The 143,192-nt window shown below is 40.2% G+C and overlaps 10 protein-coding genes across 10 annotated transcripts in view; 5 read left to right on the top strand and 5 right to left on the bottom strand.

Moving 5' to 3' along the window:
- LOC102798462 (interferon-induced protein with tetratricopeptide repeats 5-like) overlaps nucleotides 1-5,825 on the bottom strand; it is a 9,187-nt gene extending 3,362 nt beyond the window's left edge. Inside the window, exons 1-4 of the mRNA XM_087838136.1 lie at nucleotides 5,734-5,825; nucleotides 4,205-4,381; nucleotides 3,669-3,858; nucleotides 3,342-3,595 (exon numbers count right to left, since the gene is read on the bottom strand). Of these exons, the coding sequence (XP_087694262.1) occupies nucleotides 3,342-3,595; nucleotides 3,669-3,858; nucleotides 4,205-4,381; nucleotides 5,734-5,738 (626 nt within the window). The 5' untranslated portion in view covers nucleotides 5,739-5,825. The remainder of the gene's footprint in view (nucleotides 1-3,341; nucleotides 3,596-3,668; nucleotides 3,859-4,204; nucleotides 4,382-5,733) is intronic.
- A 5,056-nt stretch (nucleotides 5,826-10,881) lies between these two features.
- Nucleotides 10,882-15,529, bottom strand: LOC148103554 (Fc receptor-like B). The gene is made up of 8 exons (XM_087838776.1): nucleotides 15,499-15,529; nucleotides 15,094-15,129; nucleotides 14,326-14,583; nucleotides 14,001-14,246; nucleotides 13,725-13,883; nucleotides 12,955-13,038; nucleotides 11,657-11,754; nucleotides 10,882-10,920 (listed from the first exon to the last, which is right to left on the bottom strand). Exons 1-8 carry the CDS (start codon nucleotides 15,527-15,529, stop codon nucleotides 10,882-10,884), a joined length of 951 nt encoding a protein of 316 aa, XP_087694902.1.
- Nucleotides 15,530-18,271: 2,742 nt separating this feature from the next.
- Nucleotides 18,272-27,915, top strand: LOC102785727 (coxsackievirus and adenovirus receptor-like). The gene is made up of 3 exons (XM_087838850.1): nucleotides 18,272-18,368; nucleotides 24,338-24,676; nucleotides 26,775-27,915. Exons 1-3 carry the CDS (start codon nucleotides 18,311-18,313, stop codon nucleotides 26,930-26,932), a joined length of 555 nt encoding a protein of 184 aa, XP_087694976.1. The 5' UTR covers nucleotides 18,272-18,310; the 3' UTR covers nucleotides 26,933-27,915.
- Nucleotides 27,916-32,121: 4,206 nt separating this feature from the next.
- LOC118454892 (CXADR-like membrane protein) lies at nucleotides 32,122-80,220 on the top strand. Its single transcript, XM_087838134.1, has 3 exons — nucleotides 32,122-32,179; nucleotides 32,961-33,320; nucleotides 79,880-80,220. The coding sequence occupies exons 1-3, from the start codon at nucleotides 32,122-32,124 to the stop codon at nucleotides 80,218-80,220; spliced, it is 759 nt and encodes a 252-aa protein (XP_087694260.1).
- On the bottom strand, nucleotides 40,825-56,715 carry LOC102798758 (interferon-induced protein with tetratricopeptide repeats 5-like). The gene is made up of 9 exons (XM_087838891.1): nucleotides 56,526-56,715; nucleotides 56,261-56,452; nucleotides 55,975-56,088; nucleotides 48,039-48,152; nucleotides 44,196-44,337; nucleotides 44,000-44,126; nucleotides 43,765-43,918; nucleotides 41,937-41,984; nucleotides 40,825-41,584 (listed from the first exon to the last, which is right to left on the bottom strand). Exons 1-9 carry the CDS (start codon nucleotides 56,598-56,600, stop codon nucleotides 41,375-41,377), a joined length of 1,176 nt encoding a protein of 391 aa, XP_087695017.1. The 5' UTR covers nucleotides 56,601-56,715; the 3' UTR covers nucleotides 40,825-41,374.
- LOC102786290 (interferon-induced protein with tetratricopeptide repeats 5-like) lies at nucleotides 61,940-69,991 on the top strand. The gene is made up of 10 exons (XM_087838890.1): nucleotides 61,940-62,130; nucleotides 62,338-62,514; nucleotides 63,618-63,807; nucleotides 63,889-64,080; nucleotides 64,237-64,464; nucleotides 65,182-65,323; nucleotides 65,403-65,529; nucleotides 65,616-65,757; nucleotides 68,866-68,913; nucleotides 69,529-69,991. The coding sequence occupies exons 1-10, from the start codon at nucleotides 62,126-62,128 to the stop codon at nucleotides 69,724-69,726; spliced, it is 1,449 nt and encodes a 482-aa protein (XP_087695016.1). The 5' UTR covers nucleotides 61,940-62,125; the 3' UTR covers nucleotides 69,727-69,991.
- Nucleotides 80,221-88,366: 8,146 nt separating the features above from the next.
- Nucleotides 88,367-94,096, bottom strand: LOC148103553 (hepatitis A virus cellular receptor 2 homolog). The gene is made up of 3 exons (XM_087838849.1): nucleotides 94,032-94,096; nucleotides 88,935-89,294; nucleotides 88,367-88,542 (listed from the first exon to the last, which is right to left on the bottom strand). The coding sequence occupies exons 1-3, from the start codon at nucleotides 94,081-94,083 to the stop codon at nucleotides 88,367-88,369; spliced, it is 588 nt and encodes a 195-aa protein (XP_087694975.1). The 5' UTR covers nucleotides 94,084-94,096.
- Nucleotides 94,097-96,332: 2,236 nt separating this feature from the next.
- LOC148103552 (low affinity immunoglobulin gamma Fc region receptor III-like) lies at nucleotides 96,333-99,037 on the top strand. Its single transcript, XM_087838791.1, has 6 exons — nucleotides 96,333-96,428; nucleotides 97,444-97,479; nucleotides 98,003-98,266; nucleotides 98,346-98,591; nucleotides 98,667-98,846; nucleotides 98,928-99,037. The coding sequence occupies exons 1-6, from the start codon at nucleotides 96,398-96,400 to the stop codon at nucleotides 99,035-99,037; spliced, it is 867 nt and encodes a 288-aa protein (XP_087694917.1). The 5' UTR covers nucleotides 96,333-96,397.
- A 9,601-nt stretch (nucleotides 99,038-108,638) lies between these two features.
- Nucleotides 108,639-137,058, bottom strand: LOC102787186 (uncharacterized). Its single transcript, XM_087838133.1, has 19 exons — nucleotides 137,022-137,058; nucleotides 134,209-134,343; nucleotides 132,867-132,980; nucleotides 132,557-132,688; nucleotides 131,019-131,150; nucleotides 129,949-130,008; nucleotides 129,211-129,321; nucleotides 125,606-125,722; nucleotides 125,351-125,467; nucleotides 125,097-125,213; nucleotides 121,099-121,170; nucleotides 117,308-117,386; nucleotides 116,917-117,145; nucleotides 114,178-115,972; nucleotides 113,160-113,333; nucleotides 111,903-112,076; nucleotides 111,321-111,476; nucleotides 109,538-109,584; nucleotides 108,639-109,360 (listed from the first exon to the last, which is right to left on the bottom strand). The coding sequence occupies exons 2-19, from the start codon at nucleotides 134,298-134,300 to the stop codon at nucleotides 108,810-108,812; spliced, it is 4,269 nt and encodes a 1,422-aa protein (XP_087694259.1). The 5' UTR covers nucleotides 134,301-134,343; nucleotides 137,022-137,058; the 3' UTR covers nucleotides 108,639-108,809.
- On the top strand, nucleotides 126,975-128,054 carry LOC148103551 (uncharacterized). Its single transcript, XM_087839497.1, has 3 exons — nucleotides 126,975-126,983; nucleotides 127,071-127,356; nucleotides 127,693-128,054. Exons 1-3 carry the CDS (start codon nucleotides 126,975-126,977, stop codon nucleotides 128,052-128,054), a joined length of 657 nt encoding a protein of 218 aa, XP_087695623.1.
- Nucleotides 137,059-143,192: the final 6,134 nt, after the last annotated feature.

Genomic DNA, 143,192 nt, shown 5'->3' with positions numbered 1-143,192 from the left:
CTTGAGCACCCGCCCCTTTCCTGATGGGTGCCCAAAGTGCCCTTTTGTTGAGGCAACTTTTTAAAAAAAATTTTTTTATTTTTTTTTATGTGTGTGGGCGTGCGGAGTCCTGTCTGTGCCCCTCAACAATAATATTTAACTATTAATCACAGTTTTGCTAAATAAAAGGATCTGGCTTGCATCAGTCACATGATCACATTTAACCAATGATCGCCCTTGACGGCAGAACGCGCTGGTTACGAGCCGGGAACGAGCTCACAAAGAGCACGCGCATTTTTAGCGGTCCGGAGCTACAGGAGAAACACAAATTAACTCAGAGACAGACTGATGCGACAAAACCAGTAAGTAGGTGTACAGCGTACACTGTAGTGTATAGCACACAGGAGTATTAGCTTATTACGTACACGTTGGTAAGCTGTCTTGTTGCAACTGACGAACTGAAACAAACGAGCGTGCTGTGTGTGCAACAGCGTGACAAACATTACCTGTCCTTTTATTAACTGCACAGGTAGTGCTGGTCATAGCTGCTGGCTACCTGTGTAAGGCTGTCATGGGTCTGTAGCTCTGTCACCGTTTTAGGGAACATATTTAGTTTTAAAGTAAGTTTCCGGGCTTTTCCTGCCTTTCTGGAGGGATTATATTTCACTAAAAAACGATCTAATATGCATGTCCACATAATTATGCATTATTATAATATTTTTAAAAAACACACACTGTATTTTAAAGAGCATACATTAAGAAGCAGATTATATTAGATTTATATTTTAAATAAGACAAAATTTGGATTTTACAGCAGTAAAATTATTGTATCTCTACAGTTTAAAAATGTAATAAGCTTTGCTCCTGCACAGAGTGGATCGTGAAACAAATGGAATCATCATAAATACATTATTTCATATTTATTACTTCCCCCTCCTCATTGCTTTATTATTGTAGCTCTAGTAATAAATAATAATGTAAGGATTCTGGATCAGCACCATGATGCCCATAGTATATACAGTATTCTGAAGAAGGTCTAAAACGTCACTGTGCGTGCGTGCATGTGTGTGTTTTATTTAGGTGGATTTAAAAAAAAAATATTACTCATGATATAACATTGTCCAGACATGGCTGGTAAGGACATGAGGAGGGAACAGTAGGAGCTGTGTGAGGCTACTAAAGGCAGGGCTATAACATTTTTCTGTCATCATTTTATTATAGATTAAGTGCAAGAGTTGTTAGGTGTGGATAATTAGATTATAGTTTATTGCAATAGCAAGTTGTGCCTTGTTCTCAGATAGACAGCAAGTGGAGAGTGAAATATGAAATGATGGGATGGAAGGAAGAAGAGAAGCAAAGAGTGATTCACAGGCAGAGCCTAAATTATTTCTCACAGTTTTTTGTTGCCTTATGGTTCCAAGCGCTGTCACCAATCTTTGCATTTTGTTGTTATCTCATGACACTTGTTTAATCAGCTACCATCTCTCCTATGGACTTTTTAATGTCTACAGTCTCAGATCAACACAGCCCTGCCCTCCAGCACTATCCACAGAAACCCCTCAACAGCAACATTGTACCCATCAGGTAAAACATCGGCTACGTTTGCTTTGCCTTGTTGCCCATATTAGATTCTTAATGAATGTGTGCTGTTGTTATTCAGCCTGGTTCATTGTGCCCCTTTTTAACTTTGAGCACCCGCCCCTTTAAACCTCTCTGCACTGCCCTGCTTAACAGCTATAAATGCAAACACTGGAAAAGTGATGAATTTAGAAGGAAATTCTCTCTTGTTCACACCAGCAACTTATACAAATGCATGAAAATCTATAAAAAAGAAAAAAGGTTTTAAAACTTTCCTTTTTCTTAAAGCATATAGTTCGGGCTGGATCAGGATTTCAGCTCTGCTTTTGTAGGTGATGTGGTTCTATATGCTTCATCAGGTTTTGGCCTCCAACTTGCACTGGAGCGGTTTGCAGGCAACTGTGAAGTGGCAGCAATTAGAATCTGCACCTCTAAATGAGAGGCTGTGGTACTCAGCAAGAAAAGGGTGGAGTGCCCACTCTGATTCAGGGACAAATCGCTGCCCCAAGTGGAGGAACTGAAGTGTCTCAGGGTCTTGTTCACGAGTGAGGGGAGATTGGCAGATGGATTGGTCCTGCAGCTCAGGTGATGCAGATGCTGCCCCGGTCAGATGTGGTGAAGAGAGCATAAAAGCGAAGCTCTTTATTTACCAGTTGATCTACGTCTATACCGTCACCTATGGTCACAAGGTTTGATGAGATGAGATTGCAGATACAAGGGGCAGAAATAAGGTTTGTCCAAAGGGTGGCTGGCCTCTCACTTTAAGATAGGGTGAAGAGTTTGGCCGTCCAAAAGGGGCTCAGAGCAGAGCCGCTGCTCCTCCACATTGAAATAAGTGGAAGAAGATGAATGGATGGATGGATATTCATAAATTTGAAATGTAATCAGTGTGTCTGTACTTACTATGGGAATTTTATAAAACTTCCTGTAAAACATTAATACAAATTTGCAGCAGTGGACGCCACAGTTGACTGTCTACCTCAGGTTTAATGGCTGGTTGTTCTCGTCCCTGAATCAGTACAGTATCAGGATTAAGGAGAGCAAAAACACCCAAGCTGTTCAGGATTACAAAATAGGAAAGGAAATGAAGGCCTAAAGCCAGCCAGCATCCCCAGAGATCAGAGTTGTTCTAAAAATTCCCAGGAGCCAAAAATGAACACCAAACTTTTGGAGTCATATGAAAGTCAAGGACAGGTTTTATAACCTTTAAATAAAGTGTCTTTATTGACCTGGCTGCTGTTGATGATGCTCTATTAAAAGCACAATAAACTTTTTTGCCTTCCAGTAAAAGCAAAATTAAACAATGACTTACTTTTATTCGTAAAGAAAGCAATACTGTTAAATACACCACATTTCTTCTGTGCTCAGCTGCAGTATCCAGATAAACTACATAACTATGCTACATGATTTTTTAGCAATTTAGTCATTCCTTGAGCAAAAAGTAACTATTTGAAAAACTCTGTTACATTCAGAGCATCTTTTAAGTGGAATAAACTGCCTTATGCAATTAGAGAACTAGCGACTATTCATAATTTAAAAAAAAACCAAAACATTTAAAAGCCTATTTATACAGTTCTAATAAATATTGTAAATATTGTAAGAGGGTAATGTTGTGACCTGTTTTCCACATGTATTGTGCCTCAATGCTTATATTTTTACGATTATTGTGGATGTAAGAGCCAAATTATGTGGACGTTTTGCATCTGTATTACAATCATCTTTATTGTATAATGTTTTATTATATTATACTTGATGGCTTGGGCCCCAGGAAGATTAGCAACCACTATTGTGTAAGCTGATGGGGTTTCCTTATGAATAAATAAAAAATTCTTATCATAAAACTGACCTGTTCTCCGCAAAAGAGGACAACGGCGTTGCAGGTGTTCCACTCAACGTCATGAGTCTGTACCTCAAGTGCTTTACGAAAACAGTCGATGGCTTTTGATATAGAAGACCTCGACACCTTAAAATAGGCCCAGCCTTGTTCCCCATACACCTCTGGGAGGAGACTTCCTGATGAACCAGTGGGATACTTCACCTGCAGAGGGAGAAGGAAGCGTCAGAGGTTCAACAGCAGTGATCATAACATTGGATCTGATTGGTGTACATACCAGCATGTCCTCGACTCTCTGACAGTAGCTTTGTGACTGTGCAAAGTCTCCATCATGATATTTCAGCCAGGCTATGTCTCCATACGTCACTATGAGCCGCCTCTCACTCTCATCACCGTAACTCTCCCTGATGGTCTCCTCTGATTGGTTTAAAAGTGACAGCGCTTCCTCTCGTTGATCCTGAAGATACCTGAGGACCAACAGGTCATCAACAGCTGTTCCACATCTGGTGTTTACGACACCTGACAAGAAACTGACTTGAGGGTTCAACTACACCTTGTTGATGATTAATTCAGGTTTTTATATGAGGTTCATGACTCCAGGGTTAGATAATTACTGCATCTCCACCAGAAAAACAAAAGTCCAAACAAACTTCAGGAAACAGATTTATGTAGTGAGAAAAACTGTCTTTCTTCTGGCTAATGTTAGCTCTTCTCTTCTCTAGCAGAGTCCCAGAAATAAAAGTGTTGAGATTTGAATGAGCAGAATAAATCCACTTTAGCTTTTCTTTCATCAGACAGCTCCAGAAACTGTACCTGAAATAAGCCAAGAGGCTGTAGAAGCAACCTGCTCCTTTACGCGGACTCTGATGAAACTCTATGTCAATCTCTGTTCGGGTGATCAGTTTTTTCGGGGACACGTCCAGCTTCAGATCCCAGGTGAAGTGACACTGCAACTGCTGCAGCCTGCTGAGCAGAGCGCTGCTATCTTCACTGTAAGAGAGGCACAAAGAAAAAGCTGTGAGGACCATCAGAGGGAGAGCATCAAACCAATCAATCAATGAAATCAGTGATGTGAAGTAGATCTGTGGTTTGAATCTCACACTGAGGAACCAGAAGAAACCTTAGATGTGGAGTGAGACACAAACACAGGGGGACAGCTAAGTACTATACTGTACTATACTTAGTACTTGTGGAATATTTTTGATATTGTTCTGTTAAATATTTTTGGATATGAGACCACACAATTTGTTTTTGTTTAATACATTTGATCACATGCCAGTGTTAAAATGTTTAGTTATTGATGTTAGATGTGTCATGTTTCTGCTGTGTTCAGGCAGGAGAGGACCCAAACGCAAACTCACGGGGACACGGGAAATTAACTCAAAAGCAATGCTTTATTGCAGACTCGAGGAAAGGATACAAAACTACACTTCACAGTGAGGCACACAAGGGAACACAAAGCATGAGGGACAACACAACACCGACTCAGAGAAACACAGGGCTTAGATACACTGGGAAGTAACGAGGGGAATGAGACACAGAAGGAGGGCACAGCTGGGAGAAATCAGGACTGATGAGATGAGGAAGCAAAGCAGGATACACACACATGAGACAGACCTTCAAAGTAAAACAGGAAGTACAACACTGAGACATGAACTTGCCACGGTGGAGACAGAACAACTAAGAAACACAGAGACATAAACCATAAGGCAGAGCACTCTAAGGACCAAAATACACAGACGGAAACACTAGGCATGGAGCACAAGAAACTAGATTTAAGGGAGTAACTAAAGACCAACAATGAGGACATAACTTACAACACAAAGTGACAAAAAACACAGGAAACTCAAAACACTTCATCAAAAAACCCAGGACCCTGACAAGATGCCTCAGTTGCCCAAGTTTTTTTTTTTCAGTTACCAGTGTTCATGATGTGGAATTAATATTGTTGAGTTGAGCACTGAAGTAGGCAAGCAGGAGCACGGACTCGAACACGCATGCAGGGTAGTTGTGAGCAATCAGGGCTAAAATGTGTGGATTTTGATACCCAAGTATGGGAGGTTATTAATTTTATTTCTTATTTGACTGATAGCACATTTCATTACTAAAATAATCGATACCTGCAGCACAGATTATTATTATTACATAACAGGTTTATAATTTTATAATCGCCACTTTTTCCTCTTCCTCTGATTCACAGACTCTTGGACAGTGTTACTTTGTATCCCTCTGCGTGCACCTGAGCGCCAGGTAAACTAAACTACTGCTGGATTTAAAGTCCACTCAGATGGTTCAATTTGTGATAAATGATCGATTATTTATCAAAGGTTTGGCAGACTGACCTCATGTTGGAGCAAACAGAGACCTCCTCCTCCTCAGACTCAGCAAAGTGATGACTGAACACAAAGAGTGCGTGGACTGATCTGTGAAGCTGTCACCTTTGTCACACAAACCACACACCCCTTCTCCTGCTGCCTTCAGGGCCCTGCTGAAAACAAGAAAAAGTGTCTCTCCTCTCCTCTGGTGAATTTAATGGCCATAAATATAAAGTATGTTAGGAGACGGGAGTCACACATTTGAGACAGGAGGGCTGTATCCCAATTCAGGGTCTGCAGCCTTAAAGGCCGCATTTTAAGGCCGATTACGTCATAGCGACGCGACGAAGGCTGTCCCAATTCAAAGGCTGCTCGAAATGCGGCCCTCAAATGCGTCCTTCATTTCCCTGAATTTTAAGGACGTGGCGGTGTAGACTTCGTGGCCCAACATATCCCAGAATGCATAGCGCGGCGGTGGGTGTGGATAATTTTGCCGAAAAAAAAACGGCGGATGAGGGGCGCCTGAAGAGTAAACTTTAAGTAAGTACTGAATATTACGTCACTTATTTATGTGCAAATGTTTAATAATGAAGAACATTAAAACATTCCTGTTGGCCACATGTCGGCAAAGTTATGTGACATTAGTGACGTTTGTACTAACTTGGTTTTAAAGCCTTTACTTTAAAATATACGCCGTTCAATAGCTGAGCTTAATCTTACAGAGAATGATCAAAGCTCATGTAGAAACAAACAAACAAATGAACAAAAGATTTTCTCCTTCATTTCTGTCAAACAAAGCTGTATGAAGCGTTTCCAGCTGTTAGTATCATGGTTGCTAGGCAACCTGGGCAGCGCAACGGAGGCTACACCGTCCCATTTCACAAGCCTCTCACTTCCGGCCTTAGCGGTCTTTAAGTACGCGGCCCTTGAGGATCGTTGAGGCTGCGTACTTTAAGGCTGCAGACCCTGAATTGGGATACAGCCGAGGAAAGCGTACCGACGACAAGGCTGGGCTTTATGTTTTACATGACCTCAGGAGGGGTCTTTGAAGGCACCACGAGGGAACGTTAAGTTTCGTTTCTGCATCTCAGCTGAGAGCGTCACCAAAGATCACTGATCAGCCATTGGTCTGTAAAGAAGTGATTTATCTGTGTTTTTTCTGAGGAGGAGAGGGGCTGTTTCTTTTAGCATGATGTGAGTCCACATTAGCTTCACAGCAACTTTCTGGTTTCTGAAAACCACCACAAATAATACAGATACTAACGGAGGTGGCAAAAGTACAGACAATCTGTAGTCCAGTAGTAAAAACACTCAAGTAAAAAAAATTTTTTTAAAAGGTAGAAAAAGAGGGCCAGGAGTTCAAACATGAATGAATAAAATATGATAATAATTAACTGAAACCGGAATTAATAAATAAATAGATAAACAATTAAATGTCTATTTATTTTATTGAAAACATGCAATAAAGTATTTATTTCCAGTTTTAATAAATTACATCGACATTTAATTATTTTTTCTTCTCATTTTTCCACAAGTGGACCTTTTGCTTTACTGGTCCACTGGATTGTCATCGTTTATTCAAGCTTTATTATTTATTCTTATTTCAAGTTATTACAATCAGAACGGACGGACTCGGGGACAGGAAAGAGAAATAAGAAAAGAGAAGTTGGGAGTAAAGTAAACAAAAGGAGAGAGAAAGAACAGGAGGGGAGAAGAGGGAGAGAGAGAAAATCACTAAAAATCTGCTTCGCCAACTGCTGAAAAACAAACAAGCAAAATGAAAAGAGCACACTAGGAAAACTGCAGCAACAAACAACAGAAACACAGGTAACAGTAAATAATAAATACTGAATCTCACTGAGCAACACACAAGACCAACAACACATGATATGTTTAGAGGCAGCAGTCAACCAATGTGTGTGTCTGTGAGTATTTGCTTGTACACCTCTGTGAGAGCGCTGGTATTCATAAGGTTTCTCCATGTAAGTGTCTAATAGTAGGTGTGGGGAGCCATAGCCCTGCCCCCCAGGGCATGAAGCAGGCATGGGGGAGATCCAGGCCCCAGACATTCAGAGGGCCCACAGAGCGCGAGAGCCAGAGGAGGATGACCGGAGGGGCAGCTGCACCACCCTCATGGAAAGAGCTGAGGAGAGCTGTGGTGACGTATATACGCCCAGGTGTGTGTGTATGTATGTATATCTATCTATCTATCCCCAAGGACCCCAAGAAGAGACCAGTCCCCTCCAACTACCGACCAATAACCTGCCTCAGTACTACATGGAAGCTTCTGTCAGGCATCATATCGGCTAAGATGAACAGGCACATGGGTCAACGTCATCAGGTACCCTGCTGGGGTAATAGGCTGGCCAAAGGAGGAGATAGAAGCCACTGACATAAAGACAAGAAAGCTCCTTACCATGCATGGAGGGTTTCACCCCAAGTCCAGCACCCTGAGGCTGTACGCTAAGCGGAAGGAAGGGGGTCGGGGACTGGTGAGTGTCAGCACCACAATCCAGGATGAGACAACGAACATCCAAGAATACATCACGGAGATGGCCCCAACTGACAGCGTGCTCAGTGAATACCTCAGGCAGCAGAAACCCAAGAAAGTGGAGGATGACGAGGAACCATCATGGAAGGACAGGCCCCTGCACGGTAGGTACCACCGGCAGATAGAGGACGTGGCTGATATCCAGAAATCCTACCAGTGGCTGGACAAAGCTGGACTGAAAGACAGCACGGAAGCACTAATCATGGCAGCACAAGAACAAGCTCTGAGTACAAGATCCATAGAGGCTGGGGTCTATCACACCAGGCAAGACCCCAGGTGCAGGCTGTGTAAAGATGCCCCAGAGACAATCCAGCACATAACAGCAGGGTGCAAGATGCTAGCAGGCAAGGCATACATGGAACGCCATAACCAAGTGGCCGGCATAGTGTACAGAAACATCTGTGCCGAGTATAACCTGGAAGTCCCGAGGTCAAAATGGGAAATGCCCCCAAGGGTGGTGGAGAATGACCGAGCTAAGATCCTGTGGGACTTCCAGATACAGACAGACAAAATGGTGGTGGCTAACCAACCGGACATAGTGGTGGTAGACAAACAGAAGAAGACGGCCGTAGTGATCGATGTAGCGGTTCCCAATGACAGCAATATCAGGAAGAAGGAACACGAGAAGCTGGAGAAATACCAAGGGCTCAGAGAAGAGCTCGAGAGGATGTGGAGGGTGAAGGTGACGGTGGTCCCCGTGGTAATCGGAGCACTAGGTGCGGTGACTCCCAAGTTAGGCGAGTGGCTCCAGCAGATCCCGGGAATAACATCGGAGATCTCTGTCCAGAAGAGCGCAGTCCTGGGAACAGCTAAGATACTGCGCAGGACCCTCAAGCTCCCAGGCCTCTGGTAGAGGACCCGAGCTTGAAGGATAAACCGCCCGCAGGGGCGTGCTGGGTGTTATATATATATATATATATATATATATATATATATATATATATATAACCTTTACAGTAGTTTGGCCATTTACACCATTTACACACAATAGGGGGGAAACAAAACAAGTACCAATACTAACTAAGCACAGAATAACATAACTGAACCTAAAAGCAAACAAACAAAAAATAATAATTTGAGTAGGTCCTGCTGAGCAGGCATTGTGGTTTCAAAGTCCTCAGCCCTTGGCCACGCCTTTTGGCCAGACAGGAAACAGCCACCTTCCCAAACCAGGTAACTCAAAGACATATTGATATGACATATTATATACAAACATATTAATATAACAGAAAAAAGAAAAGCCACACAATGCTATTATGTGCACGCTTCATTATATCACTGTTAGGTTTAAGTGACGACATCAATGAATTATATTACTGAAATAACTGCAAACCAAACTAATGTGGCTGATGCCATCACACCCATCCTCATGCACACATATGTAGTTACACTTGCCCAACATGGAGACAAACAGGAATAAACACATTGTACACACACTAACACTCCCAAAAGATACTCTATACACCCAGGTCCAGGAACCATCACCCCCAGAGGGGCAATCTGCCCCAGACCCAGGAGATGGTGCCCTTTTCCCTGCGATGGAGACAAGCAGGCTGCCCCCAGTCCTGCAGTAGCAGGAAGCAGTGTTGGTCAAGTTACTTGAAAAAAGTAATCAGTAACTAATTACTGATTACTTCCCCCCAAAAGTAATCATGTTACTTTACTGATTACTTATTTTCAAAAGTATTTAATTACTTAGTTACTTTTTAAAAAACACGATTTACAACCTGAATAGGTGATAAAGTGATAGATCTTTCAGCCCAATTCTACTTTTTCTGCATAATCCATCATACAAAATGTAATCAAATGGAAAAGTCTCTTTTTAAAACTTGTTTTATCAGTTTTAATCTTTTAACTTTATGCATCAAGCAATAATTTAATTATATGCAACATTCTCTGACTGGAAGAAATTTGTTTAACATTTAAACTTATTTTCTGCACATTCCAGCACATAAAATAAAATAATTTTTTTGTGTTTACACTCAGTCTTTCAAATAGATGCAAGTGAAACACAGCAGAAAATAAATAAAGTCAAAGACTAGCGGTCCTGTTGCTCTATTTTCACCTGTAAAGCAGGAGTGGGGTAGGCGGAGGGTTACCCTGGTGATGGTGTGTCATAGCGGTCAGTGGAGGAATCCTACCTCCCCTGTTTGCATTTCAGCAGAGAGGATGCTCAGTCTGTTAAAGTAGAAATGGCAAAGCTGCGACAACAAAAGAGATTTAAAGAGACGTCTGAAGGTGATAACATTCCTTAATGATTTTTGGTGAGGTTCAGATCAGCTAAAGAATAAAATAAAAGAGTGGTGTATGCTAATGTGCTGCAGCTGTTTACAGAAATGAGCTCTGTAGACTTTCAGACTGAACTTTGTTCATTCTGCTTCAGGTAAGAGACTTTTTGAATCTCTGATGTTGCATCAGCATGGGGGGGAAACTGCTTCATATAAAAAAAACCCTGTTTTATTTCCACTTCATCATTGGTTCAGTGCAGCTGTACAACTGTAAACACACACAGAATATGATTAAATAAATAATATATAATATAGGAGTGCAGGGATGTGTTTAACAGCCAGCTGCGCATCACTGGTCACACTAGTTAAACTGTGGTGTAGGTGTGTGGCTCAGCTTCAGTGAGGAGTAGATGACCGCTGGCTCTGGTGGAAGATCTGAACACAAACACACAGATTACAGAAAGTTTAGATGTCAGGAGGCAAACTGTTTCTCTTTCCACCTCTCCTCTCTGTCCTGTAATAATATTATTCCAGTCTTAATTATCACTCACACCTGATTACACCACTTTCACAGTGACACACAATGTTTTTTTTTTTAAACTGTATTTACATAAAATACTTTTCCTCTCAGACTCAGATTTCTCTCCAGTAGCTTTGGGTCTCATGTGTTTATCCCAGGCCGTTCTCACTCCCGAGGCGTAACATGAGGACGTTTTGTCACGTCCCGCGGCGTTCCTGAGGAACGCGAAAGGAGACCTTCGGCGTTCTTATGGTACACGGCGGGTTATGGCTGAAATCCAGTGCAATGACGCTCCCGCGGTAATAGATCCTAACCATAACCTTTTTCCTGATCTTAACCAGAACTTTAATGATGTTAAATAGCGTGTTTCTAAGCGATTTGAAGAAAAAGAGTGAACATGTGTAGATTGAGTCCATACGGTTCTCATATTTCCGAGGTCCTCATTCAGGAACGTGGTGGGTAGCCGAAAACGTAATATGTTGACGATTTGTCACCTAGCGTAAAATGTTACGCTTTGGGAGTGAGAACGTGTTGGTTTAACCCCTTCATATTTTTCTAATGTTATAATTTATCTTCTGTTATGTAGACAGTCTGACCTGTGGAGCTGATAACCAGCTTCATGTGACCACACTTTTGGAGCAAGTATCAAACCTGAGCAGCTGTACCTCTGTGCCTGCTGTTTGTCCTGATGGTGATTTCTCCATAACTGACGTCAGCTGTTGATGAATAAACTGCATGTGGATCAGTCTCTGCAAAACAAAACAAAGTCATGTGACTCACATGAAACTCACCATTTAGGATGAGATAAAAATGGAGTTTTCATGAATTAGAGCTGCACAGCACGTCCTCCCTTTAACCTGAGGTGACTTTAACACCTCTGCTGAGTTTACTTTTCAAAACAGGAAGTTTAATGACCACAAAGCTGCTCATGTGTTAAAACAGTGCATCGTGTAAAGAAAGCTGTTGCTAAGCCGTGAAACCAAATAATCCAAACAATATCAAACAAAAGGCTTTGGAGTAAATTTGTACCTGATCATGAGTACGGCCTCATCACAGAGCTGAACTGTTCTGTGTTCAAATGCTGCATAGAAAACCAAACTTCCCTACTACTTTACTTTATCAGTAACATACATTTGTTGCATCATGAAGAGTCTGTTATTGTAAAGTATTATAAAGTAATATTAGTTTCGATTTTGGTGGGGGTTTTTGTTCACAGTTTTACACTGTGATAGTTCTTCATTAAACTTTTCAAAGAAAATCTTGTGGATTTATTTGGATATCAAAGCGCTAACTAGCGTAAGCATTGACCTAAACATCAAGTTACACAAACTTTCAGTTCCCACAGAAGGATGCCTGAGTGGATGCTAAAAAAACAAGAGGATGAGCCGAGGGTTTGCACCAATGGTTACTTTAAAATCTGAATCATGCAAAGCTACGCTAAAAGAACACAAGAATGAAAATATACAGACGGATGTAACCAGGGCAGGTCCGGTTTAATGTGAGAAAATAAAAGGAGTTAAGAAAAAAGCTTCTGAGACTTCTTCCTGACTGTACAGAGAAAAGATTTGAAGCTTCCAAACCTCAAAGACAGACCACTAATACGTGGTAGGATGGTCAGCTCCAGTTATGGCGGCCACAAACTTCCAAATGATTCACATGTTATTGATTCAAATTTCAATAAAAAAGCAATACATTCTTCATTCTAAGAATCAACGTCCACACATAAAAGTGTTGCAGCATTTTGTCTGTTTACCAATAAAATGTTAAAATGTATTGTCATGCTATTCCTTCTAATCATTTGAAATCTGATTCAGACAGATATGACTTTGTTATTTGAAGTGAGACGACAGCTGTTTCAACATCAGTGTTTTGAAGCTTTATTTTTCAATATTCTGATTTCCTGTGGGCCTTTCTGCCTTGAAATTAATCTAGCCATAAACTTTCTGTACCTTTCGTCCTCTTTGACCCGTATCGGTCGTCTGCTGCTGTTCTTCTCACTGATGAGTAGAAGGCTGCTGCTGGAGGATCTCTATCTGCAAAACCAAATCCAAAGATTTCACTTATAACAGAACTGATACTGCTGCAATTCCAACATTTGGAACATTAAGATTTATAAATGAGCTGATAATGTTTTATAGCAATATAAATAGTAACACCATGTAAAAGGGTTTCTTTTTTTCTTTTTTAAGTCAGAAAACAGGAAACTGGACTGCGGCACATGTTCCTCACATCGAAACTCTTTGACCACAAAGTCTCATATGTAGCATCACAGTTCACACACAGGAAAACAACTAAAATGTTTACATTTCTAATGTATTAAATGTTAAATTTTTAAATATATTAAATAATGTGAAATGCTGAAGTATAAAATTGTGTACAGTTGCTAACTTAATTTAACATTGATTTAAAATGGCAAAGGTCCTCACAAAGGCAGCGACATTTCAGCAGTCATGTGACTCTTAAACCCCCCCCCCCCCCAAAAAAAAAAAAAAACCCAAAAAAAAAACATGTCACCTTAGAATCATCCCTACACGTGTTTGGTTTGTATCCACTTTTGAAATTTTAGTTTGAGTTGTTCAATGTTTCATATGTCAGCTTTGTGGCACTCAGCAGACAAAAACTGTAGATTTGATTTTGAAGTGATTTGAAATGTCCCTTTAAAATTGTTTAACACCCATTACCCAAATCTCCCAGAGTCTGACCAGAATGTGTGTCTCACCTTCAGCTTTCCTCCGAACACAGCGTCTCACCAGTAAAACCAGTACAACCAGCAGCAGCCCAAATATGGAGGGAATAGACACCATCACAGAGAGAGGAGGAGAGGATCGTTGAGGAGGAGGAGAGGAAAACGAGGAGAAGTGGATGGAGGTAGTGGAGGCTGATGAAGGAGGTGGAGAGTTGGACGAACCTAAACGAACTAAAGAGAAATGCAAATCTTTGTGGCCAGTTTGAGTCACTTTGGGTCTAATATTTTTGAAAGAAAGCTAAATTTTACCTGTGACAGTGATCCAGCTGGATGGAGACTCTCCATGACCGCTGATGTCACACTTGTAGAGGCCTTCATCAGACCTGGAAACATGCTGGATGGTCATGTGACCTGTAGGCTGCTTCCTGATGAGGGAGCCATCTTTATAGAAAGCAGCTGGGAGGTTGGAGGGAGTGGTCTTTGTTTTACAGAGCAGAGTGACGTCATCTCCCTCCATCACAGGGAGGACAGGACTCTGCAGGATCACTGATCCACCTCAACACAGAGACAAACTACAGCATTTCATCCATTTACACACAGCTTCATCAACACTAACTCCACACACTCAGCTTACCAGTGACTGTCAGGTTAACCATGTTACTGATGGGACCCTCTCTGGACTCACACCAGTAAACTCCACTGTCCAATGGAAAAACACTGTTGTTACATGAAGAACCAGTTGGTGTTCCCCACTTGTCACACTCAGCTCTGGTGTCTTTGCTTGTGTTTCTCCTCAGAGTCCATCCAGCAGAGCTGTCGTCCTCCTCACAGCTCAGAGTCACAGAATCTGCTTTAAAGAACTGAGAGCTGCTGGGACTCACAGTCAGACGAGCTGTGAGAGATTATAGATTTTTGAACAAAAACATGAAGTAAGTAAAGTAATAAGTAAAATTTTATTCATATAGCACCTTTCAAGATAAAATCATAAAGTGCTTCACAGACGCTAAAACATAAAAACAAAAATCAACCAAAAGCAAGTTTTTAGCTGATTTTTAAAAGCAATGACTGAGTCCACAGATCTCAAGCTCAGAGAACGTTCCACAGTCTGGCACTGTAATATATAAATAATTATTCCTTAACAAAGATTCTATTTGTTAAAAAAAAACAAACTATACGTTGGTAGTTTACCAAGACAACAAAATCTGCCAATTGTAGATTTTGTTGTGTTGATGTAGCTCAAGTTCAGCTCAGTTCAATCCGTCTGAAACATGCCATTTATTAAAGCTGTTTTGACCTCCATAGCAGACACATATGGGTGTAATCTGTCTCCATTCTAGCTCTAGTTTCGGTCCTTATTGCTCAGCTTGTGTTGGTTAGTTTGTCACAGAATAAATTCACTAACCTTGGTTTGTTGTGTGGCAAAGCAGAAACAATGGAACTGATGAGAAAACAAAACAATTCGTCATCTTTTAGTATTTTTTATTTATTTATTTGCTTTAAACACCAAATCTCATTTTGTATGAGGAGTGTGCTTTGGGTGAATATTGCCACTTCTCACTGCAGTCTGCATCACTGAACGGAAAGACTCAACTTTTAATTGATTCAATCAAGTTAAACTTTAAACCTCTAAAATTAACAGAAAAAGGCTGGATTAAAACACCTTAGTTGGTCACATGTACGTCTCTGTGGATTATTAAACCAAGTAAGTAATGAAAAGTAAATATATTTTGCTTTATCTCAGTGCCACTCTTTACTAGGTTTACTTCAAGAAACACATTAACATTTAAAGGCAGCACGTGTTACTTACGGAGCAGCCACAGAAGAGCTGTTTGTCCCATCGTGCCTCACAGAGGTGTGAGATTGTTGCTGTTCCACTGCAGCACTTAAACCCTCCTCCTTCCTCTCAGTAGCACCATTTAGGTGGTCTGTGGTTTCTCTGCAGTAGTTGTAGAGGAAAAGGTCTCTAACATTTTAGTTTTAAGCTGAGATATGACTCATGAGGTGTGTTAGAGCAATGAACAAAAAAGAATGAAAATACCAACAGGGTGGCTCACCTGATTTTTTTTTAAATAGAAAAACGATTTAAAGAAAAGCATCTAATAAATGCTCTATCAAATTAAAATCTGATTTTAAACCTTAAAATGTTTCTTATGGAGAGAGAGGGAGGCTGATGTTTTCAAAGCTGGTCAGAGTTTCAGAATTTTAAAGAAATGTAAAGATGATGCATTTTTTAACATCGTGAATGCATCTTAGCTCTTTTGACCTTACCTGTATGCAGAGGGAAAACAAACTCTAAGAGCAGTTACATAAAACATGTTTATTTTCCTTTCATTTCATTGTTTTTGCCTGTCAAGAAGTAGATTTTGGTACTTGGGCTTTCTTAATTATATGACCCCCTTTTAATTGCACTAAGAAATATGGTAATTGCCAAATTGCCGAGTCTGTGAGTGTTGAAGTACTGACTTTACAGTGGTCCTGGTCAAGGGTGTAGATTTGGTTTTGGCATTGGCGGGGACGGATGATGATTCAACCACCAAACCCCACCCTGTTTCTTTTTTTTCCTTTTTTGTCTTTGTTTGTTGATAAAAAAGAAGAAATATACTTGCCTACATATGCTATTCTACCTGCTTTTAAACTATTTAAAATTACAATTCATAGTGTAAAGGTCCAGTTTTGTTTATTGATCTAAGCCTGAACGGCTACGCGTAGTGTCCAGTAGAGGGCTCTGTTGCTTAGTTAGCGGCAAGCTGCACTTCCAGCTCAGACCGGTTTTTTGTGGCGCACATGTCCCAGTAGGCAGCTCTCAATGAAGCGTGAAGCAGCGTGATACCGGACTCTAGCAAAATTAACAGTTTGCAGCCCTTGGAATGCGGAGCGAGGTACATGTTTTAAGTTGTATTTGTTTTCTTACTTGATATTTTGTTGTATTTTCTGCTTTATTTGAGTTCATATTTGTAATAAGCGTCTAAGAAAATGTATTTTGTGTTTCTGTTTAGTTTTCACGGTGCATTGGCGCACCACAGCACTGTTCTGAATGAATCTTAAAGTAAAAATTACTGCACCCGTCGAGGCTCTCTATTTCTTCCTTGGTCCGGGGGACTGCTACACATAGTTTTATATGTGAATTATTAAGTATTTTAGGCTTTAGTTTACTTCAGACATATTCCATACAAATCAGGTATCATACAAACATAAAAATAGCTTCAAATACAGTCATGACAATAAAAGAATATGACTTTAAGGACTTAACAACATTACTTCAGTTACACCAACATCTCTGACACATTAGCACTAAGGGAACACTGAATGACCTGGTGGTTTTTGTCCATAAAACTACTCATCTAAGATTATCACAAAGTAAAAGATCTCTCAGCAAAATTATGCAACATTTTAGGCACTATTGCCCCGATCAAATCAGTGAGCTGGGATGTTTTACTCTAAACATGAACTACTGTTACAGCAACAGACATGGACTACTGGTGCCCCACACAACAACTCCATACCAATGACCGGATTTGGTGTGTGTTAGTAACAGGTAAATGAACTTTTTTTTTTGAGTGTGGTTGTTCTTTGCAGGTGTTTCCCGCCGGTATCCAACTCCATGGCTGTATCCCAAGGCCGCATTTTAAGGTCGATTACGTCACAGTGACGCGACGAAGGCTGTCCCAATTCAAAGGCTGCTCGAAATGCAGCGGCCGAAGAGTAAACTTTAAAAAGTAAGTTCTGAATATGACGTCACTTATTTATGTGCAAATGTTTAATAATGAAGAACATTAAAACATTACTGTTGGCCACATGTCGGCAAAGTTATGTGCCATTAGCGATGTTTGTACTAACTTGGTTTTAAAGCCTCTACTTCAAAATATACGCCGTTCAATAGTCGACATTAATCTCACAGAGAATGTGATGATTTTATGGATAATTAAAGTCAGTCATATATCCACAAACACAACAAGCTGAAAGTCAGTGATGCTGCTCGGTTTGCAGTCCTGAATATCACGGCACAAGCAGGATTCACTGCACTGTTAATGTTAGCTATGTTATATTGCTGCCTCTGTTCGGTGGTGTCGAGCCAAACGGACTTTAACGTGTGTTTGAACGAGCTGACGGTTCACTTGTTAAGCTGAAAGAAAGATGCTTTAATCACAGGAGTCACACATGTGTCCACTGTACCATCTGGGAACTCTTCTTGTTTAGCACTCGTAATAACACTAAATCCTCCTGTTTGTAGCAGTGTCTACACCTGAGACTGTCACCTGTCTGTCTGTCCTGCACTCTCTCTCTGTTTCTTTCTCTCTGATTGTGGAATAAAAGTATGAACATGTGTTTATAAGTTACACTTGTGTTTGAATCCTGCAGCTTATCACACATTTGATTTCCAAGTGTGACAACTGCAAGTGTCCAGAGTGAGGACAGAGAATAGACAGACTGTTCCCTTGCAGGTCCTCGCAAGTTTGCTGCTGCTAAAAGTAAACAAAGCTCCCTGAAAGGCTCAGCCAATCACATTGGCCATATTTGTCACATGAGGTAGGAGTCCCCACACACACGTTTAAGTATCAAAACAAACAGATTCAGACTCAGTTGGTGCAGATCAACACTTGTGCAACTTTCCTGCAGACATGTGGTCTAATGCTGTTTTCCTGTCCCTTCCGATCTTTGTAGGTTGTGGATTAGAAGGTGAGTGGTCATCATACGGTAAGATGAAAAAGACGACTGTGTTTTTTTTTTTTTTGTAAACGGGAATGTAAACATTGTAATCGTGCATGTTGCAGTGTTTGCAGGATAAAACGGAAGCAGTTGGTGCGTGTTTTAGTATGAGTGGAATAAAATGTCAGCGAGTTTAGGACATGTTTGATGTAGAATGCAAAATAACCTAGAGCAGGTGAAGCTCTGTGTGTCTTAAACATACGTGAAACAGTTTGCAGGTTTTGTTATGTAGTTTCAAACAGATGCAGTTTTTACAGTGTCATTTGAGAAGATTGTTAGACAGCTGTTTCTGCAGACTGTCAGAGAAATACATTCATGATCATAGTTTGATCTGAAGGGTTAGCTCGTCAACAACGCACAAGTTTTATTCGTCGAAACTAGTACTTCCCTGTTTTTATCAAGTGTGTGTAAACACTGCTCCTATGGCGCATACACTAGCTCCACCTCTTGTCCTCTGCTCTGTTTTTGTTATGATGTTGTCACGTTGCGCTGGCTGCGCAGACATGTGCAGGCTGCAGAGAGGGAGGGAACTCCATGTGCGGCTATCTTACAGCAGCTAATGAAAAAACAAGTTGCACTGTGGTGGCTGCGTGAAAGGAAGTGCCTACTGTGAAAACACCTCTGATTTACACAAACACAAAAACAAGCAACACAAGCAACTAGATATCTGGAGACTGTAATGATTATTGTTATTGATTATCATAGCTGTTACTTTACCTATAAAGTATTTTCAGACATTAAAGTGATATATTTGAAACGTGTTGAATGTTTGTTTTTTGGAACAGAAAAAAAATTCATGAGTATAAACGTAACAAAGTAACTGAAGCTGTTTTAACAATCAAGCAGAGGTAGCATGTTTGCTGTCTGCTCCACTCCAGCAATGGCCTCGCAGGACAGTCACTTCAAACATGATTAACTGAATATGATGCTGGACATCCTACAACCGTGTCACCTACTTGTTGTTCCTAGAGTATTTAAAAGTAGAATGGGAGGCAGAGCCTTCAGTTTTCAGACCCCTCTTCTGTGGAACCAGCTTCCAGTTTGGATCCAGGAGACAGACAGTTTCAAACTTTCCTTTTGCTAAAGCATATAGTTAGAACTGGAGCAGGTGACCCTGAATCCTCTCTTAGTTATGCTGCAATAGGTGTAGGCTGCTGGGGGGTTCCCATGATGGATTAAATGTTTCTTGTTTACATACCTTTTTTCACTCACTTTGTGTTTATTCACCTCTCTCCATATAATTGTTCTTATTTTCTGTCTCTCTTCCACAGTATGTCTTTTGTCCTGTTGCCCTCCCCCCAACCCCAGCCAGTTGTGGCAGAAGACCGCCCCTCCCTGAGCCTGGTTCTGCTGGAGGTTTCTTCCTGTTAAAAGGGAGTTTTTCCTTCCCACTGTCACTAAAGTGCTTCCTCACAGGGGGTCATCTGATTGTTGGGGTTTTCTCTCTATAAATATAAAGTCCCTTGATCTAATTGTTGTTGTGATTTCACACTATATAATTAAAATGGACTGGCTGGACCAGGTGACCCTGAATCCTCCCTTAGTTATGCTGCAATAGATGTAGGCTGCCGGGGGATTCCCATGATGCATTGAGTTTTTCCTTTCCAGTCACCTTTCTCACTCACTATGTATTAACAGACCTCTCTGCATTGAATCATACCTGTTATTAATCTCTGTCTCTCTTCCACAGCATGTCTTTATCCTGTCTTCCTTCTCTCACCCCAACCGGTCGCAGCAGATGGCCCCGCCCCTCCCTGAGCCTGGTTCTGCCGGAGGTTTCTTCCTGTTAAAAGGGAGTTTTTCCTTCCCACTGTCGCCAAAGTGCTTGCTCATAGGGGGTCATATGATTGTTGGGTTTTTCTCTGTATCTATGAAGCGCCTTGAGGCGACTTTTGTTGTGATTTGGCGCTATATAAATAAAATTGAATTGAATATAATTAAAATTAAAACTCAATAGGCATGAAACAGAATACAAAGTATTCAAAATATTTGAAAATAGCTCAACCTTTAATTTTTGCAGTAATTTTACATTTTCTGCAGAATAATAGTTTTTACTTTTAAAACTTCATGCACAATTTTCCACCAGTGAGGTGTTTTCATATTGTTTTAGTAGTTTTTTTCTTAAAGAAGAAATAAAGCACTTTTTTTTAAAACTCACTACTAGATTTCATTTGCTTCAGTTTTACACATTTATCATGCCAATTCACTGGTCTGGCTCCCCTAAGATAGAAGTGGGGTGTATGTAGCTGATGATCTAAAATGAGTGTGACATCGCTGTCCTAAAGGAATGGTTTGAAAAACTCCTCCACCATTAACCGTCACTGACAGTAAATAATATTTGGTAATGAATATTTAACTACAGAAGAAATAATAACTTTTTACAACTCTTCAGCCAGGAGGAAGCAGAAAGATGAAGACGTCCAGGTACAGTGCAGACAGGCAGCACAAAGGGTATGTTTTAATGTCCTCGAGTTTATCTTGTTAAATTCTTATTATATATATATATATATATATATATATTTGTATATAGATAGATGTTTGGGGGGCAGTTTTGCTTGGATTCGTCTTTTTTTTTCCTGCCGCTATTATTTGTTATGTTTTTTTTTTTATTGTCAAGGTGCACGTGAATGTGGATTAGCAGCGCGGCTTAGCGCCAGGAACCTGTGGTTCCAGCTGAGGGAGAAACCACGAGTTAAAGGCCAAAAATGTTTCCGAGCTGCGCAGCTCGGTAGGACAGATTTTGCTTCCCGCGGTAAGAGTTTCTCAAAGCCTGGTGTTGATTAGGCGAACGAGAATTCAAAAGGTACCGAGTATTTCTCTGCCCAAAGACATCCTCCAGTCCTTGCAAACTGTAAGCATGTATATTTTCACCTACTCTTTGTAGATGTTTGTTAGTAAATATTTTTCAAACAGTGGTTGAAATGTGATTTATTTGATCCTGAGTTACTGAAAACATCCTGCAGACCTGGAGTGTTGGCGCTCTGTATTTAATAACGATTTTTTTAAACTGTTGTTTTTTAGCTTGAAACCTCAGTTACATCTTGAAATCTGCAAGATACTCAAGTACATTTGTACAGCAAGAGCTGTCATTAAAGAAAAAGAGGCTAAAAATGCAAGAGTGGGCTTATAATGAAGGTGATTGTTCATAACTAAATGGCATGTCCCTTTTCCTCTATAATGAATTGTAACAGTTACAAGTAATTGCTGAAATAAAGTTAAACAATAAACTGGGCTACGTTTTCATTTCAGTCTTACTGCATTTATGGCAGCAGTAGATCAAAATGTTTAGCTGGTTTTAGGGATGCAACGATACCAGTTTTTTCAAACCGATACGATACCGATACTTGGATCTGAGTACTTGCCGATACAGAGTACAAAAACCGATACTTCTACCACACACACACACACACACACAAATGCAATGAATTGGAAGACAAGTTTTATTTTATTCTCTGCCGATAATAAATAATATCTTAATAAAAATGACCACAAAAAAATTTCAAGTGAAAAATAAGCACTTCTGTTAAATTATTGCAGAGTCTCCACATTGTAATTTAACAAAATATCACTGAACTATTGGCGCTGTCTCGAGCTTTCAGAATAATAAATAAACACTTCTGTTTATTTATTATATTTCATATCACAGCTCGAGTATGCTGAGAAGACGGTGCAATCCTATGTTTTCCACGACCGGCATTGGCTGTTCATCCAGAGCGATAAAATGAGTCGAGCCTCTGTTATTTTAACTGTCCGTGGATTTTCTCTTGACATTTTTCATCGCTTTTCCAAAACCTGAGTTAAAGTTGGCTGTTCCACACTGCTGACATTTTGTTTAGCCTAGCTACAGCAGCCTCCAGTTTCTCTTTTTTATCTGGAGCTGCCAGTCTCACTCGTCTAACCCTGTGCCTGTTTAGCGCGGGATGTCCCCCTAGTGGCCAATCTAAAAAACTACAACAGAAATGACAAGCCACCCTCTGATTAATGAAGTAAGTTGGTATCGGTTCATGGAATCGGTTAACTTTTACGAGTATGAGTACACACACATTTTACAGTATCGGCCCGATACCGATACCAGTATCGGTATCGGTGCATCCCTAGCTGGTTTTTTTTGGTTGTTTTTTGAGATCAATATGATTTTCTCAAAGTGTGACTCAAAGTCAGAACAGAGAAATACTTTTGGAACAGCACAGGTTATGAATGATGTCATATGATAGATATGATGTAAAAGTGTTCCCTCCTCTTCAGGGGGCTTATTGAGCTTGTGTGTGAATGTTAACAGATTTTTTATTAGAAGTCAAATAACACATCAGGCATAAAGCATACTAACCTAACAATGATAGCAGCAGGTGAGACTATAAGAACAACAGGAAAAAGAGTTCACCAGGTCCACTCTGCTAAAATCCAAATTACAGACCTTACACTGTAATCTTGCTTACAACCAGCAGGGGAAACTAATCTGGTTCACAAATGCTAGGATCAGAGTACTACAGGAAAGAAATACATTAACTCCATTTTCCACATACCTGTGAGAAATAGGTCACAGGTACTATTTATAATTGAGCCATGATTGGTAGAGATGGGCGGACTGATCCAAATATCCATAGTTCCAATTCCAGTCATGGTATTGCTATCGATATTGGTAATAGGATACTTTGTTTCTCTTCTAAGTTCAGTTGACCACTAAAAGATAGCTCAAACATACAATATGAAAAATGTCTGAACCTATTTGTGTTGGTTGTCACATCTATTTTATCCATAGCCCGTAAAACATTTACATAAGTTTACCCACAGTGCTTTAGAGAAAGGCACATTTAAATTCCAGCTCTCCAAAAAAGCCCAGTTTCACGAAATACATGAAAAGCCGAAATATCTGCTTTCTTGTGTTTAAGTAGGAAGTCAAAATTAGCGATTTAGTGGTCATTAAAATGTGTGCTCATAAATCATGACACACTGCTCTACCCTACATAAGCCATCTGTGGCGGGGCGTGGTAACAGAGAGACTGGACCTTCATCAGTTCTCACACCTCTCCTTCATAAGACCTGCCCTGAGGTTGTTGTTGTGTGTTTGAGCTTGGCAGCTGAAAAGCTGCAGCCAAGTGTGTTAGGACATCTAGCAACTGAATAAAAAGGGTAAAGTGTAAGCTATGTGGTGGGTCCATCATTCTGTTACACCCTCTTTATAGGTTACAATTATTGGTATTATAATTAGCAGTACTGGCCTTGTATTTACTTGGTGTAGGATCAGTATAAAAATTTGCAGTATTGCACAGAACTAGTGAGCCAGGGGAAGACTATCATGGATATCACTAAATTTGTTCTTCAGTGCACGTATCACTGTCCATCCTACAGAGAAGGTCTTATTAAATGAAAGTTAAAGCTTTGGCTAGTATGTAATTTTTATGTCACAAATTAGTAAAATTATAGTTTATGTTGATTTTTCTCTCCTTTTTTATATGTTTGCTTGAAAATGTATGAAAACCATAAAGGTGTGAATGCTAATGCCACCACCACTATTTTTATATGACAAAAATAGTCATAATATAAACCTCTAATTTGTAAAGTGAAAACTTTCTTAAAACTATAGCTTAGTGTTTAGAGCAACATGCACATTCTTACTGGCTTTCTTCATACATTAATCATTAAAGTCTTTGACAGAGTTGCTTGTTTTTACATCCTGTCGCAGGTTTGAGTGGCTTTGGATAGAAAGCTGTTTTGACAGAATAAGTGGAGGAGAGCTGTCATGTTCAAAAGGCTAAAGCAGTATAGCAAACAATAGCAGAGGGTTTCAAACATCAAAGGTCAGAAATATTTCAGTCAGGAAACAAAGCTTTCACAATTAAGCCAGTATATTAACACTTTGATCCACACAGTACATAAATGTGCAGTAACACATTATTGATGTTTGTTTTTTCTGTTCTCTTTGTGTTTATATCCCACAGAGCTCAAAGTGAGGCCTGGAGAAGATTCCCTTCTTCAGTGTCAGAGTCCCAGAGGTGACGTCATCATCCTGCTGGAGTGGAGAAGATCTGATCTCAAGTCAGACACCTATGTGTTCTTCTTCCGAAACCAGCGTCCATATGAAAACTACCAGCATGAGTTCTTCAAAGGCCGAGTGGAGCTGAGAGATCCAACCATGAAGGACGGAGACGTTTCAGTGATTCTGAAGAACGTCAGCACCAGCGACACGGGAACATACGAGTGTGAGATTACAGTCAGGAACACAGAAGGTGTCACAACTGAGACTAAGCACTCTGTCAACCTCACAGTCACAACCTCAGGTGAGTTTCTAGATATATATTCGACTCACAGTGTATGATCTGTGTGTGATTCTGTGTTTGTTTGTTAGGGTGTCAGCAGTGAACTACTCCCTAGCTTAGCCTCTTGGTGGTGGGAAACTGCACAGTGAACCACAAGGTCATTTATTGCACCAGCTCTGTCTGATAACTTGTTGCTTATTAGAGTCTGCATGGTGAACGTAGACATGGGGAGGACACAGTCCAGTGTACTTCTAGTGCCAGTGTCAAGCTCAGATACATGGGGAGGGTCAGGACATTTGACAAATCAAACATGTAAATCATCACAAATGAGCTCACCACACTGGATCAGTCTGGGTTAATAATGACTGCCCCTGGTGCTTTTGGCCAAAAGGGTGAAACTGTGCAACTGTTGGCCAACGACAAAGGAAGAGATGAGGGGATGGTGTGTTAGGAGGCAGTGAGAGAGAAGGAAAGGCAAGAGTGTGGAGACCTTCAAAGTAGGGACTATGATTGGTAACGATAGACAGTAGGGTGATATGATGGAGAGAAGGACAGTAGATATATTGTGTGAGACCAGGTGAAAGGAAAGCAAGGCCAGGTGCACTGGAGGTGGATTCAAACTTTTCTACTGTGGTGTAGTCAGAAAGAGAAATGGAGTAGGCACAATTGTTAATAAAGAAGTTCAAAGGTCATCCAAAGACATGATCGTAAGTCATTTCCTTAAAATAAATATGTTTAACCCTTTAAAGCGGGTCCGAGCGGGCACGCTCCATTTTGCGTAACTATTTTTAAATCCTGGTAGCTCTGCAACCACGTGAGCTAGCACAATAATTATTTTTGCATATGAAACCAGAGGAGTTGTACTTACATCTTATGACATCAGCTTGTCCTCGGTCACAGTTTCCTTCCACATATAACTTTGCAAAAACTGCATAAAAAGCACTTGCAGCAACAAAAACATAATATTCCAGAAACACGCTTTGCCGATCCGATCAGCTGTTTGTAACACTTCCTAGGTTGGAATAGATGTCAGCGCGAACTTTTGCATGTCCGCCATGACCTGCCCGAAACCGGAAGTGACGTCATTTTGCGGAAATGTAGCTTTTTTTTTTTTTTTTTTTTTACCATCAGGGCCTCATGAACCTATACTGGTGTTTTTAAAAGTTATGTTTGACTTTATGACTTTCTGTGTCGTTTCTGGGATGCTTAGGACTCATATTGCACTGCTGGAAATAGTTTATTTTGATGCATATGCTGCTTTTTGCAAATTTGCACTATTATATTTATTTTCGTTTTTCCTGCAGTGTATAAAAATTGGTGTATTTCAAAAATAAAACTATGAAGACACTCAAAATAAATTTCCTGTGGTGGGAAACTATTTTGTGCAATTTTTTTGTATTTACAGTTTTGAGGGATAAGCCTCTTAAATTTCTCTAACTAGAAATATATGTTAAAAAAAAAAAAACAATTTTAATTTTTTTGTAGTTTATTGCACTTTTTTGCAAGTTATGTAATTACTATGCACTTAATCCAGACATATTATTAAGATTTGGGCTATAATGGTTGTATTGATGTATATCAACTTGAAATGCTCCCAAAAATGGCTCCACAGCATGTAAAAATATAATATAAGCTCTGGTGGACTTGGTTCTATGGTAGGTCTTAAAGGGTTAAGAAACTCAGGAGAAGAACAAAATAAATTCACCTTAGCTGCCGTCACATGTGGGAGGTGAAAGAGTGTCAGATAGGACGAAGAGTTTGAAGCCGGAAACTGGAGCAAGTTGGGTGAGATGGAAGTAGCTTTTTGTTTTGAATCATGTCGTGTCAGTCGATAATAAATGCAGCTGCAGCAGTTTGAGAGAGAAAATAAAAACAGAAGACTTTCTGCAGCCAGTGTAGTCTTATGCTGCTACATGCTGTTCTTTGCTGTTAGCTGCTGAATATGCTGTAAAATTGTCAAGCATGGCCACAGCAGCTCTACACAACAGTTGATAGCCAAAAATCAGCAGATACAATCAATATGTATTATTCTGATTGTTCTGCATTACTCCCAGCAACTATATAACTGTTTGAAAATGTGAAAGTGGTTAGACTCCTCACACCTGTTTCTACTCTGCAGGTTTCACAAATGAAGACACCAAGGATGGAGGAGACAAGGATGGAAGAGACAGGGATAAGTTGCTTCCTGTCATAATACTTTTTGCTTTCCTTATAATAATAATAATTACTGTTATTTGCATAAGTATCCACAGGAAACAGCATAGAAATTATGTGTAGCTAACAGCAAATGTTAAACAGCTGATGTAAATGCCTGAGGTCTGCGTACTCCTGAATGATTGGAGGTTCTGCTGTTTCATAAAGATGTGAATGTGTTTGAAAAGCTGCGATTTTATTAGGACTGCGTGCAGCATCTTGCTTTTCTCACCTTTTAATCACAGATGAAACTTAAATTTCTCCGTTAGTGATCAGAAAATATCAACAAGGCTGCTGTGGATAGCACTGTGCACCCTGCACATTGTTTTATTTTATTTTGTTCAAGGCTTCCTATGCATGCCTGCTGTTAATTCAGAGTGTTAATATGAGTGATTTATTACATAATTATACAGTATGAGTTATGGGACCCTCTAGGATCCATTTAACATATGAAAAACACTGAAATCCAATGTAAATTTGGGTGACGGTTTTGACATTGAAGATCATACTTTGGCACCCAGTCCAAAGTATGATTTTGCAAAAGATTTTTACTTCCAGGAAGTAAAAATCTTATTTGCAGAGTCACCAAACCAGGACTGTCATGGCTAATGTGTGGCTTAACAAGCTGCCGTAAATAAAAGAATCAGTGGAAACGTGGAGCTTCCAGATCATTTGAAGCTGACACCAAGAACATAATCTCCTCCTGGCAGTTTTAATTTTTATCCTTTTAGGTGCATTTTAAATACAACAACAAAATTGAAATTCAAATTTGATATGAAGCCAGCAAATACAGTGCAGGTGTTTGGTTTTTGATTGTTAATAACAATAAAAAGGTGTAAAATTGTTTGCTGCAAAAAGAAAATGAAGATCAGGGAGTAAAGTTCTGCTTAAAAATGTAAATTTAGACCCTCCTACTCTCACCTGTGATGCTGATTTCGCACAGCATACATTACCATGGCGATTTACCCCAGTAAGAAGCAAACTACCTGTGTGAAACAGAAAACCCTGAAGTTACCTGAATACGCCAAAATCAGTGGTTTGTAGTGTGTTTCGTGCATTGTTATTTGAGTCTTTGTTAGTCAGTGGTTTGTTTGTTTGTCGGGATATTGCGAACCACATTTGCCCAACAAACCCTCCTGACAAATACTGAATTAAAAGTGCCAGCATTTATATGATGTATGTAGATATTTTATAAAAATCCCACAATCATGGGTTTTTGCATTTGAGTTTAACTGAGCATCAAATGATATGTAAGATTAGAGTTGTGTCACAATGTAATGTATCATGAATCAAGCTATAATGCTGCAGTAGCATCTGTATGTTTGTATGTTTGCATGTTTGAGGGGTGATGATGTACAGACTTTTTATGTTTTGCTGTGATTGTTTTAATAAAGATGTTTATATTCTTTTATCTTTTGTACATTTGTCTTAAGTGACTGTTAAAAAGCTAAAAAATGGTGTCAAAGTTATAGGGGACAAAAGGGTTTTAAACCTGACTTTGTCAAACTGTCTTCTTACCACATCTGCTCCTCACTCCTGGTGTTCAGTGGCTCATCGAGCCAACCTGTAACTGTCCCTGAGACAGTTCAATAAAGGTTTTTGTTTCGGTGTTAGATTCATGTATATTTTAGTTCATATATTTCTTGAAAAGGGTTAAAAATGTATTGAATAAGATAATAAAATTTTTTAGCATTTATTAAAAACTTGCCTAAAATATGTAATTAAAAAAAATAAAATTTTGCTAAAAGTGGATAAGTGCATAAAATATAAAGTGCTGTTCGAGGTAGATTTTGATGGTCACATGCACCAGAGTTTATCTGAGAGCACAACCGTGGCATTGTGTGTCAGAACTAGACGATACAGAGCTACAGATACAGCTGAAAGTAATGTTATTCTGCATGTGGTCCAAGAGGAACACACAGCTGCACCAACACGTTCTCACTCCCAAACCGTAACATTTTAGGCTAGGTGACAAATCGTCAACATATTACGTTTTCGGCTACCCACCACGTTCCTGAATGATGACCTCGGAAAAATGAGGAAATATGAGAACCGTCTGGACTCAATCTACACATGTTCGCTCTTTTTCTTCAAATCTCTTAGAAACACACTATTTAACATCATTAAAGTCCTGGTTAAGATCAAGAAAAAGGTTATGGTTAGGGCTAGGGATAAGGTTAGGTTTAGGGCTGGAATACAGGGCTGGAACGTCTATTACCGCGGGAGCGTCATTGCACTGGATTTCAGCCATAACCCGCCACATACCATAAGAACGCCGAAGGTCTTCTTTTGCGTTCCTCAGGAACACAAAACACGTCCCGAACGCCCTGGGACGTGACAAACGTCGGCATGTTACGCCTCGGGAGTGAGAACGGGCTTTGCATTGGCAATTAAAGGAGATTTTCAGTAATATCCTTTATTTTTGCATTTTTGTGTTCAGTGTTGTATATGGCTGGGATTCCTGTTTGTGTTCAATAACACAATAATGATGTGTTCCAGGTTTCTGTGTGAGCCAATAGGTGACTTCCAGTGTTTCTCTGTGTTTTTATGGCTAATGTATTTGCTTGTATTGGTAAATAGCCTGCAGTCAATATGAGTTATGAAGGGGTTACATTTAAAATACTTGCAGAACAAGTCGTTCCATTTATCTTTATAACTGTGTTACTTTACACACTCTGTCCTCTACATTATCGTCCTTGTAGACTGAGATAAGAGCAGTGGTACATGTAGTAGAGTAGAAAGGTGAGGATAAAGGAGAGGTGCTGCCAATAACCAAACACATGTTTGGTTATTACAGTGTGTTGAAATTATTTGTTTGCTTTTCTTTAAGGAACTAAATCTGCATGGGATGTACTGTCAGTCAATAATATCATTTTATACATTTTGAACCTGAAATAAATAAATAAATGAAAATCTGTGCATAAGAAGCATACAAATACCTGTTTATTTACAAAAAAGAAGTAATTGTTTTTTGTTTTAATAAACAGTAATTTTTATAAAACGTTATTCTTTAATTTGTTATGCAGTTAGAGATTTATCTGTGTGTGTGTGTATGTAGCAGTGCTGGTGAATGCTCAGAGACGCTCCTCCTCTGATTCACCACTCTGTTTTTATTAAATAAGATTGAAGAGCGTTTCTCACATAAATAGTAGAAGTCCATAAATAAACATCTCAATCTGAAACAGCTTCAGTTAAACTTCGTTGGTTTATTTGCTCTGACTGTGCAGAGCCATCACACAAAGGAGAGAGTACACAATTTTATCAGACAAACACTGTATTTTATGCCTGTGTGGATTGCAGCATTTTTTCATGTCATTCAGAAACAAAGTGACAGCAGTTTCAATGTGAGTCTGCTCGCAGGGCAGCTGTGTCATTATGAAGACTGAAGACTCCAGATTATATGCAAAAATGTGTGAATGTGTTTGTACAAACAGAGGGATGACTGTTACGGCCTTAGCAGGGCCTCCTCCTGAAGGTGCCTGTGTGGGCGTGTCCCACCACCTCTTCTGCCTGAGCTGCCACCTTTCCCTTTTACACAGCTGACTCTCGTCAGTAATTAAAGAGATTTAAGCCCTGTGAGTGGTTACAGCTAGTGAGCTGCTCTCTTTTTGACTGATTTTGTACTTTATTGACCAATGCTTGAGTTTTGTTTGTTCCTTTAAATGGTGATAGCGGCTTGTCCGTCTCTTTTAGTTAGTATTAATAGAAACTTTAATAAAACTCTTTAATTTAACCCTTTTGCCTCCTTGACTCCTTTTTCTCACCCGGACACTTTTTGTTACTTCCCCCTCACCGCCTGGACCCTTTTAGGGGAACGTAACAACGTACATAGAGCTCTGTTGAATGGAAGTGATGCTCTAACCAGTCTATTCAATGAAACATTGACTGTGATCAGTCTCTTCACCCAGCAGCTGAACTGCATTCCAGTCAAGTACAGATATGTTGACTGTGTACGTATCAGGACTATGAACAAATGTTTGCGTGTTTCTCCTTACTCTCCACACCGTGTGTTTTTAAACCTGTTTATACGAGCAGTGTGAGCGTTTTAAACAGACCTTTGACCTTCGTCCAAAGTTTGAGCCTTTTCTCTGCATTTAATTTAAGCATTAATATCACAGATTAACTGTTGGATCAACAAACTGCTTGCTGGGTGGGACCATCTCAGTCCGTCCTTTGTAAAACATTCAAAATGAAACTCACTCATTAACCTCAGTGTGACGTTCATATTTTTGTTTTATGCTCATAGAAAAGGAAAACTTGGTTTTATCTTAAAGTCTTGTTTAATTCAACAAATCTGTCATATTGAGCTCATGACCTACACCTGTGGTTGTTGTTTTATGTGCTCTGCTCAGACGCTTCGTTCCAGGAAGACTGGGTGTGGCAGCGAGAACCACTCCTCCACAACATTTGAGCTATAACACACAGTGAGCATTGGGGACTTTCCGCAGTGGCTCAATAAGCACCCTCAGTGCTTTTTCATACCTTTAGATTTGGAGATTATATTTAAGTTATCAGATATATTTGAAATATACTGAAGACCTTTAAATGGAGCTAAAGGAGACAGTGGAACAACTGCGTCCCTCCACGGACGATGGATTAATGGTGAGGTTTAAATTGTTTTCATTGTCACTGTTTTCCTTTTATTTTGACCTGCTTAGATCACAGTGTTAGCTTCTCAGCTCATGTGAGGCAAACAGGGACGGCTGGTTAAAGCTGGTAAACCTGAACGTTGAACCTTCAACTGAGCTCTGCTGTGAGTTTAGCTGACCTGACAGTCACAGGTAGCTACTGACCTACTGTGTCATCTAAAGACAATCAGCAAATAACAAAACAACAACTTCATAGATCAATGTTTAGGAAAAGCTGAGGCAGCAGCTGCAGTGGATGAGAAACTAAGACTCAGTTTCTCTTCACTGCTCTGTGTTACTTCACTTCAACTTCCCTCTTCTCCGTGGCTGCTCACAGAGGAACAACAGGAAACTCGACCGACCGGTGGTTTAGGCATATGTGACAAAGAGTGTGACATCATAGAGTCTGATGTGGGCAGTCTCTAACTGCTCACGACAGATGGGGAGTCCCTATAAGTGAAAACAATGGGCCAATCCAATTGCTCCTGATCAAAGCTACATATATCACATGAGGCCCGTTTAGTTTGTAAACAGTGGTTTGTGAGTTGTCTACATTAAGGACAAGTTTGGCTTTGCAGACAACACGGATTACCACTCTCCGCGATACACAGATCTTTGATGGTTTATCGAGGCAGAGAAAGTATGATGGATCTGCTCTGGGCTCTGCTGTTTGTCGGAGTACTGCAGGCGTCCGTCCATAACGGTAAACTGAGCAAATGTTCAGGCTCATGTAAATGGAGCACTTTGCGTGTTTAACCAGTGATGATGAAATGTGGTCGTAACTGTATACATACTTCTAGGGCTACCTTTTTAAAATAAATAGTTTTTATTATTATTATCATTACTATTATCATGATTGCTGTTGTTGATGATGTTAACAATATTATTAATAATATCATTATTAATAATATCATTATTAACGACGTCGTTGTTCAAAAGCAAAACATTTCACAAAACAGAGAAGCAACCACACATAAACTCAAACATCTAAGCAGCCAATGACAACTACCTCAGTCTTATCCATATTTGGCTGCAGTAGATTTGTGCCATCGAACAGTTATTATGTTTGTTGTGTAGCAAAGGCCCTATAGCTTATTGGAACTACATTACCCAGCAGACCTTGCACATATCTGACTGATGTAGTTATCTCCCAGGGTGACAGCAAAGCAGAGAGGTGCTAGGAACTACAGCGAATCCTTTATTTGTTAAAGCAGGAGTTTGACTGTGCTATGTTTACAACACTTTTATTTTGTGATATTTGTGTTGTAGTTACTTCTAGTTTACTTACCAACTACTATTTAGTAAAAATGTGAACAAGTGGGGGGGGGGGGGGGGGGGGTTTCACCCCAAAAAAAAAAAGCAAAGTGGTCACTTTAGTTTTGAACCTAAATGTTTCTATGAGTGTGATTTCAAAGCTCCAGAAGTTAGTGATTGTACTTTGATCCCTTTAACCTCTCTGCTTTGTGTCACTTTCTCTCTTTCAGACCAGAAAAACATCACAGCTGGACAGAACGTCACTCTGCCGTGTCGAGCTCGAGACAACAACATCCCCATCATAGTGGTGGAGTGGAGCAGAGATGATCTGAAGGAAGAATATGTCCTTTTGTACCGGGACGGTCACTTTCTTCCAGATGGTCAACATCCATCTTTTAAGAACCGGGTGGATCTGCAGGACAGACAGATGAAGGATGGAGACGTGTCTTTGATTCTGAAGGATGTGACGACTAATGACACTGGAACATACAAGTGTCGTGTTGCCCAGAGAAAAGCAAACCGCAGGAAGAGAGCTAATCTGAAGACTCCTCCCATCAGCATCATCTACCTGAGTGTTGTTGATCCTCCAGGTGAGTGAGTAGAGTTGAGTGTGTGTGTGATCAGAGGTGAAGCTGCTTCCTGGTTGTTGATGTTTGTTTCTAAAGATGTTGTTGATGAGACTTTGTAGAAAGCAGCTGGTCTGAGTGATGTGATCAGAGTGCAGTAGATAATGTCTGACAGCAGTTTGAAGAGGAAATGGATTCTGTTCTGTTCTTCACTCATCACCTACCTGACAGCTGACACCTCACACCTGTTTCTCACCTGCAGGTCAGACAGGAGGACACACAGAGGATGGAGGGAAGGAGGCTGGAGGAGAGAAGGATGAAGAGAAGGAGGATGGAGGGAAGGAGAATGGATCTTTTGGACTGAAAGTTGGTCTTCCAGTTGTTATTTTCCTTCTTCTTGCTGGTGGCGCCTTTGTTGGTTATTTGATCTACAGAAAATATAAACAACGTAGCCAGGACTCATATTGCCCCACCACTGAACCACAGATTGAAATGTCTGAGAGATTTCTGAGTTCTGAATCTCCTGCTGATGAACACAATGACAGAAATGACCCGGAAGAAAACACTCATCACCTACCTGACAGCTGAGGAGGCCAGGAGACCCTGGTCTGTCAGCTTTTGGTGTGACTTTTCTTTTAAACCTGAAACAATTTTTCACCTCCTCTTTGTACTGAACAAAAGCTGGTCTTAAGCTATATTTATATGATAAGGTAATGAAATGTTTCACAACTAAAATCTGACAGTTGAGCTTTCAGATTACTGCAGTACTATTTAATCTACCTCATGCTTTATAACCTGTTTATTTGCCTCATTACAAAATGTCCAACAAATGAATCTATTTACTGTCATTGTTTTTATAGAAAACAGATCAACTAGTCTGACAGGTGCCTCTTCATCACAGAGGTAACACTGTGATCAGTAAAATTAGACGTTCATTGTTATTAAATGTTCTCATTAGTTTGTTTCTGTTTCTTTATTGTATTGATACATTATTACACATAATTCTCAGTAATTATAAGAGCAGAATACAAACAGACCACGACACATTTTCAGGGATTCTCAGCTGCCAGAAGCAGATCAGAAAAGATCATAATGTTTTATATTCTGTAATTGATCACAAATGCTCAAATAATGAGGAAATAAATGATGTCAAAGTTAATTCTCAGTGTGTCATGTGTGTTATTAACAATGTCCAGGTGTTGAAACTTTTTAAATCGTTCATGTTCTTTAAAAAAAGTAAAGATCTTTTGATCTAAATTTTTATTTCAGCTCAGCCCCAACAAACTGTCTGTGTTTTCATGTTTTTCTGGTCTTGTGATATCACACTAATGTCTCACATGCTAAGTGTCTAGATTTCTACGGAGAAAGAGGATCGTACTCAGTGTGCACACTACAAAGTGACAGCTGGGCCCACACGGTTTAATTATCTACCTGGAACAGCATCAGTGATCACACTAGTCAAACTTGCTCAACAATGGCAAGGACAAAAATTTTCTCAATACAATGAATAGAACTTTTTTAGACTGTCATATTATAATTATCTGGTGAGAATAAATTGTTTATTAATAATATATTTGAGATCTCGTGCAGGTTAGACGTGTAGCCTACATGAACTTTACATCACAGGATGATTCTGTCCATTCAAAGCTGCTAATAAACCTGAATATGACCTTTAATCATGATACAGAGAAAATACAATTAAAATGTAACCTGCACAACTCCTAACAAGCCTGTGCTGTGGTTTGTGTTCAGGTTCATTAAACCCACTGTTAAGTTTGAGGAAGCAGTTTTAAGACACAACAGACATACATGCAAGTGTAATGTTTTATTCTTTTTTTGTTTTAAAACAAGCTCGTGATTCAAGTCTTTAAGAATCCAAAGAACATTTAACTGCCTGAAGGAAAAGTGTGGATGTTAAAAAGTGGTCAGATCAGTTTTAACAATGGTTTGTGTTGTCAGTTTGAACCTGTAATTTGTTTTACAAGCAGCAACTCAGTAACTCAGTAAAATGGTTTAAAAAACTAAATGTGGGATCAGGGCTGTGAGTCAACCAGTCTTATTTGAATGTTCATTGACGTATGTGTACTGTTTCCTCATCAGGCTGACTAGATATAGTTTTGAAGTTTGTTGACAACATCAGGGTGAGTAAATCTGCCTCATCAAGTTTAGTTGTGGCCTACATGAGTGCTCCAGTTAGCAGAGTTCAATGATAACTAGGTAAATAACCATAATGACATCACCTGTTAGTCCTGTTTATAAGAAACGTCTCCTAGTGTTTAAATCTGACCTTGGACTTCCAGCTTTTTCGTTTGTTATGAGCTCACTTGTTTACTCATTTTTTCTTTTGTGAACTGAAAAAAAAGTGAATCAATTCTGACAAACTGCTACAGAGTAGGCGGAGCCCAACCCTCCCCCATTTCTTGTAAAACGAAACTTACTTTCTCCATTTTCGTCCTTTCTTTATCAACTTATGTGTGACTTTCCTTCTTGTTTTCTTTGTAAATAATTGTATTTAAGGCAGGAACATTAAATCAGGCTGTTGTTGGTCCTGTTTGTGACGGCTATGCTGTATTGATTTATATTGGATGATGAACTGTGACATGGAAATCATGGTAAGCAATAAATGCTTGAGCTCATAAGATCAGTATGGCTGGACTTTCCCCATACAACAACTTTCATTCACAACAATAACATCGCGTCAGCCCATCAAACACCTCGCTGACTTCAAACCCAGGCTTAGCCTCTACATTACAGCTTTATTTTTCTCTCTTAGAGCCTTTTTCAGACTTATAATGACTCCTGTATCCCAAATATGAATTAATAATACTACAAATTCAGTGATTCAGCAAGAGATGACTCAACATTCAAACATGAAAAATAAATAAACCTTCATGACACTGCTGCATCACACCTGCTTATGAAGCATATGAGTGGATCAGAGTACAGTTGTTCACGGGCTTGTTTGTTTTCTCCTATTCTGAGGTTTCCTCCATGATTTATGACTTATTAAAGCATTTTAACCTTTGATACTGTTTCACCTGATTTCAATGTTGAACCTGAAATAAATAAATACATGAAAATTTGTGCATAGGAACCATACCTAGCATGGTTTAATTGTTTAATTACTTATGCAGTTAGACATTTTTCTGAGAACAATAATGGTTGGCAGTGCGTCTAAATAAACCCAGCGTCATGCTGAAACCTCAGCGCTGGTTCAGCTGCTTGTTATCACCAACTTTGTTTAAAGTGTTATCAGCCAAATGATGTAGTTTTGTAATGACTGAGAATAAAACACAAACACCAACACAAATGCAGCATTTTATTCGTGTCATTCAGAAACAAAGTGACAGCAGTTTGAATGTGAGTCTGTTTGCACGGCAGCTGTGTTATTATGAAGACTGGATTTCCATTTCTTATCCATTTACTAAATGAAACTTTTCCTTTGTAGAGACGATAGAGAAGTGAATGAACTCAACAAGGGCAGTAATTGGCCTGTATATGTTCTAGTTGTTCCAACATAAACTGAGCAACAGTGTAGAAACTCCCTGCAGGATGTGAATGAAAGCAGACACTGCATTAGAGCACGTGTGTGTAACGCAGCGATTATTTGAATTATTTGAATTTCACCTAAACACTCCCACAGTAACAGCTTGCCCGGCTTCAGCTCCTGTATATTAATCCAGGAACAAGCTTTTGTTCTATATCTGCTCTGACAAATGAAGCTCATACATTTATATAGAGAGGAGGAGAGATGCAGTGAAAGGAGAGATTAGATCTAAACAGGACAACCAAACTACAAGTCAGTCATTGCCAACATGTTTTGTTATGAAACATCATGAACTCTCAAGGGTTTCTAAGAAATGGTTGAACTGCATTCCAGTCACACGAACAAATGCAGCAGATTCCCCCATGAATGGAAATCTACCCTCACGACACACGTGTGTGTTAGATTACAACTTCTTATTATTCCTTCAGATACACACATGCATTGTGTACATTGTGTGGTTCAGGTGGATTACATTATTAAATCATCATTAAATCTTCATTATAAGTAATTAAATTATCTTCAGTTACAATCACAAATATTTTCCCAACTGAAAGCACCCCCTGCACACACACAAACAAACAAACACACACACACACACACACACACGAACTTCGTTCTTATAAAAACAAAACTTAATGTTTTACTTTCTATTTCTCGCATTTTTCTTTTTTCAAAAAATCATTAGAACTTATAATAACCAATAAAAACTTCTGAATCCCAAACAGCTTAATTTATACTTGTTTGCTGTGATCTCATCTCACAGAATCCTGAATCAGAGACTCAATTAAACAGGAAACACGGAGAAAGTGTACACAAGTAACAAGAGAGCAGAAACTTTGCATCCACATGTGAAAGTCAAGTGAGGTAGAAGAACAGGCCCTTTACTCATATCTGAGGTACTGATTTGACAAGTAATTTAGTTATAGTGTTTAAATGTAAATTAACGCTTGTCCACTCCTCAAATTTACACATAGATGTGATCACAGAAACAACAGCAGCTCGTCTTTCTGCAGCAGCTGAGGTGGTTTGATATAGTCACTTCTATTGATGTTATTCTGTGTGTCTGTATCACAACCTGGTACACCAACACCACAAAGCTCTATGGAGGAGGGTTAGATCACAACGTATCACCTGTCTGAACTGCCAGTCATTCGGGACAGCAGTGGAGGCATGGCGGGGGTATGGACTGATTTTACCCATGTGTGGCTGATGCCATCACACCCATCCTCATGCACTCATATGCAGTTACACTTGCTCAGCATGGAGACAAACACAAATAAACACTGTACACACACTAACACTCCCAAAACATACTCTATACCCCCAGGCCAGGAACCATCACCCCCACAGGGGCAATCTGCCCCAGACCCAGGAGATGGTGCCTTTTGCCCTGCGATGGAGACAAGCAGGTTTCCTCCTGTCCTGCAGTAGCAGGGAGGCCCAGCATCCCAGACCTCGACAGCCAACTCCTTCTCCCGGTCCCCCACCCCCAATGGTGAGCAGAGAACCTATACCCTATACCTCCCTCTGCCCACTCATATGTAGTGTTGCTGCGTGCTGTTCTGAGTGCTTTTAGAACCCAGGAGTTTCATGGTCTGGGTGGTTTTCCACAGCATCGGCTCCTCCCCACTGGGTGGAGTCGTTGTTGTTCCTCACCTGATGGCAATCATACCGGCAGTATTTATGACCTGCTCACTCAACTGGTCTTCGCCAGATTATCTGCCAACTTTACATCTGAAACCCACCTACCAAGCTCTCCTGGATACAAGTTTGCAGCCGCCGGTAATCTCTCCCTTTTTTGGAACTGCCAGTCTCTCCTGCCTGCCTCCCTGCATTGCACGCAGCACCCACCTGCAAGCTTTGCCCTGGCCAGCCACAGTTTCCCCTGCCCAGTCCCTGCACCCAGTTATCCCTGCCATCTAGTCATAGTTATAGTCATAGTATTTTCTCTCGCCTCAGACGTCTAGTTTATGTTCCTTTCTGTTAGCCTCTGAGCATTGTGAATAAAGACTCTTTTCGTTACACCGCACCTCTGGCCTCCGGGTTTGAAACTGCACTTGAGTCCATCCCATTTCCACGGGCCACTGTGCCATGACAACGAGGGGGCATGGTGCTTTCTGCCAGAGAGCAGCGGGTTCAGCACGACCTCTCAATGTCCACCCAGGGGGCGAGGTTAATGCTGCTTGAGGAGAAACCATTGCTGTGGCCTGACACTGACACTAACATGTCCACACGTTGCTAACTTTTGTGTTCTTTAGTTTTCACCGTGTCTGAAGAGTGACACAGAGAGAAAAATAAAACTTCTGAATACAAGTACGAGTATGATGTGTAGCCATAGTTTTGTTAGTGTATAATGACATCAGCACAGAAAAACAAAAAGAGAAAGAGGAGCATTGTGTAGAGTTACTTTACAGCTGTGAGTGAAAAGTAAAAGTCTCAGTAATTTTGTGGTTATTTGACCTTCCTCATCCAAATAAAACAAATACATTTGAGATGTGGTTCCCCCTCCTTCCTCTAGAGGTCGCCTGAACTCACCAGAGCACTTCTAACTGCCAAGTCTGGTTTGCTTCATTTTGTTTGTTTTTTCATTCCTGACGTGTTTTTTGTTAGTTTTTGTGTTTGTTTTGTTCTTGCTTGTGTTCAGTGTTGTATATGGATTCCTGTTTGTGTACAATAACACAATAACGATGTGTTGCAGGTTTCTCTGTGTTTTTAAGCCTAATATCTTTACTTACTAGTCGTTCCATTTATCTTTATGACTGTGTGTCACTGTACACACTCTGTCCTCTACACTATAATCAATCGTCCTTGTAGACTGAGATAAGAGCAGTGGTGCATGTAGTAGAAAGGTGAGGATAAAAGATGTGCTGCCACCTCCTGGCTGTAGTTGAAAGCTCGACATTTTATTTTCTTATTCTCATAAATTAATCAACATTATTTATGTTCTACAGAAAAAAAAACATGTTTAGAATATAAAAAGAAAGTGTTGTCTATAAATTTATTCACTTAAACTTTAATTTGAGTTTTCCTAACTTTCTTTTTTATCATAAAGGTTTGTTTTCTTATGTGACAACCACCACTCTTGAACTTTGACAGTAAATTATCAGCAGCTGTTTTTACCCTCTGATGTCTCCAGTCATAAACCTGTGATATCAGAACATGTCGTTCTTGTTTTTTAAATACTGTTCGCTTAAAAACTGTGCAACACTTGACAATTTTTCTCCAAGACATATAACCAAAAATAAAAAATTACATATGCATTATCTTTTAATGCGTATAGAGATGATGGCAAGCACAAGTGAAGTGAGGCACTGTTCCTGTTGGTCAGTAAACAGTCAGCAGCTGCATTTTATGGAGTTCACCTTGATTCTCTTCATAACACGTTAAGTCTTCTTAAAGAGGAAATTCTTTGTTTGCTGTAACAGAACCACAAATGTTTCACTCCATATTTAATTTCTTCCATTTTATTGTCTTTCCTGTCTTATCTGTGTTTTCCACATTCCACTGAAAGTGGCTAACCGCTGACTGAAAGTGAAGGAGTCATGCTGACAGTGAAAGTAGGAACAACCAGGAACACTTTTCCTCCGTTTAAAAACCAGGCACAGATAAAAGTTTGTCAGTCAGGACTTTGAATGGAAATCTGTGCCAACTAGAAATGTATCCAGATGATACATGGACACAGCAACAGGGTCAAAGTGGTTCAGCTCAAACCGAAGAGCAGAAAAACAACAAAGTCTGAAGTAGAAGTGTTGGAGAAGTTCAACCCGCCTCTAACAGCACACTCAATGAGCACCAGCTGATCATGTTTTAGCTATCATAAACTTTATTTTAAATTATTTAAATCTAACATCAGTTATAAGGTTCATACAGACAACTCACTGTCTGTTATACTGACAGGTTAAATTTGTAAAATCACAGGAGAATCCACAACTTTACTGCTCCACACATCATCCAAAACCCCCAGAAATTTGTTCTGTGATCATATAAACATATCAAAGCTGCACCATGGGAAAATACAGATTACTGCCATTTTTTTAAGTACAGTGAAGTACACACATCACTGTTTAATATGCATAAACACTGTGACACTAAGTATTTGTACATCATTACTTCCAACCTCTTGCATTTAATGAAGTGAGAAATCAATTGAAATGAGTGTTGAAACACTTGATCCAAGTACTTTATTATGTCAAATAAACTCAAAATGTCTCTACTTCTTTCTCACTTTAAGGGAAAATATCTTAAAACAAGAGCAACTGAGCAAGAATGTTATTGAGGGATTTTCTTATATTAAACCAAGACAAAGCCTTTACACTACATGAATTAAAGCACATATACAACAACCTTTATTTGAGCACTGATCACATGAAACTGCAAAAGAAGATGAACTAACTAAGAATACATATTGTAAAAGATTAATTGCATCCCGCTCTCTCTGAGTGTATCACTCTCAAAACAAGATAAGAAATTATTTTTGGCTCGATATAAGATTGTAAGAGTTAGTTATAGCCAGTTTTTGCAGTGATGGTGATTAATCAGATGATCCCTGCAGCTCCAGGCGCAGCTCACACAGAGCAGACAGATACTCTTCATTATCCTTGTCACAGTTCAGAGCTTCTTCATAAAACAAAGCAGCTTCCTTCCTGTCGCCCTCAGCTCTGGCCACCTGACCCAGCAGAGCGAGAGCTTCACCATCACCTGGATTCCTTGACAGACGTTTCTTAGCGATCTGCTTCAGTTTCTGCAGGAACAAATAGAGGAACAATGAAAGATTAATTTATGTTCCAAATAAGTAGATTCTGTTCATCTGGATGTAACGTTTTCAGTGGGAGAAAACATTATGGCCTTTATGCTTTTTTTTTGTTGTTGAAAAAACGTTTTAAAGGATTTTTAGAAATGAGAGGTGTGCCATCCAAAGTGTGATGGATGCCACATCTCCTCACATGACCTAGTAAAAGTAAAAGACAGAACCACTGACAGTCACCAGTAGTTTTCAAGTTGAAGTTGAAAACAGTGAAAACAGTCCTCAGGTGCACAAGTAGGTGGTATTGAACAAAACATTTAAATCAAGCCTTTATGTCTCTAGTGCTCACCTGAGCACACTGTCTCCACTCATATTTTTTCAGTGGTATCAGCAGCCCCTGCAGAGAGAAAACAGCAGAAAACTATCATTAAGATGAATCCATCCATACTAAGGTCATGTGGTAGATGTGAGCGGTGAAATGTTTCACATTACTGCCCCGACACCTCCACCCTCCAAACAAGGCCTGTTAGTGTTTCTTCTTTCATTGTTCTTCTTGGGTTGAAACTAGAGATGGCATAATACCTCTTTTTTATGTCCGATACCAATATAAATTTGAAAATCTGCTGAAACCGATATGAATCCGATATTGTCTATTTTAAAATCAAGAAAGTTGTTTTTTAAATATTTGCACAAGTTCCTACTCAAGTTTAAAAAGCCAAAACACCAAAGCTATTCTATTGGATGCAAAAAACACTGCACCCAAAATACTTCAGTTCAGCAATACTGATCTTTTTACTTAAACTTTTAGCAGAACTTTAAAGTATTTAAAGTAATATTGAAAAGTAATTTAAAATGCAATTTTATGTAGATTTCAACAACTCTTTGGTTCTGAAAAAAAGAAGTGCAATATCAGCGCAAAATAATTCAAGAGCTCAAAAAAAAAACAGGTTGTAGAATGAACCCTTTTATACTTAAAGCTGAACATAAATACACATCCATCCTTCCTTACATCCATCTTTTATCAAGATGGATGTCAGTGTAACTAGTTTCTGTCACATTTAACCTGAGATTGACTTTTGTGTCATTTCTATACAAAACTTAACACACGTATGAAAAAAAGTTTTTTCATTATATTTTGGTGTTTTGTTTTTTTCGAACTGTTTAGCCTGCAACACAGTTCTTTTCAAACTAAAACTCGAGTCCATTGTACGGTCAGAATTAGCAACAACAGATGTCCCCAGCTTCATATATCGGTTGTTAAGCTAAACGTAGGAATGCTTTACAAACATTCAGAGATGAACTTACATACTTGCTTTACTTTTCTAGGATAGCTTGCTTGGAGATGAAATGCTGGTTTGTCAGCACGTAACGAGGCTCCAAATGCTTTCAGTGTGAAGTGACTCCAGACCACCGACAGGTCTTGTACACAACAGCCGCTCTATCACATGACGGATGATCTGATATCCTCGTGTTGGTGTTGTTCCCAGATCATCATGAAAATGTTGTTCCAGGTTCAACATTGCAAGTGACCAATCACATTATTGTGATGTTATTCTTTTGCGCACCAACCCAATCGTGCATTTATGAAATTCCAATGTTGCAAGGACAATATCAATTCTGCTTAGCGTTTATTAAAGGGTTAGGGTTAGGGTCCGTTGATCGGCGGACAAAGGCGGTTTCTCGCAGCTTAAGTACAGTTTTTTGTTTTACGCCGGTTTTTCCCGAAGTCGCAAAAGTATGACATCACAACATTCTGATTGGTCACTTGCAATGTTGATCCTGGAACAACCTTTAGTATGATGATCTGGGAACAACACCAACACGACGATATCAGATCGTGCATCACATGACACATACTTCTCCAACGTGGTAAGGTGACCACCTGGGTTACGCCATGTCGCAGGTTTTGTGATATTTGATGGATTGGGTTACATTTTTAATTTCTACCCAATATCCGGTCCAGTAATTTAGGTCAGGATCACACTGATACCAATACTGTATTTTAGATCCGTCCATCCTTAGTTGAACCGTGGAACATTAAGAGGCAGCTGCATGTCTAACACTGTACATGCAGCTGCCTCACTTTGGTGTAATTTGCCCTCTGATGAATCAGCTACCTGTCACCGTCACTTTTTTGTCAGTGAGGACCAATCAGAGTCTGGCACCTAGAAACTTACCTTGGTATAGTGAGCGATGGCTTGAGCCTCGTTTTTTGTGTGATAATGATGAAAGTCACCGTAGTACTGATGGATAATCTGACAATCTCTTTTCTCCTTCAACTCTGGTAACTCCTCCAAGAGCTTCTCCAAGTGCTGGAAAGCCTCCTCAGCCCTGAGAAACAACGAGATGATGAGGAATTTACAGCCAGAGGAAAGAAAGAAGGAAGCCCTGCAGCTTTGTTTAGACGGGTACCTGCTCATATCCCCTTCCTCTGCATACAGCAGTGCAAGATCAGCCCACGCCCGGACAAAAGGTCTCTTCCTCTTCACAGATTCTTCAAGGTGACTGATACAAATACGCCTCCACTTACGCACCTCTTCTGTGGAGCATTAAAGGATGATTTGAGTTGTGTTGATTAAAGGATAACATGCAGTATATTTCTGTGTACCTATGTTGCTGAAGGGCCTGCGGCGCTGTTCAGCAATTTTCTTCTGCTTGTAGCAGAGAGCCAGCTGGTAGTTGAAGGAAGGTAATTGATCGCCCCTTCTCAGGCCTCGCTTAAGCACAACAATAGCCTCATTCAGTCGATTCTGGAACACATTTAAAAACACTAATCAGATACAAATATATGTAGAGAGAGAGGCTACGCCCACGCTTGAAGCCACTGAGGTGTCTGTTGGCGGGGTGAATGAACTTGTGAAACTTGCTACAGTTCAATAACTCCAGCCGTACCTATCTTGTTTTTTAGAATTGTTATTCCAAAGCCATTTAATGTGACAGCGTAGCGATCACAAACTGTTTGCTTCCTTCCAAACGACAACACCTGGCATTAATTACGTGTATCTACCTTGAACACATTCACCATACCAAAAAAACCCACATGCCCGAGGTATTCACTGAGCACGTGGTCAGTTGGGGCCATCTTCTCAATGTTTTCATAGATGTTCGTTGTCTCATCCTGGACTGTGGTGCTGACACTCACCAGTTCCCGGCCTCCTTCCTTCCGCTTAGCGTACAGCCTCAGGGTGCTGGACTTGGAGTGAAACCCTTCATGCATGTTCAGGAGCTTCCTTGTCTTGATGTCAGTGGCTTCTATCTCCATATTTGGCCAACTTATTATGCCAGCAGGGTACCTGATCACAGGCAGACTGTAGGTGTTGATAGCCCAGACCTTGTTCTTACCGTTCAGCTGACTCCTCAGGACTTGCCTGACCCTCTGCAGGTACTGGGTGGTTGCAGCTTTCCTAGTGGTCTCTTGGTGGTTCCCATTCGCCTGCGGGATCCCCAGGTACTTGTAGCTGTCCTCTATGTCTGCAATGTTGCCTTCTGGTAGTTCAATCCCTTCAGTTCAGACTATCTTCCCTCGTTTTATCATCTGAACACACTTCTCCAACCCGAATGACATCCCGATGTCATTGCAGTATATCCTGGTAGTGTGGATCAGTTAATTTAATGTCTCGTTCACTCTTGGCATACAGCTTGATGCCATCCATGTACAGGAGGTGACTGACAATTGCTCAATTCAGTAGTCAATGATCTCACTGAGGGGGTTCAGGCCTATGCCAAACAGCAGTGGGGACAGAGCATCTCCTTGGTAGATCTAGCACTTGATGGTGACTTGTTTTATAGGCTTGAGGTTGGCCTCTAGTGTTGTTTGGCACATTCCCATTGAGTTCCTGATAAAAGCTCTCAGGGTCCTATTGATCTTGTATAGTTCCAGGCATTCCAGGATCCAGGTGTGGGGCATTGAGTCATAGGCCTTCTTGGATTTCTGCCTTCTATGTTTCTGCCTTATTTTTTAAGAAGATGATATCATAAATATGTTGAATTTATTTTATTATTATTTAAAGACAATACCATTTTTGAAAATGTGCTTAAAGTTCTTAAAATAGCACTTTATTTTTAAGTCTGACCAATTTTGGCCAGGGGTATTATTTTTGCTTCTCTGTTTTGAACTGAAATGTAGTTTAAATGCTTTATTTATTAAGAGTTTGAGTTCACAATATTTATGTCCATGTCTATTATTTGATTTGATCGCTCACTAAAACCCTATAAATTAAAAAATACTGTTGCACTTTGGGGCAAATTTTCTTATAATAATAATGAACTTTATTTATAAAGCAAACCTAAAAACCAGGGGTATACCAATGTGCTTAACAAGTAAACATAAGAGAATAAAAAAGAGGTAAATAGAAATAGGACCAAAGCAAGTACTAGGCATACAAACAGATCGCTGTCACTGATGCATAGAAGCAGCAGATACATATAAAACAAAGAACTAAAATAAGCACTAAAGTACATAATGTAAAATCACAAGTGAGATGTTAACTAGAAGGAAAAGCAAGGTTGAATAAGATGTGTTTTCTTGTGCGATTAAATGCGATTAATCACAATTAATTAATTACAAAGCCTCAAATTAATTATATTAATTTTCTTAATCGAGTCCCACCTCTAATAACGACATAAATTTGATTTCCACTCTAAATAACTCAACACACAGACATTAATGTTTAAACCGTTGGAAACAAAAGTGAGTATACCCGTAAGTGAAAATATCTAAATTGTGCCCAAAGTCTAATTTTTTTTGAGTGGGTACGATTAATTTCCGGCACTGTCTTAAGGAAGGCTTGCTTCACCTGCGTGGGGGGCTCCTTTCACTGCATGTTGTCTGTTCACAGCAAAATCTTACAAATGCAAGCAGCACACCTCAAAGAACCAGGTGTGAAAGTCAACAAACTGAAAGCAGTGTCAAGGAGTGAGATTTAGAGACAAGGTAACTAGGTCCAATGTGCAGTGAAAATCAGGCTGAGCAGTGCAGAAATCTAAATGTTAACGTAATGTGATTGCTGGAAAGTAAAGTTTTGTCATAGGTCTTTCTGTCTGTTTGTACTGTGTATTACAATGAACAAAGACTATACAAGACCACTCACGTATCCCACTCAACAACCGAGAGCCAATAGGAGCAGCAGATTCCAGTACTAGAAAATTAACTCATGGATTGTCTGTGAAGGTTCTCAGTCATCCAGGTCATCGTAGTCAAAGGAGCTTGCAAAGAAGAGCGTCTGGACTTCTTTAAGTTACTTGAAGACGTTTCACCTCTCATCCGAGAAGCTTCTTCAGTTCGAAGGTCAAATGGTGGGGAGTCCCAGATATAAACCTAGTGGGAGTTTCCCCCCACAGAGGGACAAACATCTGACCTCAGGAATTCGCATGATAAGGTGGGGCCAGGTTTCACAATGAACTCACCCGAAACTCTGGCTGATTGGGACCCACACCCAGTTTCACACCTTGGCTCAGGCAATTAGAGGATCATCAGGGGTCCTTTTGTCCCTCTGTGGGGGGAAACTCCCACTAGGTTTAAACCTGAGACTCTCCACCATTTGACCTTAGAACTGAAGAAGCTTCTCGGATGAGAGGTGAAACATCTTCAAGCAACTTAAAGAAGTCCAGACGCTTTTCTTTGCAAGCTCCTTTAACTCATGGATTCAAACTTCTCTTTTAATTTTCCATTTTTGCTGTTCTTGAAGCAAAGGCAGGTATTCCTACACACAGTGTTTACAGCACAAATCTGAAATGTACTCAACATGTCTCCTGCTGCTGTGGTAACAGCTTGTTTTGTTGTTCTACCAGAGAGAACAGCTACAATTGTAATAATGTGAATTATTGTTTGCAAGATGGTTTGTTCCACAATAGATTGTGTTGCTGCACGGACGTTTTAGAGTGACACACAAGTAAGGATTGTTAGGCTGTATGTTGCTGTTGTACATGGCACAGGACCAATCGGAGTCGCATGACTTGTTAATAAAACTTACTACCCCGTTGGGTAGGAAATAGATATTCTGGAGTCTGTTGTGAATGAGACCAGAATATAACATTCATTTACTACTGTCACAGTACTGGGTCATGTGCCTTCAGTTACTCTGTTTTTTACATGTAAAAACAGAAGCTAATGGCACAACGGACGGTTCCAGATAGATTTCCACACTACAATCTTGGACTTCAATTATCTGGTACCTTTACCCTCAGGTCAGGCAGCCATTCTCCTTGAGTTGGAGTCTGTTGGCGTTCTCATCTCCCCACTGTCACCAGGTTGTTAACATTGAATGAATTTCTAAGTATAACACTGCAGGTGCCTTGATATACTGTAAATATTGTTACAATATTTTCTATGAAGAAAATGAAAAATTAAACCAAGAAGTCTCTACAGATTTCTTCACTTTTGCTTTGATCTGCTGTTACTAAGCCAAAGACCCAGTAGGAAGAAATAGCATTTATAAGGTTGCAGACTTACCCGATTATGTAAGTAATTTCCGGAGTGCCGGATGACATGAGGGTTATCGGGATCATTTTCTAGTGCTTTATTCACCAAACCATCAGCCTCCTCGTATTTCTTATAAGCCGTCAGCTTCAAGGCCAGTATAATTCCCTCGAAGCACAGGCAGACGCAAGTGGTTTTCTGTCACTGGTTTATTTGAAGACGTCTCTCCAAAGCCACCGTGAAAACTATACAGCATTAACAAAATAAAACTCAACGTAAGACACAGCAGTAAAACACTGTACAACAACACGATAAATAAATAAATACCTCGTTGGCTGCATGCTGCAAAAGGGGAATTAGCCACTGTTCTTCTGAGGTTTCCTTAAGTCCACTTAACATGTCTTTCAATAAAAACCATCCTCTCTGCGCGCTTACAGGTGTTTTTCCTTCTTTCTATCCAAAGAGGAAACTAGCGCAACTTGTAAGGGAACTTGACTTTCAAAATAAAAGCACCAAAACGTTGACTTTCAAAATAAAAGCACCAAAACGTTGACCACAAAAAACAAACAAAGTAATGTACAGCTTAAACAATTTACAATCATGACATAGATCTTGACAAGATAAAGAAATAATACAAATTATATACAATGTCATCATGCCAACAGCTACACTCCCACCAAATCACACAAATCTTTACGGGGGATTTCCCTAATGAAATAGTCTCTGCAAACAATAATTTCTACTTATCACCAAAGAATTCTCGTTATCAACCCTTTGTCAGGTAACTTCAGCAAACAACCATTTAGTCTGCTTCTAAGAGAGTAACCACTCTTTGAACAGGTCTCTCAAGAACAACAGTTTTAGCTGTGTAGCTCCCTCCTTTGTCATGTGTATCACTGACGAGCAACTTTATTCTCCTCACTCGATTATCTGATCCTGGATAAACTTCTATGACTCTAGCCATCTTCCACTCATTGCGTGGTGCCAGATCATCTTGTAGAAGGACAATGTCGTCAACCTTGATGTTCCTTCTGTTCTTCCGCCACTTTTGTCGCTCTTGTAAATTTAGAAGATATTCTTTCTTCCATCGAGTCCAAAACATATTAGCCAAACACTGCACTCGACGCCATCTTTTCCTAAGATAAACATCTTCTTTGACAAACTCTCCAGGCGGTGGCAGAATGATCTTGGACTTCATTGTTAAGATGTGGTTTGGAGTCAATGGTTCAGGGCCTGATGGATCATTCAAATGTTCAGTCGTGAGTGGTCTGCTGTTGATGATAGCCATGACCTCATACAGAAAGGTTCTTAAGGAGGTGCAGTCAAGCCTTTGTGATGACTGATCGAGAATAGCGGTAAGAACACTTCTTATAGTCCTTATTTGACGCTCCCAGACACCTCCCATATGGCTTGCTGTTGGAGGGTTCATGAGAAATTCACATCCTAGAGCCTTAGCCTTTTCTTGATCTATTCCCTTCATTAACTCCATGAACTCTCTCCTAGCACCAACAAAATTTGTTCCTTGGTCGGATCTTAGCTGTCGAACATTTCCTCTTATGGCAATGAATGCCCTTAAAGCATTGAGAAACGCATCAGTTGTCATGTCATCAACCACTTCTATATGTATGGCTCTTGAACATAGACAGGTTAACAAAAGACCATATCTTTTGAGAGTCTTTCTTCCTTCCTTAACATAGATTGGACCAAAGCAGTCCATGCCAACGTAAGTAAAAGGCGGTGTTGTTTCTGTCCTATCTTGTGGCAAGTCGCCCATTTTTTGCTCTTCAGTGGATCTTCTGTACTTCCTGCAGGTCACACATTTAAAAATATGTGATGAAACTGCACCGCTGCATCCCAGGATCCACCAACCATTTGCTCTCAGTTCGTTCATTGTCATTCCACGTCCTTGATGATGGATTCTTTCATGAAAATGCTTGATTAGTAAAGCTGCTACGTGGCTATTTTTTGGCAGAATTGCTGGGTGCTTCACATGAGGGTGCAACGTGGCTTGACTTAAACGTCCTCCCACTCTTAAGATCCCATCCTCATCCAAGAAAGGATTTAACTTGCACAGTGGACTGTTTTCAACTATTGTCTTTAGCTCCAAGCTCTTTATCTCATCTGAGAATGCTTCTTCCTGAACCAACTTGATAATAACAAGTTCTGCTTCTTTTCTCTCCTCTAGACTCGTGCTATCACTTGTTCTTTGCTGAATACCTTTGTGCATTCTGATGTATTGTTTCAGTCTGGCAACTGCTCTCGATAACCTTGACCAGTCAGAGAATTTCTTGAAGTTATCCAACAATGATCTGTCTTCCTTTGACTTTGTGTTACACACAATCAGCTTGCGGAGTTCAGGATCATCCTCCTTGATTTCTCCCACCTTGCATTGTCTGCCAGGAAGTTCTTTTTGCCAAAGAAATGTTGGGCCGGTAAACCAATTTGAGGTCCTAAGCCACTCTGCAGTCAAACCTCGAGAAGAATGATCAGCTGGATTATCTTCTGAAGCGACATAACCCCATTGTTCAGGGTTTGTACTTGACTTGATCCTCTGTATGCGATTTGCTACATATACCTGAAACCTTCTGGCATCGTTGTTTATGTAGCCAAGAACAACAGTGGAATCTGTCCAGAAGAATTCCTGAAGATCCTGGATTTCCAGTTGACTGCGAAGCATGTCGCTGGTTCGGGCTGCAACAACTGCTGCAGTGAGTTCCAGTCTTGGTATCGTAGTAACACTGATTGGGGAAACTCTGGATTTTCCCATTACCAAAGAGCAATGTACTTCATCAGATTCACTGATGGCTCGCAGGTAAGTACATACACCATATCCTGAGAAACTGGCATCTGAAAAATGGTGAAGTTCATACCTTTTGACATTACCAAAATCAGAAGGTAAGAAGGATCTTTTGACTTGCATGTTAGTCAGGTTGGGAAGGTCTCTAATCCAGGACTCCCACTGAGGTTTTAGGATTTCTGGAAGCTCCTCATCCCAGCCAATCCTTTCTTTACACATTTGCTGGAGCATTTGTTTCCCTACAAGGACGAAGGGTGCGATGAATCCCAAGGGGTCATATATAGAGGCCACAGTAGAGAGCACACCTCTTCTTGTTAGTGGATTGGATTTCACTTGAACTCTGAACTTGAATGAGTCAGACGTGATGCACCACTCTACTCCAAGAGCTCTTTCCATATGTGGTAAGTCCAAAGCCATGTTCAAATCCTTGATTGTGGCACGCTCTTCTTGTGGAATGGTTGCCATGACATTCTCGCTGTTGGAAACAAACTTATGCAGTCTCAATCGTCCGATACTACAAAGCTCTCGTGATTCCTTGACAAGCTGGATGGCTTCCTTCTCAGTCGGAACACTTGCCAATCCATCATCTACGTAGAAATTCCTTTGAATGAAATGTATAGTTTCTTCGTTGAACTGACCTTGTCCTTGTGTTGCCAGATGTTTTAGGCCAAAATTGGCACAGCCAGGCGACGAGGCCGCTCCAAACAAATGAACCTTCATTCTGTAAACTGATGGTGAGGTTTCCAAGTTGCCATTCTCCCACCATAGGAATCTCAAATAATCTTGATCTTCCCTTTTGACATGAAACTGGTGGAACATTCTCTCAATGTCGCACATGATTGCAACAGAACCTTTCCGAAAGCGACAAAGGACACCCACCAATGTGTTGGTTAAATCTGGACCAGTGAGTAGATGGTCGTTGAGAGATGTTTCTTGGAATTTGGCAGAGCAGTCAAATACCACACGTATTTTCCCTGGTTTCTGTGGATGATAAACCCCATGATGTGGAATATACCAAGCCAATTTCTCATCATTTTCTTCATCAGGGACCTTCTCTGCATCACCACATGAAATGATATCATTCATGAAGCTTACGTAGTCTCTGTAGTACTGTTGGTCTTTCTTTAGTCTCCTTTCCAGGCACTTCAAGCGATGTATGGCACATATCTTGTTGTTGGGTAATTTAGGCCTGTCTTCTTTGAATGGCAGCGGCATTTCAAAGTGACCTGTATCATTTTGCACGATGTTTTTTCTCAACTTTGTCAGGAACTTGAGATCATCTTGAGACACAATATCATCTCCAGTTCTTTCTGAGAAGTCTGATTCCAAGACCCTTATGATGTCTGAAGGAGTTACTTCCTTTACTTTGGTTTGGCTCACATAATGCACTACCCTTTTGAGGTTGACAGAAAACTCAACATCTGGTATCACTTGTCTCACTACTATGCGATGACTGATTCCGATTGCGTCCCCATAATCAACACAGGGGTTCCCATTACCAACAATACTCCATCCAAGGTCTGTACGTTGTGCATAAGGCTCGTTCTCTTTGCCAGACACAACTTCTCTCGGAAGCAGAGCTTGTGAACAGTCATATCCGATAAGCAGACCCACTTCACAGTCCTGCAGAGGTGCAATTTCTGACTGTAAGTGTACTAGATGGGGCCACGCCTCTGCAGTTTCATTGGTTGGGATGTGAGTTCTGTTAGCTGGGATGAAATCACGCGTGTACACTGGTGGTAAGGAGATTCTCTTGTTGGAGTAAAAGCCACGGACTTGTAGGTTACTTACTCTTTGAGAACTCACAACTGTAGTTCTTGACGTCATGGTAGAAAGCTTAAGCTTGACTTGCTCTCTATTTATCTGTAAGGTTTCTGCTGCTTCACTCAACACAAATGTTGTGTCACTCTGCGAATCCAATAAAGCATACACAAGGACTTCTTGTGCTGGTTGTGTTGTGCAGGAAAGCCACACTGGAACTATTGCAGCTGTTTGTATTTTAGCTCCATGAAGCATTACTGTATTTGAAGTCGCAGTTCTGGTCATTTCGTAATCCTGTGCTAGTTGTACTTCTTCATGAACCTCACTCAAAGTTTCATGATTCCGATTTTGCTTGGCCTGTGGTGGTTTTTGCTTCTCTTTGGTTCGTTCTTCGTGCAAACAAGTAGGATGACGCTTCTGGCACTTGTCACAAACACTCCTACTGATGCAACTCTTTGAGTGATGACCGTACTTCAGACAACCAAAGCACAACTTTTCCATTTGAATGAATTTAATTCTATCATTAAGTGCTTTCTCCCTGAATTTCCTGCATTGGTGCAATGTATGCCCAGTCCTTTTGCAGAAAAGACATGTATCAGCATTTTTTTCACTGGAACTTGTGATCAGTGTTTTTGCTGCAAGGCTGAAATGTCTTGAGGATTTGGTTTTTTCAGCTTCATCTTGTTTCAGTGCCTGCAGCGATGTGAGAGGGTTGCAAGCAATTTTCACCTCTCTTGTCAAGAACTTCACAAATTGGCTGAAGGAGGGAAATTGATTAGTCGCTTCTCCTATTTCAATAACTTGTCTATTCCATCTTGCTGTTAGCCAATCTGGTAACTTTGACAAAATTTTTCTGTTTTCATTACAGTCATTCAAGATTTCCAGTGCCTTAATATGGACCATGGCGGCTTCACAACTACGGAGAAAGTCAGAAAACTCTCTGAGTTCAAAGCTGTCCTTGGAGCCTATCTTGGGCCATGTCTGAAGCTTGTCTCTATATGCCTTTGCAATCGTGAATGGGTTTCCATATCTTTCCTCCAAAATCTCAACTGCGGCGGCATAGGCTGATTCAGTTCCAAGAAGGAAATAGCCGTCGATTGCTTTCTTAGCTTGTCCACTTACATACCGGCGAAGGTAGTAGATTTTCTCCTTGTCTTGAATGCTCTTCTGGTCAATCAGCGTTTCAAAGGAGATTTTCCAGTCACTGTATTTCAATGGATCCCCACTGAATACTGTAGGTTCAGGAATTGGAATTCGGTTGGCACTCAAAGCTCCTGCCAGCACTTTGACAAGTTCTGCAGTACTGTCATTTGAAGAAGTGGTCACAACTTGTGGCGCAGGAGGCATACACTGGGGCAAAGAGCCTGTGGGAGCACAAACTTTATTATCCACTACAATCTCAGGTTGCAGTACTTCCTTTTGCTCTTCTTCTTTGTCATTCTCTTGGTTGTACACCAGCATTCTCGCCCTTGCTGCACTGAGATCCTTCATTGCCTCCAGATGCTGTAATTTCCTCCGCTTTTCCTCCAGAGTCCTTTGTAGAGCTACGTGCTCTTCCTCTAATTGGGCCTTAATTTTAGCTTCTTCTTCCTCTCTCTGCATTCTTCGTTTTACCTCTTCTGCCTCTCTTTCTAACCGACGTTTTACTGCTGCTGCCTCCTGCTCAACTATCTTCTTCTTAGCTTCAGCTTCTAGACGCTCGATTTCTAACTGTTCCTTTTCTTGTTCTTGTAACACTTTAAGAACAGCCTGACTTGCAGCAACATCAGCAGCAGCATCTTGTCGTCTTGCAGAAGACCTGCTTGAAAGTACTGAGGTGCCTTTCAAAATGGAAGCAACAGAACCTGAATTGCAGGTGCTTGAATTAAAGAGAGAGCCTGCTTCTGGCCAGTCTTGCTCCTCCTTTTCTGGAGACCTTCCATGCAACCTACTTGAGGCTCTGGCTGCAACAAATGTAGAAATCTCTACACACCGATCCACTCTACGACGCGTGACCTGGTCTGGAGCAGATATCTTTCGTAGCTCTTCATAGACACGCTGGACATCTGCAGAAACACCTGTGACATCACTTATAATGTCATTAAGCAAGTCCTCAGATAAGGTCTCTGTTGTCTGTGATAAGGATTGTCTTGCAGATTTAACTTGTGTTTTCCATTTGTCATATATATAGTTAAACCTTTGCTGGAGTGCTTTAATTTTCTCATCTTGCATTTCTTTGCCTTTCTCTGTTAGAGTTCTGATTCTTTCACTTCGTCTTGGCTGCTGCGCTTCCTCTTGCTGAGCTTCAGCACCATGCACTTGACCTTCTTCAGACTGATCTTGAAAGTCTGCACTGTCACTAAACTGAACTGTAGGCTCGCTTGGTTCTGACATTTTACAGCACTTCTTAATCAACCCACTTAGAAATAAGAAATGTAGATGGTTAACCAAGCCTCAATGTTTAACACTTACTCATATGTAAATGGCACAAAAATAACACAGTTCAAATGGAAGTGTTATCTTACAAAAATACACCTGATAATAAACAGTTCAAGAATTTACATCCAAAACCTTCACTTATTGCTTCCCAAATGCACTTTTACCTTAAAATCTTCAAAAGTTTTAGCTTACACACCAAAACAAGATGTACTACACACCACAGTAGTTATCAATCACTGTATTCTTCAGCAATGTTTGCAAAAGTCCCTTCTTAGGCCACTTAACTTAAACACCTTTCCTTAAAACACTGCCCTTTAATACTTGTGCATGTGTTATATCACCATATGCATATAGTACTTTCAGCTTATCTGCCAGTTCTTGTCAGCTCCGCTGCGCTGTAGACATGTAGTAACAAGCCCGCTGATGCTTTGAAGTTGCCGCATCGTCAATTAGTGGCCGCTTGCGTCGACGAACAGTCCGAGTTTTCACTATAATTCCCTCGAAGCACAGGCAGACGCAAGTGGTTTTCTGTCACTGGTTTATTTGAAGACGTCTCTCCAAAGCCACCGTGAAAACTATACAGCATTAACAAAATAAAACTCAACGTAAGACACAGCAGTAAAACACTGTACAACAACACGATAAATAAATAAATACCTCGTTGGCTGCATGCTGCAAAAGGGGAATTAGCCACTGTTCTTCTGAGGTTTCCTTAAGTCCACTTAACATGTCTTTCAATAAAAACCATCCTCTCTGCGCGCTTACAGGTGTTTTTCCTTCTTTCTATCCAAAGAGGAAACTAGCGCAACTTGTAAGGGAACTTGACTTTCAAAATAAAAGCACCAAAACGTTGACTTTCAAAATAAAAGCACCAAAACGTTGACCACAAAAAACAAACAAAGTAATGTACAGCTTAAACAATTTACAATCATGACATAGATCTTGACAAGATAAAGAAATAATACAAATTATATACAATGTCATCATGCCAACAGCTACAGCCAGCATGCACTGCAGAACAGCATTATTTGGGTTGATCTCCAATGCAAAGCGAAGCTGTTTGGTGGCTTTGGATTCCTCATCTTCCTGTTTATTTCCTAAAACCCACTGCAGATGAGAAACTGGTTAGTCTGCAGTTTAATTTGCTTGAATAAAAGAATTAGTCATTGAAACTTCATACTGACACTGAAGGAGCCTTAAGGTTTACTCTCATCATTTGGTGCTTTATAGAGGAATATCCATATAAGTTAATACTCTTCATTCTTATCATAAAACTGACCTGTTCTCTGCAAAAGAGGGCGATGGCGTAGCCGGCGTTCCACTCTGTGTCATGACGCTGTACCTCAAGTGCTTTATGAAAACAGTCGATGGCTTTGGAGAGAGAAGACCATGACACCTTGAAATAGGTCCAGGCTTGATCGCCATACACCTCTGGAAGGAGACTTGCTGATGAACCAGTGGGATACTTCACCTGCAGACAGAGAAGGAAGCGTCAGAGGTTCAACAGCAGTGATCATAACATTGGATCTGATTGGTGTACATACCAGTATGTCCTCGACTCTCTGACAGTAGCTTTGTGACTGTGCAAAGTCTCCATCGTGATATTTCAGCCAGGCCATGTCTCCATACGTCACAATCAGCCGCTTCTCACTCTCATCACCATGACGCTCCCTGATGGTCTCCTCTGATTGGTTTAAAAGTGACAGCGCTTCCTCTCGTTGATCCTGAAGATACCTGAGGACCAACAGGTCATCAACAGCTGTTCCACATCTGGTGTTTACGACACCTGACAAGAAACTGACCTGAGAGTTCAACTACACCTTGTTGATGATTCATTAAGGTTTTTATCTGAGGTTCATGACTCCAGGGTTAGATAATTACTGCATTTCCACCAGAAAAACAAGAGTCCAAACAAACTTCAGGAGGCAGATTTATATCAAGATTCTTAGAGAATCAGAAACTCTAGTCCAATACTCCAATAATGTTTCTCTTCCTATCACGTGTATCTATTAAGGTTGAAATAATGAGGTAAACATAAAGCAAGCTAAAGTTTGTATTCTAGCTGTAGCTTTGCTATGCTGCATCAATCTGGTGATTGTTTATTCATAATATTAATTGAGTGAGTTGAAAATCAGCGAACGATATCTACTCCAGACAATATGTTGTTAAATAATTTAAAATTCATCTGTGTTAGCAGCAGGAACACTGCTGGTAGGTAAGATTAGCAGAAGAAAGACAGCTCAGGGTTGGATCTGATCCTGAAAACAAAACGATCTCTTTATCATTCAAATATAAATCCTGCTGATGCTGACCACAGTTTCCTTTGGCGGTCAAATTTCTCTTTGGTCAGACGGACTTCAGTGAGAAAAACTGTCTTTCTTCTTGCTAATGACCCAGTACTGTGACAGTAGTAAATGAATGTTATGTTCTGGTCTCATTCACAACAGACTCCAGAATATCTATTTCCTACCCAACGGGGTAGTAAGTTTTATTAACAAGTCATACGACTCAGATTGGTCTTGTGACTCTCTAGCAGAGTCCCAGAAATAAAAGTGTAGAGATTTGAATGAGTAGAATAAATCTACTTTAGCTTTTCTTTCATCAGACAGCTCCAGAAACTGTACCTGACATAAGCCAAGAGGCTGTAGGTGCAACTCTCTCCCTCACACTGACTCCGATGAAAATCTATGTCAATGTGTAGTCGAGTGCTCAGGGTTTCCAGTTCCACGTCCAGCTTCAGATCCCAGGTGAAGTGACACTGCAACTGCTGCAGCCTGCTGAGCAGAGCGCTGCTATCTTCACTGTAAGAGAGGCACAAAGAAAAAGCTGTGAGGACCATCAGAGGGAGAGCATCAAACCTGGACTGGCTGAACCGAGGCTCACTCAGTGCTCTGACACACCTGAGGATCCTGTTTCTATGACCAGCACATGATCAAACAACCTCACTCAGAAATAATAATAATAATGATGGATTGGATTTATATAGCGCTTTTCAAGGCACCCAAAGCGCTTTACAATGCCACTATTCATTCACTCTCACATTCACACACTGGTGGAGGCAGCTACAGTTGTAGCCACAGCTGCCCTGGGGCAGACTGACAGAAGCGAGGCTGCCATATCGCGCCATCGGCTCCTCTGGCCACCTAGTAGGCGGTAGGTGAAGTGTCTTGCCCAAGGACACAACGACCAGGACAGAGAGCCCGGGGATCGAACCGGCGACCTTCCGGTTACAGATACACTTCCCAACCCCCTGAGCCACGGTCGCCAAAGAAACTCTCATGCCAGCTCACCCACACTTCCCAGCTCCTCTCCTTGACAAAAATTCAGTTCGTGTGATCAATCAGTGAAATCAGTGCTGTGAAGTAGACCTGTGGTTTGAATCTCACACTGAGGAACCAGAAGAAACCTTAGATGTGGAGTGAGACACAAACACAGGGGGACAGCTAAGTACTATACTGTACTATACTTAGTACTTGTGGAATATTTTTGATATTGTTCTGTTAAATATTTTTGGATATGAGACCACACAATTTGTTTTTGTTCAATTCATTTGATCACATGCCAGTGTTAAAATGTCTAGTTATCGATGTAAGATGCATCAGTTGCCCGTGTTTTTCAGTTACCAGTGTTCATGATCTGGAATTAATATTGTTGAAGAGTTGAGCACTGAAGAAGGCAAGCATGAACACGGACTCGAACATGCATGCTAGGTAGTTGTGAGCAATCAGGGCTAAATTGTGTGGATTTTGATACTCAAGGATGGGAGGTTTAGGCTGGATCAGTAGTAGAATGAATGAAGTGCACTCCAAGCTGTCCACTAAGTGTGCAGCACTCTGTGCACTCCTTAGTGCAGTGCCATGCATTGCTCTCCAGGAACTGAGACTGTTTGCTTGACACTGTTCAGCCACTGTACAGAGACTCTATGCATGATTGTGAAACGACAAATAAAGGGTCGACTGCACAAGAACTGAAGGGTCAGAGTCCTGAGGTTAAAGTGTTAGTGCAACCTGTGACAAGTAACAAGAAACAAGTGACAGCTGGGACTGAATGGACCAATGAGACCATGTAACACAAACAAAAAGTCACCTCATCCTCTCAGAAGTGTACCGTCCACTTCTTTAGTTGAGCAGAATAAAAGAAATTTGGCTAATTAGGCAGCGAAAAGACTCTAAATATGATTAAGGTTTCTTTTGCCCAATATGCAGAGACTTTGAAAATGTTCTAATTAACAACTTTGAGAGCCTCGTGAAGTGAAAGGCATCTGGCATCTTCTGGCATCTGTGTAAAGCTGGCTATGAATACATTCTTGTGTGTCGTGTAACGGGAAGAAAGAATAACTGAAATCCCCCTGACTGCTCCATCATCATTGTATGTGTTAACAATGTGTTGATGGTCAGAGTGGTAAACCAGAAGAGGTAAGTAGATCATATTTAATATTAATAAAAGATAAAGATATAAGTCTGATCAGTAGATTAGCAGAGACATGTAGCCTGAGTGGTGAGAATGTTTATTCTAAAGTTTAGATTTTGTGTGTGTAGACATGATCCATCATCAACCTTTTTATTGTCTGAGTTTGAGAAGATAACGATGGGCGTCTCTAACTCGTCATTGTACTTTTGAACAATAATAATAGATTCATGTGTGAATTTACTGAATAGTTAAATATGCTCAATAATGATCAGAACATTATCTTTAAACACATATAATGTGAATCTCTCTCTCTCTCTATGTGTGTGTGTGTGTGTGTGTGTGTGTGTGTGTGTGATAACAGACCATATTATTGTGGCTGTAAAAACAGTGATGTCATATATCTGTTAATCAAACATTATCATTTCAAGAATATGAAACCAACGAGCAGCTCATTGTAAAAACACATTTTTGTTTTTCTCTTTTAAATATTTATTATTACTCATTAATAAGACAAAAGTATTTCTTATTTGATTTATCAATTAAATAACTGATAGAATATTTGATTAATAAAATAATTGATTGTTGCAGCACAAGTTATTATTTTCACATACAAGGTTTATAATTTGTTAATGTCCACTTTCTCCTCTTGCTCTGATATCAGTCCCCTGTTACATGCACAGGTAGACGGACTGTGTTACTTTGTATCTCTCTGCGTGCACCTGAGCGCCAGGTAAGCTAAACTACTGCTGCATTTAAAGTCCATCAGGTGGTTCACTTTGTGATAAATGATCGATTATTGATCAGAGGTTTGGCAAACTGACCTCATGTTGGAGCAAACAGAGACCTCCTCCTCCTTAGACACAGCAAACTGATGACTGAACACGAAGAGTTCGTGGACCGATTAGTGATGGGTCGTTCGCGAACGAAATGGCTCTTAGAGCCGGCTCTTTGAAGTGAACGACGCGAGCCGGCTCCTTATTGGGAGCCGTGAGGGTTTTTTTTTTTTTCTTTTCTTTCTCTCACCCTCTCTCTCGCCCTTTTTTCCGCTAAACTCCGCATGCGCGGCCTGTACTTTGCGCTGGGCAGAGGGGGGGAGGGGCGTTAGTTACACTCGCAGTAGCACAGGAGCAGAGCCAGAGAGAAAGAGAGTGAGGGACAACAACGTCACATTAGAAAGGTATAGTAATCATCCGCTATTTTCAGTTGCAGATGATAAAGGATTCAGAAATCATGCAGGCCCATATGACAGAGAATGTGCATCTTCTTTTTGTTTTAATATTTTAATTTATATTTAATTGTGTTGTGGTTTGCAGTGTTTTGTGTTGTTTCACGTTAAATTTGTTCAAAAGGAAAAAGCTGAAAATTTAAATAGTTAAAAGTTTAAAATGTAAATAGTTGTTTTTTGTATTATATGATTTATTTATTACATTTTATGTGGAGTGAATAAATAAAGTATATTTATGGTGGACCTTAGAGACAAAGCACGTACAAACTCCAAAACGCGTAAAAACTCCAAAACACGTAAAAACTCAGAAGCGCGTACAAACTCCAAAACACGTAAAAACTCAGAAGCACGTGCAAACTCCAAAACACGTAAAAACTCAGAAGCACGTACAAACTCCAAAACACGTAAAAACTCAGAAGCACGTACAAACTCCAAAACACGTACAAATGACAACAGAAGTGCTCCAGGTTTCTAGGGCGCAGTGTTGAGCTTTTGTTACCTAGTGGCTACACAAGCCAGGAAGTATCAACAACCGGATTTGGTGTGTGGTAGTAACAGGTAAATGAACTTTTTTTTTTTAATTATTTGAATAAATATGAGTGCTTGTCTATAAATACACAAACAATACACACATGTTTTCAATTGTGTAATTTAAGTGATCTGGGTCGCTCTGTTTTGGAAATTCAGTAAACGCTAGAAATGTGTTTTGGAGTTTGTACGTGCTTTTTGGAATTTGTATATGCTTTAGAGTTTGTACGTGCTTTGTCTCTAGGGGCCATATATAAACATATATAAATAAAACCACTTTTTTTACATTAGTAATTCCTTTTCTGCATAATTTTATATTATTGTTAATGATTAAATAATTAAAGCAACAAAACAACCTGAAGAGCCGGTTCGGAGCCGAAAGAGCCGGCTCTTTTTAGTGAGCCGAGCCGAAAGAGCCGGATCTCTAAAAAGAGCCGGATCTCTAAAAAGAGCCGGATCTCTAAAAAGAGCCGGATCTCTAAAAAGAGCCGGAAATCCCATCACTAGGACCGATCTGTGAAGCTGTCACCTTTGTCACACAAACCACACACACTTCTCGTGGTGCCTTCAGGGCCTCGCTGAAAACAGGTAAAAGTGAGAATTCATCTGCTGATGGCTCAGATCGCTCATCCTCTCCGGTCCTCTCGAGAACTTAATGGCCATAAATATAAACTATGTTAGGAGACGGAAGGCACACATTTCAGAAAGGAGGAAAGCTTTTCGACGAGAAAACTGGGCTTTCTGTTTCATATGAGAGGTACATGAAGGCACCACAAGGGGACGTTAGGTTTCGTTTCTGCATCTCAGCTGAGAGCGTCTCCAAAGATCACTGATCAGCGATTGATCTGTAAATGATTGATCGAGGTCAGCGTTTCTCACTGATCGACCACTCAGTGACCGATCAGTCGGCGCATAATCATTTCTTCATCTTCATCTTCATCGGTGTGTACTCTGAGGAAGAGGAGGACTGTTTCCTGTAACATGACGTGAGTTCGCATTAGCTTCACAGCTGATTTCCGACTTTCGAAAACTACCCCAAATACTACAGACACTAATACTACTACTAGCAGAAGCACTAGTGTTAAAAATACTCCAGTAAAAGCTGAAGTACGGATTAAAGTAAAAACAAACAAAGTGCAGTCTCTGAAATGCAAAGGTAACTTAGTTTGTTTTTCTTTGTGATCCTCTTAAAGTGAAGGTAGCAGCGCTCTGCTCAGGAGGCTGCAGCAGCTGCAGTGTCACTTCACCTGGGATCTGAAGAAGGACGTGGACCTGAAGAACCTCAGCACTCGACTACAGGACCACATAAAACTGCAGCTCGGCCAGCGCGGGGCAGTGGCTCGATCATACAGCTTCTTGGCTTATGTCAGGTACAGTTTCCACAGCAGTGGGCAAAATTACTTCTGGGTAATTCAACTAATTTAACTACTGACGAGATGCAAATGCCAGCAACATAGCAACAGGCTGATCTTGTCGGTGGGTAGATAGATAGATGGGTGGGTAGATAGATAGATGGGTGGGTAGGTGGGTAGATAGATAGATGGGTAGATGGGTAGAGAGATGGGTGGGTAGATAGATGGGTAGGTGGGTAGATAGATAGATGGGTGGGTAGGTGGGTAGATAGATAGGTGGGTGGGTAGATAGATAGATAGATAGATAGATAGAGTGGTTGTCCATGATGGAAAGCAGTTTGTTCAGTGACCTGTGACCCTCTATGTCTCAAACACCTCCAGATTCTAACCAATGATGTTTCCACTCTTACGGATTAGTTTGTTGATCCTGCTCCATCTCTGGCACTGATGATCGTGTTGATGAACCTAGTCACAGTTTATTTTTCCTCTGGAGGTCAACCACCATCTTTTTTGTCTTGCTGACATTCAAAGAGAGGTGATTCATTTTGGACCGCTTTACAAAGTTCCTCACAAGCTAACTGTACTCCATAATACACCCAACCCCTGTAGTGTCATCAGAGAACTTCTGCAGGTAGCATGTTTAACTGTTACACTGGACGTCTGAGGAGCACAAGGTAAACAGAAATGGTGATAGTACCGCCCCCTCTGGTGCCCCAGTATTACTAACCACCACAACAGACAAACTGAGACCTCTCTGACAGAAAGTCAGCACTCCAGGAGACAGTAGAAGTGGTGATCCATGATATGAACTGATCTCAAACAGTATGGATTGTATCAGTCAGTTGTTGTGGCTGAATTTCCTGACAGTACCCACCTATCCTGTATGTGGGTACGATCTTAATATAAATCCGCCTCCTAAAACTTGTTTGCACTGATTATTTTGGTGGAAATGCAGGTAGAGTATTTATCTTAACACCCATGGGGTCTAGAACCTTAGCTAAATGTCAACAAATAAAGACCTGCTGCAGAGCTGTTATTGAAGACCAGGCCAGGTGTAGACATCTGAAGTATGATTCCAGGAAAACATGATTTAATTATAAGCATGTGTTGATGGTCCTCAGGTATCTTCAGGATCAACGAGAGGAAGCGCTGTCACTTTTAAACCAATCAGAGGAGACCATCAGGGAGCGTCATGGTGATGAGAGTGAGAGACGGCTGATTGTGACGTACGGAGACATGGCCTGGCTGAAATATCATGCTGGAGACTTTGCACAGTCACAAAGCTACTGTCAGAAAGTCGAGGACATGCTGGTATGTACACCAATCAGATCAAATGTTATAGATCACATGCTTCTGAACATCTGACTGCAGCTGAACCTTCTCTGTCTGCAGGTGAAGTATCCCACTGGTTCATCAGGAAGTCTCCTTCCAGAGGTCTACGGAGAACAAGCCTGGACCTACCTCAAGTTGTCAAAATCTTACTACTTAAAAGCCGTTGACAGTTTTCGTAAAGCACTTGAGATACAGACTGATGACATTGAGTGGAATGCTGGTTACGCCATCGCCCTCTATCGCACAGAAGAGGTCAGTTTTATAAGTTTGATATCAGTTAATAAATTTATTATGTTTATATTGTTCTAAAAAACAGCCAAATCATCAGTTTCTAAAAAAAACAACAGCAATTCATTGGGGTGTGGTTCTCAGCAGTTCACAGTAGACTAACCAGTTTCTCATCTGCAGTGGGTTTTAGAAAACTTACAGGAAACTGAGGAGCCTCCATCCATCAAACAGCTTCACTTTGCCCTGGAGCTCAACCCCGATGATGCTGTTCTGCAGTCCATGCTGGCCGTGAAGCTCGGAGCCTATAAGAAATACAAAGAGGCTGAGTGTCTGCTGAAGAAAGCACTGAAAACTGATCCTGATAACCCTCATGTCAGCCGCTACGTAGGAAAATACTTCCGTAATCATGTAGGTCTGAATTTGGATATTGTAAATGCTTACTACTCATGCAGCCACAGATAATGTGATTCTTCCAGGGTCATGTAATATAAGAGTCAGTGCACAGGTCCATGAAGATCTTTTATTTAAAGATGGTAAAGCATGCACACTTACCCTACATTAGCTCCAAAGAAGGCTGTCAAAGATGTGCAGCTCCGTACATTTTAGCTTCCACAGAGTTTTAGATTATCTGTGATCGTTGTTAAAGACTAACTCTGCCTTTTCTTAAATGAGACATGCTGGTTGGGCTGGGTTTCCATTTCTCTAATTCTGATGTGTTTCTGTCCTTTTATCTGTAGTTTCACCTTCCTGAATTCTCCTGATTCAGAAATAGTAAAATATGTATTATTTATTCTGACCAGTGACCTGAATCAGACTTGAGACTGAAATTACAGATTACTAAAGTTTTTTATGCTTAATTTAGTGGTTTTGAGTTCCTTCCTTCAGTGAAGACAGAGGAAGTTAATATTTCCACTAAATTGTTAGATTAGATTAGATTAGATTAGATTAGATTAGATTAGATTAGATTAGATTAGATTAGATTAGATTAGATGAAACTTTATTAATCCCTCGGGTCAGTTCCTCCGGGAGATTCAGTAATTGTTGAGGTGCTTCTTCCAGAATTGAGGCATTCTTCTTTAGTTTTTTAATAATTTTTGTAAAAATGACCATTAAATGTTGTTTCAGCATCAACTGGAAGAGTCTATTGATATGTTGGAGCGAGCGTTGAAGAGAACCACCCAGTCATCTTTCATCCACCACCAGCTGGCGCTGTGCTACAAGAGGAAGAAGATTGCTGAGCAGAGCCGCAAGCCCTTCAGCAACCAAAGTACGCTCAAACATACTGCATGTCTAAAGGTCCAGTTATCGTCAAACTCAGAGATAAACCATGATTTTTGGCTCCACAGGAGAGGTGCGGTACTGGAGGCATAGTTGTATTCGTGAATTTGAAATGGCTGTTAAGATAAAGCCGTCCTTTCATCTCGCATGGGCTGACCTGGCACTGCTGTATGCAGAGGAAAGGAATTTAAGAAGGTACTCCTCTGTGGAAAGCAGCAGTGACTCCTGTTTTTTACTGGGTGCAAGTTTGTCATCATCATGATCATCTCTTTGTTTCTCAGGGCAGAGGAGATTTTCCAGCAGTGCTTGTTGAAGTTACCAGAGTGTGATGAAAGCCTTTCTCAAGCTATCCATCAGCGCTATGGTGACTTTCATTACCATCACAAAAGAAATGAAGCTCAAGCCATCGTTCACTACACCAAGGTTGGTTAAGAGGTGCAAAGCAATCGATCGAAATACGATTAAAACCAGTATTCATTGAAACGTGAATCACAGGACCAGCACAGAGCCCCGAAGGGCAAAACATGTCCCAGAATAAAGCAGTGGACACAGCAGCTGTACTGGTTTGTTGTTGTAAAGAGAGAGCTGAGCTTGAAGTTGACTCTGTTTATTTACTGATCAGTCCACCTTCACCTGTAGCCATGAGTTGTGGGCAGCGACTGAAAGAATAAGATAAACGATCCTAGCAGCAGGAACGACCCTCCTCTGAAAGGTGTCCAGGGCTTAGCCTTAGAGGTGGGGTGAGGAGTTTTATCATACTGGAGGAGCTCAGAGTAGAGCTGCAACTCTTTCACCTGGATGTCTCCTAGGTGTTTGAAGCATGCGTTACACGAGAATGTCCTCATTTTTCCAGCACACTCTGGAAAGATTATAATCCTCGGCTGTCTTGGGAATCTTTGGTGTCCCTTCCAAGAAAGTTGTATCAAAAGAGATCCGGAGAAAACTGCTGTCTTTTTGCTAAAAGGTAGTAGATGTATGCACTAAGTTGAAAAAAATCTACATCCGAAATCCACATAAGTCACGTATCATTTTACTAAATGAGTAAAAAGTCCCTGCAGTAGCTCGTCTTAATGGAAGCACTGGACAATGGATGATGGAGGTGGAGCTGCCAGGCATGGAAAAGAATCCATGCCTTAAATCTCAAGTTTAAGGTAGGGACCACAACTCAGTGTCTGAGTATCTAAGGCCATGTCCACACTAATACCATCCATCCATCCATCTTCATCCGCTTTATCCGGGGCCGGGTCACAGGGGCAGCAGCCTAAGCAAAGAGGCCCAGACCTCCCTCTCCCCAGCCACCTCCTGCAGCTTATCTGGGGGAACACCAAGGCGTTCCCAGGCCAGCCGAGAGATATAATCTCTCCAGCGTGTCCTGGGTCTGCCCCGGGGCCTCCTCCCGGTGGGACATGCCCGGAACACCTCACCCAGGAGGCGCCCAGGAGGCATCCTTGTCAGATGCCCGAACCACCTCAGCTGGCTCCTTTCGATGTGGAGCAGCAGCGGCTCTACTCTGAGCCCCTCCCGGATGGCCGAACTTCTCACCCTATCTCTAAGGGAGAGGCCAGCCGCCCTTCGGAGGAAGCTCATTTCTGCCGCTTGTATCCGCGATCTCGTTCTTTCGGTCACTACCCACAGCTCGTGGCCATAGGTGAGGGTAGGGACGTAGATCGACCGGTAAATTGAGAGCTTCGCTTTTACTCTCAGCTCCCTCTTCACCACGACGGACCGGTGCAGCGTCCGCATTACTGCAGCTGCAGCCCCAATCCGCCTGTTGATCTCCGGCTCCCTTCTCCCATCACTCGCGAACAAGACCCCGAGATACTTGAACTCCTCCACTTGGGGCAGGAACTCATCCCCGACCCGGAGTGGGCACTCCACCCTTTTCCGGCTGAGAACCATGGCCTCAGATTTGGAGGTGCTGATCCTCATTCCCGCTGCTTCACACTCGACTGCAAACCGTTCCAGTGCGAGCTGGAGGCCCCCACCCGATGAAGCCAACAGAACCACATCATCCGCAAAAATCAGAGATGAGATTCTGAGGCCACCAAAGTGAAAGCCCTCCGCCACTTGGCTGCGCCTAGAAATCCTGTCCATAAAAATTATGAACAGAACCGGTGACAAATGGCAGCCCTGGCGGAGCCCATCACCCACCGGGAACGAGTCCGACTTATTGCCGGCAATGCGAACCAAGCTCTTGCAATGGTTGTATAGGGATCGGATGGCCCGTAGCAATGGGCCAGACACCCCATACTCCCGCAACACCTCCCACTGGACACCCCGAGGGACACGGTCGAATGCCTTCTCCAAGTCCACAAAACACATGTAGACTGGTTGGGCAAACTCCCATGCACCCTCAAGTATCCTCGAGAGGATAAAGAGCTGGTCCAGTGTTCCGTGACCAGGACGAAAACCGCATTGTTCCTCCTGTATCCGAGGTTCGACTAGCGGACGAACTCTCCTTTCCAGCACCCTGGCATAACTTTTCCAGTGAGGCTAACAAGTGTGATCCCCTATAGCTGGAACAAACCCTCTGGTTCCTGAAGATGGGAACCACCACCCAGTCCCGAGGTACTGTACCTGATCTCCACACAACATTGTAGATGCAGGTCAACCAAGACAGCCCTGAAAAAGTCATCCCCGACCCGGAGTGGGCACTCCACCCTTTTCCGGCTTTTTCCACACTAATACGTTTTCTTTTAAAAACGCATCTTTTTCTCCCTGTTTTGGCCATCCATCTTCACTGTAAGCTTTTTCCCTGATAGCTTTTCTTCAAAATCTTTAATTCTCACTCGCTTTTGCAAGTTTGGGCTTTTGTGTTTCTCGCAGCAACAACTCCACATCATTGTTAGTCCATTTAAAAGACTTTGTGCTTTGCCTCAACATTTTGCATGATGTTTCAAAGAGCTGGAATGCAAATAAACAGCAGACAGAAATGAGGCAGGTCGAATCGTCTTGTGTTTTTGGCCTTTTCATTGTGGACGCCCAATCTGTGAAAACGACTGAAAACGATAGTGTGGACGCAGCGCGTTTTCAGAAGAAAACACCATTTTCAAATCTATCTGGGCCAGTGCGGACGTTGCCTAAATGAGTCTCACAGGCCTGAATGTACGCTTGACGCCATCTATAATTCTTAACTTGTTTGATCTGCTGATCACCACAAACAAGCACAAGCAGAAATTCTGGACTTTTAACTGTGTTTTCAGTGTTACAGTTTTTACTACTGATAAAAACCTCCCTTATGGCCATTCGCACAAAGCAATTAGGTAATAAACAATGAAACGATCCTATTACAGATTTGCCTCTTTGTCACAGGTCCCTTTCTTTCATTATGTTTCATCATCATTAAAGTGGGCTACGATTAAAGTTTGACAGACCTGCTGTACAATAAGAATTCAGGCTAAATGAGCCCAAATCCAGAGGGCCACATGGCAGTAAACAATCAGAACATACAGCCTCACACTTGAATGTTATTAATGACCAATCAGTTATATCTGTGTTATTAATCTGCCTCCTCTTGTGTCCTGTCTGCAGGGTCTCCTGATACCACTGAAGAAATATGAGAAGAAAGTCTGTGCTAGGGTGAGCGCTAAAGGTTATGTGATTAAAGTCTAATCAGTGGCTTATGGTCAAAATTTACTGAGACCAAGTCTCCTGTCTGCTGCACCTCTGGACCATTTTCATTAGCAGGACGTGAAGTCAGAGGGAGGCTAATCTGTCAGGTGGAAGATGATTTTAGACTCCTTCCTTTGCAGAAAACCTTGTATGTGATATTTGGTTTGTCCATCAAAGGATTCTCCCTTATCTCTATGTAGGGCCAAAATTCACTAACACAAACAAGGTGTTTGCGCGTATTTTGAGAAACCTCCCACCTGCTGAACTGGCTCTCCTGCACCTTCATACAGACCCTGGCTGTAATCTGATAAAGCACACTCACTGTTTCCACACATCGTCTCAACACAGTACTGAGGGAGTGGGGTCTGGATCGTTTCCACAGCTGTCCTTTCTCTCACCTGCCAACCAGCATGAATCAGTCCTGTTCTGTGGTTTAAGGCTGGGAGCTGCTGTACTCATATGTCTTCAGTTAGACATTAAATATTTTTTTAATCCTGGTCTGAGAAAGTCACTGAAAATGAAAGTCAGCTACTTGAAATCCACAGAAATTCATCTTTCTTTGTTCCTCCATCTTTCCTGCAGAAACTCAAGAAGATCGCTGAGAGACGTCTGTCAAGGAATCTGGGTGATGGCGAGGCTCTCGCTCTGCTGGGTCAGGTGGCCAGAGCTGAGGGCAACAGGAAGAGAGCTGCTGAGTTTTATGAGGAAGCTCTGAACTGTGACAAGGACAATGAAGAGTACCTGTCTGCTCTGTGCGAGCTGCGCCTGGAGCTGCAGTGATCATCCTCTGATTAATCATGATCAATGCACCGCTGTTACATCATACTTCAGCCCGCTGAATGTGGACTTGATCCATGTGCTTTCAGAACTGCACAACCTTAACAAATGGGCCCTTCATACCTTTCTGTTAGGTATTAAATTATAAACCATGAAGAAGTTTATGTCCAGGTCTCTGCTCAGATACACTTTTACATATTAATTTAAACTGTTACAAAGAAAACCATTTCTGTTGATTTTAATAAAAATGAAGCCAGCAGGGTTCAAATTTGAGTAAGCAGGTCAAAGATTGTAGATTAACACATAAAATCTCAGATCACTTTTCAGGTTCACATATTTTCTGTGTTTTTACATGTCTGTAATGTTTGTTATATGCTTGTAACAGCAGGTCAGTGCTAGCATCACAAGCAGCGGTGGGATGTGATGTCATCATAAAAAAGAGATTTCAGTGTCATGAGAGTCATTTTCTATTTTAAATAATATTTTCATCTTTTACCTTTAACAGAAAATGTGTACAGGCAGAGGTCACTGTGACTCTGGATCTACAGCTGATGCTCGGCATCTTCCAGATGTTCCAGCTGTGCTTCACATTAAGAAATGAAACCTTTTCTAACTTTATTTAAACACGTCCATGTGAACAAGGCTCTGCAGCTTACCTGTGAGCCACCTTCTCACAGGAATTACACTCACACATCATCACATCATTTAGGACACTTAAAGCTGCAGTTCACCTGAACCTTACCTGGACGACTGAGCATGTGTGAACACAGGATACACGAGAGTTACATTATTATAACATTTCAGTCAGAATATTCTGAAAACTACAGAGGGATCTTACCACACACTCACACAGGTTACCTTGTAATGTTGATCCAACCGAGAATATCAGGCAACCATCAACATCATAGCGGTGAAAGAAGTTTGTGAAAGAGCAAACAAGCTTGTGGCTTTACAGCGCTTTAAAGTGCTGTTAGCTGTTTTAGTGTTGCTGACAGTGAAGACAGCAAGGTAGGTGAGTGCTGTGTTAGGAGGGGAGGCTGGTGCCTATATTAGGGTTAGAGTCAGGGTAGAGAGGGACTGGGATTAGTAACTGTGTCCCTGTTGCTGTCCCCTATCATAACCTCCAATGAATTACAGTAGTCCAGCCTGGAAGTAATAAATGCATGAACTAGTTTTTCAGCGTCACTCTGAGACAGGATATTTCTAACTTTAGAGATGTTGCGCAAATGGAAGAACGCAGTCTTACATATTTGTTTAATATGTGCGTTGAAGGACATATCCTGGTCAAAAATGACTCCAAGGTTCCTCACAGCGTTACTGGAGGCCAAGGTAATGCCATCCAGAGTAAGAATCTGGTTAGATACCATATTTCTAAGCTTTTCAGGGCTGAGCACTAGAGGTGCAACAATACTCGTATCAGTATTGAACCGTTCGATACAGTGCTTTCGGTTTGGTACACATATAGGGTTGCCAACCGTCCCTTAAAAAACGGAATCGTCCCGTATTTAGAAACAAAAGTACACGTCCCGTATTGAGCTAATAAGGGACGCACTTTGTCCCGTAATACAGTGAGAATCAAAAGTAGTCTATAAGTTTTAATGTAATTAACTCTTTGTTTGAAAACATAATTCCCAGCCCCGCTCCTGCTTTGTGACCAATGAGCTGACAGCACACTTATGACAATTCGAGTATGACATTCAGATTACCGCTCATCTCAGATTACCGCTCACCTCAGATTACCGCTCATCTCATTGGTTGAGGAAAGGTCGCTTGCGGAGAAAATACCGGAAGACAACAGATGACCACAACAAAAAGCATGGCCAACGGGGAAAAAACGCCGACACTGCGGTGCAAGTCTCAGACGACAGTACACCTGAAGCTGGGCAAACACTGTGCGATTTTCAAACTGCACGATTGGCTCGCAGGGGTTATAAGTTCGTAGGTCACGATGCAGGTCTCACACTATACCGCCCGATGCTCTGATGCGACCCGAGTGCTCACACTGTGCCTCCATAAAATGAAGGTTATAACAGTAAATCTGTCGCTCGCTCTCCCTCTCTGTCTTTCACTCACACAGACACACACCACCATCAACTTTGCTAAACTGCTAATGAAAAACATGATCAGGCAGCTGTGATTGAGCAGCAATGTAAATCCAACTATTTTCACGGTTGTTGTGGTCGTGATAATTTGGTGATTCCACGTCGAAAAGGCTCGGATGAGCTTTCCAAAGTTCTACAAGTTGTGCCTCCATCGCTTGTGTCCAGATCACACGCTGCACAGCCGCGCTGCTCCGTCTTTTTCACCGACGTTTACGTGTTTGCGCGTGAGCGGCTGCGGTGACACCCTCACGAGCGATTGATGATCGGGAGCTGGTCGTGAGGTGTTAATCGCTTCTCGTTACCCCACGTATACTACACGATGCACGATGAACCCAAAATCGGGCCGATCACCAAATTGGTCGCACGACTCAAAAATCGGCTCAAAATGGGCCAAAAATCGCACAGTGTAAGCCCAGCATTAGACCAGCAATGTTTGTTCCTCTCAGAGAAAGAAAAAAAGGCCGCAAAAGTGCAGGGAAGAATGGGAAAAGGAAAACACCTGGCTGGAAAAGTGCACGATAACACCCATAAAGCGCACTGCACTGTGTGCCGGCGCACTTTTTCCATAGGCGTGCTTCTAATAGTGGGCACATGCAGAACATGAGGGGCGTGAAAGCTCGGGGAACCCTTAACCAATTTTTGTCCACCAGGCCACGGCAGAAGCAGATATGGTTTGTAAACACTGGTTTGTTTGTTTTTAAACCCTCTGGTTAAGGTTAAAATGGGCATGTGCAGTGAATATCAGCGCTATGTGGCCAGAAGTGTGATAATATAATTTATTTTGTGTAATAAACAACTGCAAGGATAGATGATTACAACAAATAGATGAGTAATACATAAAAGTAATACATAGATGAATAATGATGATGAGTTATGATGCGTAATCATGGGAACAAGTGGGTTTACAAACGGGAGCAAAAGCTGAAATAATGCCTCTACTGAAGCCAACTGCACTAAATGCACTAAATGTGCACTGTTACAAGAATATTTTTCTTTCTATTGTTTTCTATTAATTTATATAATTTTAAGTTAAGCAGGACAGAGTTCTTTTAAAGAAAGATTTACTTTTATTCTCAAAAGTTAAGCATGACAGGCTTCTGTTTAAGAAAGAGACCTGTTTTATTGTGTTAATGTTGTCATTTTGAGCTAAAAATAAATGGCTAAATGATTTTTGTTTCCCATGTGTTGATATCACAAAGAATACGCATCTACTTAAATCAAATTCAAGTCAAATGGTTAAAAAAAATAATTTCACACACAAAAAAAGAGCTAAAAAATTCACCACACTGGGAAGGGTGAAGACAGCTGGGTCGCCCAGCCCTGGCCACGAGGTGTCCCTTATTTATTTCTCAGGGAGTTGGCAACCCTATACACATATGTATCGAACAATACAAACGTTTTTATTTATTTTATTAACTTTCCTTCTGACGATGCTGTCTGTGTTGAGCGCTCAGTGAATCTGCGTTCGACTACTCCGCCTAGGCTGCACTGTCAAGTGCAGATCCACTGAGCGCAGCGCAAGCTAGCAAGACAGAAGCTAAGCTCGAAATTGAACCTCCCCCACCCTCATTCAGCTCTGGCATTTGGAACTATCTTGGTTTTCATGGAAGCATGACCTTGAAGGTAAGCGCATCATGGACAAAAGTAAAACAGTATGTTGGATGTGCCACACAATGCTCAATTGGTGGGAACTAGTGCGATAGCGCAGTTAGCTTGTTAACGTGTTGACGCCGTCCAGTCCCACGCACGGGGCGATCCGCGGTAACTCGTTAACAGAGATTTGCTGTGTTGTGGCGTTAACGTCATTTCAGATTAACGCTGACAGCACTAGTGGGAACACAGCGAATATGACTGCACATACGCCGACATCATCCTAGTGCAAAGACAAGTGGAAGCAGACAAAAACAACAAGCACGCATACAAACTTTACCCGAGTCATTTAGACAGCCGTTAGCACATGATTCTCCTTATGGGGACCTGATATGTTTAATATGCTGCTGAGAATATAGCCCAGAAGAAGCGTATAGTATAGCTTTTATTTTGGAAAGAGACATTTCTCTGTAATAAACTCTCTTTTCCAAAGATGAGTGATTTCTCCATCAGATAGATTTATTTTTTTATTACTTTGTTGTTTCAGCAACATTAAATTTAAAAACTGTACTTTTGAGTTAAAATATATATTTATAATTTTAATAAATGACAAATTAAAAAAGCATGAACATTTTTTTGTATCGAAAAAATATCGAACCGTGACACCAAAGTATCGAACCGAACCGAACCGTGAATTTTGTGTATCGTTGAACCCCTACTGAGTACAATTACCTCAGTTTTGTCTGAATTAAGAAGCAGAGAGTTATATTTTTAAAAACCTGAATAATCTTTATTTTCATAATTTCAGACCAGACCAGTTTAACAAAGATGGTGGCAGTGGTACACATTCAAAAGACGAATAAAATTAACAACCAAAGAAAACTCAAGTTTTGTCAAAATACACTTTTTGTAACACTTTTTGAAAAATTGGCAAAATGAAATATTGAAAAAAAAAAAAAAACACTTTGCTAACACAAAGGTAGACAGCCACAGTCCACCATTTGGACTCTGAGATCATTGCCCTTTGCTGTCAGCAGTTACATTACTCAAAGTGTTCACTGACAGATCGACTAATATGAGTGTCCCAACACTGCAGTGAAAATGAAACAACCTAATTTTTACTACATAAAAGAGAAAGCCATCATGAAATTTGCAGATGACGCCACCATCATCGGCTGCATTTCTGATGGAGATGAGGCCGCATACAGTGCAGAGGTGAGAGCCCCGACATCAACTTGCTGCTTAACATCAGCAAAACCAAAGAGCTCATCGTGGATTACAGGAGACTGCAGAGAGGAGGCCACACCTCCATCCACATTGAAGGAGCAGAGGTGGAGAGACTCAGCTGCTTCAGATTCCTGGGCATCAACATCAGCGAGGATCTGAGCTGGTCACACCATGTTGGTGTGATCACAAAAGCAGCAAGACAGCAGCTCTTCTGCCTACGGCGCCTGAGAAGATTCGGCATGAACCCCAGAATACTTACAAACTTCTACAGAGAAAGTATTGAAAGTATTCTGACTGGCTGCATCACCACCTGCTACGGCAGCTGTAATGCTCTGGATCGCAAAGCTTTGCAGAGGGTGGTGAGATCAGCACAGCGCATCACCAGGACTGAACTGCCAGCCATGCAGGATCTTTACAGACAGCGCTGCATGAGGAAGACGCAGCAGATCCTCTTTGATCCCAGCCACAGACTTTTTACACTCCTGCCGTCCGGAAGGCGATACAGAAGCATTCAGGCCCGCACTACCAGACACAGAGACAGTTTTTACCCACAAGCCATCAGACTTTTGAACTGCTGACATTCTATACACACCATTACACACTCACTGCAACTACTGGACTCTACACACTGTCACTTTAAACCACTTTAAATTCTCACTGCACAAGTTTGTTTTTGCACAACTGTAAACACGAAACTGTGAATACCAAACAATTTCAACAATCTCAAATTCTCTTAATATTAATACTTTTGTGTTTTTGTGATGGCCAAACCCATAGTAGCCACACTCTAAAGTTGGTAACGCTTGTATTTTCAATCCTTTGTTAGAACACAATAAGTTATTGTGTTGTCAACAACACACTTTAGTTTCCAATAAGTTTATTGATTGGTTTGGATACATTTGCTCTATTTGTAAGCGTGCACATTTAGTTTACTTATGTATTCATACCAGTTCATTACTTTGGTTTTTGACTAATCTTTGTTTCTTTTACTACTTATCTGCCATGATATAACGAGTTGCCAGACAAAAGGTGGTGGCCAGGGTTTGAAACCATTAAATGCAAAGAGGGATAATTGGACCGCACCACCATTTCCTGCTGAAATGTAGAATGCGTGTTTTCTTTCATTAAAAACAAAGTATTTGTATTTAATTAAATATTGAGTTTGGAGTTTAGTAGTTTTAATTTTCTTCTTTGATGTTTAGTTTATTAATAAACCAGATTGTAGTGTTTGTATTGTTTGTTTACAATTGTGTTTTGTTTAGTTATCCCTCCTGTGTTATAGTGGTCTGATGAGCCATTATATATACCAGGGATCCCCAACTCCAGGCCTCGAGGGCTGGTGTCCTGCAGGTTTTAGATCTCACCCTGGGTCAACACACCTGAATCAAATGATTAGTTCATTACCAGGCCTCTGGAGAACTTCAAGACATGTTGAGGAGTTAATTTAGCCATTTAAATCAGCTGTGATGGATCAAGGACACATCTAAAACCTGCAGGACACCAGCCTTCGAGGCCTGGGTTTGGGGACCCCTGATATATACCCTTGTGTGTCAGTTCATGTTTAGATCATTTATGTTTGTTAGGGCAGTCATTTGGTTTTGGAGTTCAGTTTTGTTTCTTTGACCTCTTTTATGATCTCAAATTTATTACTTTTGTAAGTATAATTTTTGGGTTAAATAAATGGCAACTCTATTTTTCCAATAATTCCTGTGACTCCTACTTTTTCAACTCAGTCCATCACAGTTTTGTAAGTTATTTTTATTTTTATTATTATTATGGTTATTTTCTTCTTTAATACAACTGCACACTTATATATATTTTCATGTAAAGCTGATGAGCACGAGAAAAAGAATTTCATTACAGGTAAATGTGGCTATACTGTTTATCTGTGCATGGCAATAAAAATGTTAAACTTGAGAAGTTCTCTACTCTCTGTTGATTGGACAGGAAAGTGTAGTTCAACGAAACACATTAGACTTTCACTATTACTATAGTGTCTGTGTTCTTCACTTGCTGTTGCCTGAAGAAAAAACCAAGAGGGTTTGTTGTGTGTTTGTTTGCACTGACTCAACAGGATTTCAATCAGAAGAGACACGTAAAAACTCAAGTTGAATCATATCTGCTTTTTTCACTTCAGTTCAGCTGTTTTTCCTAATGGAGTGTTAATAAGAGCCACAATAAGAATTTTTTTTTTTTGTTCAGTTGAAAGTTTGAGATTAACCTCAAAATACTGTTTTGAGAATAAAGGCAAAACCAAGAAAAACTGTCACAGCTGCTACACCCTCTACAAAATGCCTTGTGTCGAAGAGTTACTGAAAATTACTTCAGAATGAGTTTTAGTAACAAATAAATTATTTCTTTTTAGCACACAAGCACAGTTTGGTGATGAGTGTACTTTTTTATCATGTTGCCTCATATCATGCCCTAATACTCTTTGTTACACTGCCTCCTCTTCTGTAAGCTGATCCAGACTTAAGCAAAACAACAACAAAAAACCTTCAGTCACAAGATGTTTTTAATGAAGGGCTGATGTGTGAAGACGAGTTTACTGTCTTCACACATCAGCTTATTTAAGATGACTAAATTAGGGCAAGCTTTTCATTCTAAGTAAAGAGAACTATTCAGACACTCCTCCTGTGATAAAGCACTGAGAGTTTATTAAATATAATGAAAGAACTTGTTAGAAACACATAAATAAATGTTTGTCCTGCTTATAAAAGGAGTCTATCTGACCCCTGATCTATGAAACTTGTTGATTTACCTTCTCCTTCTCCTTTTTTTTTCCTTCATTTACATCTTGTTGACTTTTTGCTCTGAGCTTATGTTGAATCCTGAACTAATAAGCAAATACTAAGAGCGCCGAGGAGCGAGTACAGTATGTATCCAGATTTGAAATTCAAATGAGAGGAGGTTTTATTCAGAGAGATCTGCCACTGATTTGATTAACTTCACCTTTAGGAATTATTTCTTTCCTGAACCTTCTTAAAGTATCATAAGGAGTAATTTCATGGCATTAAACAAATCAAGAAAATCTAGTTCACAAATCTTCCTCCTCTGAGCTCACTGGGTTATTTCCCCCGACTTTACAAAGAAACATCATGGAGGAAGTAAAGAGTCTTTTTTACTGCTCTGACTGAGTTGCTTAATAATGTGATGCTGGATGTTGTAAATGTGTGGCCGAACTACAAAATCCTCAAGATGGACTACAAAAAGATCATCTTAGATACTTAAAAACCTGCTAATGTTTTGTTTTATGCACAAAATCACTACTTTACCAACTTGGATTTTATTTTAAAGGCTTGTTTATTTCTGATGAATCATATTTACATCATAGTTTACACATGTGGTTGTTTTTTTTTAACTTACCCTGCTGTGTAATAGGTCATATTGACTGCCACGCACGTATTTCCACTTCACTTCAGAAACTAGTTTGAGTAAAAAAATCTTACTCTAACTCCTCCCAGTCCAGTCAAACCAAAAGACTTTTTTATCAGTAGGGGTTTCCCTGGTAATTTTGCAGGATACGCACAATTCAAGCACTCCTTTACATTTTTAGAAGTGGTTATATTTGGAGTATACTGAAGACCTGTAAAATGGAACAAGTGCACCACCTGTGTCCCACCACGGATGATGGAGGAGGGTTAATTTTGCGATATGTTGAGTTTAAACTATATTCAGTGTCACTTTTTATATTTTATCTTTCCCTGCTCTAGATCACAGGGCTACCTTTAAGACACGCGAAGCAAAACCTGATTAAAAAGTAAACAAGGAAGCTTTGATCGTATTTTGCCACACATGGCTCGAGACATTACTCATTTCTGAAGTCAGACCCACCCTTTCTCGCATCCTTTACTCTCACCACTCACAATTGGCCTTTTATACGGTGCTCGTGTGTCGTTTATAAGCTGGCAGTGGGTACTCGAGCTGTCCACAGCAAGGAATAATCTCTGGTTAACAGCCATGCTCAGAAAGGGATTTGATGTTTTGTTGAGGCAGAGAAAGGATGACCACGAATAATGTGTTTATCATTAAACTGCTCTGGACTCTATTGTTTTCCCATCTGCTGCTGGTTTATGGCCATGAAGGTAAGAGGTGACAATATTCACATGTTTTCATATGTGATACATTCAGTGTTCCACTTTAACAGCTATAATGTTACCTGGGGATAACTGTATGGATATCAACACACATACAGCAATTATTTACATCTGTGTGTTTTATAGACAACATTATGTATGTAAATAGTATATATATATATATATATATATATATATATATATATATATATATATATATATATATATATATTTGTTTGTTCAAGTAGGGTTACTTTTGCACATGCTGTCCACAGCAAGGAATAATCTCTGGTAGTGACGGGCAGCTGAACCAATCAACTCAAAATAGAAGGTGATAAACGATAAAAATAACAAGACGGAGCAGTCGACCGAGATAAAGTATTGTGCAAGAAGGAATTTTCTTGTACAATGTGGATTGCAACAAACTGTAGACCTATTAATATGGTTGACAACACACACTTTACATAGCTTTCGTTCCTCTTTTCAATGACTTGAATTGCCTCCCCAAGAGTGACAGAGAGAGAGATAAATGTTTACAGAGTTTTTTGTAAACATGAATGTTCAAGATCTTCAATAAACATGTTAAGTGTGTATATCTTCCCTTTTTTCTCGAGTCTATTTATCATGCAAAATGAAATGCAATTAATATAGAATAAATGAATATTGAATCGTTGTTAATCAAAATTAATCCACAGCAACCTTGTGATGAATCTGATAAAAAACTGTAATTGTTTGACAGCACTAATATATCTTATATATTAGTGTATACTTACCTGTTAGTGTATAGGTTGTTTAAAAAATCGAGAGTTATATATATATATATATATATATATATATATATATATATATATATATATATATATATATATATATATATATATATATATATATATATATATATATATATATATATATATATAAACTAAATTTTTTAAACAAACCTATACACTAGATAGATAGATAGATAGATAGATAGACATGTATATAAAATTCAGCAACAAGTGTGGGAAGCACTTCCTCTGATTCAGCAGAGTCTTGTGGTCTCTATCTGTAGTACAATCTTGCTGATCAGTTGATCAGTGCTGTTGAAATTAATAATTGCATGGTGACATTTTTAACCTCTCTTCTCCTGTTTTTTTTTTCTTTTTTTGCCTCTTTCAGACCATAAAATCATCACAGCTTCGTCTGGACAGAAAAACGTCACTCTGACATGTCGCGCTCCTGACAACAACAACATAGTTGTGAAGTGGACCAGAGCTGACATGAAATCAGAATATGTGCTTTTGTACCGAGATGAAGTGTTTGTGCCAGATGAGCAGCATCCATCTTTTAAGGACCGGGTGGATCTACAGGACAGACAGATGAAGGATGGAGACGTGTCTCTGATTCTGGAGAAAGTGACGACTGCTGATAGTGGAACATACAAGTGTTATGTCGTCCACAATCGGAGTTTGAAGCTCATCAACATCGTCAGCCTGAGTGTTGATCCTCCAGGTGAGTGAGTAGAGTTGAGTGTGTATGTGATCATGTGTGCTCTATCTGTCCATGAAGCCAGATAACACACACCGATTAGTTAAACTGCAGGAATGTCTTAAAGACATAAAGACCTGGATGGCCACTAACTTTCTGCTTCTTAACTCAGATAAAACTGAGGTCATTGTACTCGGCCCTGAAAAGCTTAGAAATATGGTATCTAACCAGATTCTTACTCTGGATGGCATTACCTTGGCCTCCAGTAACGCTGTGAGGAACCTTGGAGTCATTTTTGACCAGGATATGTCCTTCAACGCACATATTAAACAAATATGTACGACTGCGTTCTTCCATTTGCGCAACATCTCTAAAATTAGAAATATCCTGTCTCAGAGTGACGCTGAAAAACTAGTTCATGCATTTATTACTTCTAGGCTGTACTGTATTGGGCTACAGTATGTCATTGTGAAACAAGTTTGGTTGGTGGTGTGCCACAGGATATTTTTAATCTATAAAATGTGTCGCGACTCGAAAAAGGTTGAAAAACACTCTTCTGTGGAACCAGCTTCCAGTTTGGATTCGGGAGACAGACACTATCTCTACTTTAAAGATTAGGCTTCAAACTTTCCTTTTTGCTAAAGCATATAGTTAGGGCTGGACCAGGTGACCCTGAATCCTCCCTTAGTTATGCTGCAATAGACGTAGGCTGCCGGGGGATTCCCATGATGCATTGAGGTTTTACTTGCCAGTCAATTTATCACTCACTATGTATTAATAGACTTTTCTGCTGAATCGTACTTGTTATTAACAGTGTTGGGAAGGTTACTTTTAAAATGTATTCCATTACAGAATACAGAATACATGCCCCAAAATGTATTCTGTAACGTATTCCTTTACGTTACTCAATGACAGTAACTTATTCTGAATACTTTGGATTACTTAATATATTATCATGCTGTTTACAAGTACTATTGCTGTGTGATTTATTACTATAACTGAAGGTTACTCACCATGCCAATACTGACTAGATTTTTAAATCTTAATATAAAATGAGTAACAGTAGGGTGGACATTAGGTAAGGCTGCACTTTTTGCAGCAATCTCGTATAGAAAACTATTCCGTGCGTAAATAAAACAGGTCCGCGGCTCCGAACCGTAGTAAAGGGACCTCTGGCTAATACGTCGGGCTCGTAGCTGAAAACTAGCTTTACTTTGTTGTCTGGGTCAACTTTGCTAGCAGAGACAGAGAGAGGCGTTGAAAGGCTGCTGCAATGGGACTTATTGTTTTGGAGGAAAACACGAACACGGTGTACAGTCGAGTCTTAATAGCTTACTTACAACTGGGCTCGTCAGGCTCTCTTCTTGGCTGCAGTGGTTATTATTATATTTACATGCTTCCAGCTCCCGTTTCTGGTTGGTGACAACTCATACTTTTCCACTTTTTTTGTCCCTACTTCGCACTCACAGGCACATAATAGGTATGGCAGTCCATTCTCCCTGCAGCACGGACTACACTGCCCATCAGGCTACATTCTTTAGGGCGATGCCTGTAGCACTCTGCCTGTAGCACTCTGCCTATTACCTTCATACTAAATAATTTTTTGAATATTTAAAAAAAAAAAAATTTCTTCACGTCATTATGCAGGCCGCAATTGGAGGTGACATGGGCCGCCAGATTGAGACACAGAACCTCTTAATGCGTATGGAAACAAAAAATTGAGAAGGCATAGCCTAATATATAAAACAGGAAAATACTGCCGTGTAATCTCTTTATTTCAACAAAGTAACTGTATTCTGAATACCACCTTTTTAAACTCCGACAAGAAAAACTCAGACAAGAAAGGCTAATTTCTGCTGGTTAATGCTTCGCGATTTAAGATTCTTTATTTGTTTATTTGTTTGATCAAGTCTCACAAGTGTCAGTACTAATAAATGATCAAAATTATAATATTTCTGACTGTCTTTCCCGATTCAAATCAAATCGTGGATCGAATGAAATTGGGGGTCTTGTGAATAGCAATTGAATCACAATACCCAGCCTAGTCTGAGTGATGTGATCAGCTGACATCCACACCTGTTTCTTACCCGCAGATCAAGCTGGAGGACACACAGAGGTTGGAGAGAAGAAGGATGGAGTCAGTAGAGGACGTCTTGGACTGATAGCTGGTGTGATAGTTTTTGGTGTGATGGTTGCTTTGGTGATCTTTATAACACTAAAAACCAGTCTGAAACAAAACTCTTTGCAGTGTTTTTACTGACTACAGACAAATCAGAGTTTCCTGTAGCATCATTCTGTACAGACATGTCTCAGTGTTCCTCTAAACTCTGCTGTAAACATGAATAAACTGGACAGAAACACAGAGGTTTTACTCCTTTGTTACCAAGTGTTTTGTAAAAATAAAATTGCAATGTCTGCCTTTGTGAGTGTGTGGATGTGAACCTAGACCAAGAAATTATGTTCAACGTTATCACCACAGTACACAAAGAGTAAGAAAAACTATCAAAATATCAACCTGACCAGACACAGAGAATGAGAATTTTTCCTTATTGTTTCCCTACATACACAGGATTAAAATCTTACTACTTTTAAAAACCACTTAATCCCCACGAGAAATATAAGTCCAGACGTGTGGTATCCACAGAAATCTCTGAATCTCAGCTAAAATGTCATATAAACCATTTCTACAACCACCAAACACATCGAAAACTAGCCATGATTAAATGAGCAGTTACGTAAAAGCGCAGAAGTCGGCTAAACAAACAAAACCAAACAAGAAATTCTTCAAACTTCATGTAACCGGCTAAAGATATGCTGGTTATCTTCCAGAGCTATCACTGACTCCACACACCAAGTTTCACCTCGATCAGACCAAAATTCACTGAATGAGCCGCAAAAGAAGACCACAAAAACACACAGCTGCGCAAATGCGCTAAGACAGAAATTGGCTTCCCGTCCCGATTTCCTCCGTTATTTTCGCCGGTAGCCGGTAGCCACGTGATTATCAGCAGTTACCACACCTACCTAGCTGCATCAGAGCCGTTTTCCGTCAACAAACTCCATTTTAGACCCACCTACAGACACGTGACTGGATAGACTGGATACAGTAAATTTGGGCCCTCGTGGGTTTTGGCATTGCAACGTCTGATTGGTTGAAGTGACGTGAACGTGGCATCGTTACTATGAATCTATTGGCTCAAACGATGCCCCGACGAGGTGTCAATCATGCAAATTGACCAAAAGAAACCAAAGTTACAGCCCCTCAGAGTTTAAAGGGCCAGAGGCCAATTAAACGCTCCATGCGCACGGCAGAAAAGGGCCGTTGCCATGTAAATGTGTGGTTAATTCTTCAAAAATATATTTAAAAAAAGCATTTTTAGGCCTGTTAATAAAATGTATTAATTTTGGCTCTTTAATACCTAAAAAAATCAACTGGCATGGTGTCCAATTGTGTGCCAAAATTGGACATTTTTGTACAACGTCTGGATATTCATGTATTGACAGCGCTGTAATTTTTCACTGATTCACTTTAGAAACATAAATCTTTGCACAGATGATGTTTATATGTTGGTTACTGAATTCCTGGAATGAAATGAGAACTAAGGCATATTTTTAAAAGGGTTATATGCTAAAAATTAAAAAAAAAAAAAGTCTCAGTAACTTTGACACAGTAATATCTGCTTCAATATTTACACCTCTGATGAAATCTCACAAGTGTTAGCTTTATTTTGATACCAAGATTGTAAGTACAGAGCTTGTAATTGCAGAGAAATAATCAATTAAATTTGGGCATTACATTTGCGAGCAGGAAGCTCAGAAACCCGCTTGGGGCTTAAGGTTTAAGTTTTGTTTCAGTTAAGAGGAAGCTCATGAATGTGGTTTCAACAGAGTGAGTGAAGTGTGTCAGAGTTTCAAGCTTTAAACCACAAACTGTGACACCAGCAAGATTACAGGAAGAGACCAGGCTGAGCTGTTTCATCTTTTCTTTAAAGACAAACACACTTTTTTAACCTTTAAAATAATAACGAAAACTTGTGCCCACACTAAAAAGACAAATCAGTCAGAGGTACGGGGCCTGTTGTAATCAGTGCTCTGTGGTGGTCCTTTATACTGATTTGACTTGCACTCATATTTTTAGCCATAGTAGCTGCAAACATGGTACTCACATGACTTAGGCTCCTTTGACAGCTGCAGGTGGTAATCCCCCCTTTGGACAAGAACAAAATAAACAGTTTAAACTTACAACATGATTAGAAGTAATTTCATGATATATGAGACAATCTGCGTGCTGAAAGTAGTTTATAAATTCTCTCCTCTGACTTCAGCTGAACACTTTTCAGCGTATCAATCTGCTTGATAGTGGTCTCTTTATGTGATGTGAAGTGGTGTTGTATGCTGTTATCTGCTGCAATATAACAACACGTCTGGACTTCTTGAAGTTTCTTGAAGATGTTTCACCTCGCTTCTTTTCAAGCTCCGTAGACTATGATGACCTGGATGACTGAGAACTTTCAGACAAATATAACAACGCCAGAGCTGAGAACAGATGGAGTTACACTGCTATGCTCTCCACTTTAACCATTTTATCTCATCTAGCTCATGATCTTTGTTAAACTCACACCACAAACTGCTTCACAGAGAAAGACATTATAATATGAAGGAGATCTGAAAGTAACACCTCTGAGTTATGAATTTCCAGAATGTTAACAGGTTCTGCTATAATATCCGGTATGCATGCCGAGTTGGTTTGCATTGAAGCTCTGATTATGGGAATTTTTATACCTTTCTGAGAAAATATCTTAATCTGCGGTTAATTTCCACCTGCACCTGGTTGCGATGTGCTGGGCGAGTTACAAAAGTGTATGAGTTGAGCCCCAAGAGTATGCTGAAATTCAGAAATGTGTGTAATGATTTGTATGCGTGAGCGATGCTTTATCTGTGCTCTGCAGAAGTGATTATGAAAGCTTACTTGACGTTAAATCCTCTTGTTACTTGTCTGGTCCCTCCTCTGGACTAGAACCACCGTCCATATATAAAGTGAGAGATCAGTATTAAGAGTTACAAATGCATATATGATCCACGAGGGTAAACTGACATTTACAAATGTTACTGATACAAACTGAGTCCTGCATAGAAACATGAAATCAGTCAGCTTCTCTCAGCCTCATATTTCTGACATGGTAATAAAACATATTCTTTGGTTTCATCTTCTCCACAATGATCTCATTTCCCTGTTTCTTTATTGGAAACATGCCGGCAAACATGCCTGTGTGGGCCCACAGTGGGTAGGTGTGGGTGAACTGTGGGGTTGTGTGGGCAGGGAAAATACATATTCATCCCACAATAAGGACAAGTGTGTGTTAACGCACATGGCCCACAGCAGTTTTTTCTTTTAGAGTTTTGAGTTTTCGGTGGGTGTCCAAAGATTTTGGTGCCACATAAAAACAAACAGCCGTACAATAACACACACAGTGTGTTATTGTACCTACAGTGTGTTTAGACAGACCTACAGTGTGTTTCAGATAAACAGCCTCTTTGATCACATCAGCAGATTTGTTTCTCGTGTCAGAGCACCACTTTGTTTGTTCTAATGTGCGATCAGTAACATTAATCTATAGTTGGATGATTATAGATGTGGACACTGCGTCTACAGCTGGGGGAATATGTTTGTGTCACCAACACACGTGAGAGCTGACTAAATCCTTGCATTGTTTTTTCTGTGCTTTTATGCATGAACAGCGGGAATCTCCCGAACATCTGTGAACACCTTGGCCATGTGAGCAAAACAGAAACAGACCTTAAAGTGAGGAGAGATGGTGGAGGTTTAGCTGTGATCAAGAAGTGATCATAGAACAGTCACCAAAGCTGTGATAATAGGCATACATTAGATTTTATCTGAGCTAATAATTAATATTCTGGGCATTGTGTGAGCTCAGAGGGTGGGCTGTGTGCTGTTTGGTGCAGATTCAGCTGGGTTTCTCTGAGAAGACACATAAACACTCAGTTTGTTTAAATCCAGGTTGAAGACTCACCTGTTCTCAGCTGCATTTGAATAAAGCACCAAATCCACACTTAAGCTTAAATTTCAAAACTTACATTTTAACTACTGATTTTATGTTTTGATTTTATATACTGTTTTGTTTGTTTGTTTGTTAATTTGTTAGTTAGTTAGTTTGCTTGTTTTAATCAATTTTAAATCATGCTTTTTATTTGTTTTTGTTTCTAATGTTTCTGTAAAGCACTTTGAATCACCTTGTTGAATTGTGCTGTACAAATAAACTTGCCTTGCCTAATGGCCAAGCAGTGAAGGCACAGATCAAAAGCTGTTAAGCAGTCTTTTTTTATTTATTTATATATTCCTGTTGTTGCACAGTTCTTCTTTTTTAAATTCTTTTTTTTTTCACAGCAGTGGATTAGTGTATATTTGTTTTGTTGGACAACAAAAACAAAATCTAACAGATGTAAGAAGCTGAGCTATGCTCCATTTCAGTCGAGTTCAGAAACCGTGGGGTTTACACAGTGAAGCAGGAAGTAACAATAATCATAAATTAAATACAAAACGCACATACAGCAGCAATTCAGTTCAATTCAGTTTTATTTACATAGCATCAAATCACAACAGCCGTTGCCTCAAGGTGCTTTATAATATTTTTAACGTAAATATCTTACAAAAATTACAGAGAAAACCCCAATAATCAAACAACCCCTTATAAGCAAGCAGTTGGTGGCAGTGGGAAGGAAAAACTCCTTTTAACAGGAAGAAACCTCCAGCAGAACCAGGCTCAGGGAGGGGCGGGGCCATTTGCCATGACCAGTTGAAGTGATGAAGATGTGATAAAAGACACACCGATGAGGTGATCAGTGTATCAATCAAAGACAATGGAAATAAGTTAACAGAGAAAATAATATTTAAGAGAACCTGCTCTGTAAATTAAATCAACACATAATTAAAAAAAGAAAATCAGACAAACTTCACCTCCTTACACTTGGCACCTTCCTCCATGAAACTGAACTGGACTGTTTTGGCAGTTCCTTGAATGAGGTCCAGTTTGGAGGAGAGGTGACAAACAAATTACTCAAATAAAAATTTTAAAATTGGCATTTTCATCAGACCCTTTGGACTCGGAGTTGGCAGCACAACACTGACGCAAAATAACAAACATTACTTGGTGCTAATGTAAAACAAATAAAACAAAATAAATAGTAAACTAAAGTCAGAAAGAGTCATTTGATGCCAGTGTTACATTAAATTCAGTTATTATGTACAAAATAAATCATCAGCTTAGAAAATGCAAAGCTTTGTTCACTGTATAAAAACACTTCACAGATAATAGTCGGGGCACAGATTTAAAGCAGAAAATGAATCCTGCCTTTAGCACTAAACAACGCTGTGGTGTAAACACAGTCAGCCCAGTCTCACAGGAAATATGAAACAGTCACAGTGTTTGTGTTCAGTGACACAAATGTTCACTTCATCACAGCCAGCATGACTTCATAATCGTGTATTTCGTGAGTGTAACACATCTGTTTGTCAAACTCTTTAGTGAGAATAAAGACTCTGATGCCAACTGGCATCTCCATCCAACCCCAACCCAGCAGTTTCAGCCCCTCCACCATCAGGATGTGGACTTTTTACTCTTTAAAAGGGGAAAATATTAATTTAGTGTTCAGGGGCATGAAGCACAATTAGAAGTTGTGACTGTTTCATAAAGTGCTGTGAGACTGTTTGGACTGTTTGAGGTAACGTGTTCATGTATAAGAGTTCACATCCTTTGATCAATGAACACACCAGTCGTGTCAAACAGCTTGTAACGCTCTGAGTTTAGGAAAGAGAAATCCCACATTCAGCACCACGAAATCTGTGGATCAGACTTAAATGTTTTACGCAGCATGGGAACAAACAGGAAACAATTTCTGTTTTTTGCTCGTAGTCTGGTTCTTCACCAGGAACCTGTTTATCAGCAACTCAAAGCTCCCACATTTTTAGAGCCCATGGCAGTGGATGCTGCTGTAATTATACTCTGGTTTTGTGCTTGTTTCAGCCACCAGTTGGTCAGCTTCTCAAATTCTAGAAATGTTTTTATGGTAACGATATGAAGTAACATTTATTTCTGTACATCGTCAGATAATGTCTTGAGCCATGCCGAGTGAAAATATCAAGCTTGGAATAACAGAATTTCAAACTTGCTGCAGTCCAACAGGAGGCTGGTATGAATCCTGAATATGAGGAGTATTACGTTTTGTGTAGACCACAAAACCACCAGCAGCAACCAGAACCAAAGCAAAAAGTGACAGACCAGCGATGAGCCCAACAGATCCATCCTCCTTCCCTCCATCCTCTGTGTGTGGCTGACCTGCAGGTGAGAAACAGGTGTGAGGTGTCAGCTGTCAGGTAGGTGATGAGTGAAGAACAGAACAGAATCCATTTCCTCTTCAAACTGCTGTCAGACATTATCTACTGCACTCTGATCACATCACTCAGACCAGCTGCTTTCTACAAAGTCTGGAATATTATTGGATGTATTTTCTTTTCTATTCTTTTTAAAACATTGTTTAAGTTGAGGCTGATGTCCGGCACAAAGAAAGATTCCCAGCTTCCTGCTCACAGTGAGGCTTATCATCAGTACTCTGTATTATCAGATATACATGAAGTGGAAAAAGATGGATGGTTGGACCCTTAGGTCTGACTTAACCCACCAATTCCTCTTTAACCAGAGACAAACAGGTAAAGAGGTTTCAGACTCACCTGCAGGAACAACCTTCAGGCTGGTTTCACTGATGATCTCAGGGGTCACTCTCTTGTCGCGTCCTGAGCCACTCTGATATGAGATGTGGCACTCATATGTCCCAGTGTCATTAACGGTGGTGTTGTGCAGAATGATGGACATATTTCCACCTTTCATTTGTGGATCTCCCAGCTCCACTCGACCTTGGAACAATGGATGCTGGTAGGCTTTGTAAGGACGATCTTCCCGGTAGAAGAAGACATAACCATCTGTTTGCATGCCCCTCTTGTTCCACGCTATCACTGTGATAGTCCCTTCAGTGGGACCCTGGCAGTCAAGAGTTGCATCAGCTCCAGCCTCCACTTGGACCTCATCTTGGCCTGAAGGAAGGAGGAAAACACAATCCAGAGGAAGCATGGAGAATGTTAGTATTGCGTGAGGCCCTTCTTTAAAAAATACTTGTATGCCTCTAAAAATCCAGTTTCTTTGGACATTATCGATTTGGTGTGATCAAGTATCAAAACCTGTGGACATGCAAACACAACCGGAGCTGTGTCTTAGAATACAAATATCTTCATTGAACACAAGAAATACATTTATTTATCTATGTTTATTGCAATAAAGGAAATAAATGCATGTATCTGTGATTTTTGGATCAAATAATTTGACCATTAAATGGCTGTAAACAGACAACGTTGTTTACATGAATTTAGCATTAGAATCACCAGAACACACACACACTGAAATTCATGTGTGTGTTCATTTTGTAGCAGTTGTTTGACTTGGAGCGAATACTCTATTAACTTATTATTGAACTTTGTTCTCAAAAAAGTATTTTGAGTTTAATCTCAGAATGAAGCGTAATATATATTTTTCTTAATGAGGTCCTGGTACTCCACAGTACAGTTTGCAGTCATTTCATTTGTTGCCTTCAGGCTCTCTCGCTGCCTGCCTACATCACATTCAGCAAAATTGCACAATTGGTCAATGATGAAAAAGAGGTATTCAATGGCAGACAGAAATGTGAAGGGGGCACATGGTGACAGTGGAGGAGGGAAAGGGGTGAGGGTTGGGTGCTGTGGATAACTGTTTTTGTCATGTAATTGGATTGCACTTTGTCAGGTCTCTACCTTAACACCTGACCAACTTGGGTGTCCCACCTGAAGGCTAAACTTCTGCTGGTCTAGCTTTTAGGGTCACTGAGACATGCAAACCCCCCTGACCATGTTAAAAACAAAACAGCAAAAAAGTAAATAAAATATTGCTCATCAGATTCCAACAACTAAAAACATGACATTTGCCATCATTGGAAGGCCTATATCAAATATATTCAAGCCCAACAATAACACTTCTCATATTAACAAAACTAAAAAGGGTAGGCCAAGTTATTTAAAAAAAATAAAACTGAAAAATAGAAATAAAGAATAAAATAAAATATCTACCCAGATCTTTACAGCCAACAACATAATATTTATCTTAATTAAATAGCCTATTCTCGAATAAATTTGCAAAATAAAGTAAAAATAAAATAAGACATTCATTTAATGGACCCTCAAATTAACAGAGACACATTGAACGCACCTCATTGCCTGACATAGCGTTCTTTGAAGCTGCACTTCATCTCAAAGGCAGGTTAATAAATTAGATGTAACTTGGCCACAACACTTTCACATGGGTTCTTTAGAATTTTGATTCAAGCTTGAAGGCGGTGGCAAGATGCGGCAAAACCCACGGTGCATCCACTATAGACACAACAGTCCATGCTCAGCATTACTTCTCCACAAAGTTTCAAAATAAAGTCTCGCAATTAAAGGAAAACTGATAATAAAAAATGTTTCTAACAAATACAATGAAGAACATTAAAATAATAATTCACTGTCAGGTACAGTCGCTATGATTTTGACGACAGAGATTAGCTGCATAATTTTGCTCTGACTGCTTATCGAGAAACCTGACTCCGGCTCATTTGCATAACAGTGAATGGCTGCATAGCTGGGGTTCTCTGCCTAGTGGTGTGTGAGCGAACGAGACGTGAAACCTGTCATTTCATTTGGGCCTTTCCAGCGGATTTTTCACCTACTGTAGTAAATCCTGTTTGGGCGGTAATCTGTTATTTTCTTTCTGAAATTCTAAAAGTTTGACTTAAGGAGGCAGGACGTTTGTTTAAGGGCCCCAGCATATAGCCGGGCTCTATGGGCTCAAATTGTGGTCATAAATATTTTGTACTTGTAAATCAAATACGTATTTGTGAAACTGAACTGTTTATGATGGTTGGTGTTGATACTTTGTGGGGCTGTGGCATTCAGTTCCCCAGTTGGCACTTTGAATATTACGTGTAAAGCAAGCCCAGGTTCACTCCTACTTCATATGTATGCATGTATGTACGTGTGTGTGTGTGTGTATACATTATATATACATTAATTCCATAATTTGTCTTTTTTGGGGGGTTGGGATATGTTCAAAAGCTACACACACAGCTACATAAATAGTTCTAAGTGCATTCAGGTGTTGAATAAAAAAAGATTACATGTTAAGATTTTGTCAGTACCCTTATTTTATTGTGTTACATTTCACCACAGGATATGTTACAACTAACCCAGACAATGATGTTAATTGTAACTTTTCGCTCTTTGTGTTACCATGCAATGAGGAATTGTGTTGCAGAGAAAATAGCTGTACTATTTAATAGCAGAGACATGTAAATACTTTGCATTGCATTTTGAATCCACTACCTTAAAAGAGCTCCAAGCTACAGACAGAAATGTCAGAAATGTTAGACTATCCCCGGTCTCCCCTACTTGTGTTTATTAAACACTGGTTGCTAGGGCAAGAAGTTAGCGCGTGACATTTGATTACGCAAGTTGTGTTTCCGCTCTGTTACGATAGGAGAAATTCAATTCATTCATCGTTATTCATTAGGGTTGCCAACTCCCTGAGAAATAAATAAGGGACACCTCGTGGCCAGGGCCGGGCGACCCAGCTGTCTTCACCCTTCCCAGTGTGGTGAATTTTTTAGCTCTTTTTTTGTGTGTGAAATTATTTTTTTTAACCATTTGACTTGAATTTGATTTAAGTAGATGCGTATTCTTTGTGATATCAACACATGGGAAACAAAAATCATTTAGCCATTTATTTTTAGCTCAAAATGACAACATTAACACAATAAAACAGGTCTCTTTCTTAAACAGAAGCCTGTCATGCTTAACTTTTGAGAATAAAAGTAAATCTTTCTTTAAAAGAACTCTGTCCTGCTTAACTTAAAATTATATAAATTAATAGAAAACAATAGAAAGAAAAATATTCTTGTAACAGTGCACATTTAGTGCATTTAGTGCAGTTGGCTTCAGTAGAGGCATTATTTCAGCTTTTGCTCCCGTTTGTAAACCCACTTGTTCCCATGATTACGCATCATAACTCATCATCATTATTCATCTATGTATTACTTTTATGTATTACTCATCTATTTGTTGTAATCATCTATCATTGCAGTTGTTTATTACACAAAATAAATTATATTATCACACTTCTGGCCACATAGCGCTGATATTCACTGCACATGCCCATTTTAACCTTAACCAGAGGGTTTAAAAACAAACAAACCAGTGTTTACATACCATATCTGCTTCTGCCGTGGCCTGGTGGACAAAAATTGGTTAAGGGTTCCCCGAGCTTTCACGCCCCTCATGTTCTTCATGTGCCCACCATTAGAAGCACGCCTATGGAAAAAGTGCGCCGGCACACAGTGCAGTGCGCTTTATGGGTGTTATCGTGCACTTTTCCAGCCAGGTGTTTCCCTTTTCCCATTCTTCCCTGCACTTTTGCGGCCTTTTTTTCTTTCTCTGAGAGGAACAAACATTGCTGGTCTAATGCTGGGCTCACACTGTGCGATTTTTGGCCCATTTTGAGCCGATTTTTGAGTCGTGCGACCAATTTGGTGATCGGCCCGATTTTGGGTTCATCGTGCATCGTGTAGTATAGGTGGGGTAACGAGAAGCGATTAACATCTCACGACCAGCTCCCGATCATCAACCGCTCGTGAGGGTGTCACCGCAGCCGCTCACGCGCAAACACGTAAACGTCGGTGAAAAAGACGGAGCAGCAGTGCAGTGCAGCGTGTGATCTGGACACAAGCGATGGAGGCACAACTTGTAGAACTTTGGAAAGCTCATCCGAGCCTTTTCGACGTGGCATCACCAAATTATCACGAGCACAACAACCGTGAAAATAGTTGCATTTACATTGCTGCTCAATCACAGCCGCCTGATCATGTTTTTCATTAGCAATTTAGCAAAGTTGATGGTGGTGTGTGTCTGTGTGAGTGAAAGACAGAGAGGGAGAGCGAGTGACAGATTTACTGTTATAACCTTCATTTTATGGAGGCACAGTGTGAGCACTCGGGTCGCATCAGAGCATCGGGCGGTATAGTGTGAGACCTGCATCGTGACCTACGAACTTATAACCCCTGCGAGCCAATCGTGCAGTTTGAAAATCGCACAGTGTTTGCCCAGCTTCAGGTGTACTGTCGTCTGAGACTTGCACCGCAGTGTCGGCGTTTTTTCCCCGTTGGCCATGCTTTTTGTTGTGGTCATCTGTTGTCTTCCGGTATTTTCTCCGCAAGCGACCTTTCCTCAACCAATGAGATGAGCGGTAATCTGAGATGAGCGGTAATCTGAATGTCATACTCGAATTGTCATAAGTGTGCTGTCAGCTCATTGGTCACAAAGCAGGAGCGGGGCTGGGAATTATGTTTTCAAACAAAGCGTTAATTACATTAAAACTTATAGACTACTTTTGATTCTCACTGTATTATGGGACAAAGTGCGTCCCTTTTCAGCTCAATACGGGACGTGTACTTTTGTTTCTAAATACGGGACGATTCCGTTTTTTAAGGGACGGTTGGCAACCCTATTATTCATAAACTCTTTCTCACAACACGGAGACGTTTAATGAGAACTTAAAACGGTCACCGTCTTCAGCGTGTGTGCGTGTTTCAGAAAACATGTAAGCCTCGGTTAAACGTCGAGAAACTCCGACAAGTCACCGTTTTTAACATGTTTACTGATGACTTTTATTTATTTATTGTTTAGTTCGTGTAAAGTTTGCTCTTTCTCACTCACCTGTCTGTCCAGGAATTACGGTTAAAAGTAGCACAACTCCCAGAGACTTCATCTGCGACCACAGAGTAGAGACTAATGCCGGGTTCACGTGATGGGGGCGTTTAAAAAAAAAAAAAAAAGCACCTAGCATTTCTCGACAGCTCTGCCTCCTTTTCGACTAGCGGGACATTTAAACAATGGATAAACCGTTTACAAACAAATTCATGCTTTTCTCCTCAACAGAGTTGTTCCCCGATTGAACAACAGCGCCGTAAAATAAGAAGAATGACGCCTAATTACAGAGTTAATAATACAGACTTTGTAATATCATGTGAAGATTCCTCAGCCAGATGAAGTTTTTACTGACAATTGACAGTGATAGATAGAGAGATATCATCATTATTCCAACAATCCTCTCCACACAGACAAGCATAAACACACTTGATTATCACTAAATCAAATTTAACACACGTTTGTAATGACGCCAATTCAGTTTACAATGGGGTTCATTCGCTCGGTCAGCAGGTGGCGTAATCCTCGTACACTGGGGAGTAAACTGCCATTAAACGAACAGGAGAAGAAGAAAACCCCTGCACATGCGCGGTACGGATCGGGTAGATTCGATTTGTATGGTCCGACTTTGCACATGCGCAGTAAGGATTGGGAGTCCTGATCCGTAACTATCTTTTTATTTTTCGTTTTTGTCTACTTTATATTGAAATGTTTCATTATTGGGAACATTTTAAGAGATACTTGTTATTCTTAACATCTTTTTTTTTAAATTATTAAACTTTATTAAGAAACAGTATACAGAACATGTATACAACCAAAATAAAATTAACATATGCCAGGGGGTGTAATACAAAGAATTACATACATTCAAATAATTTGTAATTACTACAAATAGTAATAGTTTTCATAGCCTTTTTGTTAAGTGATCCATGAATCAATTTTATGTAACATAAAACATCATTATAGTAATGTTTAAAATTAGGCGTTTTGTTACTGTATTTGCATTTATTCTTAACATCTTAACAGATACTCTGACCCGTAACTATCATAAAACGCTTCGACCGGAAGTAGACACCTTTCGTGCATGCGGGGTACCGATCGGGTTTTCGGTATGGATCGGGTAGTGACAGGCCGCTCTGACTCACATGAGCCCTGCATCCTTTTAACGACGCTATTTATAGAGTCAGTTATGAGCTCATGTTTTAGAAAAGTCCCTTGTCTCAAACAAGGAAACAAAGACAATCTTTACTTTTTAGTCCAAAGGTTGAGAAGTTGCTTAGCAGAAAGAAGAAGAAACTGAACTTTATTTGGAGCCCGAGCAGCTGGATGCCATATTCTGATGTTTGACTTTGTAACATTAAGCTTCTGTTGTCCTGCTTATAGAGAGCCTGTTTACAAGTGCAGTGTCAGTGACAAAAGAAAGGGGGAGGGGTACGCGTTTGTCATGAGACTTGAATACCAGCTTGACTACCCCTTCAGTTGGTGTGTAGTGGTTAGAGGGAGGATAAAGACAATTAATGGGAACTGTTTATAAGCAGCTGTAAAACCTCCATGTTTACCAAAGCATCCAGTCATGAATGGAAATGCACCATCTAATGCAAAAATATATGGAATGAGCCCCTTTGTAAGGGCCATATGAAGATGTATATTGCATATTTAATGTTGTGAAGACGCCATCAACTAACTGCTGTCGAAACTGAAACTCAATTTTATTATTATTATTATTAATAAACATTACGTTATCTGACTTTTTAATGTTAAACAAAACAGAAAAGAAAACATTTCTCTGAAAATGATCAGGCAAAGGCCTGGATTGAAAATGAGAGAAAAACAGACAAGACTGAAAGAAAAAAGAATTATATAACTTTCGAAAACCTGGAGATTTGGATACTTTCACTTTCTGATCACAAGACTCTCGCTAAAGCAGAGAGAAGGTGTCGGGCGAGCAGTAATAACACCACCTGTAGCTCACTTCCTTTCAGTTGCTCAGCAAAACCACAGTCACCTACAGGAAGAAGCTGCTTTTTCCTCCGAGTGTTTAAGATAACTCAATTGGTTTCTTTTGTTTTTCACTTTTAAGATATTCTCTAATCAAAATAGTTGCTTCGAGTTTTGCCTCAGATCTCAAAATCTTCAGAGTTAATCTGATGAGGAGGGACCTTTTCTTCCATGTAGGATCAACTGATTTTGTTCCAATTTAGTTTCCAGTTTAATTTATCATTTAGTTTTTTTCTTTATTTATCAGTTTTGTTGCCATCGAACAGAAAGCCCTTCTTTTTTTTAAACGCAACATGTCATCCTGTGACAGAGGAAGAGGAGGAGGGTTTGACTTTGAGTGACTGTAAACTGCTGGTCTGATTTCACCAAGAGGCTCGATGGAGAAAACACCTCTGCTAACGCTGCTCTGTAAGTACATCGCAATGATTATGTAGCTGTAAAAAAGCTCTCTGATGTGTCTACATCACAAACATACATTTCTGTGTAGAAACAAATGAGTTTTATATAGATAAAGACGCAGAGGAGGACAAGTAGAAGGAAGAAGGTTAAAGAGGAAATCTGAAAAATTCATAATAAGTAAAGTCAGCGTAGATACTTGATTTATAGGTTAATGTGCAGTCTTCATACAGATGTGTGGCATGAAACATTGTTGCATGAGCGTGGTGAAAATAAGACTCTTTAGGAACAGTTATAGAGTGAAAGTACACTTACAATAGTTAAAATGCAGTATTCAGTATGCAGAACCACATCCATCACGTTAATGAGTCACACTTAATGATGTGTTAATGTGTCACTTTAATGTTATGTGAAAAACGAAGCACACCCCATCATTCATTAGCTACTGAAGCCCTCTTAAGTTTTTCTGTATGACCTCATCAGTCTCTAACATCATTATGGGGGAATATCAGCCAACTCTTCTTCACAGTGTTTTTTCACTTCATTGAGGTTTGTGAGCTTTATAGCCAATCATCTCTCATCTCTTTGGTTCTTGCGCTGTTATGATCTTTATTATCTAACATGCTAACTGAGGCCTGACATGTAGCTCTTACAGTTTCTCTGAGCGCTGCAGAGTCTGACCTTGATGTAAATTTGCTGGGACGTTCACTCCTGGAAAGATTGTGGCTGTGTTGTGACCAACAAACTGCCAAAACATCAGTTTGTCTGTCAAGTGCATTTGATTACCTGGCTGCTACCTTTGCTGTGTCCACACAGAAAATGATTCACAGTAACGTGGTGATCATAGCCTGCAGAACGTTTAAAATCAATGGTGCAGAATATTAAGGGATTATTTGCATCCAAAAATAACGGAGTAGAAGTAGAAAGTTTTATTTAAACCAAACTGATAATATCTGCGGACAGCAAAGTTTTCTTTGTTATTTTACATAAATTTAGACTAACCTGAAGATTTCTCATTTCTCTTTAGTTCTGATCTCACTGCTGTTGCACACAACAAACCCAGGTCAGTAACCTCACAGTAAGAGCTTCACTTAAATAAAACTGACTGCGTTTTATGCCGTATTAGTGAATTATGTCCTGTGTATCTCTCAGAGATGTTTATATTTTTATTCATTTTAAATGTTGCTGTTAGGCTAATATGACACGTCAGTAATTACTTTAATCATAAACAAAGCTGAAGATGATCAGGCTCCTGCAGAGACATTATTCTAGCAGTCTATCTGATCTCATCAAAGCCTTCTAACTGCATCACAACCTTAGTTTAAATCCCGAGCAGACTGAACATTTATCTTTTAAAGAACTGCTGGAAATGTTTTAGTTTGGATTTTCTTGAAGATTCACCCCTAACGTTTGGCTGTGATTCACAAAATTGCTTGTGAAAGAATTAATGAATTAAAGAACTTGTGTTTGAATATACTGTGTGCTGGGTTTTGTATGTCTCTTTAAGATGTTTTTATGAAACTTTGACACAAATAAAGTTATTACTAAAATAATAATTACATTTACATAATATATCCTCCTCACAGCTCGTCTGACTGTGAGTCCCAGCAGCTCTCAGGTCTTTAAAGGAGACTTTGTGTCTCTGAGCTGTGAGGAGGACGACAGCTCTGCTGGATGGACTCTGAGGAGAAACACAAGCAGAGACACCGGAGGTGAGTGTGGAGATGAGTGGGGAAGATCAGCTGGTTCTTCCTGCACTATCAGTCACATCATCCCATTGGACAGTGGAATATATTGGTGTGAGTCCAGAGAGGGTCCCATCAGTAACATGGTTAACCTGACAGTCACTGGTAAGCTGAGTGTGTGGAGTTAGTGTTGATGAAGCTGTGTGTAAATGGATGAAATGCTGTAGTTTGTCTCTGTGTTGAGGTGGATCAGTGATCCTGCAGAGTCCTGTCCTCCCTGTGATGGAGGGAGATGACGTCACTCTGCTCTGTAAAACAAAGACCACTCCCTCCAACCTCCCAGCTGCTTTCTATAAAGATGGCTCCCTCATCAGGAAGCAGCCTACAGGTCACATGACCATCCAGCATGTTTCCAGGTCTGATGAAGGCCTCTACAAGTGTGACATCAGCGGTCATGGAGAGTCTCCATCCAGCTGGATCACTGTCACAGGTGAAGAGCTTCAGTCTGATTTCACCTCTTATTTCATCCACATATTCACCTGAACATGTGGGATTCTCTATGCAGGTAAACCTACAACCACAACTTCACCCACCACCTCTATAACTCCATCCCCTACCTCTGCGCTGCCCCCTGACTCCACCTCCTTCCATCCTGTGATCAGACTGGTCTGTCACCTGGTGGTGTTCACTCCATACTTCATCTCCACTTTCCTCATGGTGTCTTTATATCGACGCAGAGCCAAAGGTAACGCCACCAAAATGGATCGTTTATCAATTTTGATTGCTTTTGCCTTGTTAAAACCTGTCTGATCACCACATGTGACAGGAAATGACCTTCTCATCTCCAAGGTAACAACACCACCAGCCAGTGCAGAGCAGAGATTGGCTGAGGACTCTGATGACATTGTGGTGGTGACAGCTGAGCACCAGTTCTAAGCTGCACAGAGTTTCTGCTTCCTTAGTGGTTAACTGATCACATTGTGTGAAGTCATAAACTCTGCTTTGTTACTGTGAACCTGTGAAGTTTGCTTTGTTCTGTCGGCTCACAGCGTGAGGGTGTCATCAGTTACCGTAAACTGCGTGTGTTTAGACCATGAGAGGAAACCCACAAAGGCACAACTCTGCTGCCCTCTGTGCACATTTTTCTACAGACATCAAACTCATCACAGCCTGCAGACTTTCAGGTGCAGTGGAAACTTCTAGTGTGGCTTTACTTCAGCCATCTGTGGTGTGGTTGCTCTCAGCTTTGCCTGCAGCACCACCCAGGACTGTGAACTTCAAAATTGCACTTCAGATTAACTGGACTTCCCATCTTTCCATCCCCTCTTAAAGAAGACAGCCCCGACACAAAGACTTTTGTATCTTTTTGCCTCTCTAAGCTGTTATTTTGAGTCTCTGTTTTGTGTTGCACAGGCTTATTGTTTATCTTTTTGCCCTCATGCATAAGAAAAAGCAGTTTTAGTAACTGAGGTTTTGGATCATCTGAGGTCTGACTCTCTTGGATAAGTTATTTATTTCATAAGAGCATTTATTTGATGATCGAGCAGCTGTACATGTTCTGGCTTCTTCTCACTTGTAAGATCAGGTAATAAACCACAGACACTGTGTTGTTTTTGTCACTGACTTTACAAGGACAATATTTTTCCAAGTTAATGCATTTTTGATATTCAGAAGTGTTTTTATATCATGAAGAGAATTATAGATACTTATGTCTGTGTCTTGTTAAATAATAAAATGAATGTGACTGAAACTTTGGATCTGACATTAACTGAATCTGATCATTGATGAGACGAAAGTTGTGAAAGTTGACTCGCTGACCTTTGAACTCAGGGCTTTGTGGAGTGCAAACGGTGTCATATGAGCTGTATTCATGTTCAAAAAGGTCCTGTTGAGATCATCGTGTTCATGTTACTGTCAGAACCTGATCACAGACAAAGACTGAGGCTGCAGCCTTAAAGGCCGCATTTTAATGCGGTGTTATGTGACATTAGTGATGTTTGTACTAACTTGGTTTTAAAGCCTTTAAAGTAGCAGTGCAGCAGCAGAATGGAGCTAAAAATAAATGTTTGTTTCAGTTCTATGAAGCTTTGAGTATTTTGGATTAGTAGTACTGCTGTGTTTGTTGCATCATATTGCTGTAATTGTTTATATGCTTTATATATTCTGAGGTAAGTTGATCTATAGTGTTACATCATATTCTATAAGGATGTTATGTGTTTGTAGACTTTCTGCCCAGTTTGACCCATTTAGCAGAAGTCAGCCTGTTTAAGGCTCTGATATCTATTCTGTGTGACTTAAAGCAGTTATGACATGGTCTGATTTTCTCACCCAATAAAGGAATATTTAATATATCAGTCTACTCTTCATTCTATCAGAAACAGTTATCACAGCTCGTACATTTGCTTTTTACACATATATGTAAGCATTGAGCCCAATTTAGTAATGCCAACATATTAAACGAACAATATTTGTCTCTTATATATAATACATCTATATATACACTGTCACAGATACTTGTCTTTAAGTGAAGATTTAAGGTGATAGGAAATATAAATAAATGCAACTTGAATCTTTACTGAAGCTCAGTGTTTGACACGGAGTTCAAGTTCACTGCGGTAATAACTAATAATGATTAATATAATAACTATAATATTGGCCATATTATAATTACATAACCAAAGTGAGATGACTTTAGTCTCATGAACAACATTAACTATTTGTTATTTACTAGCTAATCTTAAATGACTGTTCAGTACAGAAATGAAGCCCAACAATCATGTTTTACAGTCCTGTGGTCTCAGCCTCAGATACTTATTAAATCACACAAAGCTCATGTAGAAACAAATTAAAAAAATATGTTGTCCTTCATTTCTGTCAAACAAAGCAGTATGACACATTTCCAGCTGTTAGTATCATGGTTGCTAGGCAACCTGGGCAGCGCGACGGAGGCTAGACCGTCCCATTTCATGAGCCTACAAGCCTCGCACTTCCGGCCTCAGCGGTCTTTGAGTATGCGGACCTTGAGGACCGTTAAGGCTGCGTACTTTAAGGCTGCAGACCCTGAATTGGGATACAGCCATACTTTATGCTTCCAGATCCCTTGTATGATTGAGTACTTCTATGTAAAATGATAATCTGTGTTGTTGTTGACCGAAATAAATTTCACTTCACTTCACTCCTGCTGTAGTGTTATTTTTGGAGCATTTCAACTTCTATTCATCAGTAGAAGCTTTATATCTCCAGAATTTCTTTAACATGTATGTAATAAGGTCAGTTTTTTTTACATAAAGAAGCATCATAGCTGTATCTCACAATTTAAATGAAAAAAAAAACAAGTTGCACAAAATTCTTTAAAACCACTGGCAATTTAGTCTAAGTATGATCATATCTTTATTCATTTTAATAAACTGTAGCAAAAATGAAAATAAATTAATAATATAACCAGATTGCAAAAAGACAACATGTACATCAAGATAAAACATTCCCAATAGTGAAATCAAAGTTCTTAATATTGTTCTAATATTAATATTAGTATTTAATATTAATATTCTAATATATATATATATATATATAATATTTTATATATATTATATTGCAAGGTAGCATGACATAAGCAGCATGGAAGGTGATAGGAAGACAGCATCTGCAGACTGTTCAAGTTTCTTTTAAGTGTTCTTTATTTTCTGGCGTCGCCTTTCAACAATTATTTCACAAAAACACAAGAACCTCTCAGTCAAAATCTCACCTGCTTTATATAGAATTCCACTCACACCTGGATCTCATTAACCTCCACCATTGGGAAAACAGGGTAGACTAAATAACACAGTCTAGACAAAGAAACAGGAATAAAATCATTTTTCCACTTAACAAACTCATTCACCCAACTAAACAGTTTGAAAAGTCAATCTCTTCACTTACTCTGACTCATGGGGTTATTTTAAATGAAATAAACAATTTTACACAAAAGAAACACCCCTTCATTTGGTTACACCCAATTGACATGATCAGTGACATCATATCCTATAAAATCAGGAAGTACTGGGGCGGCCATTCCCACATACCTGTTTTACACATAGGACCTGTTCAAAGGAACACACAATGGTAAGTATAACCAAACGACATAAACAAATGAAAGATTCAAATCAATTAATGGTGAAGTGACATTTAGCTTTAAGTACATTTGCACAGATGAAATGAATATAACCAATGCTACCACAAACAGACCAGGGATAGTATGTAGAGCCAAGGTTACATGTGCTGTGTTTACATTAAAGCATTATGATAGACTATAGGATAACAGAACACAGAATAACAATATATGCAAGTGACAAATGGCAAATGAATTCTGTCCTAGCCACTTTGTCACATTCCTCCCCCCCCCCCCCCCCCCTTAAGTCTGTTACTCTTCATAGGAATGGGAAAGGAAGTCTGCCACAACATTCTTTTTTTCCCTGCTCTATACCGAATCTTAAAACAATATGGCTGCAGCGAAAGATACCACCTCGTGATTCTTGCGTTGGTGTCTCTCATTCTGCTCATCCACTGCAAAGCTCGATGATCGGTTTCAAGCACAAATTCACCTCCGAGTAGATAGTATTTCAGAGTGTCCAAAGCCCATTTTATTGCCAAAGCTTCTTTTTCAATTGTGGAATACTTCATTTCTCTGGGGAAGAGCTTACGGCTTATGTACTGCACAGGTCTTTGGTCCTCTCCATCACCTTGCAGCAACACAGCTCCCAGCCCAACTCCTGAAGCATCAGTCTGTACAATAAACGGGCACGTAAAGTCCGGACACTGCAACACAGGCTCATTACACAAACAGTTTTTCAAATCCATGAATGCAGCCTCACACTCTGGAGTCCATTTAATTTTGTTGGGGCATGATTTACGAGTTAAATCACTAAGAATAGCTGATCTGGTAGAGAAATTGGGGATGAAATGACGATACCAGCCTGCTAAACCCAGGAAGGATCTCAACTTTTTCTTTGTAGTTGGAGGCAAGGTTCTCGACCTTACTCACCTGAGGGCGGATGACCCCACCCCCAATGACGTATCCCAGGTACTCCACCTCGGTCTGTGCAATGTGGCACTTTCCAGGGTTGATGAATAGTCCAGCTGTTCTGATGCGTTGCAGGACATCAGCCAGATGTTTCACATGGTCCTCCCATGTCTCGCTGAACACCACAATGTCGTCAATATACGCTGCCGCATAGCCATCAGCTCCTTTCAGAACCAAGTCCACCAGCCTCTGGAACGTGGCTGGAGCTCCATGTAGTCCGAAAGGCATAGTTCTGAAACGATAAAGTCTGCTGGGAACCCTGAATGTAGTTAAACCCCTTGAGGACTCTGTTAGGGGGACTTGCCAATAACCTTTACAAAGGTCGAGTGTTGTGAGGTACTTAGCATTACCCAAGCGCTCAATCAATTCATCCACTCTTGGCATAGGATATGCATCAAAAACAGAGACAGCATTAAGTTTTGAGAAGTCAACACAAAATCTCTGTCTTGCATCATTTTTCTTGGGGACGAGTACCACAGGGCTACACCACTCACCTCTAGATGGCTCTATAATCCCCGTTGCAAGCATTTCTTCCACCTCCTGTTTCAATGCTGGCATTAGCTTTGCTGGAACTCTGGAGGTGGTATCCCTGATGGGTGGTTGATTCGGACAACGCAGGCGTATGTCATGCTGAATAAGATGGGTGTAGCCTGGCTTTGTGCTGAAAAGCTCCTGTGGCATTATGGCCGCGAGCTCCTCCTGCTGTTCTGGTGATAGATGGCTCAAATCCGGAAATAGCTCTTCTTCAGTACTGGTGGGAAAGAATTGCTCTTGAGGCTCTTCTTCCTGCAGCACAACACAAGCCCACAACTGAAGTGATTGCTCCGGCTTATCAATCCACTCCCTCAACATGTTGACATGAAACACCTGGTGTTTTTTACAACGATCTGGCATATTGAGCTCATAAGTGACAGGGCCAACCTTCCTGTTTATCACAAATGGCCCCTGCCATTTGGCTAAGAGACTGCTTTCAGTGGTTGGCAAAAGGAGCAACACTTTGTCCTTCTTTAAAGGCCCTCCTGCGAGCAGTCTTATCATAGTTCTGTTTTTGACGTTGCTGGGCACTTACTAGGTGACAATGAGCCAGTTCCTGAAACTGTTCAAGCTTGTCCCTCATTTTCAACACATAAGAGAGGGAAGAGCACTGTTTTTCAGGTCTAGCTTCCTCCCAAGCCTCCTTAAGTACATCCAGTGGACCCCTGACATTATGGCCATACAAGAGCTGAAATGGAGAAAATCCAGTTGATGCTTGTGGTACCTCTCTATAGGCGAAAAGCAAAAATGGAAGCCATTGGTCCCAGTCTTTTCCTGATTCTCTTACGAACCTCCTCAGCATTGATTTCAGGGTTTTATTAAACCTCTCAACAAGTCCATCAGTTTGTGGATGATAAGGGCTCGTTTTGATTCCGGTAATTCCCAGAAGTTTATAGACTTCCTTCAACAGGTTGGAAGTGAAGTTTGAGCCTTGGTCTGTCAAGATTTCTTTGGGAATACCCACCCTTGAAAACATCTGTATCAGACAATTAGCTATTTGGCAGGCTTTGACCCTTCTCAATGGGAAAGCTTTAGGATACCTTGTTGCATAATCACAAATCGCTAGAATGTACCTGTGCCCTGAACTACTTCTCTCCAATGGGCCAACAATATCCATGGCAACACGAGAAAAGGGGATGTCTATCACAGGCATAGGAATGAGTGGGGGCTCTGTCTCCTTTCCTACTCGGGGCTGTCAACTGACACTGTGGACATGATTTGCAAAACTGGACAGTGTCTGAAAATTGCTGTGGCCAAAAAAAACGAGTTACCATTCTGGAAAAGGTTTTAAGATGTCCTAAATGGCCTGCCCAAGGAACTGAATGAGCCAACTGCAAGACTACAGGCCTTAAGCTTTTGGGAACAACCAACTGGTCACCAACTTTGCTACAACGATATAGTCGTTCGTTCTTAACAATGAATACTTCCCGTACTCTGTCTGTAATCTGTGCTGATTCTTGGGTGATCTTAGCAAACAGGGGTGCTAAAGAGGGGTCCTCCCTTTGGAGTTGGACAATATTGCTCGGGACAACCAGGAGCTCATCAGTCTCTGGTTCAGGAAGTGACTCAGCAATTTCTGTCCCCCTCACTTTTTCCTGTCTTCTCTGCATTTTACTTTTCTTTATATGCGGCCTACTGAGTCTGTCAATATCTGTAATTTCACTGTCTGCATAGGGCAACTCACTCAAACCTAGCTCTGAATGAGAAGCTTTATTACCAGACCTAGTGACTACTAGCAGACCTTCACATGCAACATGCAGATTCTTCTCTTCTCTGTCCTTCTCTGTCTTTGCTAATAACTCCCCAAGAATTGGCATGTCCCGGCCCAACACAATCTGTTAGGGAAGTTTATCCATTACTCCAACTGTAAGTACGTACTCCTTTTCATTAACTTGAAGGCAAACGTTGGCAATAGGATAATCAACATTATCACTATGAACACACCAGACTTTAACTTTACCACAAAATGTGGTGTCGCTAGGGAGACAATCTTGTCTGACAAGTGTGCGGCTACTGCCTGAATCCAAGAGGGCAACACACGGTTTTCCCTCAATAAAAACACAGATAGTGTGCTCCTGATCACTGGAGGGTACTAGAGACTCTGTTTCTTCCTCTAGCAAGTCAAAACACTGTGGTGAAAGACACATGTAAGTCTTACTGACTTACTGACCTGGGCAATCTGCCTTAAAGTGACCTGCTTGACCACAGGCATGACACACCAACGGGCCTCTCTGCCTTACTTCTCTAGCGCGGCTACTGCTAGTGATTGGGGAACTTTGTTTAGGGCTTTTAGCTCTGTATCCATTTCCACCCCCTGACTTACCCACAAATGCAGGGGCTGAACTGGGTTTTCAGTTCAGCCCTTGGTGGGGTTGCGCTCTTTCACCCAGGTCCTCAGCTCTGGGTTAAGAACTCTGAGAAACTGCTCCATCACTATGACATCTCCTATATGGGGTGGCTGTAGCTCAGGTGGCAGAGCAGGTCAGCCACTAATCAGAAGATCGGTGGTTTGATCCCAAGCTGCCTCCTGGCTGCATGCCAAATATCCTTGGGCAAGATACTAACCCCAAGTTTGCCTACTGGTGGTGGTCAGAGGGCCCGGTGGCGCCAGTGTCCGGCAGCCTCGCCTCTGTCAGTGCGCCCCAGGGCAGTTGTGGCTACAACGTAGCTTGCCATTGCCTGTGTGTGAATGGGTGGATGACTGAATGTAGTGTAAAGTGCTTTGGGGTCCTTAAGGACTGAGTAAAGCGCTATACAAATGCAGGCCATTTATTTGGTCCTTTGTCTTCTCCTTTGGAAGCATCCACTTTTCATATAGGTCTTTAAGGCGCGTTCGCAGCTCTTTGGGTGTCTCATTGTCTTTCACGTCATGTTGCGGGATCTGATTCGGTAAATCTCAGCACTTATTTCAAATTTTTCAAGAACGGCGGTTTTTACTTTATCATAGTCCATTGTCTCTTCAGTGTCCATAGCAACATATGCCGCACGTGCTTTACCACTAAGGAGTGGAGCCAGATGTAGTGCCCATTCTTCTTGTGGCCACTGACATCCTGTTGCAATCCTGTCAAAAGTGGTTAAATAATGTTCAATATCTTCATCCTCACCATAGGGCTGCATCTTCGGGCCTTTCCAACCGCTTACTCTGCCCAGATTGGATGACTGTGGTGCTGTGGAAGACTCAGGGGGGTTTCCTCTCTGTTGAACAGGTTGCTGCACCTTTTGCCGCACTGAGGGACTCAGAGGCACTCCGGAATCAGCTACTGCACCTTCCCACAGCATCTGAAGCTCCCGGCGCTCTGACTGGACCTCCTGCTGCAGTTGGCTGAACTGGTGTTGCATTCTATGCCACCGTTCATCCTGGCGTTGTCTGTCCTGCTCCCATTTTGCCTCACGGTCAGCATGCTGTTGCATCAGGCCTTTTAATAAAGTTGAGAGCTCTGAGAGACTTTGCGCTTCCGTGCTGTGCTCACCCGTAGCTTCTGGCAGGTTGCCATCATCTTGGGCCTCCTCTGGGGGAAAATCTGTTGGCCCTTGAGGTTTCCTTGACTTGGTTGATTTCTGCATTGTTATCACCTACTGGGCTGGAGCCACTGCTGCCACCATTTGTGAGGTAGCATGACATAAGCAGCATGGAAGGTGATAGGAAGACAGCATCTGCAGACTGTTCAAGTTTCTTTTAAGTGTTCTTTATTTTCTGGCGTCGCCTTTCAACAATTATTTCACAAAAACACAAGAACCTCTCAGTCAAAATCTCACCTGCTTTATATAGAATTCCACTCACACCTGGATCTCATTAACCTCCACCATTGGGAAAACAGGGTAGACTAAATAACACAGTCTAGACAAAGAAACAGGAATAAAATCATTTTTCCACTTAACAAACTCATTCACCCAACTAAACAGTTTGAAAAGTCAATCTCTTCACTTACTCTGACTCATGGGGTTATTTTAAATGAAATAAACAATTTTACACAAAAGAAACACCCCTTCATTTGGTTACACCCAATTGACATGATCAGTGACATCATATCCTATGAAATCAGGAAGTACTGGGGCGGCCATTCCCACATACCTGTTTTACACATAGGACCTGTCCAGAGGAACACACAATGGTAAGTATAACCAAACTACATAAACAAATGAAAGATTCAAATCAATTAATGATGAAGTGACATTTAGCTTTAAGTACATTTGCACAGATGAAATGAATATAACCAATGCTACCGCAAACAGACCCAGGATAGTATGTAGAGCCAAGGTTACATGTGCTGTGTTTACATTAAAGCATTATGATAGACTATAGGATAACAGAACACAGAATAACAATATATGCAAGTGACAAATGGCAAATGAATTCTGTCCTAGCCACTTTGTTACATTCCTCCCCCCTTAAGTCTGTTACTCTTCATTACTCTTCACATATATATAATATTAATATTTAATATTGTTCAAAGTTCTTAATATTAATATTGCACAAACGTATATACAGAAAGGCACAAAGTTAAACATTATTTTGCAATCTCACCACTGCTACAATTTCCAGGAAAATGACATTGGTTCCTGCTTCCTGTTTTCTCAGTGGCACAGATAAAAAAACATCATGCTGACAAATGTGATGACATATATTCCAATGTAGAAAGTGCCGAGAAGAGCTGATCAGATGTTGTAGGGTCGATAAAACACCTGCATCAAGTTTGTGCGTTCTTGTTGCTGCATGCAATTTTTAAAATTGATTTCTTCAAACGTATTAGTGGAAGGAAAACGGCACTCTACAACACCTTGAATGTGTTATATATAATTGTAATTTCTCAAATTTTATATATAAAAAGGTACTTTTTATACAATTCTACATACATGTAAAAAAACAGATATGCAAACTGGAGCATGGCTGCTCCCATTGCTTGCCAAAGTGGTTGGGAAGAGATGTTGTGGTTTTGTGTTTAAATGAACTTGAAAAAAATCATATTAAAATACTTTAATCAAACATTAACTGCACTCCCTGTATATTGTGATAAAAAGAGATATGGCTCATGGTCTTAATATTCAATGTTGCTGTGTTCAATCCTGTACAGAGAGAACCATTTCATCAACAGTGAATGTTTCTCCAAAAGGAGTTTACACTACTTTGCAAAGATACACAGAGGAATCACACCAATCAGCCCAGACTCCAAAACCAGGATAAAGAGTTTGAGTGAATATGTTGTTGAAGGTGTGGAGGTGGATCAGAGTGTCAGAGGAGACTCTGTAGAAGGACACAGTGCCAGCAGGACAGTCCACATACACTGCTACTCTGTTAGAGACAGAGGAGGAGGAGGAGGAGGAGGAGATGGATGTTTTTATGTTATTGTGTGAGACAGAGTAACATCCATCAGAGCAGATCAGACTCCAGGACTGATCATTCCATCCAAACCTGCTGTCTGCACTCTCGCCTTTCCTTTTGATTCGTCTGGAACTCACTGATATGTCAACCTTTCCTCTCCATTCAACCTCCCAGTAACAGCGACCAGTCAGACCATCTCTACACAGCAGCTGCTTCCAGAAGTCAAATCTGTCTGGATGATCAGGATATGACTGATCCTCCTTCACACATGTCACCTTCTTGTTGTTGTCAGACAGTTTGAGCTTCCTGTGTGCTGTGTTTACATCAAATGTAATTTGACAGGAATCTGATGGAGAGAACAAACACAATCCAGCTGCAGTTATTGTTCCATCATCTGTTCATTGATTCACATTTTGATGATGACTCCTGATATCTAAGATGTGAATGAGTGATGTGACAGTTTGAAGATGGTTAAATGTGTGCTGCTTTGTTTTTTCATGAATCACATTAAAAACACACTTACACTTCCTCAGACCTGGTCTTAACCATTGGACTCCAGCAGGCTTCACCCTGAAAGGAAGAGGGGGGTCAGACCAGCACAGTGTCTTTCAGCATGCACACATGGACATTACACACATGTGCGGACATTACAGATAATCTGTCCTTAACAGAAAAACTCAAGTTTTGTTTTTTGCAATTTGATCTGATAGTAAAGTCATTTCTTGCTAGATATACACATTTCATCACTGTACTTATTAATTAAAACAAAAACCAGCCCCAGCTCTATCACAGGTGTCAGATGCTCTTTTGACACTCTGCCCTTCCATATGCATGGATGAAACATTGAAAGACAGGACGATTACCAAAAAGACATTTCCTCATACAACAGAGAAGGCAACAATAACAACATACATTACACTGGTTAATGCAGTGGAAAAGCTGGTTTGACAGCTTGCAGACTTTTCAGGTTGAAAGAGAGCTTAAATATCATACCCAGTACCAGATTTGCAGATAGGATGAGCACAAGTGACTTTACAATATCATCCAAGAAAAAAATATTTTAGTGTACTACATTTGATGTATTATCCAATGTCTGCTAAAATATCTGCATCACCTACAGGATAGTTTTCGATTAGAGATGCACAGTCTGATACCATTGCATTTGCGTGATTATTGGTGTGGTTTTTAGTGTTTATTTATTAAAAATATTCTAAACTACCACAGTGGGAGAAATGTTTCATGACGAAACGTTTTTCCCATAATTTTGGGATTTCCTTACCTGGATGATTGAGCATGCATCAAGATACCACAATGACACCGGTGAATATCCAGGGAGTGGACATTGAGATAGTGCACTCTTATAGGTACCTGGGTGTTCACCTGAATAATAAACTGGACTGGAGCCACAACACTGATGCTCTGTACAGGAAGGGTCAGAGCAGACTCTTCCTGCTGAGGCGGCTGAGGTCATTTGGAGTACAGGGAGCGCTTTTAAAGACCTTCTATGACTCTGTGGTGGCATCTGTCTTTTTTTACACTGTTGAATGTTGGAGCAGCAGTTTATCAGCAGCTGAGAGGAAGAGGTTGGATAAACTCATTAGGAAGGCCAGCTCTGTTCTGCGATGCACCGTGTGCAGTGCAGGTGGTGGGAGACAGAATGACTCTGGCCAAAATAACATCTCTGATGGACAGAGTCGCCCACCCCCATGCATGTAGATGTTGCTGAACTGCAGAGCTCCTTCAGTGACAGACTGCTGCATCCTAGATGCATGAAGGAGCGTTTCTGCAGGTCCTTCCTCCCTGCAGCTGTCAGACTGTACAATCAGAACTGCTCCCAACAAACATAGATGTTTACATCTATGCTGTATCTTGCACTATTTTATCAACCGATTCACACTATAACCAGGGTTGCCTCTTATCTGTATTTAATTTTATTTAATTTAACAACAGTATGGTACTCAGTTTTTGGTAACCATTGTCCTTCATGTAAATATGTAAAAATTGTGTAAGTTTCAGTTTTGTGTCTTGTGTACTGTTCGTTTGTATATGTGTTTTCTTGCTGCTGTTACACCCAAATTTCCCCTTGCGGGACAATTAAAGGATTATTCTATTCTATTTTAATAGTGTAAACCATTTTGTGGTCTTGGCTTGGTATGATTAAAAATAGATCAGGTGTAGGAAGAGCTTGTTTGGAATCAGTTTTGTGTGCAAAGGTTCATATGAGGCATGCTAACATTATGACAGAGAAAATCTTTCTGTTCTCACTCCTTAGACACCGTTTATTGTTGCAGTAGGTTTCTCCATACCTGAGCATGTCCTCCGGTCTAAAAAAAAGCTGCTTCAACAATGTTTCGCTTGGATGATTGTACGTCAGGTCAAGCTCTCTCAGACAGGAGGGATTAGAGTTTACAGATGACAGGAGAGAAGTGAAACCTTCTTCTGTGATCAGACAACCTGAGAGACTGTTGAAAGATAAAAGGTCTTTTTTAGATCATGACGTACTAAGAAGAATCACACATAACACTGACGGAGGGTGTTTTTTTATGGTTTCTTTTGGTTGAAAGTATTTGTTTAAAATATAGTGTGTACAAAAAAAATTGTAGTCGACTGAATTCTTTTTTCTCCACCCCTCACCCCCCAACCCCGTACCTGATTCAAGTGCATAATCCTTGTTATATTTATCATTTTGTCTATCTATTGAATAAATGTTAATGAGAATAACACATCAGTGACATCAAATAAATTTATTCTGAAATTTTTCAGTTTGCAGTGTGAACTCTCCGGTCCACCTGAAAACTTCCATATAATCTCACTAATTCATATCTGAAACTTCAATCATAAAGTCATTTTTTTATCTTAACAATTAAACTACATAACATTATCCTAACCTGAGAGTTTCCAGAGTACAGTGTGGACTCTTCAGTCCAACAGACAGAAACTTAATGCCTGAATCTTGCAGATCATTGTTACTCAGGTCCAGCTCTTCAAGGCTACATGACTTGGAGCTGAGAACTGAAGACAGTGTTTCACAGCTTCTCTTTGACAGGTAGCAGCCCCTTAAACTGAAAAGGAAAGGTAAGAAACAAAACAAAACAAATAAATAAAAAAAGTAAAAAGTAAAAATATATCAATAACATTCATAATCCTTCCTCTGCACATGTCCAAATCATCTTATTCCTGCCTCTCTAACTCGCTAATCCACTCTACATGAACTGTCTATCTGATTTACTGATCAGTTTTGGTTGCTCCCCCCCTCAAAAAAAAATCTTAACATCTTTAGCTTTGCCACCTCCAGTTTGGCCTCTTGTCTGTTTGTATCCAAACCATATGGATGATACCATGCACACAGTTTTAGCCTCCATATGTCATATCACAAACATTCTGACAGGTGAGACTATGAATAATGGTAAATGGCCTGTATTTGTATAGCGCTGTGGCTACAATGTAGCTTGCCATCATCAGTGTGTGAATGTATGGGTGAATGACTGAATGTGTAAAAGCGCTTTGGGGTCCCTAGGGACTAGTAAAGCGCTATACAAATACAGGCCATTTACCATTTATGTGTAAACCTGTCCATCTTCACTGCAAACTTATGATGTATTACCACAGTTCCTGTTTTGGCACCCTATCATATTTTTCACTTAATCCTCAAAGACACAGTACATCTCTTTCTGACCTTCTCTTTACTTCTTCATTAACACTAAAAGCAAACACTGCATCTGTAGTGAAATCTTCATACTACTCATTAATCTTCACCACTCTTCTTAACCTAGCTTGAATAACTCTTTGCCATGGCTTCATGGTATAGTTTTTCACACTTATTCTTGATAATTAGCAACAATACACTTCTCATTTTATAAGGCCTTATCTGACTCTCCAAGATTGTATTAGAAAGTCTGGTCAAAATGTCCCTCTCCTGTCATCTCTCCACACTTCATTCCCTTGATAGCTACCTTCAGTTTGTCTTGACTAATGCACCTGGAATTAAACCAGTGATATTTCGTTGCTAAATAATAGTGTTAACCACTACATTATGGAGTCACATTTATTTGAATGTGATATAATCTCATGAATTAAACTTTGTTTAGAAATGAATTTGTTACATATTACATTTAGGTATTAGAACCAACGTAAATTATTCTAACCTGAGCATTTCCAGAGTACAGTTTGGACTCTGCAGTCCAAATGACAGATACTTCACTCCCAAATCCTGTAGGATGTTGTTACTCAGATCCAGCTCTCTCAGACTAGATGAGTGGGAGCTGAGAATTGAGGACAGAGCTTCACAGCTTCTTTCTGAGAGGTTGCAGCCACTCAATCTGACGAAAAGAAAAAAACAAAAACAAATTGTATCCTTGGGGATAAATAAAGTTTTTTTGACTTGATTTATTCAGTTGACCATGAGGTTCTTTGATTAGCAAAGTATTCTAGAGTCAGATGTGATGTCATCTGTTGAAAAGCTAAACCTTGGCCCGAACTTGGTCATACAACAGAACAATAAGCCAATGCACAGCAGAAAATGTGCAGCAGAATGACTGAAAAATAAAACATTTAAGGTGTTGCAATGGCTCAAAGTCCAGAGCTCAACCCAAAAAGCTGTACAAAAAAAAAAGACCAAAAAAATAAATTAATTTACAATGAGCCCATCCTGCCAGGCCAGTTCAAAAGATAGAATGACGATCTTACTCTGAGAAAGATGACCAATATCATGTTTTCCATCAGGGTCAAACAGTTGGCTACACATACTTTAGCGAGGTAAAATATCAACAAAAAAATTCCAAAAGTTATATGAATTATAGAATTGGGTTCTGTGAGTCACAGTACCTTTAAAACCTGTGGGATATTAGATTAAGCTTAAAAAACACTTCCAAAAACAACAAGAAAATGTTTTCTTTACAACATCACTGGATTTTTTCAATTAGAAAGATCAAATCTAAGATCAGAGTAGAGATCCAGTGGTCAAACATATAATATAACATTTGAAATTTGGGATAAGAATTCCATACTTGATACAATGCCAACTTGTATGTATAATTTTAAGTATATTTTTTATTTTTACTAACTATTTTCATTAGCATCATGTCTCCAGACCTGTGTAATTTGGAAATGTGTAGAGTACTTAAATTATATTATATACAACCATGAATCTGTGTTTGTACTCACAGAGCTATGTTGGAGGCTTTGACCACTGGCAGCAGCCTCAGAAGAGCCTCCTCTGATGCAGAGTATTTCTTCAGGTCAAACACATCCAGATCTTTTTCTGATGACAGTAAGATGAAGACCAGAGCGGACCATTGAGCAGGAGACAGTTTATCTGTGGAGAGACTTCCTGAACTCAGGGATTGTTGGATCTCCTCCACTAGAGAACGATCATTCAGTTCATTCAGACAGTGGAACAGATTGATGCTTTTTTCTGCAGACAGATTCTCACTGAGCTTCTCCTTGATGTACTGGACTGTATTCTTTTTAATTTGTGAGCTACTTTCTGTCTGTGTCAGCAGACCTCGTAGGAGGGTCTGATTGGTCTGAAGACAAAGACCCAGGAGGAAACGGAGGAACAAGTCTAGGTGTCCATTTGGACTCTGTAAAGCATTGTTCACAGCACTCTGGTGGAACTGTTTAAATGTAGATTGTCCTGTTTTTGACTTCTGGGAGGTTGTTTGCTCTTCCAGCAGATTGAGTCCAAAGTTGATGAAGGTCAGATGGACATGAAGAGCAGCCAGAAACTCCTGAATACTCAGATGGATGAAGCAGTACACCTTGTCCTGGTACAGTCCTCTCTCCTCTTTAAAGATCTGTGTGAACACTCCTGAGTACACTGAGGCTGCTGTGATATCGATGCCACACTCTGTCAGGTCTGATTCATAGAAGATCAGGTTTCCTTTCTGCAGCTGATCAAAAGCCAGTTTCCCCAGAGACTCAATCATCTTCCTGCTCTCTGGACTCCAGTGTGGATCTGTCTCAGCTCCTCCATCATACTTGACCTTCTTCACTTTGGCCTGAACCACCAGGAAGTGGATGTACATCTCAGTCAGGGTCTTGGGCAGCTGTCCTCCCTCTCTGGTTTTCAGCACATCCTCCAGAACTGTAGCAGTGATCCAGCAGAAGACTGGGATGTGACACATGATGTGGAGGCTTCGAGCTTTCTTGATGTGTGAGATGATCCTGTTGGCCAGCTCCTCATCTCTGAATCTCTTCCTGAAGTACTCCTCCTTCTGTGGGTCAGTGAAACCTCTGACCTCTGTCACCATGTCAAAGCATGCAGGAGGAATCTGATTGGCTGCTGCAGGTCGTGTGGTTATCCAGAGGTGAGCAGAGGGAAGCAGATTCCCCCTAATGAGGTTTGTCAGCAGCACGTCCACTGAGGTTGACTTTCTAGGGTCAGTCAGGATCTTAGTTTTGTGGAAGTCCAGAGGAAGTCGACACTCGTCCAGACCATCAAAGATGAAAACAACCTGGAAGTCTTCAAAGCTGCAGATTCCTGCTTCTTTGGTTTCAGTAAAGAAGTGATGAACAAGTTCCACCAGGCTGAACTTTTCCTCTTTCAGCACATTCAGTTCTCTGAAGGTGAATGGCAATATGAACTGGATGTTCTGGTTGGCTTTGTCTTCAGCCCAGTCCAAGGTGTATTTCTGTGTTAAGACTGTTTTTCCAATGCCAGCCACTCCCTTTGTCAGCACTGTTCTGATTGGTTCATCTCTTCCAGGTGCGGTTTCAAAGATGTCTTCTTGTCTGATTGTTGTTTCTGGTCTGTCTGGTTTCCTGGATGCTCTTTCGATCTGTCTGACCTCATGTTCATCATTGACCACTGCAGTCACTCCCTCTGTGATGTAGAGATCTGTGTAGATCTGATTCAGAAGGGTTGGGTTTCCTGCTTTAGCGATCCCCTCAAAAACACACTGGAACTTCTTCTTGAGTGCAGATTTAAGGTTATGTTGACAAGCTGCAGCAACGGTTTCTGAATGATACAAAGACATGTGCGTGGGCACACACACACACACCGACATTTTTATACTCAACTCTTTTATTTTATTGCACATCAACCTGAAGTCTGTTTTGCTGGTAGATGGGTGATATTCCCAAGTTATATCTTCTTCTTGCAAATTCTCTTTGTACAGGTCCTTATTTTCACTTTACATATTAACTATTTTCTGTCTGAAACTGAAAATGCACTCTAGATCTTTACGCAACTGCATTTCAATTCAGCTAGGCTTTGTCCATGCTCTAAAGCAGGGGTGTTAATCTCCAGTCCTCGAGGGCCGGTGTCCTGAAACTTTTGCATGTGTCCTTGCTGCAACACAACTGCACAAAATCAGTTGGTCATTAACTAGACTATCAAATTTGACTGTATGCTCATGTGGCAACCCCTAATTCTACTCAAGTAAATTAAAATAAATGTAAGTGTTTGGAAAAATGTACTTCTAAAAGTACTCTTATTGCACCATACTCATTCAATAATGAGCTGCTGTAACATGAATCAAATGGCTGAATTGCCCCCTCAGCATGCAATCAAGTTATACAGAGTGTTACTAATGACCTTTTTTTTCCCAGGTGTGTTGCAGCAGGGACACATGTAAAGATTTCAGGACACCGGCCTTCGAGGGCTGGAGCTTGACACCTGCACGCTTAAGAATCACGGCTTAAATATTATTAGTGTTATTACCTGCCTTTATTGAAAGATTCTTTTGAAACCATTTGAACCGCATGCTCCTGCGTGTTTTAAAAAGCAAAAATCTCCACACTACAGAACTAATTTGTTACTGGCATGAAATTGAGCACATTTTTTTTTTCAAATCATGCTTTTGAATAAGATATGGAATATGTAGACATGGTTTTAAAGGCATTACATAATGTTTTATGTTTTGTTTTTTTCTTAAAGTTCTTCTTTTATAGAAATCTTACTGTTCTCCAGACAGTCAGCCAGCTTCTCTTGTTTCATTCTCCTCAGGAAGTTTAGTGTGATCTTTATAAATGCCTCTCTGCTGCTCCTTTGCTCTTCATCTTTGCCCTCCAACACCTCATCATCTTCCTCCCTCCGACTCTCTAAGCATTCTGGGTAAACTGGACTCAGAACCTTCTGGATCTTCTTCAGCTCCTTCTTCACAAAAGTGATGATGTTTTCCTCCAGCAGCTGGAACAGAATACTTTATGAATGAGCCAATCAGACTGAAATCATGGAGACAAACATCAGATCCATGTTGGACACACTGACAATCTACTGGTCTACAAAGAGCAGCATGGAGATGACTGTGAACAGAATAGATGTAAGAGTAGTTGTTGTACATGTACATACCATAAATATTGAGTTCAGTTGTGCTTGATGCTGCTGGGCAGACTGACCAGTGGGAACCTCTGAGCTCTCCTGGTTCACTCTGTGATGGAATCAAAGAATCAGTTTAAACTCATAGCAAAGATTCAACAAGTGCTTGCAACCAAACCAATTTTCAAACCACTCTAAATGTCATAAAAGCAAAAATGTGTATTTCAGGTTTTGTGACATTTCAACATCATTGTCATGAAATAAATGGCAGGGTATGTCTAACTGGGAGTAGACCCCAGGAAAAAATGGATGGTCGGTATAAAAATACTTCAGCTGCTACACTTTAATGTGATTAAGTGATGTTGTAATTTATTATTAACAGCAAAAATGAAAGAAGAAACAGACAGGTACATAAAATGTAAATGACATGTGAAGCAGACTCAAATGTGAAAAAAATACTTTAATGTTTAATTATGTCTAATAGTTAAAAGGTACGTTAATGGTTTGAAAGTTACTTTCTTTTTCCTTTCTGCCCTTTATGTCAGAAAACCTCAGCTAAGCTCAGTCATCAGTCACCATGAAGTACATTAACCTAACTGGCACAAAATGAAGGCTGAAACGCTATTGTTGATCATTCCTGTTTTCTGTGAAACCTAGCAAACACCATCCCTATAACAACAAATGAAAATTATTATAGTGGATGATTTTAATCTTCATGTAGAAGCTGAAAATGACAGCCTCAATGCTGCATTCATGCTGTTAGACCCCATTAAGTTCACTAACAATGTAAATGAGCTCAACTGCTACTTTAATCACAAACTGGATCTTGATTGACATATGGCATAGGAATCAGCATTTAACAGTATTCGAAAAAAAAAAAAAATTATTTTAAAAAATTGTAATTTGTAATAAGTGATTACACAGCAGTGGAGATAAGTTTAAGTGATTACTTCACTTCACTGTTTTTATCAATGGCATCTGCTAACTAGAGGTCCAACAATACTCGTATCGATATTGAACCGTTCGATACAGTGCTTTCGGTTTGGTACGCATATGTATCGAACAATACAAAATTTTTTATTTATTTTGTCAACTTTTCTTTCAATGATGCTGTCTGTGTTGAGCGCTCAGTGGATCTGCGTTCGACTACTCCGCCTAGGCTGCACTGTCGAGTGCAGATCCACTGAGCGCATTATTTTGTTGTTTTAGCAACATTACATTTAAAAACTGTACTTTTGAGTTAAAATATATATTTATAATTTTAATAAATGACAAATTAAGAAGGCATGAACATTTTTTTGTATCGAAAAATTATCGACCCGTGACACCAAAGTATCGAACCGAACCGTGAATTTTGTGTATCGTTGCACCCCTAATATATTTATATATATATATATATATATATATATATATATATATATATATATATTAGCTTGAATAATATAGCTTGAATAAGGCGATATCAATTCATTAACGGATTCCACACAAAGACGTAAACACAGGGCGACCTGACGCATCAGAATCAGATTCGTCTTTCTTGGCTTTCTCACCCGACGGCCCGTACACAGACATGCTGTCGGAGCTCTCCGAGCCCACCGTCCGCGCTGTGTTTACGTCTTTTTTGCGCTAGATTCTGAGCTGCAGGTTTTGTCTCTCTCCAACCAAAATTCGCCGAGCCAGCAGATAAAGAAGCAGCAAACTGCACTTCACATTTGATCAATGTTGTCATGAATTCCCTCTGACTTTTGCTGTTTTGCTTCCACGACGATAAAAATCACACTTCATGCACAGCTCTTTCTCTCTGTGTACTTCAAGAACAGTGTCCCGTCTCAAATCTGTTTTCTGCATTGTTCATTCGCTTATTACCCACCAGTCTACCGTTGTTTACAGCGCTGTCTTTTTCTTTTTTCACTTAAATGTCCTCGGACAAGAAAGCCTTATTTCTGCTGTTCAATACTGAAGAAATTTAAACTTCTTAAAATTATGCAAAATTGCAGAATATTGCAGAATATTTTTAAGGTTATCTGCTATAAAAAGCCAGACCAGGAAAATCTCCTTCATGTTTTTCTGTGTTTTATTCTCAGTTACTTTCACACAAAGGCATCTGCTGTGATTTTCACAATTCTGATGAAGTCTCACGTGTATCAGTACTATTAAATGATCAGAATTATAATATTTCTGACTGTCTGAGGCTAAATTGAATCGAATCAGGACTTTGAGAACCGGAATCGAATGGATTATAGAACTCAGTGATGATACCCAGCCCTAGTGAGCAGCCTAGGCCTGAGAGAAGTGGATGTAGCTGTGGGTAATAAGAAAAGATGAAAAGAACGATTGAGAACATTTTTGTTAAGGCCTGATCCGTCTGAAATTCATAGCCAGTGCTCTGACACGGTGACATCAATCTTTGAATGCTGAAAAAGCAGCAGTGTATCCAAAAAACACATTATTTATATGCTGCAGTAAATGCACTGCCTAAGTGTCCCCTCCCCAGACAGCAGCAAACAGGTCGTCAGACGAGGCCGAGATGATGATTAAGTTTAACAAATTTCTCAATATTGACAAAGCACTTTAAGCACAAGTTTGTTAGTTAATAATTTAGAAATGAATATTGTCTGTATGGACTTCCCCCCAAAGAAAGTGCACATGTAAAACTGCGGTGTTAAGCGATGCGGTTGAAAAATTTGAGTGCGCTGGTGCGCCTAAATTTTAGGCGCGTCCATGTCAAAAAGTTATTCTAGAGCCCTGATATATAAGGCTGGGGTCTATTACACCAGGAAAGAGTGTGTCTAGTGCTAACAAAGTGCAAACCAGCTATCTCAACTATTTGCACAGGGGGCACTTTTCTTAGTAAGAGTATTACATTCTTTCTTTGTAGTCTTTAATGAGATCAGACAGAGAAAAATGCCAGGTATTGGACCAATGGCTCCTTATCAAAATGAGCACACATTTAACAAGCCAAGGCTGGCAGCAAAGAGCAATCTGCCACTACAGGCTGCCTGAGGAGCCTCAAAAACACTTGGTCTTACTACAGACTCAGATTTGTGGTTACAGCCTGTAATTCCCCCAAACAGCTGGACGCTGCAAATTTTCCAAAGCATTACTCTAAGAGGAGGAAATTATCTTTTTTCAACTACAGACTGTTTACATTTCATGCTCCAGTGTAGGGATGGGCTGCATTATTATTTTTCCCTACAGGGCCAGACTGTTAAATTCAGTGAAAGCGCACACACTGAATAAATTAAAAATATACACAGTGCTGATTTAAGTCAAACTCTAAGCAAATTCTTTTACAATCAGATATTTGTGAGCGTACAAGTCCTGAGTCTGGTTAAAAACATTTATTTCAGCACCTTCAGGCAGCTGTTGAGATTCGGCGCTATAAAAAAAAACTGGATTGTGGTTAAATTAAAAAGACCATTTAATATTATCCCATTATTTCCAAATTAAGCAAATTTTCCTGGAACCTTCTTCAAAAATAAAGGAAAAAATATATGAATTATTACAATTGAATAAAGAAAATAAAAAAAAAACATCAAGAAGTTTATACAGGCATAAGTTCAACATTAGTTCTTTAAATCTGAACCGAACTGTGTCACCAACAAGTTATTCCCAAAGAAGGTAAAGTTGACACTGAATTGTCACTATAAAGACATCCCATTGAAATGCTGGTCAGAAATATTCTGAGAAGAATAAGGCTGTTCTCGGCAGTTGGCTTATTAACAGGGAACTGGAGAGAACAAATTAGAGTGAACTAGGGAATAAAAGAAAAAGCTTATATGCACATAAAAATGAGTGTGAGACAACATTTAGACTCAGATTACCTCTTCCTGGCAGGACGTCGTCTGTTCTTAGTATTAATATTCATGTCTTTTGGATTGTTGTAAGAAGAAATCCTAAAGGGGGGAAAAAAAGAAAAAAAAACAACTCTTAACTTTTAAAAATTTTCTGTAAAATCATTTATACTTATAGCTTTTTTAAAAGTGATAATGTTGTGGATTTTATTATGACATATATAACTGTATACACTAGAGATGGACCAATCCAATATTACGTATTGGTCCGATACTGACCTAAATTACTGGATTGGATATCGGAGAGAAATAAAAAATGTAATCCAATCCATTATATGTCATGAAAGCGCCTCACAAAACTTGCGACACGCCGTAACTCGCCTCTAACCTTAGCACGCTGGAGCAGTATGCGTCACGTGATAGAGCAGCTGTGGCGTGCGAGACTTGTCGGCGGTCTGGTTTAGCATTTAGAGCCTCGCTACCAATCCGGCATTTCATCTCCGAGAAAGTTATCCCCGAGAGAAGTAAAGCAAGTGTTTAAGTTCATCTCTGAATGTTTGTAAAGCATTCCCACGTTAAGCTTAACAACCGATATATGGAGCAACTGCCTCTCTCTCCCTCTCCTGCTGCTACTTCAATCGTGAAACTGCTTAATGATCAGCTGATCGGCTTTTCTGCCGCGAGTCCGTCTCTCTTGTTTGTTTTTGGCCCACTTTGCACCAGAAAGACATGATAAGCTGTTGTTAGAATTTATTTAATATTACTTTCTACACCAGGATCTTTTTCTACGTAGCTGACGTAACTGTGCAGGGGCGGATCTAGCACGGTTTAGCCAGGGGGCCGATAGAGCATTAACAGGGAAAAGGGGGCACAAAGACATACTTTTCTTTCTTATTCTCATTTAAAATGTTGAGCTTTTATTAAATAATTATCTGAATCTTACACCCAAAGTTTTAATTTGATGTAAAATTAATAGAAGTCCATTACTGTATATAGTAACTATTAAGTAAGTAATATACCCTAGTAAGCTATTGTACTTTTTCCTGTATTTCTGTGCATTTTTTTTTCACACTGCATCAAATTAAAGTTGATTACGTCGATTAAGCATCATGAGGTGGAGCGTGAGGGGTGGTTCCCTATTTTTTTTTTTTGTTGCTGGGATTTGAAACCCTATTAGTTAGGTTGCTTAATATTTGAGCTAAGAACTCTTTAAAATAACAGAATAGGGAGGATGGTGTAGGTTTAAGTTTATTAGATCGATCAGTATTTCTGAACTATGAAATATTTCTTTTGTATACAGGTATAACAGAATAGCTTTAGTGTTGTTGTTGTTTTTTAAACTTGAGTATGAACTTAGGCAAAATGCAGCAATATATTAAAAAACAGTTTTATTGATTAAAAAACACACTATATTGGATTCATATCGGTATCGGCAGATATCCAAATTTATGATATCGGTATCGGACATAAAAAAGTGGTATCGTGCCATCTCTAGTATACACTAGACATGTAATCATAGTTACTCTCATAAATTGTATGTAATTATATCTACTAATGCAAACTATGCATACTCACAATGAAGTGTTTTTATAGTGAAGTCACTGTGTTAAGCATTTAACCTGCATGTTCAAATCACACGGACCATATATTTAGGTGATATATATCTCCCACTATAACAATGAAAAAGTTGTGCCACTTGTTGTATGAACATATGTTGATCAATACTTTTTGAATATGTAACAATAAGGATCAGAAAGAAACCTTTGGCCAACTGTGACTAGTCCAACAAAGGGTAAATTCAGCTTGGCACTGCTAAAGTATGTGCATAGGACCCTTCTCGGCATGCAGCTGCCTTTAACTGTTTTGTTGGGTTTTTTTGTTTGTTTTTTTTTTGGCGCCTGTCCCGTTTGGTTCTTTTGTCATTAGAATTATTGTCTGAAGGCAAAGAGAGAAGCCCAACGGAATTACTTTACCAAGTGGACCATCCCCACCTTGCCGTATTGGTCCATTTGATTGACCTTTGTTGTTATTATTTATTTATTTTAGTTTATTTTCAGTTGTTACAGACGGGACAGACATGACCGGGGAGAGGGAGGGAAACAAAGACAGCGGGGAAGAAGAATAGTGATGAAGGGCAAGAAAGGGAAAAGAAAAAAAAAAGGGGGGGGGGGGGGCAAAAAATACATATTATTATATATATCACCTGGATCAGCTGTTGAGAGAAAAAAAGAGAAAAGAAGCAAACAAAAACAGCAATATAATAAACACAACACCATCGCGATACTCTATGTGTATATAGCAGTAAATATTAAATATTATTATGCAGCATGTAAGATTTACAGCACACAGTGTTCTTTGAGGTAGGAGCCAAAAAGGGTGTAGTTTGTGTGTGTGAGCACCCATGTGTACACCTGTGAACATGAGCGCACTTGTATTTAAAAGGTTCTTTCATGTAATGATCTGCTAGAGGGTGTGGGGGGGCCACAGCCCCGTCCTCCAGGGCATGAAGCAGGTATGGAGGAGATCAAGGCTCCAGACATCCAGAGGCCCTCAGAGCACACGAGACTAAGGAAGACCAACAGAGGGGCAGCTGTGCTACTATCCCAGAAAGAGCTGAGGAGAGCCCCAGAGGAGGGGTCACTCAGCAGCCGCGGAGCAGAAGCCTGGGGGGGTTGCAGTGACATGCCCGTGAGCTCCGCCGGCAGCCAGAGTGACCGAGCTCCAGGCCCTGACAGGCAGCCACCAGGAGTGAGCTGGTGTGTACGTGGACGCCCATCCCCGGACACAAAGAACCACCAATGCACTGAGGACGTCTGCCACTGGTAGGGGGAGTTGTAGGGGGGAGACAGGCCTCCATACCTTGGAGGGGAGCTGCCTTTAACTGTACAGCAGCTGTGGTTAACTGGACTGCTTCAAAGCAGGTGCAGCCCTTTAAAAAGCTGTACAACAGAAGCATATAGCTCTTCGTCCCTATATAAGAGTCCAAAATGCATTGAGTAGTTTTTCTCTGCTGCTTATTTCCTGTCTGTTTTGTGTGCGTGTTTCTGTTTCTGCATAAAGGCTCTACACCCCAGGGTTGCTTCACTTTTCATTTGTTTTGCTTGCTTTCTATGTGATATTTGTGCTTTTAAATGTACTGTTCTGCTGTTCATATGACAATGCTTAATAAACTCTGTTCTAAGAATTCTACTGTTTTCCAGACAATCATTCTGAGTGATTTGATTTTATTTGGATCCGAAAAGCTGGACCTCCACAGCGCTGGTGGGATAATGTTATCATATTAGCTTCAAAATAACATTAAAAGTGTTGGAGAATCTATCCAGAAAAAAACCCCAAATGCTCTATTTGAAATAGATTTTTTTTGTTTTAATTTTTTTGAGGAAAATTTGTTGTGAAATTAAATTATTTTAATTAAAAATGACAACATAAAAACCCAACAAAAAACCAAAAAATATAGACATGAGTCAACTTAAGTTATTATTATTGAAATACTATTTAACTGCTTGCCTCTTGCCCTAAGACAGGTGGGATGGCCGCCCACGACCATGAAATGGATATGTGGAAGAGATGGAATGGACTATTTAACTGACTGTGAAGGTTCTCAGTCATCCAGGTCATCGTAGTCAAAGGAGCACAGAGGGACAAAAGGACCCCCTGATTAGAGGATCATCAGGGGGTCCTTTTGTCCCTCTGTGGGGGGAAACTCCCACCAGGTTTATATCTGGGACTCTCCACCATTTGACCTTAGAACTGAAGAAGCTTCTCGGATGAGAGGTGAAACGTCTTCAAGTAACTTAAAGAAGTCCAGACGCTTTTCTTTGCAAGCTCCCTTGACTATTTAACTGACAATTTATCATCCATTTTCAGTAAAAACTACAACATCTATTCTTTCATATACTTTTGATGTCTGTGTTTGTGGTAAACAGACCAGTTCACATATGAACATGGAAATGTGTGTGGGGGGAAAAGGGAAAAAGTTTAAATTAAATTTGATGGAAAATCAGTAACAAGGTTGAGAGACAGATTACCTCTTCCTGACACGATGCTGTCTTTCCTTAAAATCAATTCCCATATCCTTTGAAAAATCACTCTGTAAGGACAGGCGGCTGACTACAGACCCATTCAAATTCTGCATATAATGGGTCCTGGCAAAGAAAACAAAACATACTATCATCCATATATTAATATAGAAATGTCTGGCCAAAAAGCTAGCTGACATTAAGCATGTTGGAAAATTTATTTAGAAACACAGAATCAGGAACACAATTTAGACACAGATTACCTCTCCGTGGCAAAATGCTGTCTTTCCTTAAAATCAATTCCCATATCCTTTGAAAAATCACTCTGTAAGGACAGGCAGCTGACTACAGACCCATTCAAATTCTGCATATGATGGGTCCTGGCAAAGAAAACAAAACATACTATCATCCATATATTAATATAGAAATGTCTGGCCAAAAAAGCTAGCTGACATTAAAAATGTTGGAAAATCTATTTAGAAACACAGAATCAGGAACACAATTTAGACACAGATTACCTCTCCGTGGCAAAATGCTGTCTTTCCTTAAAATCAATTCCCATATCCTTTGAAAAATCACTTTGTACGGACACATAACTGGGCACAGTGCCAGTAAGGCCTTGTAGAGGAAAAATCCTGAAAAAAAAATGATTGTAAAGATTCTGTTTCACAATTTCACATTATTTAAGAGAAATATAATTCTTATCTTTTATTATATCATTGTTAATGTAGTGTGAAATTTTGTAAAAATGTATGGTATTGTTGTGGCATTGTTCTGAAAATATAAAAACTGTGCTGTACATTTCTCCATGCTAAATGTTATACTTCAAGGTTTATTACTAACTAAACAAGGTAACAATGAATTCCTTCAAAAGGCAAGCATCCATCCATTTGCTTCCGCTTATTCTTTTCAGGGTCGTGGGCACTGGAGCCTATCCCAGCTGTCATAGGGCAAAAGGCGGGGTACACCCTAGACAGGTCGCCTGTTTGCTGCAGGGCTAACACAAAGAGACAGACAAACATTCGCACTCGCATTCACACCTATGGGCAATTTGGATTGCTCAATTAACCTATCCCCACAAGCTGCATGTCTTTGGACGGTGGGAGGAAGCCGGAGTACCCGGAGGGAACCCACGCAAACACGGGGAGAACATGCAAACTCCACACAGAAAGACCCCGGCCATCTCACAGCTGTATCATTATCTACAGCTATTATTGATATTTATTTAGAGTCATTTTTTTCCCAATTGATTTTTATTAGTTAACTTCTGTTATTACTGCCGCTAAACTATCAAGATGTCTTTTAGACTTTATTCCTACAAGACTGGTCAAAGAAATCCTGCCATTAATCGTGGCTTCAGTCTACATCAACCTGATATTTAGAACACACATATACCATTTACTACATGACTATATGTCATAAATGCAAACAATAGCAGCAAGAAACTGTTTTAAATACCTCTATACATGCATTATTATCACTTTGACCTTCACATCAATCTATTGTCCTTGAAAGATAGTGTGTGTCCTTTGGGTGCTAGAATACAACTGATATTTATTAAGACTCATTTCAGCAATTGATCTTTCTAAATTGGCTTGATTAATTACTTAAATTACTCAAAACCATCAAAGTGTTTTTTGGACCTCATTCCCATAGGACTACTCAAAGAAGTCAGATCATTAATTCAACGTTCAATCTTAAATATCATCAACCTTTCTCTATTTATCGGCTATGTACCACAGGCCTACAAGCTGGCAGTAATTTGACCATGACATAACATGGCATAACCCAGCTTTCTTTACTAATAGGTCCATCTCCAACCTTCCATTTAAAAAAAAACTTGAACATGTATCCCACAAAGTTTATTCTGTTCTTGTGGACTGTGGCATGAATAAGGCACGGCGGGTCCAGGGATCAGTGTTCTGAGCCATTTTTTTTAATATTTGCATCACACCACACACCATATTACAACAAACACCTGAGTCCCCGTGTTTTAACCTGGCGGGCGTGATTGCGGATGCCGTGCAGGTGCGTCCGCCCTCCCTGCACGCCACCGCAGACCACGCCCCACCACACACCCCCATCGCCCGATTGAGGCCGGGGAGTCATCCGGCCGAACCCACTCCCCCACCCCACCGGTTCCCAACCTGGGAACAGAACAAAGTCCCTTGTGGAGGCCGCCCACACCTCAAATGGCGGCGAGGCTTGTCCGGGGGTCGGCCACGCCTCCAGCAGCAGCAGCGAAACTGGTCCGGAGGCCGGCTACCTAGCAAGCCGGCACGACCCCGCCAGCCCCGGGAGGGGCTCACTACCGGGCGCATCTGACGCTCCGGGGCCGCTCGATCCTCGACCTCGGGCCCAGGTCGCACAGGGTCCCCAGGCACGGGGACCGCCATCTCCCCTCCCGGTTTCTCCACCTCTTCCGGCTGGAGCGGCTCGTCCACCGCTGGCGGGGGCGGCTCGTCCACCGCGGGCGGGAGCGGCTCGCTCCCTCGCGGGCAGGAGCGGCTCGCTCCCTCGCGAGCCCCTCGCTCTGCTCCTCCGTCACCGCTGCCAACGTTACCACTCCCGGCTTGACCAACCCCTCGCGCGGCTCCTCCTCCAGCTGGCGCAGACCCTCACGCACCTCGTCCTCCACCGCTCCCGGCAGGAGCAGATCCCCGCGTGCCTTGTCTGCCACGTCCGGCTGCTGAGGTGCCCCACGCGGCTCCTCCACCGCTTCACTGTCCTCGGGACACACCTGTGGGGGTGGCGCCCAGGCCCAGAGCAGCACCACCAGCTCCCCAATCTGTTGCAGGTGGCGCTCGGACTGGTCCTGCAGCTCTGCCTGCTTGCGACGCACCTCCGCCGCCTGCTCCCGCTGGGCGGCCGCCATTTCGGCCACCCTCTGGGCCAGCTCCTCCACTCCCTGGCTCCGATAAGAACCCGCCGTGCCGCCTCCTGGGTTTCGGCACCACTGTGGCATGAATAAGGCACGGCGGGTCCAGGGATGTTCTGAGCCATTTTTTTTAATATTTGCATCACACCACACACCATATTACAACAAACACCTGAGTCCCCGTGTTTTAACCTGGCGGGCGTGATTGCGGATGCCGTGCAGGTGCGTCCGCCCTCCCTGCACGCCACCATACACCACGCCCCACCACATGGACATAATGTTTTCCAGAGAGAAAACGTTTTCTCAAAAGTTTTCCAAGTGACTACTTAAGTCTTGAAAGAGTAGTTGTAAAACAGCTAACAGATCATCTGCAGTGGTTTATTTGAGAAGTTTCAGTCAGGTTTCAGAGCTCATCACAGCACAGAAACAGCTTTAGTGAAGGTTACAAAAGATCTTCTTGGTCTGTGACAGTGAAAACATCTCTGTTGTCCTGTTAAACCCCAGTCCTTCTTCTTACATACAAGGTCTTAAATGACCAGGCCCCATCTTAACCTAATTACCATAAAATCCTCTATCATCCCAATAGAGCACTTTGCTCTCAGACTGCTGGTTTACTTGTGGTTCCAAAGATATTTAAATTAGAATTAGAATTGTTTTATTTGCAGCAACTTTTAAGTGCATTATAGAGTCCCTGTTGCTTCAAATTGTCACAGGAATGTGCACATACTAATTTAGTGATTGAGAAAATGTATAAATGTTGTTACACTTGATTGTGACCTGCTCCTAAGATTCCGTTACACTATTGGAATTGCAGAGGTGGTAGAACACAGAACAAACACTAGGAACACGTGTTCAATCAATCAAAACTTCTTTTACTTTGATCTGTGAAAAACTAAAGTGATTTCCGTGTTTCCTTTGTCAGTTTATAGGTAAAGTAGGCTTTAGGCTATGAATGGATCCAGTTTATGGTTTCAAAATATTTTTTAAAAAATCTGTTATTAAATCTAAAACTTTTGTAAAATTAATTTTAAAAAGTGAACATAAAAAAAGTAATACTATTAATAATAATAATAATAATAATAATGATGATGATGATGATGATGATAACAATAATAATACAGAAGTGCAAAAGTCAGAGATTTTGCAATTACATCACAATTAACTGGAATCACAAACTTTTAAACTGACATCGCTCTACCCTCTAAAATATAATCAAACCCTGATTACACCCTCCATAATACTCACTCTCTGTTATAAAATGTTTCATCAACATTACTGTCCATATGCCTTGTATTGTCTGTCTGTGGGCACCAATAGCTCTCTCCAAATTCCGGAAGGTCTCCTGAAGCAAAATCCCTGAAAGAAAATTTAAAAACAATTGTAAAAATGCACATTTTTATGTAAAATCTACTTTAAAACTGTAGATAATTAAAAAAAAATCGATTTCCCTGAGATTATACTAAACATTATGAAAAATACATTCAGATAATGCTCAGATACAACATTTAGAGAGAAAAACTGTTCCACAAATGCATTTTCTTTTTGAAATGTGTTTTCAAATATAAAAAAGGTCATTAAAAATAGACAATTGCTCAAAAACAACAACAATAATCAGCGACATGATGGATAAATTACATTCAAATAAACTATCCAAATCACAAGCAATTTGTCTGATAATAATAAAATATAAATTTGAAAAATAAAAAATATATAAAAAAAATAATCAAGCCCTTATTAAAACTATGTTTTTTAAAAAAGAAGAAGACACTCAGACAGCAAAACTCTGCCCGAGGGAGACTAAATATTGTATATTTTATGATGTTTGTATAACAACATGCCTATTTCTGACCTTTCACCTTTAAGCATTACATTGCTTATTCCACATATGACCTTTGATATATGTGTGGAAAAAAATCTGAGCAGACAACATGTTGGAGACTTTTTCAAAAACACAGAGAGAGACAGCATTTAGACACAGATTACCTCTGTGTAGCTGAAGAACATAGACGTTCCAGAACATCAGAATTTTTACCCCAGTTCTTCCTAAAAGAAAAAACAATAATGCATTTTTTTAGTCGGCATAAAATGTATTTTAAAATGTAAACATTGAAAGTATAAAAATTACGTTTTTTAAAAAAGAAGAAGACAGACAGCAAAACTCTGCCTGAGGGAGACTAAATATTGTATATTTTATGATGTTTGTATAACAACATGCCTATTTCTGACCTTTCACCTTTAAGCATTACATACTAAAAAGGTGTATTTTTACCAATATCACTGGAGCTAGGGCTGCTCGATTATGGCAAAAATGATAATCACGATTATTTTCACTGAAATTGAGATCTCGATATTTATTTAACAATAACAATGTGTTGAATAATGGCTTTAAAGATTGTCAAAAAATAATATAAAATAGTGTGCAAATACTGATAACAGTGCAAATGTTTGCAATATAAGAAATAAATGAGAAATGTAAACATCTATGTTTAGTGAACTTTGCAGTGTTGCTCTGTGGTGCAGCTACGACACTGTAGCAAAGTTTACACACTGTGTCTTCTTGATCCACGTCTGACTCCGCGAACCCATAATGTTTCCACACCACTGAAGGTTTTTTTACCTCTTTTCAATCAAAGGCAGTCACTCTCCTCTCCAAATAACTTCTGCTTAGCTTTCCAAACTTCCCTCGGGTCCTCTTAATTGTTGTGACGCGTGTTCGAAACGCAGAGAGGTGCGCTCGATTTGCCACACGGAGCAGCGCGAGAGTAAAGCACGAGGGAGGGGCTAATAATCGGCTCAGTCATTTTTAATGATCGTTGAAAGCCCAGATCGTAATCGTGATTAAAATTCGATTAATTGAGCAGCCCTAACTGGAGCATGTCCAATGTCCAATAAACCAAGTTCAAAAAGAAGTCTATGGCTTGTATGGCTGCCTATCATTATTCCTGAATTTATCAATCCTATACTAGGTCCAATTTTGTTTACATTACACAAAAGAAACAAAACAACCCAACAAAATAAAACTCTTTTGTGTTTAAGCACTCCACAATACTCACTCTGTGTCGGGCATGGCTTCTTCCAAAGATTTCGAGATTTTTTCTAAATCATCACCCATCCCTGCTGCATTGTGGGACTTGTTGGGCAAACAACTGGCTGAAATTTCAGCATAATGGTTTCTTTGTTGGATGCTGAGAAGAAAAAAAAAGAAATAAATTACATATATATATATATATATATATATATATATATATATATATATATATATATATATATATATATATATATAATTTAAAACAATTGTAAAAATGCACATTTTTATGTAAAATCTACTTTAAAACTGTAGATTATTTTTAAAAAATCGATTTCCCTGAGATTATACTAAACATTATGAAAAATACATTCAGATAATGCTCAGATACAACATTTAGAGAGAAAAACTGTTCCACAAATGCATTTTCTTTTTGAAATGTGTTTTCAAATATAAAAAAGGTCATTAAAAATACACAATTGCTCAAAAACAACAACAATAATCAGCGACATGATGGATAAATTACATTCAAATAAACTATCCAAATCACAAGCAATTTGTCTGATAATAATAAAATATAAATTTGAAAAATAAAAAATATATAAAAAAAATAATCAAGCCCTTATTAAAACTATGTTTTTTTAAAAAAGAAGAAGACAGACAGCAAAACTCTGCCTGAGGGAGACTAAATATTGTATATTTTATGATGTTTGTATAACAACATGCCTATTTCTGACCTTTCACCTTTAAGCATTACATACTAAAAAGGTGTATTTTTACCAATATCACTGGAGCTAGGGCTGCTCGATTATGGCAAAATTGATAATCACGATTATTTTCACTGAAATTGAGATCTCGATATTTATTTAACAATAACAATGTGTTGAATAATGACTTTAAAGATTGTCAAAAAATAATATAAAATAGTGTGCAAATACTGATAACAGTGCAAATGTTTGCAATATAAGAAATAAATGAGAAATGTAAACATCTATGTTTAGTGAACTTTGCAGTGTTGCTCTGTGGTGCAGCTACGACACTGTAGCAAAGTTTACACACTGTGTCTACTTGATCCACGTCTGACTCCGCGAACCCATAATGTTTCCACACCACTGAAGTTTGTTTACCTCTCTTTTCAACCAACAGCAGTCACTCTCCTCTCCAAATAACTTCTGCTTAGCTTTCCGAGCTTCGCTCGGGTCCTCTTAATTGTTGTGACGCGTGTTCGAAACGCAGAGAGGTGCGCTCGATTTGCCAACACGGAGCAGCGCGAGAGTAAAGCACGAGGGAGGTGCTAATAATCGGCTCAGTCATTTTTAATGATCGTTGAAAGCCCAGATCGTAATCGTGATTAAAATTCGATTAATTGAGCAGCCCTAACTGGAGCATGTCCAATGTCCAATAAACCAAGTTCAAAAAGAAGTCTATGGCTTGTATGGCTGCCTATCATTATTCCTGAATTTATCAATCCTATACTAGGTCCAATTTTGTTTACATTACACAAAAGAAACAAAACAACCCAACAAAATAAAACTCTTTTGTGTTTAAGCACTCCACAATACTCACTCTGTGTCGGGCATGGCTTCTTCCAAAGATTTCGAGATTTTTTCTAAATCATCACCCATCCCTGCTGCATTGTGGGACTTGTTGGGCAAACAACTGGCTGAAATTTCAGCACAATGGTTTCTTTGTTGGATGCTGAGAAGAAAAAAAAAGAAATAAATTATATATATATATATATAATTTAAAACAATTGTATAACGTGTATATACAAACACACACATACAGAAATGGGGAAAAAAAGAGCAGTCCTTAAACATGTTAGAGAATTTTTTCAGAAACGCTGAGTCGGGAATAACATTTAGACACAGATTACCTCTTTGTAGGTGAATGCCGTTTTTTCTTAATACTAAGCTCCATAGGCGCTGAAACCCTGGATGGGAAGTACGCATGGGTGTATAATGGAAGAGGAAATCCCAGGCCCCAAGTCCTGATAATTAAGAAAAAAAATGTTGTTTTGCTGAAAAGGATTGAAAGTGTTATAAAAGCTGGAAGAAAAGCTTAAAAACAAAATTATTCAGATGTGGAAATTGCATTGGAATTAACAAAGAATCTAAATCACAAACCTTTTAACTGACAACAATTTTTCCTCCAAAATAGACTAAGCACCAGACTAAGCACTCCTTCATACTCGCTCTATGTTAAGCAAATTTAATACCCATCTCTTCTACATTTGTAGGACTTTTTGTCACTTGAGTTCAGTGAGGCCATGTAACAAGACTTTCAAACTGCCTTGAATTGCAATTCAGGAGAGCTGTCAGGTGACTCAGGAGGAAAGTGATGCTCCACTCATACGGTGTGTAGTGGATCTGGGGGTGCTGCTGACTTCAACTGAGTCTGCAGTTGTCAGGGGGGTGGGTCTGTGACCCGGCATTTTGAGTATATTTTGTTTTTTGATTGCTTATGATATATTGAGATAATGTTAAGTTCTATTATTATTATGAGTTTGTCTTAGTTGAGTTTAGTAGGGAGGTGGAAGGAATACTTTGAGAACCTCCTCACTCCCACCCCGCTGGTGAGACCAGACTCGCACCTGGCCTGAGAATACCTCGGTGTTGTTATGTGGCTGAGGTGAGGGAGTTCTTTGCTAAGGCTCCTGCTCCTATGGCCTAGCCTCAGATAAGAGGAAGAAAATGGATAGATAGATTGAATTTCTTGAAACTTTGACCCTGAACTAAGGGTTTCAAGGAAAATGCATGAAAAACGTTTCCCATTGATGTCAGACATGGCATGGAAATATTTGAGTATATCAGCACCTTACCTAACACCTTCAGAACGTGCCTTCAGCACCGCTGGTTATATTATTAACCACCTACGCACACTGCTAAAACGTGATAAGGTAAACATACTTGTTATCCTGTCAAAGAATTTATAAGTTTTGTTTAAAGGGAAGATTTTTCTTTATTTTCTTGTTTGTTTCAGTATTAATATAGCCACTTTTTGGATTATACATTTATTTATTTGAAATGATCCAAATCACACAAAAGATTTTAACATTACATCTGAGATTTTTTTTTTTCTGTTCACTAGAACACACCTTTTGATTTTTAATTTTCTTTTTGTTTAATTCTGTATTTGTTGTTTGGTTGAGTGGTTGATGTGAGTGTTGAGCTGTGACATGGAGAAGAGTCATGGACAGTTAGAGATGGTCATCTCACCTCTGAGCTTTGGTCTGGCTCTCATGTTCCCCACACAGAGTGGGGACTCTGTTTGGGAAGACTCCCTCCTCTCTGCCCTCATACTGATCCATGCTGCTGTATTCACATCAGCTCACATACACTTTCTACCTTCACCTGCAGAGGAAACACAAATCATTCATGTGCACATCAACTGAAATCCTCCTTTCCATCATGTGTGCTGTCCAAATATCAGCTTCTTCTTTTCTGCTTCATCTCAGTGCCACCTGAATGCAGTCAGATACCAGTGTGAGGCAGAGGAAGCTGCCATCAGCTGCTCTACTTCTACTATCGGTACACCACATGGAGCCATGAAGCACACACGATGCATTCACTGACACACACTGATTCACTGTGACTGGAAGCTTCAGTCCGTTAATATTTAGTCAGTTCAAAACGTGTGAACAACATCTTCAAACAATAAAGCTGATCCATCATTCAAATAGGATCAGCAGAGTTAAAAGCTTCACACTAATTATTCCTGCTGAGTTTGCAGAGAACTGCACACACACTGATTTACTGCTAATGAAAAGATTTGCATGAACAGTAGAGGTGCAACGGATCACGGTTGATCCGAAATCCGAACCGATCCCACTCTATGGTTCGGTACGCACGTGATCCGAAGATTTGAAAAAGAAAGTATGTGTATGGTGCGCGTGGTCAGTTTGTCAAGCGGTAGTTATGGTCAGTGCTAGTGGTCCAAGTAGCGGAGTAGAAGAGTTTGCGGCACTTAAGCAGCCCTTTGCTGCCCAGTCCGACCGGGCTAAAGCTATTACAAAAGCTACTGGGGTGTTTAGCTGCAGACGGGAGGCCGTATTCCGTTGTGCAAAACAAGGGGTTTAAACTGTGATGAACGTGCTTGAGCCACGCTATGATATCCCGTAGCGCGTCCACTTCAGTGTGACAAGATCGTTCCAAACGTGTATGAGCAGGAGAAGTTTAAAGCTATGGCTGAACTGTCCCAGGCAACTTCTGTTGCTCAAACTACAAATGGGTGGATCTCCAGGGCAACGGAAAGCCACGTGACCGTGACCGCTCGTTATATCACAGCGGAGTGGTAGATACAAAGCCCTGTACTGCCCTATAGATTACATTAGATTAGATGAAACTTTATTTATCCCTCATTCAGTTTCCAATAGCACAGCACCGACAGAAGTTGCAGAATGTGAGCAGAAATATACCACATATATACATATATAAATACAGAGACTACAAAAGGGATAAATAGAATGAATAGGAATAAGAATACAAGGGAACGGCACATTTCAAGTATTGTGAGTCTATTACACCATTGGATATTAACAAAAACTATTGCACAGTGAAGTGAAGAGGCACTACAGCTTAGTTGTCCCCCCTCCTTTGTCCTCCTGTTTCCCCTCCCTCTCCCCTCCAGAGAGGAGTTAAACAGTCTGATGGCGTGTGGGACAAAGGAGTTTTTAAGTCTGTTGGTTCTTGTCTTTGGGAGAAGCAACCTGTTACTGAACAGACTCCTCTGGTTGTTTATGGCCGTGTGCAGAGGATGCCCAGCATGGTCCATAATGTCCATATTGCACCTTAATTTGTTTTTATATAAGTGCGTGGAATGAGTCTTCAGTTGAATGCTTTTTAATAGGCAAAAAATACTTAAATAAGTAAATGGTGAGTCTAATTTTTGTCTTTTTTTTCTATTTTTGATGATCCGAAAATTGATCCGATCCGTGACTTAAAACCGTGATCCGATCCGAACCGTGAGATTTTTGATCCGTTGCACCACTAATGAACAGCCAAGCAGAGCTGCAACTAAACTTTAAGTTCCTTATGAATTGGTTAATCTAGAAGGCTACTGATACATTTTTTTCCCTATCAAATAACTTTTGGAAGCTCCAGAATGAAGGGTGTCAGAAGTGTGGGCAAATGCCTGGTATGCCCGATGGAGATTTTTTGTTTTTATGTTTGTTTTTGTAATGGTATAAACAATGAAAAGTGGTGGATTGGCCATTTGGTCATGATTCTGTAATGACTCTGTAATGACTCTGGGCTGGACCAATTACAATACATCTGTATGGAGGTGAAAAGGAAGCGATTTGTCCCGTACTTCAGCTACAATGAAAAAAAGACACAAAGCTGGAGTTATTCTGTCTTTACGCTGTCAGCTGCATCTTCTTCTCTCATTCTCTCCCCCTCTCTCTCCTGTTTCTACTTCAATCATGAAACTGATCAATGATCAGCTGATCGGCTTTTCTCTCTTGTTTGTTTATTGTCCACTTTGCACCAGAAAGAGGAAACCAGCTGATGTCACGCTAAACAACAGCAGCACGTTTAAGCTTGATCAGCTGTTGTTAGAATTAATTTAATATTAATTTCTAGTATCAGCTGATGTTTGCTGGAGCCACAAAGCTGTAAAGCTGCTGGTCATGATATCGGTTTGTATATGTGGTGAGAGGGAAACATGAAGATGAAACCAGGAGATGTCCGTAAGTGGTCATGTGATATATACTGTATAGAAATCATACATATACCAACAAGACAGTGTACATAAATGTCACAACAACGTTTGTTTTCATTCAAAGGCTTTATGGCTTTTCCTATAATACCTGGTGGGTCGGTCTCTAGTCAAAATGCCCGGGCTGATTTTTGTCCAAGTCCAGCCCTGGTCTATAATATGTCTATAATCATGTAGATTTCTCTTCAAACACAAGTGATCCAAAGTTTGTCCTAAAATAAGAGCTGAACATCTGGTCCAAACATTACTGAACTGAACAAACAGTAAAGTTCCTAAAGACAAACTGTTAAAGAAGGAAACAAAGGAAACTTACAGTTTCTTCACACAGAGACACCAACAAGAAGCTCCAAGCCCCGATACAGAACAGCCTCGTCACAGGGATCGGTTTCCTGGAATTAGTCAGGGTTTCCTGAGACACGAAAGAGAGGGGAGGAGACGGGTTTTCACAATAAGAGTTTTGTAATTTCTTTGTTTTTGTTTTTCTCTAATTTGACAGACTTAAAGTAACTTGGTCTCAGAAATACAGAAAGATAGAATAACATTTGTAACAGCTGCAATTTTATTTTTCTACCGTGGCAGGCAGGACCTCGGGGCACCCTTACACAGTAACTGATACACGATACATTGTGTAACATGACACCTCTTTGTGGGTGTAGTCCATATGACTTCCTGTTGGAGCAGAGCCAACAGTTTGTGACGCAGTATTTTTAACCAAAGGTCTACATGTTGAATCTGTGTCTAAGAGATATATATAATAAATAATGACTTTATAAAGTTTAATATAACCTGTGTACCCCCTCTGCCCGCAGTGTTATTAACAACTGGAGCTCAGAGTCTCTCTAGCAGCTGCATTTAGTGCATCAGTGACCGACAGAGCAGCGGCTCCTCTCCGCCCCCTCCCAACACTGATGGAGGCAGGAAAAGCTGCCTTCATTCATTAAGAAGCGTCTCCACAGTAAAGAGGACCCGAGTTCAGCTACTGACCATCAACTCGAGGACGACACTGAATGGATGGGAGCAGATCGGACTTTGGTAAGTACCCCGATCTCTCTTTGAAACTAAAAACAGGTCATTTGTCAGCTCGTGCAGCTGTTTTAAAGCATCACCTGCTCAAAAATGGTAACACAAATGGAAATGTGCTGTGAGACGATAGTGCGCTCACAGCCTAGTCTCTTCTTCAGCTAAAGACATTTTTCGTCAGTTTAACTTAGATTCCATGTTTTTGCACTTTTATAGGTGCGGTTATATTTCTCCATTACTGTAAGCTACTGTGCGTATATGGTTGCACATACGCATCATCATTATTATTTATTTGAATAGTTAAATGTCTTTTCAAAGCTAGTTTCCACATGGTCTGCTGCGGACCCTGCTTACCACATCTACACTTCAGACAGCTGCAAGTTCAGAGAGTGCCGGTGATAAAGTGGACAATGTGCTGCATTCAAGTGCACCTCGGAAATTCTCAAATCTCTTCTTAAATAGCTTGAAGATTTTCAAAAAATGTGTTGGCTTTGTTTCACTCACGTTTATTAGTTACACAAAACAAATTGCAGACCACATTTACTGTAGTGAGATTAAAATTAAAATTGTACTGTTTGTGCCATATCTACACGTTAAAAACATTATTTGGTATAAACTGTTCCATTTCCCCTTTGTAAGACAGAAATACGAAGAAACTTTTGTAACATCTGCACTTTCACTCAAATTTTGTCTGTGGTGTATGGATACAAGACAATTACTGTGAGCAGACTATTTCTGTATATATAAATATGGCGGTATTGTACAATACCTTTACTATTGTAAAAGTAATTATATTTTTAAAGTATTTTAATACTCATGGGGAGGGGTAAATAAAATGATATTTATTGTTTTAACTGTTTCATCGTGTGACTTTTCTTTAAATCAAAAGTGTGACTGTATTTAACTGCTCTGAGCTCCTAAGACAGATTGAAGTTGTGTAAAATGTCTCTTCTGTTCGGGTGAAGTCAAAATGGCTTCCTGTTGGAACAGAGCCAACAGTTTGTGACGCAGTATTTTTAATCGTAAATCTAGATGTTTAATCTGTATCCGAGCCATATATCCAGTAAATAATGACTATATTGATTCCGCTGTGTCTCCCTCTACACTCTCTGCCCGCAAAGTTAATAACACTCGGAACGCAGACGCTCTCCAGCGGCTCTCTGCTCGAGCTCCGGCCGCATTCAGTGAGCGGGAGAGCAACGGCCCCTCTCCGCCTCCTCCACAGACTGATTGAGACGAGAAAAGCTGTCTTCAGTCATTATAGAGTGGATCCACACAGTAACAACGACTCTGAGTTCAGCTGCTGACCATCAACTAACTCTGCTCCTCTCGTTGCCGCATTCTACGTACATGTACGCGTGCACATATATACACGCAAAAGTGTACTCGCCCTCGTTTGTCCCTTCGTCACACTTTGAGCTGTGAGTTCGTGACCGTGTACTATGGAGCACATTTATGCTGGAACAAATCTACAAACAGCTGATCTGAACGAGAGAGAAAGGAACCCTTACATTACTTCTGTTACCTTAACACGGAGCTTCACACGAAGACAAACAGCAACCACGAAGTTCAGGAAAACGAAAGTAAACGTTGAGCAGGAAGCCCTACCCACACTAGTTTGCCGTTCCCCAAAATAAAATAAAAAACCCCCATTCACGCACCCTACACAGTTACTTGATGAAATCGGGTACGGTCGATTCCTTATCAAAAGTCATTATTCGTGTGTTGTCCTACATTCAGATGTTACACATAGATCTCGGGTTACATATAATAAAGCAGCAGAGTCTCAAAACGGCCACAAAGTTCCATCAGCCTCAAACAAAGCACCTCAGCCTGGTAAACGGACACCCATTCTTCAGCTCTACGAGTACACACCGTTTTTACACATGAAGTTTGTTAGTTGGATGCTCGCTCTGCTCGTTTTTGACCCGCTTCGCGCAGACTGCGGCTGATTATTGAAACGAAACGTCCTCATCTTTGCGCATATAAATTATTGGGTTGCTGTGCAAATCACAAGCAGACATTTTCACTCAACATGAGCGAATTTTTGCATGAAGTAAGATACAAGACAACCTTAGAGTAGATCAAAGGGTCAAAGTTCAAATTAGGACGACTTTTTAGAACAGAGTTCTTCTCACTGAGCTTTATTCACTCACTGGTACAATCATAGTGGCGGCCCACTATGATTATTTATACAATATGCGAAAGCACGCGACAGACCAGAGGATACATGTGCACGTTGTGTGATTTCAAAAATACCATTATTTATAAATGAAGGCTAAAAAGGCAACTCAGAGATTTGCCTTTATACACACAAAATGCACAAAATAACACTTAACTCTATAGGCTAATATTATTATGCATGTTTTAAGTCTGATTGAAAAAATAATTTAATAATTCCTTTAATGATTTCCTATGTTGAGCATTTGCACACTTTTGGCCTATTTAGTGAAGATGTGTCTCTCTCCTTTTTTACGTTTTCTGTTTTAATTAATTTATAATTCTTGTTGTTGTTATTATTATTATTATTGTTGTTGTTGTTGTTGTTGTTGTTGTTATCATTACAACAACACACATCCCAAAAACATTCTGTGTGGAGTGTAGAGCACCAAATGTGCCAAAAAAGAAATAAATATTAAATAATAAATACATAATTAAAAATTAGCTGCCACCAATTATTTAAAATTGTAAATAAACAAATCTCTGTGTCAAATACACAGTTAAAGGATTCAATATATCATTAATTAATATATTATTATATTAAAACATCAAATTATTTTATAATTAAAATATTTCCTGGTGTCGGTGCTGCAGTGCATTATGAATTATTTTACTTTTTTTTTTTTTTTTAATCTAAAATGCCTTTAACTGAACTTCTGTCAGATGTGAACAGTCATTCATGCTCTGCCTTGATTTTCACATTCTTTAATAGTTTTATATTCTTGTCTGCAGCAGCTCTTCCAGAGTCAGTATATTGGTTTGTTTTAATAAATGCGTCTTCCAGTTCAAGCTGTGTTTACTGGTGATCTGGAAGACGTGACAGATGACGGTTCCAAAGATGAAGTTTTTAGTTTCTTGGGCTCAGCTGAAATGTATAAATCTGTGTCCTTCTCTTCACATAAAATACTGTGTACAAGTATCTGTCTCTTCCTGATTTCGTTCTTCTTCTTCTTTTTCTGCATATTTCTCACACTTATATGTGTCAGATCTTCAAACACATTTTAATATTTTACAAAGATAATCCAAGTAAAACAAAATTGAGTTGTTTTTTTATGTGTTAAGGGGGGGGGGGGGGGGGGGGGGGGACTCTGTTAACAGGTAACTGAGAGGCCAGCACCTTGTTGCTGGTGGTTTGTGTATTGTGGATAATCCTCTGGTCATTGACAGTAAACTGAGGGGAGACCAGAGTGTTAGGCAAGCTGCCACTGGCTCTGTTTTCATGGATATGTGATCTGTTACGATCTGTGGTTTTTATGGAAACACAGCTATTATTAGTATTAGGTACTAAACACCCAAAGACACTCAGTAAATCACATCGTTGCAGGTCTAAGAACATCTTTGCCTTCTCTATGCATCAGAATATAAATTATAAATATAATATAGTGTTTAAAATGAGCACAGGCTGTCAGCATATTTAAAAGAATAAAAGACTTGGAGCACAAACTGTATTTTTTCATTTGCTCCAATTTTTTTTTCACTAAACAGGTTGTTGTTGGCGTGTGTTTGTGTGAAGTGCATAATGTATTTATTCAGGTTTCCTTTTTTTTGATGACCTGAAAAATGGAAGAGTGACAAATATTAAAAAAAGAATCTGAGTCTCCCAAAATTTCTCTTCTCTCATCAGGAGTAATTTCAGTTAACATTAACCTCCTGGTTCCAACAATTATGTGGGATTTATTCTCAATGCTCTCTCAGTCAACTTGCTTCTTCTTTCAGTTTTTGTTTCTTCAGTATAGATTATTTCTATAGATATATAGATATTTCTATAGTATAGATTATATGTATACATATACATATATAGTAGGGGTGCAACGATATTCGTATCGATATCGAACCGTTCGATACAGTGCTTTCGGTTCGGTACGCATATGTATCGAACAATACAACATTTTTAATTTATTTTATCAATTTTCCTTCTGACGGTGCTGTCTGTGTTGAGCGCTCAGTGGATCTGCGCTCGACAGTGCAGCCTAGGCGGAGTGTTCGAACACAGATTCACTGAGCGCAGGGCAAGCTAGCAAGACAGAAGCTAAGCTAGTTGCAACATGGCAAATTGAACCTCCCCCACCCTCATTCAGATCTGGCGTTTGGAACTATTTTGGTTTTCATGTGACGTATGACCCTGAAGGTAAGCGCATCATGGACAAAAGTAAAACATTATGTCAGATGTGCCAGCAATGCTCAATTACATGGGTGGGAACTAGAGCGATAGCGCAGTTAGTTCGTTAACGTGTTGGCCGTCCAGCCCCACGCACGGGGCGATCCGCGGTAGCTCGTTAACGGAGATTTGCCGTGTTGTGGCGTTAACGTCATTTCAACGAGATTAACGCTGACAGCACTAGTGGGAACACAACGAATATGACTGCACATTTACTCCGACATCATCCTAGTGCAAAGACAAGTGGAAGCAGACAAAAACAACAAGCACGCATGCTACAAACTTTACCAGAGTCATTTAGACAGCCGTTAGCACATGATTCTCCTTATGGGGACCTGATATGTTTAATATGCTGCTGAGAATATAGCCCAGAAGAAGCGTATAGTATAGCTTTTATTTTGGAAAGAGCCATTTCTCTGTAATAAACTCTCTTTTCCAAAGATGAGTGATTCCTCAATCAGATAGATTTTTTTTTATTTTGTTGTTTCAGCAACATTAAATTTAAAAACTGTACTTTTGAGTTAAAATATATATTTATAATTTTAATAAATGACAAATTAAAAAAGCATGAACATTTTTTTGTATCGAAAAAATATCCACCGTGACACCAAAGTATCGAACCGAACCGTGAATTTTGTGTATCGTTGCACTCCTAATTATTTCCTTTATCTTCAGTCATCATATAAACATATATATTATAATTATAAATATATTAAATTAGTTGCTTGCAGCTCTCAGGTAAGGCAGGTGACAAGCACAAAGAAGCCATCATGCACGCGAGGGTCTGAGGGCTGAGGGTTTCCCCGGTCGCAGTGAACTGTGCAAGCACTTTTGGAAAAAACAAAACAAAACAAAACAAAAAACCCCAGTTCATTTCTGCTCTGTTTTTAGTAAAAGCTCAGTGTTACTGAGAAGCTAAAGTAAGGGCAACTCTGCTCTAAAGGCTTGACATGAAAACAAAATAAATAATAAATAAACACTTGTAGATGCAGCTATCACAACGACATCATTCATAAATTGAGCACAATTTCCTGAATTCATTATGAATTCCAAGACAGGCAAAAATGGGCTTTAGAATGGCAAACT

This window comes from Neolamprologus brichardi, chromosome 3 (assembly GCF_056152115.1).
Source record: "Neolamprologus brichardi isolate AB-2024 chromosome 3, ASM5615211v1, whole genome shotgun sequence".
Taxonomy (NCBI): domain Eukaryota; kingdom Metazoa; phylum Chordata; class Actinopteri; order Cichliformes; family Cichlidae; genus Neolamprologus; species Neolamprologus brichardi.
This window is presented reverse-complemented; position numbering and strand designations above follow the sequence as displayed.

Excerpts from the sequence above, each read along its gene's own strand:
- LOC148103554 (XM_087838776.1), bottom strand. The coding sequence starts at position 15,529 with ATGGGACAAACAGCTCTTCTGTGGCTGCTCC. Across the intron at positions 14,247-14,325 it reads GGTTAACCTGACAGTCACTG|GTGGATCAGTGATCCTGCAG; the intron begins GTAAGCTGAGTG and ends CTCTGTGTTGAG. Across the intron at positions 10,921-11,656 it reads ACAGAGGTACAGCTGCTCAG|ATCTTCCACCAGAGCCAGCG; the intron begins GTTTGATACTTG and ends GTTTGTGTTCAG.
- LOC102785727 (XM_087838850.1), top strand. The coding sequence starts at position 18,311 with ATGTGGTCTAATGCTGTTTTCCTGTCCCTTCCGATCTTTGTAGGTTGT. Across the intron at positions 18,369-24,337 it reads TGTAGGTTGTGGATTAGAAG|AGCTCAAAGTGAGGCCTGGA; the intron begins GTGAGTGGTCAT and ends TATATCCCACAG. Across the intron at positions 24,677-26,774 it reads CCTCACAGTCACAACCTCAG|GTTTCACAAATGAAGACACC; the intron begins GTGAGTTTCTAG and ends TCTACTCTGCAG.
- LOC118454892 (XM_087838134.1), top strand. The coding sequence starts at position 32,122 with ATGGATCTGCTCTGGGCTCTGCTGTTTGTCGGAGTACTGCAGGCGTCC. Across the intron at positions 32,180-32,960 it reads GCAGGCGTCCGTCCATAACG|ACCAGAAAAACATCACAGCT; the intron begins GTAAACTGAGCA and ends TCTCTCTTTCAG. Across the intron at positions 33,321-79,879 it reads GAGTGTTGTTGATCCTCCAG|ACCATAAAATCATCACAGCT; the intron begins GTGAGTGAGTAG and ends TGCCTCTTTCAG.
- LOC102798758 (XM_087838891.1), bottom strand. The coding sequence starts at position 56,600 with ATGGCCTGGCTGAAATATCACGATGGAGACTTTGCACAGTCACAAAGC. Across the intron at positions 48,153-55,974 it reads AGTGCATGCTGGCTGTAGCT|CTGACGGCTTATAAGAAATA; the intron begins GTTGGCATGATG and ends CTGGCCTTGAAG. Across the intron at positions 41,985-43,764 it reads CCATCGCTCACTATACCAAG|GGGCTGCTGATACCACTGAA; the intron begins GTAAGTTTCTAG and ends TTCTCTCTGCAG.
- LOC102786290 (XM_087838890.1), top strand. Across the intron at positions 65,324-65,402 it reads CAAGCCCTTCAGCAACCAAA|GAGAGGTGCGGTACTGGAGG; the intron begins GTACGCTCAAAC and ends TTGGCTCCACAG. Across the intron at positions 68,914-69,528 it reads AGAAGAAAGTCTGTGCTAGG|AAACTCAAGAAGATCGCTGA; the intron begins GTGAGCGCTAAA and ends TCTTTCCTGCAG.
- LOC148103553 (XM_087838849.1), bottom strand. The coding sequence starts at position 94,083 with ATGAAGTCTCTGGGAGTTGTGCTACTTTTAACCGTAATTCCTGGACAG. Across the intron at positions 89,295-94,031 it reads CGTAATTCCTGGACAGACAG|GCCAAGATGAGGTCCAAGTG; the intron begins GTGAGTGAGAAA and ends TCCTTCCTTCAG. Across the intron at positions 88,543-88,934 it reads CCTGAAGGTTGTTCCTGCAG|GTCAGCCACACACAGAGGAT; the intron begins GTGAGTCTGAAA and ends TCTCACCTGCAG.
- LOC148103552 (XM_087838791.1), top strand. The coding sequence starts at position 96,398 with ATGGAGAAAACACCTCTGCTAACGCTGCTCT. Across the intron at positions 98,267-98,345 it reads GGTTAACCTGACAGTCACTG|GTGGATCAGTGATCCTGCAG; the intron begins GTAAGCTGAGTG and ends CTCTGTGTTGAG. Across the intron at positions 98,847-98,927 it reads ATATCGACGCAGAGCCAAAG|GAAATGACCTTCTCATCTCC; the intron begins GTAACGCCACCA and ends CACATGTGACAG.
- LOC148103551 (XM_087839497.1), top strand. Across the intron at positions 127,357-127,692 it reads GTCCGGAGGCCGGCTACCTA|CTGGCGCAGACCCTCACGCA; the intron begins GCAAGCCGGCAC and ends CTCCTCCTCCAG.
- LOC102787186 (XM_087838133.1), bottom strand. The coding sequence starts at position 134,300 with ATGGATCAGTATGAGGGCAGAGAGGAGGGAGTCTTCCCAAACAGAGTC. Across the intron at positions 125,214-125,350 it reads CAGCATTTTGCCACGGAGAG|GACCCATTATATGCAGAATT; the intron begins GTAATCTGTGTC and ends TTTCTTTGCCAG. Across the intron at positions 111,477-111,902 it reads TGTACTCTGGAAACTCTCAG|TCTCTCAGGTTGTCTGATCA; the intron begins GTTAGGATAATG and ends ATCTTTCAACAG.